Source organism: Erinaceus europaeus, chromosome 4 (assembly GCF_950295315.1).
Source record: "Erinaceus europaeus chromosome 4, mEriEur2.1, whole genome shotgun sequence".
Taxonomy (NCBI): domain Eukaryota; kingdom Metazoa; phylum Chordata; class Mammalia; order Eulipotyphla; family Erinaceidae; genus Erinaceus; species Erinaceus europaeus.
Genome location: NC_080165.1, coordinates 111,866,732 through 112,010,910, shown reverse-complemented (window position 1 = coordinate 112,010,910; position 144,179 = coordinate 111,866,732). Strand labels below are relative to the sequence as shown.

Sequence of the window (144,179 nt, the reverse complement as noted above, 5' to 3'; positions counted from 1 at the left end):
TGATGTGACCTGGCACAACCTGAAGAAACACAGTCACAGACTCCAAAAGCTCACTCTCTACAGAAAAGCGGAATTCCAGTGGCTGACATTCCCCATTGAGACAGATGTGCAGCATTTCATCCCCTGGCATTTTCTTCCGTGGTCATCTACTTTGGACTGACACTTCCATGGGACTTACTGGTACACCTCTTGGCCACTTAACACAACTTTACAGCAGTTTTCCTTTACACTGCTGGTTTTCTCAAAGACTGACTTCAGCCAGCTGCCTTGAGACTTTATAGGCCATGTCCCCTCGCCTGCAGGCTCTGCTCACAGAGTTAGGAAATCTCCCCTCCTTACTAGGTCATGCACACAGAGGCAGGAAATGCCCTTTTGAGGCAAGAGATGTCCACAGAGGCATGAAGTGCCCCCAGAGGCAATAGATGCCCCCAGAGGCAAAAAATGCCCTTTCACCTGCTAGGCCTTGCCCTTTGAGGTAGGAAACGCCCCCCTCAGGCCTCCCCTTGGCATCACACTGGTTCTTGCTGCTCTCCTATTTTGTTCTTCCATGTCGTATGCCAGTTCTTTTGAAAACGCATGTATGATATAGGTTTCTGTTCACCTCACACTCCTGATACTATGGCCGTTAGTTAAAAAGAAAGGGGGAATTGTTGGTATGCTTCTAATTCTGCTTCTAAAAACCCCTCCTGTTTCATTTGGTTTAATCCCCCCTGCTTAACACTATTCTATTTACATAACTAAGCACCAGCATGCCTGCATAGCATTGGTTTAATCCCACTGGTTCATGATATCTTTTTGCTCAGCCCCCTCTTGTAGTACACCCTGATTTGCACCAGTCATTTTTCACTCCACCCTCTCTGCATCACATCCTGTTTCCACACTACTTGTCAAGTATATATAGGATTGTGTTTTTAGTTAGTTTTTAGTTTAGTTTAGCTTGGCGTAGATTGTGCTGTGTTCCACATGAATAAGGACTGATCTGCGTACCACCCAGCCATGAGTCCTTGGTCATCTGTCTCCACTCGCAAAGCTAGCCCGACAGATCAGGGAAGAGAGTAGTTCCCAAATATGGGAAAGATGTATAAATATTGTTGACTGTAAATCCCATCGATTTGATGTGATCTGGGGCCCATGCTAATTATGTTCTTACAGTCAGCTAATCAAGTGCCAAAATCCTATTCTGGTGCTGTGTCACAATATAATCCTACTCTCTTTCAAAATTCTGCTTAAACCTCATCTCCTTCAAACACTTTTCCAGAACAATATTAATGGATTCAGGCTGTGGTGTTTTTCACCTTTTATTTTTTGTAGGTCCTTCAAATCATATTATTATTGATTTAATACTACTTTCCAATATTATAAGATTGCAGGGGTATAGTTTCACATTTATATGTACAACTCACCATACCTACCACCAAAGTTCCTGTGTCCCCCTCCTTCCCTCTGATAAGTACTGTAGTTGTTACAAAGTCTGTTTATTAACTATTTATTTTTTGCTACCTAATTTGCATTGGTATCTATATTTTAGATATTAGTGAAACCATCAGTAGTTGCTTTTCTCCTCTCTAATTATTTCATTTAGTATTATTACCTTCAGGTCCCAAATGATTCAAAATTATCTTTTAAACTGCATGGTAGTATTCCACTTAATATATATCCCATAATATCTTTAGTCAGTCATCTGTCAATGAGCATTTAGGTTGATTTTACATTTTGTCTATTGTGAATAGTACAACTCTGGACATAGTATAAAGGTACATATATTCTTTTGAATTAGTGTTTTCACATATCTAGTAACAGTGCTGTTGTATAATAAGATATTTCCTCTTTTATTTGCTTCAGTTCTTTGCATACAGTTTTCTGTAGGGACCACATTATTTTGCATTCCCATCAACAGTGTACCAGAATTCTTCATTTCCCACATCCTCACCAATATTTGATGTCTCCTGTTTTATTGATATAGGCCATTCTCATAGATGTGAAGTGATAACTCTTTGTAGTTTTTACCTGCATTTCTTTTTTTCCCCTCCAGGGTTATTGCTGAGGTCAGTGCCTGCACTATGAATCCAGTGTTCCTGAAGGCTATTTTTTTTCTCTTTGTTGTTGTTGTTATTACTGTTGTTATTGCTGCCATTGTTGTTGGATAGGACAGAGAGAAATTGAGAGAGGAGGAACAGATAGAGAGGGGGAGGGGGAGAGAAAGACATGTGCAGACCTATTTCACTGCTTGCAAGAGTCCTTATATAATAAGTCATTGCACTTTGTGCCACATGCACTTAACCCTCTGCACTACTGCCCGGCCTCCTTAATCTGTATTTCTATAATGGTAAGTGGTGTGGTGCATTTTTTCTATGTCTGTGGGCCATATGCATACTTTTTTTTTGAACACTTTATTTTTTATTTTTTAATTTTTTTGAACACTTTATTGTATTTATTCCCCACTTTCTAAAACTGGGCTACTTATTTTGAGCTGTATGATTTCTTTATTTATGTTCAAGATCAATCCCACAATCCATCATCAGATATGTGATATGCAAATACCATTTCCCAAGGCCAGGTGGTAGCACACTTAGTTAAGTATACACACGATGTGCAAGGACCCAGGTTCAACCCACTGCTTCCCAACTGCAGTGAGAGCTATAGGTGAAGTAGAGCTATAGGGGTCCTTTGTTTATTTCCTTCTCTAATTCCCTCTCCCCACTCAATTTCTGCCTCTATCCAAAAAAAAGAAATAAAGAAAATATTAAAAATAAATATTATTTTCCAGTAACAAGGTGACCTAAAAAAGTCTTTGTGGCTGAAAAGCACTAAGATATAAAGCAGGATATGAGGGTGATATGACTGCAATACCTTTTACCCCATTGATCACCAGAAGTTGATTGGGCTGATCTGGCTGACTAGGTGGGTGTCTGCTTCCTCCCTTACTGCTCCACGTGCATCTGTTTTGAGCTCAGTCCAAGAGGATGATCTTCCCCAAATAGAAACAGATTGGTCTTTGGTGAAAGATGTATGAGTAGCTGAGCTCCCCTTCTATAACCTCCAAACAAGCTCTCAAGATATAAAACAGAACAAATTGTTAAATAATCAGGAACCTAAAGGTAAGAATAGAGCAGATGAGATTTGGGGCCTTCATGTTGGAAGAAGCTAGGAAGTCTATTTTAGATATTCTAAGGGCCCATGACATTACTAATTTTTGCCCACAGATGATAAGCAGGTGTGCTGAAAGTATTGTCTGGGAAGATGGTGTCAGAGTTGGGAATAGGATTAGAAAGCTGGTTAAGGGAAGAGAGTAGCTCTTAAATATGGGAAAAGAATATATATACAATTAACTGTAAATCCCATCCATCAGACCCAGGGCCCATGTCTATTCATATTCAGCACAGAAACCTGTGTATCCTCTGTATTCCTATAGGTCTGAATTCGAATTCCGTAATCACAGCTAGGAACATTCTAGGCTGCACTCATTTCAGGACCCATCTTCCTTGAGTGGCAGAGTATGTTGACCCAGCCTCCCTTCAGAGAGTGAGGCAGTTTCTACTATTATTGTTCTACATAGTGGTCTGGATGGTGGTGGTTCCACACTGAGGGCAAGGTGCTGTAGAGGTCCACAAGAGGAATTATGATGTTGTTACTAATGGAGATGACTAGTGAAGTTGCAGATGCTGCCATGATGCCAACCTGACTTCCCTGGGCAGACAACCTCATCAATGATTCCTGGAACCTCACCACCCCAGAGGTCTACCCCACTAGGGAAAGATAGAAACAGGTTGGGGGTATGGATTGTCCCATCAATGTCCATGTCCAGCTGAAAAGCAATTATAGAAGCCAGACCTGCCACCTTCTGAACCCCATAAAGATCTTTGATCCATACTCCCAGAGGGATAAAGAATAGGGAAGCTGCCAATGGAGGGGATGTGATATGCAACTCTGGTGGCAGGAATTGTATGGGATTATACCTCTCTTATCTCATAATCTTATTATCTTGTTGATCATTATTACATCATTAATAATAAAAAATCTTTGTGAATTTTCTTTTGCTGTGTGAAAACTGTCAATCTGATGTACTCCCATTTGTTTATTTTTCTTTAGTTTCTCTTTCCAATGGACTTGTATCTCTAAACCAGTCTCTAATTTTAAGATTTTGAAATGCTCCACCTGTTTTATTGTACACATTTTTTAGATTCTTATCTCTTATCTGTCTTTAATTCATTTTTAGTTAATTTTGATGTACTATGTTAGGTGATGATTTAGCTTCATTTTTTTTTTTGCATTTTTCTCCTCAACTCTTTAGCACAGGCAGAAATGTAAATTCTCTAGAAGAAAACATTATTGAATTATTATCTTCTACCAGGCTTCAGAAATTCTCTAAATTTCCCACAGGAACCCCTAGCACACCCCAAGTCAATGACTCTCATGCCTGGTTACACATTAGAGTCACCCAGGAAACTTTTAAGAAGTCCTTTGTAAGAAATTTAAGAAGAACTTTCAGTTTGGGGATTCTTTAAAAAAAATTCTATGATCTTTATTTATTTATTGGATAGAGATAGTCAGAAATCAAGAGGGAAGGGGGAGATAAAGAGAAAGAGAGATAGAGGGACACCTGTAGCCTTGCTTCACTACTAACAAATCTTTCCTCCTGCAGGTGGGGAACAGGTGTTCGAACCTGAGTCATTGTACATTGTAACATGTGCACTCAACCAAGTGTGCCACCACCTGGCCCTCAGTTTGGGAATTCTTTATCAACCTAATTAAATTATAAGTTTTTTCATTATTTTGTTTGGTTTGTCAAATTTCCAGGTCATTTTTTATTTGTTCTATGATAAATTCCTTTGTCCTACATAAAGTGGGAACTTCACATGTCCTAATATGTCCATACCTGAGTACATGTTTCTTTTGTGTATATGTTTGATTTCATAGAATCATGAGTCATATATTGAAGACTTATCTTAGAGGTTATCTCTTTCAGTTTATTGTTGTAAATCTTTCTTGAAGGTCATAGTTTACTCAGCTCAAAGGAGAATCATTTGAAATGACTAGTACATTTTTTATATAAAAATCACAAGGAAACAAATCCAAGAGTTTCTTTTCATTGTAAAAGACCAAAATGAACATACAGATCCCTGGAATAGCAGGTAGAGTCTAAGGTCATAAGTTACTTTCAAGTTTGATTCCTGAGATCCTGAGCATGTCTCAACTTTTCCACTTTAACCTAGTTTCTTTTAATTTGAAAAATTGTGAAAGATAATGTCTTTGGGATTGTTTTTAAGGTGACATTGCATTTATAACTATAAAACTGAGATATAATGTGTTTATATGTTTTTAACCATTTAACAAATTGTAACCTTCTTCCACTGCTTTTAAGAGGAAAAGTTAAAATTAATCATTCTACATTTAAATAACTTTTTATTATTTTGCCATTTCTTTTAAAAAATCTTTTATCTGTTTGTTTGATAAGACAAAGAGAAATTGAGAGAGGAAAGGGATTGAGAAAGAGCAACACTGCTTCATCACTAATGAAGCTTCCTTCCTGCACATGGGGACTAGGGGCTTGTACCTAGATCTTTGTGCATTGTAATGTGTGCACTCAACTAGGTTCACCACCACCTGGCCCCTATTTTTCCAGATCTAATGACTTTTACATACTGTATCTCAAAGATTCTCTTCCCAATCTGGTTAAGATGGACTAAAAAAATGTATCACTAATGCTTCTTGGTGCTCAGCCTGCTAAGTTCTTTGTAGCATGTGAAAGAAATATACACTCTCTTACCCAAAAGGGGTTCAACATATTAGTAGCCTAGGAGAGATCTAATCTATATTTTAGATATATCTATTTTAAAATTTGCTAGAAAGAGAAAAAAATGAACTAATTACTTGGTGTGAGCAAATCTATTTCATTAAATTTGTGTTACTACAATCCAAAGCAGAGGAAGACATGGCAATTTTATCCATTTTTTGTGGTGTGGACAAACCCTGGGAAGAATTGATATTCTTCTGTCTCTGTGTGAGTGCAGCTGCATGTTTCTATGATCTTTTTTCAGTTTGAACTTTGAGAAAAGTCTATTTCAAAGTACTTTAGTGCTTTTCTATTCTGTCTAGGTATATAAGTACCAGGGTAACCTCTCAGAGAGAGAAAAACAAGCAAAGATAAAATTTTTTTTTTTAAAGATATGATCTTAACTATTGCATTTAACCTCAGGAGAAAACATGGTAGAGTTTAAAATTATTTGTAAAGCCTATAGACTGCCTAAGGCTGGAATAATGTATATATCTTCCAAGGCCTTTAATTATAAGTGACAACTTCAAGATCAGGTTTATTGGGCTGAAAATACAGTAGACTTGCCATTTCCTCATATTTTTAGGAGAAAAAATTCTGGGTTAAATATATTATTCTGGGGCCAGGTGGCACTTGGTTAAGTGTGCGCAATACAATGTGCAAAGATCCAGGTTCAAGGCCCTAGTCTCCACCTGCAGGGGAAAAGCTTCACAAGTGGTGAAGCAGGGCTGTAGGTGTCCCTCTGTCTCTCTCCCGCTCTATCTTCCCCTCTCAATTTCTCTGTCTCTATACAATAATAAATAAAACATTAAAAAATATATATTATTCTATGTCTCTTACCCTCAAAGCTTAGAAAATATTTATTTAATTTGAAAGGACACAGAGAAATTGAGATGGAAAGGAAAGAGAAAAAAGATACCTACTCTTAAGCATTTCCCCTTTGGGTAGAGAATGGGAGCTTGATCTTGTGTCTTTGTTAAATTACGTGTTTAACCAGATGCACTACCACCTAGTCCCTACCTTTAAAATATTTAACTTACTTGATTTTAGACAGGTTTACATAAATTATAAGAACACACACACACACACATATACACACACACAACCTTAACTATGACAGTAGAATTTATTTAGAGAAGGTATCACATTTTATTACTTAGGATGACAGAATTTTAGTACTATGTGCCTTTAACCCATTGCATTACCACTGGCCCTGGTAGATGACACCATTTTATATCTTAACTATATATATTAATTCTTTGATTATTTCTTGAATATAAGTTAAAAAATGAGTCATGCTACTTACTTTGATACCCAATCATTGTTGCATATAAAAAACATGCATTTTATTTCATTTGTCTCTGTTCCTTTCATTTTAGATGTAGGATATGTTAAGTCATCACTTTGTCTACCTTAAAGCTTCTCCACAAATTCTAACATAGCATCTTCCAGATAATAACATCATGACCAGTGCATTTTATAGGAGGGGAAATCTTTTTCATCTGATCTTCTAAGCTCTCTGGGTGGGTCTAATAATTAAATAGACATAAGACACATTGACAGGAGAAAACCATTTAATTATGTACTTAGAGGAGCTTCAGGTTCTGAGACTCAAGGGAAGGCCTGGGAAACTGAAGCTTATAAGCCATCTTGAGCTAAAGAATTGCATAACAGCCAGGATCTTCAAAGGGAAGGAGGGCAATTCATTGGACAATAAGAAAAGCAGATGTCTGCTAATTAGATGTTCTCCTCACCACACAAATAGGCCATTCAGATCAAATATGATATGTACTAATAAATCTCTCCAGGTCCCCAATTTAAAGTCTTATAGTTAGTTAAGGGGGAAGTAAGTTTTTTTTTCTTGAGCCTTCTGGGTTTTGAATGACTGGCTTAAAATAATCTACATGGGTCACAGCAAAAAGAACTGCCACAAAAACAAAGAGATGCCCTATGGAATGGGAGAAGATCATTACATGCCACACATTAGTTGAAGGGCTAATATCCAAAATGCATAAAGAACTTACCAAACTCAGCTATAGAAACAAATTAAAAATAAAAAAATTGAAAAATGGGGAGAGGACACAGATTTTTCTTCAAAGAAAAGATTCAAAAGGACAACAGACATATTAAAAAAATGTTCACAGGAGTTAGGTGGTAGTATAGCAGGTTAAGCGCACATGGCACAAAGCGTAAGGACCAGCCTAAGGATCCTGGTTCAAGCCCCCCGGCTCCCCACCTACAGGGGAGTCACTTCACAAGAGGTGAAGCAGGTCTGCAGGTGTCTTTCTTTCCCCATCTCTGTCTTCCCTTCCTCTCTCCATTTCTCTCTGTCCTATCTAACAACGACATCAATAACACCAACAATAACAGCAACAACAATAAAAAACAACAAGGGCAACAAAAGGGAAAATAAATATTTTTAAAAAATTAAATGTTCAAAGTCACTGATGATCAGAAAAATGCAAAGAAAGAAAACAACTAGACGTTACTGTATACCTGTCAGAATGTAATACATTAGGGAGGACAGAAGCCCTAACTTATGTAGAGGTAGTGAGGAAAAGAAACTCTATTATATTGTTAGTGAGGTTGTAAATTGGTCAGAACCCTATGGAAAATATTCTGGAGACTCATCAGAATGTTAGAAACAGATTCAATATAATCACAATTCAATAATTCCTCTCTGGGGGATATCTCAGTGAAATAAAGACACCTATCCAAAGAGATGTATGTACAACTGTGTTCACCGCAGCATGATTTCTAATAGCCCAAACTTGGAATCAACTCAGATACCCAATGACATACATGTGGATAAGAAAGTTGTGGAATATATGTATGTGTGTATATATATATATATATTATATATATATTAGCTATTAAAATGGTGATGTCACCTTCTTTGCCACATCGTGGATGGAACCTGAAGGAATCATGTTAAGTGAGATAAGCTGAAAAGAGAAGGACAAATATCAGATGACCTCACTCACAGGTGGCCCTTAAGAATAAAAGACAGTAAGGAAAAACAAAAAGTGAAAGTTGGACTGGGCGTGGTGTACTGCATTTAAACAAAGGACTCTGTGGAAGTAAAATAAATAAATAAATAAAGAGAATGGGGGGAGTCAGGCAGTAACGCAGCGGGTTAAGTGCATGTGGCGCAAAGCGCAAGGACTAGCATAAGGATCCTGGTTCGAGCCCCCAGCTCCCCACCTGCAGGGGGGTTGCTTCACAAGCAGTGAAGTGGGTCCACAGGTGTCTATCTTTCTCTCCCTCTCTCTGTCTTCCCTTCCCCTCTCCATTTCTCTCTGTCCTATTTAACAACGATGACATCAATAACAACAACAACTAAGACAACAATGAAAAAAAGGGCAACAAAAGGGAAAATAAATACATATAAAAATAATAAAAAAATTAAAGAAAATATTGCCAGGATTAAAAAAAAGAGATGGAATAGATGGGCTTTGGAGTGCATAATTGTGGAAAAGGATGTAATTTGAAGATGAGAGTGTCTTGGAGACACCTATCACAGGGAGATGAAAAGTTGTATTTATGTGTAAACAATTGTATTATGTTGGTATGCTTCTAAGACCCCTTCTGTTTCATTGGTTTAATCCCCCCTGCTTAACACTGTATTATATTTACATAACCACTGTTAACTAAGCACCACCCTGCCTGTAGGGCATTGGTTTAATCCCCACTGGTTCACGATGTCTTTTTGCTCGGCCCCTCTCCTTGTCACACCCTGATTTCCACCGTCTTTTCGTGCCACCCTCTCTAGGTCACATCCTGTTTCCACCCTACTTGGTGAGTATATATAAGGACAGGATTGTGATTAGAGATAGCTTTGCTTAGATTGTGCTGCGTTCCGCATGAAATGCGTACCGCCCAGCCATGAGTCCCTGGTTGTCTGCCTCCCACCCACGAAGCTAGCCCAGCAGTATTATAAACAATTAATCCCCAAATAAAGTGGAAAAAATCTATACGCCAAAGTGTCATATTTTGGGGTCACCTATTCTAAAACCCTTCAGTAGAAAGTATAGATATTGGACTTCTAATTTTTGACAAAAGTGCCCAAACTATTAAATGGATAAAGGAGAGTCTCTTCAACATGTCGTGTTAGGAAAACTGGGTTGAAACATGCAGAAGAACAAAACTGAATTACTACATTCACCATGCACAAAAGTAAACTCCAAATGAATCAAGAACTTGGATATTAGACCAGAAACTGTCAAATACTTAGAGGAACACATTGGCAGCACTCCTTTCCCTCTGAATTTTATAGGCATCTTCAATGATATGAATTCAATTACAAGGAAGACTAAAACAAAAATACACCAGTGGGACCACATCAAATTAAAAAGCTTCCGCACAGCAAAAGAAACCATTATTCAAACATAGACTCCTTACAGAATGGGAGATCTGTATATGCCATATATCAGACAAGAGGCTGCTAACCAAAATATATAAAGAGCTCACCAAACTCAGAAATAAAAAGACAAAAGACCCCATCTGAAAGTGGGGAGAGAATATGAACTGAATATTTACCAAAGAAGAGATCCATAAGTCAAGCAGACCTATGAAAAAATGTTTCAAGTCATTGATTGTCAAGAGAACTGCAAATAAAGACAACAAAGAGCTACCATTTCACTCCTGTGAGAATGTCATACATCAGAAATGATAGCAACAACAAATGCCAGAGAGGTTGTGGGGGCAAATGAACCCTCTTGTCCTGCTGTTGGGAATGTCAATTGGTCCAAATCCTGTGGAGAGCAGTCTGGAGAACTCTCAGAAGGCTAGAAATGGACCTACCCTATGATCCTTCAGTTCCTCTCCTGGGCATATAAATTATGTCACCTCCAGCTTAGATTCTACTTCACCATCATACACTAGGACCTGAAATCCCCTCCGCCCCACAATACCAGAGTCTTTTACTTTGGTGCAATACATCAACTCTAGTCTAAGTTTTATTTTGTGTTTCGTCTTTCTGTTCTTCTTTCTTTTTTTTTTTTTTTCTGTTCTTATTTCTTAACTTCTGTCCATGAGTGAGTTCATACCATATTCATCCTTCTCTTTCTGGCTTATCTGACTTGGCATGATTCCTTCAAGCTCCATCCAAGATGAGGTGAAAAAGGTGAATTCATCATTTTTATTAGCTGAGTAGTATTCCATTGTATATATAGACCACAACTTTCTCATCTGTTGTTGGACACATTGGTTGCTTCCAGGTTTTGGTTATTACAGATTGTTCCTTAGGATATATGTCCTTCCACATGATTGGGGATCACAGTCTAAAACTATAAACAGTACAGTTGTAGAAATCAGATTTCTCTGAGCCATAGAACTGAGAAAAATATTCATAAAATAAATGTATAATAAACTAGTTTTTGTGAAATACCTCAAATAAAGAAAAAAATTATGTGCAGAAAAAAAATTATTCTGAATCATTTCTATGCTTTCCAACTACATTAAAAATAAAGTGAATGATTGCAAAGAAAATCAAGTCGAAGCTATTTGAGCAGGAGAAAAGTATGAGTGTAAACACTGTTATCTGCATATACATCAATGATATGTGATTTAAGTTATCAAAAGGCCCAACTAAAACATCCGTATCAAACATAATATGAATATGGTTATGAAAAAATATAGCATGACAATACTTATTTTGAAAGGAAAAATGATAACTGAAAACAATATAAAAAAAGTACATCAAACATAAAAATATTAGGGGGAAAGGAGGGTAGGAGGGAGGTGGTATATCTGCTGGAGTGTAAACATTAACGTGTGTGAAGAACTAGGTTCAAGTCCCTGTTGCCCACCTGAAGAGGAAGGTTTCATCAGTAGTGGAGCTGTGTTACAGGTCTCTCTCCTTTCCTCCTTCATGTCTCTATCTCTTACACTCATATAAAAAAAGGTGTTGCCAGGGGCCGGGTGGTAGCACAGTGGGTTAAGTGCATATGGCGTGAAGCACAAGGACCGGCGTAAGGATCCCAGTTCAAGTCCAGGCTCCCCACCTGCAGGGGAGTCACTTCACAAGTGGTGAGGCAAGTCTGCAGGTGTCTTTCTCTCTCCTTCTCTGTCTTCCCCTCCTCTCTTGATTTCTCTCTGTCCTATCCAACAGTGACAGCAATAACAACAATGATAAACAACAAGGGCAACTAAAAGGGAAAAAATAAGTCCCCAGGAGCAGTGATTCTTAGTACAGGTACCGAGCCCCAGCAATAATTCTGGAGGCAAAAGAAAAGGTGTTGCCAGGTTTTCTCTTTTCCTTTCTTTCCATTTCTTTTATCCCATTCCATTCCTTTTTTTTTTTATGCTTCCCTATTCCTTCCTTTATCCTTTCTTTCTCTCCTCTTTTTTTTTTAATTCTAAATGCTATGTATTAGACCATGACAAATTTACACAGTTGAAAAGACAACAGTTTTCATAGTTGCTGCTGTACTCAGAGGTATAGTGTCTTTATAAATAACTCAAATACAAATTAAAATGCCCCCAACAGGGTAACTAACAGAAAAGACTGAGGGATATGGAAGGGTTGAGTGAGATTATAATCTCTAAATATCAGGAAGGTCATTGAGGAAGGCGGCAATGGAAACAGAATAGGTAGAAGTGGAGCTGAGAGTGTTTATGTGGGCAGAAGCAACAGCAGAAGCAACAGGATCTGGAAATGGAGACTGGGGGCATAAAGTCTAGCCCTTACACGTCACTCCAGATCCCCCACCTCTTCTGCCACTGAGCAACGGGGGTAAGAGCAGCCCCATGGGAGTCCCTGTGCGGAGGGCAAAGTGCTCACAGAGACAAGCACTCAGCTCTGGGAGAGCCTCAGTGGGTCAACTCATTTATTGAAGGAGAAAGCAAGCAGATATACCCATTGCACAAGGAGAAGGTTAAGGTAATCATTAACCCAAACACCAAGTAACATAATGCATAGTCATATTTTGACCTACAAACTATTTGATCACAAGTGAAGAGTTACCATACAAGGTTTGATCACAAGCTCACAATGCAATTTCCCCCCAGGGGTGAATTACAGGTACTTCAGAGGAAGGAGACAGTTGAGTAATAGGAGTTTGCGGTGGTTTTCAAGTTTGGCCAAACACAGTGTACAGTAATTCATGGCTTTTGTTTTAAGGGGAGAGGAGGGCATGTGCAGAAAGGTAGCCCCCATCCGGAGAAGTCATCCATCATTAGTTCAGGAGGTCAGAGGAACCTGCCATTCTCTCCACCCAGAGAGGGAGACTCTGCCTGGGGTCGGCCCACTCAGACCTCATGGAAACAACAGTCTGGACTTCCTAGACAGAAGATTCACTCTCCAACACTTGCTCATGGTAACAGATTTACCACTGCTTGTCTGCATAAGTCAGTATTGAGAGGTTGGTGTTTTACAGGCAGTTTTACATATGTATATTTGAGTATGGAAGGTGCTTACCTTATTTTCTCTTGCTGTTTATGTTTTTGTTCTCTGTAAGTCTTCTTAAATAAAGAATGAGCATAAATACATATCTTCTCATCAGATTATAAATTCCTCAAAAGTGGGATAAGATTGTTTTTTTATCACTTTTTACTTAAGCACAGATCTTCATTATATGCTTAATAGACCCCCCCCCCCCACTTTGGCATCACTTTATTAAGGGGATGATAAGTTATAAGATTTATGCTGTTATGAGGGTAAAATTCTACATTTCCCCAAGAAAGGTATATTTTAATCTTCACAAAACTATTATCCTGGTCCACCATATGAACTAAGATTCCCAACCTCCCCTTTGTGAATATTTATGAATTGAGTCAAATAAAGTTGTTATCATAAAACAAAAAGAATAACCTAGTAGTTTAACTATTACCAGTTCTTTTTTTTTCCTTTTCATGATAAAAGAAAAGATCGTAATGCAAAATTTTAGCCTATAGTCAAGAAGGCAAAGATATTCCATCCGTTGGGCCTAGACCTCTAATAAATCTCTCTCTCTCCACCATCTCTGGTCATCTCCATCAGGAACAGTATCATGAACTTGCTTGTGGGTCTCTCTCTACAGGACCTTGCCCTCAATGTAGAACAACAATAGTAGAAATTGCCCCACTCTCCAAAGGGAGGTTGGGTCAACATACTCTGTCACTCAAGGAAGATGGATCCTGAAATGAGTGCAGCCTAAAATGTTCTAAGCTATGACCACGGAATATGAGCTCAGACCTACAGGGATGCAGAGGTTACACAGTTCCTGTGCTGAATATGGGCCCCTGATCAGATCTATAGGATTTACAGTTAATGGTATTTGTATACTTTCCCCATATTTTAAAGCTACTCTCTTCCCTGATCCAGCTTTCTAGTCTTATTTCCATCTTTGACACTGTCTCCCCAGACAATATCTTTAGCCCACCTCCCTGTTAGCTGTTGGACTCAGGCAAAAATTAGTAAACTCATGGGCCCCTTGGAATATACCTAAAAGAGAGTTCCTAGCTTTTTCCAAAACGAAGATCCAAATCTCATTTGCTAGGTTCCTGATTATTAAACAATTTGTTCTGCTTTATATTTTAATGCTTTTCAGCCACCAAATTGCAGATTTTACCATGACACTAATCTGACTTCCCTGGAAAATGATCTAACCAATGTGGCCTGGAACCTCACCTCCTCAGATCCCTGCCCCACTAGGGAAAGATAGAAACGGGCTGGGAGTAGGAATCGACCTGTCAATGCCCATGTCCAGCAGAGATGCAATTACAGAAGTCAGAACTTCCACCTTTTGCACTCCATAATGGGTGAATACTCCCAGAGGGATAAACAATGGGGAAGCTTCCAAAGGAGGGGAGGGGATATGGAACTCTGCTGGTGGGAATTGTGTGGAATTGTACCCCTCTTATCCAACAGACTTGTCAACAGTAATTAAATCAACAAAATAAAAGATACTCTATGAGATGGTTCATTTTTAAAGAGAAATAGTAAAGAAAAACTGTACCCCAGGGGCTAGGCTTTGCATAATCGTAGATTTGTAGACTGGCACCTACATACAGCCAGGATTACCTGAAAATAACTCCACTCCTGAGGTTTTAGAGACAACCAACATGGCAAGTCAATTATGAAGTAGAGTCAGCAGTGTGAACACAACTTGACAGTTGATATAAACAATGAGGGATTGCGACTAAAGCAGAAAACTGAAAATTTTCAGAAAACTGAAAATTCCTTGTCCCTTTGCCTTTGTTCTAGGAACTGGGTGTAAGGAGTGTTGCAATTTCCCAAATAAATTTGCCCTTAATTATTCTTCTCCTTCTTTTTCTCAGAGCTCTGCTCAACTCTGGCTTATGGTGGCATGGAGCATTGAACCTGGGATTTTGGAGATTCAGGCATGAGATTTTTTCTCTTCCTATTTTGCATAACCATTATGTTATCTCCTCCACCCCTTAATTTTTCTTATAATAAATTTCCTTAGCACAAAAATGATTCCTGTACTTACTGGCCTATCTAATATTTGGTTAAATTTTTCCTAACAATTGGATGATCTCACTCATAGACAGAAGTTAAAAACAAGATCAGAAGGGAAAACACTAAGCAGAACTTGGAGTTGGTGTACTGCACCAAAGTAAAAGACTCTGGGGTGGGAGGTAGGGTTCAGATCCTGGAACAAGATGGCAAAGGAGGACCTAGTGGAGGTGATACTGTTATGTGAAAGTGTACAAACCATTGTATTTCATTGTTGACTATAAACCATTAATCCCCCAATAAACAAAGAGAAAAAATTTTTTTTCTAACAATAACAACAACAACAACAAATCTTTCCTAATACTAGAATCTGGAAGGCTTGGGCCAGATAGTGGGGTTAAGCACACACATGACAGTGCACAAGGACCTTAGTGCAAATCTTGTTCCTACCTGCAGGGGGTAAGCTTCATAAGCAGTGAAACAGTGTTATAGGAGTATTATTTTTCTCTCTACCTTTCTATTTTCCTTTCCTTCTCAACTTCTGTCTGACTCTACTCAACGAAAAAAGAAAATAATAAAGAATTTAGAGGACCCAAAAAGGAATTAAAAATTCTCTAACAATTTCATGAGGGAAAATATCCTTCCTCAAATCTATTTCTCCCCAAATCTTTAAGTATTTTCCCTCTATTCCCCCTTTCTCACTTAGTGAGTTTCTTGCTCTCAGTCTTCCCACCTTCCTGTTCATATAGTTTCCAACTTCCTTATTTTTGATTCACTCTCTGATTAGCTCTCCATTCTTTTTCTATATAGACATGTATCTCATGTTAACTTAGACCTCACTAAAATCCTAGATGTATTTCCTCCTTAACTTGAGGCCAGATCTCATAAACCTAATAATGGTTTGGATACAACAAATGACACCCAATACTTTAACAGCTGGGAGAAGAAAGTCAGGCTCGTCAGATAAAGAAGGGACTACAAAAGATGGAAAAGGCAAGAGACTCGTTCACTTAATGATGCCTTTTTGGTCAATATCAGGCCACCCCATTATCTGGGGCTTTAATCAGGGAATCCTTAGATTCCCACATAGTTATGAGTATCATAGACCTGTAATAGATCAATCTCCCCACCATCACTGTTCATTTCCATCAGAAACATCATCATAAGCCCTTTTGTGTGCCTCTCCAGAACCTTACCCTCACTATAAATCAGCAGTGGCAAGGACTGCCCCACTCTCTGAACGGAGGCTTGGCCATCCTACTCTGCTACTCAAGGAAGATTGGTCGTGAAATGAGTGCAGCCTAGAATGTCCCTAGAACTGTGACTCTGAACTGTGCGCTTGAACCAACAAGGACTCAGAGATTACACAGGCTCCTGTGCTAAATGTGAATATGTATGGGCCCTGGGTCAGATTGATGTTGTAAAGTTAATTGTATTATATATTCTCTTCAAGTTTGTGAGCAACTCTATCCTAATCTAGCTTTCTAGTCCTATTCTTAACTCTGACTACATCTTCCCAGACAATATCCTTAGTACACCTCCACGTTAACTATCAAGCTCAAGCAAATATTACCCAAACCATAAACCCCTAGAAACACACCTAAAATAGACTTCCTACCTTTTTTCAAAAAAATTACTTTGTTGGGGGTTTAACGGTTTAGTCAACAGTAAAATACAATAGCCTGTACATGTGTAAAATTTCTCAGATTTCCATTCAATCACCACTAGGTCCTTCTCTGCCATCATGTTCCAGGACCTGAACCCGCCCTCTGACCCCAGAGTCTTTTACTTTGGTGCAATAAACCAACTCCAGTCCAATTGCTGCTTTGTATTTTCTCTTCTGTTCTTATTTTTCAACATCAGTCTATGAGTGAGATCATCCCATACTCATCTTTCTCTTTCTGGCTTATCTGACTTAGCATGGTTCCTTCAAGCTCCATCTAAGAGGAGGTGAAGAAGGTGAATTTGCCATTTTTACTAGCTGAGTAGTATTCCACTGTGCATATAGACCACAACTTTCTTGGCCACTCATCTGTTGTTGGATACCTGGTTTTCTTCCAGGTTTTGGCTATTAAAAATTGTGCTGCTATGACAGGGGTATACACAAATCTTTTTGGATGGGTTTTTTGGTTTAGTTCCTTATGTTATATCCCCAGGAAAGGAATTGCAGGGTCATAGGGTAGGTCCATTTCTAGCCTTCTGAGAGTTCTCCAGACTGCTCTCCACAGGGGTTGAACCAATTTACATTCCCACCAGCAGTGCAAGAGGGTTCATTTCCCCCTACAACCTCTCTGGCATTTGTTGTTGCTACCAATTCTTATTTATTACATTCTCACAGGAGTGAACTGATATCTTCTTCTTGTCTTTCTTTGCATTTCTCTGACAATCAATGACTCAGAGGATTTTTTTCATAGGTCTGCTTGCCTTTTGGGAGTTGTACCCCTTCTACCTTATGTTTTTGTTCACTAATCCTTTCTTAAATAAAAAATTAAAAAAAAAAAAGAAAGAAAGAAAGAAAAAAAGAAAAAAAAAGAAAATTCTGTTCATACTTTCCTCGTTTTTGGATGGGGTTATTATTTTGTTGTTGTTGTTGTTTCTGAGTTTGGTGTGCTCTTTATATATTTTGGTTATGACATCTAAAGATCACCCATTCTGTAATGGGTCTCTTTGTTTGGGTAGTGGTTTCTTTTGCTGTGCAGAAAGAAGCTTTTTAATTTGATGTGGTCCCATTGGTGTATTTTTGTTTTAATCTTCTTTGTAATTGGATTTGTATCATTGAAGATGTCTTTAAAATTTATATGGAAAAGATTTCTGCCAACATTTTCCTCTAAGTATTTGGTAGTTACTGGTCTAACATCCAAGTCCTTGATCTATTAGGAATTTACCTTTGTATATGGTGAAATATAGTGGTTTAGTTTCACTCTTCTGCATGTTTCAGTCCAATTTTTCCAATACAGTTTGTTGAAGAGACTCCTTTCCCCAATTAATAGTTTGGGAACTTTTGTCAAAGATTGACAGGGACTCATTTCTGGGTTCTCAATTCTATTCCACTGGTCGGTGTATCTACTTATGTTCCAGTACCAAGCAGTTTTGACTGCAATGGCCCTAAAATACAATTTGAGATCTGGGAGTGTGATGCCTCTAGTTTTGTTCTTTCTTCTCAATATCGTTTTGGCAATTCTAGACATCTTCTGGCTCCAGATAAACATTTATAGCTTTTGTTCTATTCTCATAAAATATTGGGTGGGATCTTGATGGAGATTGCATTAAATTTATATATGGCTCTGGGTAATATATTCATTTTGATTATGTTAATTTTTCCAACCCATGAACACGGAATATTTTTCCATTTCTTTGTGTCTTTTTCAATTTCCATGAATAGTGACTCATAATTTTCAGTATCAAAGTCTTTCACTTCTTTGGTTAGGTTTATTCCTAGGTATTTTATTGTTTTTGTTGTCATAGTAAAAGGGATTGATTTCTGGAATTTTTCTTCTTCTGACTTAGTGTTTACACAAAGAATGCCACTGACTTTTGTTTAATTTTGTAGCCTGAGACTTTACTATATTGCTGATAATTTCTAAAAGCTTCCTGCTGGATTCTTTAGGCTTTTCTATGTATACTATTATGTGATATGAAAATAGTGAGTTTGACTTCTTCCTTTCCAACCCTTGTCCTTTTAATTCCTTGCTCTTGCCTGGTTTCTATGGCAAGAACTTCTAACACTATGCTGATTAGTAATGGTGATAATGGGCAGCCCTGTCTAGTACCTCATCTAAAGGGGACTGCTTCCAGTTTTTCATCACTGAATATGAAGTTGGACTTCACTCTCTTAAGGAATGTTCCATTTATTCCCTTTTCTTCTTCTTTTTTTTTTTTGTAGTTTTTTTTTTATTATGAAGGGATGCTGGATTGTGGCAAAGGCTTTCTCTACATCTATTGAAATAATCATGTGGCTTCTTGGCCTTGCTTTTATTGATGTGATAGATCACATTGATTGATTTATGTATAGTAAGCCAACCTTGCATCCCTGGGATAAACCCCAATTGCTCATGATAAAACAACCTTTTTAAAAATTTAATTAATTTTTTTGGATAGGATCTAGAAAAATTGAGAAGGGAGAGGAAGACAAAGAGGGAGAAAGAAAGATAGACACCTGCAGACATGCTTTATAACTTGTGAGGCAACCCCCCCCCCCTGCAGGTGGGAGGCTGAGGGCTTGAACCAGGATCCTTGTGCTAGTCTTTATGTTTTATACTATGTACGCTTAACCTGCTGTGCCACCACCCTGCTCCAATGAACAATCTTTTTAAATATACTGTTGTAATCTGTTGGCAAGATTTTGTTCAATATTTTAGCATCTATGTTCATCAGAGGTATTGGTCTCTAGTTTTCCTTTTCTGCTGTGTCCCTGTCTATTTTTCGTATCAGGGTGATGCTGGCTTCATAGAAGCCAGAAGGGAGTATAACTGTGTCTTCTATCATTTGGAAGAGCTTGAAAAGTAGAGGTATTAACTCTTCCTTGAAGGTTTTGTAGGATTCATTTGTAAACCCATCTGGTCCAGGACTTTTATTGCTGGGAAGGTTCTTGATACCTATTTTAATTTCCTTGACTGTGATTGGCCTGTTCATATTTTCTAGTTAATCTTTGTTTGATTTTGGAAGTTTGTAGGTTTTTAAGAACTTGTCTATTTTTTTCAGGTTCTCTAACTTGGTGGCATATAGTTGTTCATAGAAACCTCAAATGATACTTTGGATTTTTGTGGTGTTTTTTCTTTTTAATTTCATACTGGGGCATTAATATTTTACATTCAACAGTAAACACAATAGTTTGTACATGCATAACATTTCTCAGTTTTCCACATAATAATATAATCCCCACTAGGTCATCTTATATTTTTGGACCTGTAATCTCCCCTCTACCCACCCCAGAGTCTTTTACTTTGGTGCAATACACCAACACCAATTCAGGTTCTACTTCTGTTTTCTCTTCTGATCTTGTTTTTCAGCTTCTGCCTCAGAGTGAGATCATCCCATATTCATCCTTCTGTTTCTGACTTACCTCATTAACATGATTTCTTCAAGCTCCATCCAAGATGGGCTGAAAACAGTGAAGTCACCATTTTTAATAGCTTAATAGTATTCCATTGTGTATTTATACCACAACTTGCTCAGCTACTCATCTGTAGTCGGACGCCTGGTTTGCTTCCAGGTTTTGGCTATGATAAACTGTGCTACTAAGAACATACACAAATCTTTTTGGATGGGTGTGTTGGGTTCCTTAGGATGTATCCCCAGGAAAGAAATTGCAGGATCACAGGGTAGGTCCATTTCTAGCCTTGTGAGAGTTCTCCAGACTGTTATCCACAGAGATTGGACCAATTTACATTCCTACCAACAGTGTAGGAGGGTTCCTTTGACCCTACAACCTCTCCAACATTTGCTGCTGTTACCTTTTCTGATGTATGACATTCTCACAGGAGTGAAGTGGTATCTCACTGTTGTCTTTATTTGCATTTCTCTGACAATCAAAGACTTGGACCATTTTTTTATGTGTTTCTCAGCCTTTTGGATCTCTTTTATGGTGAATCTTCTGTCCATGTACTATCCCCATTTCTGATGGGGTTACTTGTTTTCTTGTTGTTGAGTTTGGCAAGATCTTTATATATTTTGGTTATTAACCTCTTGACTGATGCATGGCATGTAAAGATATTCCCCCATTCTGTGAGGGGTCTCTTGGTTTCTTTTGCTGTGCAGAAGCTTTTTCATTTGATGTAGTCCCATAGATTTATGCTTGCCTTAGTCTTCTTTGTAATTGGATTAATTTCACTGAAGATGTCACAGTACTTTTCAAATTACTGATCACTCTTGCCTGGATTAACTTGTGTCTAAGTAAGGTACTTAAAGAGTTCACAGTTGTGGAAATTAAAAGTTTCGATAGTATTTCATTCCCTGAGTTGGAGCACAGTGGGTGTTAAAGCCTCTTTTGTTCTTTTTCTTCCCTGTAGGCTATGGGAGCCATAAGACTTTTAAACTGTAAGTAGGCTTCTTAGCTTATTCACTCATTCCTGAGCATGGGATAAAGCAGGGTGGTGGAGAGATAACAAAATGGTTATGCAAAGAGACTCTCACACCCCAAGGATCCAAAGCTCCAGGCTTAATTCAGCTTCTCTGTCAAGCAGGGAGACAATGCTGGGTCCTGAGAGTTTCTAAACAAGTGCCATTTATGATCTGTAGGTTCTGAGGCAATTATTCACCATGTTATCATCAGGAGAACAATGTGTAATCGCTCCCACTATATAGTCCCACTGCTAGGCCACCAAGGTATAGCTCTTCTCCTGAGTTTCCTGGTCAGTTCTCTGTTCCCAGATGTCAGCACAGGGCCTCCCCCTCTGCTGCTCCTGTCTCTGATGGCTGTAGCAATGGAGACTCACAGTTGCATTTGATGAGTCTTAGGGGAGTCTTCTCCTCCCTTCAGCAATCTTTTTATTGGTAAAACAGACTGGAGGTGGTGCTTCAACTGGCAAACTTCCAGATTGTTATCAGTCGCTCAATCTCTCCTTAGGCTCCTCCCTGTCCATGAGCCACATATATTTGTACTCACCGATGGTTTGGTGGTTTCCTGAACTCATTCTAGTCCTGCCTTGTTGCGATTCAAGTGGTGTCTTTTGGTATTCCTATTTGAACAGGGAGAGGACCTCCTCCACCATGGAATCTTCAAAGTAAACCAAGCTCCCAAATAAATCGGTTATAATAATTATCTATTGCCTTCTTAAACTCTAAGACAGCAAGGAACCTTCTACAATCTCATTAAAATCAATATTTCTCCTAGTCCTAGAATCTTTGGGGCTTTGCTTGTATTTCTTGATACATCTCTTGATACCCTCCCCTGTGCTTCTGCCTCTGCCAAGCTCAAATAAATCAATGCAACTAGTGCTACCATGCCACATTTCACTTTAGTCTGTATCCAGAGACACCAGACCTGAGATGTCAATGATCCAACTCCAATAATCTGGTGAGTCCTTCCCTAACACATGGGACTATCTAGTTCCATTTCAAATGGCACATTTCCTAATAAAGTAAAAAGGCCTAAAGAAGACACCATAAAATATCTAATCATATATTTACTTCTTAAGTCTAGATACCCCTCTCCCCTAACCCATACTTCACTTCTTCTTCTAGCGTTTGCCCTTCTTCCTTAGCCAGTCAACAGCATCAGGTTGAGCCTGATGTAAAGTTTCGAGACCTCCTTTGAATCTGGAGAGGTGGCAGTCGTTGACTATGTGGGTCATTGTCTGTAGCCGCAGGGGCAGTTCGGGTCGTCTCTGGCTCCCCAGCGATGGAACGTAGCAGCGCACTGGCCATGGCCTGTTCGATAGCGATTGAGGAGGGCCCAATCATAACGTGCTAGGTCAAAGCCGGGTTGACGCTTGCAGGGGTCTGTAATGAGGTGTTTGTTCTTTACCTCAGCTGACTGCCAACTCTGTTTCCAAGAGTCTGGAACAGAGAAGTTCAGTGTAGGCGTAGGAGACCAGATTGGATGACGAGACGTCAAGCGTTGGACAGGGTGGGCGAAGATATCCGAGTATATTGGCAGGTCCGGTTGAGCGTAGATGTGGGAAATGAACTTAGATGATGCCGCATCCCAATGAATATCTGGCGGGGTATCGTTGCTAAGAACTGGCAGCCATGGAACCGGGGTGGAACGGATGGTTCCAGAAATTATCCTCATGGAGGAGTATAATTTGGAATCGACCAAGTGGACATGGGGGCTATGGAACCATACTGGGGCACAGTATTCTGCAGAGGAATAGCATAATGCCAGAGATGATGATCGTAGTGTGGAAGCGCTCGCGCCCCATGAGGAGCTGGCCAGTCTTGCAATGATGTGATTCCTCACGCCCACCTTTGCTGCAGTTTTTATGAGATGTTCGTGAAATGACAGGGTGCGATCGAGAATAACGCCAAGATAGACTGGCTGGGCTTCATGCTGGATTCTCGTATTGCCAAGCTGCACATTAAGCTCACGCGAGGCCGAGGCATGGTGTAGATGGAAAACAGATGATACCGTTTTTGCAGTGCTAGGGATTAGTCGCCATTTTTTACAGTAATCAGATATCAGAGACATGTCTTTCGTGAGTGTTTCCTCGAGGATGTCAAACTTGGATGCCTGAGTTGCACAGCAGATGTCATCAGCGTAGATGAACTTCCTTGAAGAAGTTTCTGGAAGGTCATTGATGTAAATATTAAATAGTGTAGGAGCCAGAACAGAGCCCTGGGGGAGGCCACTTGAAACAAGTCTCCATCTGCTAGACTTGTCACCCAGATGCACCCGGAATCTTCTGTTTTGGAGAAGAAACGATATGGTGTTGGCCACCCATGGAGGCAGGCATCTTGAGATCTTGACTAGGAGACCTCGGTGCCAGACCGTGTCATAGGCTGCTGTGAGATCAACAAAGACAGCACCCGTCTTTAAATTCTTCTGGAATCCATTTTCAATGTAAGTTGAGAGGGCCAGGACTTGTTCGCAGGTAGATCTTCCTGGGTGGAAACCAGCTTGGGCGGGTGATAGGAATTTCTCTGTAAGAGGAGAAATACATGACAGAAGCAGCCTCTCAAGGAGTTTGTAACACACGGAGAGGAGAGAAATTGGTCTATAGCTGGCAGCCAGTGTTGGGTCTTTCTTTGGTTTCAAAACTGCTATTATCTTGGCACGACGCCAAATTTTGGGTATAGATTTGGATTCCACGATGTGGGACAGGAATGTAGTGAGCCACTTCTTTGCCACGGGGCCCAAGTTAAGAATGAGTTCTGGGGTGATGTTATCATAGCCAGCAGCCATTCCCGGTTTAACCCTCTTCAAAGCGTCTTCCAGTTCAGACAGTGTAAAGGGAGAGAGTTTTGGAGATGGACAAGATAAATGAAAGTGGGATGACCACTCATGGGAAATTTCTCTTTTCCAGACTGGGTCGATCTTAGCACATCCAACTTGAGTTAGGTGACTGGCCACTGAGTTTGGAGATATGGGAGGATGGGAGATGGGAGAGGGTTGGCTACCGGCACCCAGTCTGTGAAGAAGCTTCCAGGCCTTCCTACTTGAGTGGGTGAAGTTCAGACTTTCCATGAGTTGTTGCCAGCAGGCTTGGCGTGCTGCATCCAGGGAGGCAATGAGATGGTCAGCCACATCTGGGTCGCCCGACTCATCATACTGCTTTAGTAGTTGCTCGCATTCAGCATCAAGACAAGGTGTATAGTTAGCACGTCTCCCACGAGGAATAGCTTGGGAAGCTGCTTTGAAGATGGCTTGGAGGAAGCGCCTGTAGGAATCTTCAGAGGGGATAGAGTTAATTGGAATTGCAGGAATAGATTTGTTGGTAAGATCACTGAACAGACGCCAGTTTGCTTTCCGAAAGTTCCATCTTAGTTTCTCCGAGCACACAATCAGTGGGAGCTGGAGACCAATGTGGACGATAGCTGGGCAGTGATGACTGTGCAGGAAGATCTTGAGAACTTGTCTCGTAGCAGGAAAGGCTTGGCCGTTGACTGTGCTAATCCAGCACAAGTCGGGTGATGAGTCTTTATTCCATCTAGCACTGAGAAAAGAGCCTGGCTGTTTGGGATCGTATAATAGGGAGAGGCCATTCGCTGAAGCCCACTCAATCATTTTATCTAATCAATAAACTACACAAAAGAAAGAGCTATCCCCTTCTTCTTTCTTCTTCTAGCGTTTGCCCTTCTTCCGTAGCCAGTCAACAGCATCAGGTTGAGCCTGATGTAAAGTTTCAAGACCTCCTTTGAATCTGGAGAGGGGGCAGTCGTTGACTATGTGGGTCATAGTCTGTCTGTAGCCGCAGGGGCAGTTCGGGTCGTCTCTGGCTCCCCAGTGACGGAACATAGTGGCGCACTGGCCATCCCCTAATCTGTCCTGACAGCAACAGCATTAATGTCACCCCCTGGATAATCTTTAGAAGAAATACTGTATATGATTGGCCAAGAGATATACTGGATATATATATGTGTGTGTGTATATATATATATTTGCTATCCTCGATGACAAACTCTATTATAATCATCAAACAAGTAATATGCTGTAAAACTTAAGGTTTACTTAGATCCCACTTAAACCCTCAATCTATTCCCTCCCTGAGGGAGGGAATAAACCCAAAATACAAATAAACCCAATACAAAATACAATAAACCCAAAACTAGTTTGGATACCACAAATTTAACAACTGAGAGAAATTATTACCTCCTCAGATAAAGAAAGAACTATAAAAGCTGGTTATCAGTCAATGCCCATGTTCAGCGGGGAAGCAATTACAGAAGCCAGACCTTCCACCTTCTGCAACCCTCAATGGCCCTGGGTCCATGCTCCCAGAGGGATAGAGAATGGGAAAGCTATCAGGGGAGAGGGTGGGATATGGAGATTGGGTGGTGGGAATTGTGTGGAGTTGTACCCCTCCTACCCTATGGTTTTGTGAATTAATCCTTTCTTAAATAAAAAAAATTAATAAAAAATCCTTTCTTAAATAAAAAAAGCTGGTTCTGGGAAAGATAATGGCTCACTTTTAATGATAACATTTTTGGTCAATACCAGGTAATCCCATCATCTGGGGCTCCAGTCAGGGAATCATTGGATTCCAACACAGATATGATGGGCCTAGACATCTAATACATTCCTCTTTCTACCATAACTGGTCACTTATATTAGGAACATTATCATAAGCCCTCTTGTGGACTTCTACAGGATCTTGCCTTTACTGTAGAGCAGTAATAGTACAGACTGCACAACTCTCTGAAGGAAAGTTGTGCAGTCTGTCAGTCAAGAAATACTGGTCCTGAAATTAGTGTTGTCTAGAATGGTCATGGACTGTGAGCTCAGACTGAGAGGGACTCAGAGGTCATACAGCCTACAGTGCTAAATATCTGGAACTTGAGTCTGATCGATGGGGTAAACTGTTAAAGTTATCTATGTACTTCCCTCATGTTTGGGACTACTTTCTGCCCTAGTCCAGCTTTCTAGCCCTATTCTCAACTCTGACACCATTTTTCCCATACAATATTCACCTTCATGTTAGCTAACAGGCTCAGGAAACAATTACTAAAGTAATGGGCCTCTTCAAGCATATGTAAAATAGTCTTCCTAGATTCTTTCCACACAAAAACCCCTAATTTTTGTTGCTCTTGTTTTATTGTTGTAGTTATTGTTGTTGTTGTTGATGTCATCATTGTTGGATAGGACAGAGAGAAATGGAGAGAGGAGGGGAAGACAGAAGGGAGAGAGAAAGACACCTGCAGACCTGCTTCACTGCCTGTGAAGTGACTCCCCTGCAGGTGGGGAGTTGGGGGCTTGAACCGGGACCCTTAAGCTGGTCCTTGTGCTTGGCGCCACCTGTGCTTAACCCTCTGCACTACCACCCAACTCCCCCAAACCCCTAATTTGATCTGCTTATTCCTACCTTTGGGTTCCTTTTTTATTAAATAATTTGCAATTTATTCTGCTCTGTATCTTACCACCTTTTAGCCACCGAGTTGCAGATGCTACCATGATGTCATCCTGACTTCCCTGTGCAGTTGACCTCACCAATGTATCAGGAAGTCTCACCTCTCCAGAGCCCCACTAAGGAAAGATAGAAACAGACTGGGGGTATGGATGGACCTTCCAATGTCAATGTCCAGCAGGAAAGCAATTAGAGAAGCCAGAACTTCCACCTCTGCACCCCATAAAGAATTTTTGTCCATGCTTCCAGAGGGATAAAGAATAGGGATGCTTCCAGTGGAGGGGATGGGATACAGAACCCTAGTATTAGGAACTGTATGGAATTACACCCCTGTTATCTTATAATATTGTTGGTCGTTATTAAATCAATTTTTTAGAAAGAAATAAAAAAACTCAATTTCAACACTAAGACCACTTTTTGAAAAAATGTGATAGTATCTTTACCAATGTTATAACCCTATCAACTTCTAATTTTTGTTCACAACGTTCCGTATAGTAGTTATACCTGTATTTGATATGATACGATTTTTTTTTCAGGGTTAGGTTCCCCACTACCACAAATTATGCAGCTGAGTTTCCTACATTTGGGGAAATCACAGGGGTCAGCACATCTGGAGTGCAATGGATAGCCTTGCCCTGGGAAAGCCACCTTCATGATCATGGTATCTCCCCTGCCAGGTAAGTATGATATTTTATATAATATTGTTATTTATAATAATAAATAGTAATTAATAATAGTAATTACAATAATAAATAGTAAGAACTTTCACCTTAGTACAGTAATAAAGGCTATTGTTTTTATATTCCTTATATTCACTTTGATTGACCCTAAGTATAATTCTCTCTAAATGTTTTTCTTCTGCAGAATATTCATTCTGTGTCTTTGAATGCAAATATGTTCTTCATGGACTAAAGACACTCACAAATTTGCTACTCCTTTCTTCAAGATATAAAATCCCTCTACCCTTCTTTGATCTAGCCTCATCTTTGAAATTGCTTTGACCAATTAGAAATGAAGCAAAAATCATGTGACTCCAATACAGACACTACCATTTGCTTTACTCTCATGAAGCTAGCCACTAAGTTGTGAAGGAGTCCTGAGCTCGACTGTGGGATGATGAGACATCTTGTTATATGATAAAAGACTGTTCTTAAGTAAGCTTGAGTTGAGCCTCTGAGTTTTCTTTTTGACTAAGCTCTGGGCTGTATTCTTATATTGGTTCAGTTTTAGCAACATCTATGTTGAGTCAGTTTGTCAACACATCTCACCCTTGATATTTGATCACCCTCATAATTTATCACCATGGCTTATCTTCAGCAAGAATAATGTCAAATCAGTGTAGGCAGAATCTTTCTCCCCCTGTAGTTTCCTGTCAGTTATTTTCTATTTACTGACATCTTCCATCCTCCTCATTAGTTGTTCATTCCCACTTTTCCTTATATTCAGAATTAAGAGGCATCTCTCTCCTTTACATGACTTTGCCATGGCAGTCCCCCTAAGTATTTCTTACCCATCCTTGACAAAGGTTATGAATACATTTTTCTCTAACAAAGTATCCTAGATGTATAGAAGATGAGACTACATCACTTATGTTCTAGTCTCAGCCAATCTCTTAATTCAATGCTTCTTAATCATACAATTTAAACTATCAGATTGCCAATACTAATATCTAGTAGGAAGAGGACAAGGATGCTGCTAGATATCATACAGTGTACAAACTAGCACCCTCAGCTTATAGTAATCTAGTTCCAAACAAGTGTCAAGACTGAGAAACCCCATCCTACAGAATGCAACCATTGAATCACTACAGCTTTATCTCATGAAACAGATTTCCCAGATAAGTTCAGTCAATCCACAAAATTGTATGTAACTTGCAGAGGTGGGGAGGAGCTTTGAGGAAGTGATGTAGTATCATGGCACCTTATGTTCCTTAAATAGCGACCTAGCCTGGTTGGGGGTTATATGGGGGTGGAGATCCAAGACTCCTTTTCCCAGACATATTCTTGAAAGGATGAACTATGAAATCAAAGTCACTTTTCATTGCTGCAGGGAAGTCTGACCCCAATCACCAGGGTCTCTATGACAAATGGGACAGCTATAGGTGTTGCTCTTTCTCCCTATAGTTCCCTTTCTTCTTAATTTCTCTCTTTCTCTATAAAAAAATTAAAAATAAAGTAAAAAGACTGCAGGGAGTGGTAGGTTCTTTCTGCAGACACTGAACCCCAGATATAACCCTGGTGGCAATACAAGAAAATTATTTTAGTCTCTGTCACTCACTCGCTGCCTCTTTCTAAAAAGAAAAGACGAAAAAAGAAAAGAATTCATTGTCTATGGCCATACCACCCTGAACATGCCCAATGTCGTCTGATCTCAGAAGAAAAGAATTCATGTAATATTAATTTAGATTTTAATGTTATAGGCAAAATTGCGTATTTTGTAATTAGTGTTGTGGGGGTCAGAAGATAAATCACCTGATAGAGCACACACTATACAACAAACAGAATTCAAGCTCTTGGACACCATATGGAGCACTTGCACTGGGGAAGACTCCAGAGAGGTGGAGCAATACTGCAGTGCCTCTTCCTCTCTCTATGTCTCTCTCTTCTTTTCTGAATTTCTCTATCTAAATCAATAAAAAGTAAACAACTGTACTTCAAATCATTAATGAAAATGATTAAAAATAATACAGATAAATAAAACTAAAAATATGCCACCAGGAGTAGCAGAGCCCTGCAGGTACAGTGCCCCAGTAATATCACTGATAGAAATAAAGGGGGGATGGCAGGCAGTGGCACACCTGGTAAAGCGCACACATTACAGTGCATAAGGACTCAGGCTCAAGCCCCTGGTTCCCAATTGCAGGGGGAAAGCTTCATGAGTGATGAAGCAGGGCTGCAGGTGTCTCTCTGTCTCTCTCCCTCTATCATGCTCTCTTCTCAAAATTTCTATGTCCAGTAATGAGTAAAAAAGATAAAAAAGAAAATAATTTTAAAAAAGGTGAGGGAGGCTGGGCAAGTGGTGTACCAAGTTAAGTGAACATAGGACAAAGCGCAAGAACCTGCACAAGAATCAGGGTTGTAGCCCCAGCTCCCCACTGGCAGGGAGTCATCTTCAGAGAGGTAAAACAAGTCTTCAGGTGTCTATCTTTTTCTCTCCCTCTCTATCTCTTCCTACTTTCTCAATTTCTCTCTGTCCTCTCTAATAAAATGGAAAAAATGGCTGCCAGGAGCAGTGGATTCGTAGTGCCGAATCCAAGCTTTAATGATAACCCTGGAGGCAAGAAAAAAAATTGATATTGTGCAGTAAGCTAGATATCTTTTGTGTCATCTCTGAATTAAGTCAACAATCTTAGTTTCACAAAATATTTTTAAGATTTAGTCTGATATGGTAATAAATATAATAACAACAACAGTAAACGACAGGCATACTCTGGCTTCATTCTAAATGATACTACTTCCAAATTCAGTATTCAGAAAGGTAGATTTAATTCAACACACTACTTAACTAGTACCAGTATGGTGTTAAGCAAGTACATTCTTTCTCCTTGATTTATAAACCAGACAGATACTATGGACATCACATCAACAGTTTAAGAAGAAATAACTTTGTGTTTAGCCCACTCATTTATTCTTTTTTTTTTTTTTCATTTATGTATCTTTGATTCACATAAGGAACATTTTCTGTTCCTTGTTTGAAGGTAACAGTTTGATTCAGTTTTTTTTTTTTTTTTGGAATCAGTTTTTTCCTTTTCCTCACCATGAAAGAGAAATCTGGTGTTACTTAAATTGTTTTTTTTTTTAATATTTTACTTATTTTTAAAGAAAGAGTGATACAGAGAAAGACTAGAGCACTAATCAGCTCTGTCTTATGGTGGTACCAGGGAGTGAACCTAGGAGCTCAGAATTTTAGGCATGAAAGTCTTGCATAACCACTGCACTGTCTCCCCAGTCTTTTTTAAAATTTTTGTAACAACTTCATTGCATTTATTTTTAGATATGCTTATTGAGCTTAAAATAAAAGGTACAAATCATATTCAAGTGCAAAGTCATAAATAATCTCTGTACATTCTAAAGTAGAGCATACCCTGGTGAAAGAAAAATATAGATATATCTCTAGTCATTTTTCCTTTATCCAATAGGCCTTACAGAGAACAAAGTAATCTATAATACAAGAAAAAAATTACATTAGAACGAAATAAAGTAGATAAGAAGAAAGGAAATTTGGGCTCACACAGTAGATAGAAGTAGGCAGTATACAACATACATACAGTAAAAGTTCAAAGTTTTGCTAAGGCTCCAACATAATTTAGATCTAAGATTTTTAAAAAAATTTTTTATTTATAAAAAGGAAATACTGACAAAACCATAGGATAAGAGGGGTACAACTCCATACAATTCCTACCACCAGATCTCCGTATCCCATTCCCTCCCCTGATAGCTTTCCTATAAAAGGAGAAACATGATCAGTTATGTAGTCCACAGCTTCCAGCACATAAAGCCAATCATTCACTCAGGGAAGCTGTAACTACAGTTGACATAAGGCAGATTCAGGTATCCTGAATGTAAAACTATACTACACACTGAACATTACTTTAAATAATATTTTTACAGAAAATGAAGTGGAGCTGTTTCTGTTATCATCAAAATCCAGTTCAGTAAAAGCAGTGAATCCCTATTCACTTAAGCAGGAAATTCCATTAAAATGTGATAAATACTAAATGTGATAAATAATAAATGTGAAATACAAATATGTACAAAGTACCATGTGTGGGAAAACAGAGAGGGGGCAACTGCAATTTTAGTTTTCAAGAAAGCAAACATCATTATGGAAGAGAAATTGCAAGAAGTTCAATTTTTCAAAGAAATACACAGACTTCTGATGCAAACACATAACTTCCTTAGGATGCATAACTTTTCTTATGGATGGAATATTATTTAGGGCTTTTTCCTCACTGCAAAAGTCACACTTAAAAAAGAAAATGTATTTTGAAAAGAATCTCATTTTTTTGTAGTTTTCATATATATGCTTATCTTTTTTAATCTTTATTTACTTATTTGATAGAGCTAGAAATTTAGAGGAAAGGAGGAGACAGAGAGGAAAAGAGATAGACATCTGCAGCACTGTTTCACCACTCGCAAAACTTCCCACCTGCAGACTGAGGCTAGGGGTTGAACCCAAATTCTTGTGCATTGTAACATGTGCAATGCAACCAGGTGCACCACTATCTCCCCCCATATAAGCTTATTTTTTATATTAAATATAATATTAAATAATGCGTGATAAATTTAGACTATAGCGTCTACCTATCTGATGGTTTGGTGCCCAAAGAATCAGTTAATGTATATCTTTATATCAAGTTTTAAGAAGACTCCTCCAGAAATCCACAGCAATAAAGCAATAGAAGATCTTTAGGGGATGTGAGGGTGATCTGGCTACAACATCTGCCACCCCATTGATTGCCAGGGTTGATTCAGCTGATCTGGCAGGCTAGGCAGTTGTCCCCTTCCTTTTTCACTACTCCATGTGTGTCTCTCTCAAGATCTTTAGGGGTGCCCCCTCCCCACTCTCTGTCACTCCCAAGATGGTGGACCTGACCTCCATGGAGAAACTACCCAGCCTCTGGAACTAGGAGAATAAGGCCCAAGAGCAGGCAGCCCACCTGAAGAAACTACAGAAATAAGAAAAACAACAGAAAGTGGAGTTAAGAGGTGTCAGATTTCATTCAAGACAGTGGGCAAAACAAGATAAACTTCCAGCCAATGAATAAAATAGAGAAGAGCATATGCATGATGTAGTAAAAGTGGCTGGTCTGATATCCTTTTCCTTTGGGGAAAATGATGAATGTCGCTATGTCATGATTTTTAAAAAGGAGTTTCCACCCTCAGATGAAAAGCTGGAGTCAAACCAACATGAAGAGGAGCGGGATCCTCAGAAAGCAGAAGAGAAACAAAAGCTGAAAGACCTGGCCCAGCAGGAAGAGCAGGAGGAGGAGGCAAGGACAAGTAGTGGTGAACTCTGTTGGTGATTACAAGGAGAAGTACAGCTACCTCATCAGCAAGGGGGCAGCCAAGGATGTAGCCTATATGCTACAAGCCAACAAGACCTACAGCTGTATGCCTGTGGCCAACAAGAGAGACATATATTCCACTGAAGAGGCTATGAATGAGATCTGAGCTAAGAAGCATCTGCAACAGAATGGGGAAGAATTGTACCTACCTCGTAGGCACTCCAACTCCCTTTGACCCATTGGCCAGGGAGTGGGGGGAGACAAGGCTGCAGTTATAAGAACCCATCCTGGAGTCCCACTCTCTTAACAGTTGTCATTCAAGGTAGGGAAAGCAAATACTGATTTGTCACAGATGGAGCTTTGGAGTGTGAGTGTGAGTCAGTGTGTGTGTGTGTGTGTGTTGGATGCACAGGCACAGGTGGGTATTTAATCTGTATTATTCTTCATTCTCTTCGGAGTTCTCTTTCTCAGGAGACAGGGGCTACTTTATATTCAAACAGTATAAATACTGTTTGACCCTTAAAAAAAGATCTTTAGGGATTCATTATAATTCTATATTGACCTGCATATTATTTTATGAGACCTGTATTGAAAAATATATACATATATAATCAATAGTTACATTTCTACCTAAAATTAGAAAGAGAAAATCATTAAAAGATGTTATTTGCATAAAATAATCTGCATATCTGTCTTAGGTTTCTAATCTAATAAAAATGACACAATTTTTCTTGAAAGGAAAGAAAAGCAGAAAAACTCTATAACTCTATGACTACTTTTTGCTTTCCTTTGCTTTTGCTGCAAAGATTATTATTAGAGTTCAATGTCTGCTATGTGACTCCACTACTCCCAGCAGCCATTTTGTTCTGTTTTGTTTGTGTTCTTTTCTTTTCCTTTTATTCTGATAGAGACAGAGGAAAAAAAACCCAGAAAAATGGGGTTGGGGGAAAAGGAGATAAAGAAAGACATCTGTAGCACTACTCCACTGTTCATGAAGCTTTCTCCTGACCCCACAGGTAGAAACAAGGGCTAGAATCCAAGCCCTTAAGCATGATAACATTGTGCAACCATATATGGCTACTTTTATGATGTCAACATTTTTCTTCAATGTCCAAGTGTAAAAAAAAGTTTTCCAACTTCTTTATATCATAACTAGCTTTCTGAATTGTATAGCCTCTGTGAGTCATATAGGTGAGTGGCAGAAGAAAGTGGGTGGTGACTCACCTGTTAAAGTACATGTTAAAGTATTCAAGATCCTGAGTTCAAGCCCCTAGTTCCCATCTGCCAGAGGGAAGTTTCATGAATAGTGGAGCAGTGCTTCTGGAGTCTCATCATCTCTCTATCTATCTCTCTTTGTTTCTCATTATGGAATAAAATAATAATAATAATAACAAAAACTCTTTGGGGTGATTGAATCATTCATGCTGTGACCAAGTCCAAGCATAACCCTGGTGATGAGAGAGAGAGAAAGAGAGAGAAAGAGAGAGAGAAGAGAAAGAAGAAAGACATTAGAGAAAAATCATATTTTTTAAAAAAGGTGCCTCGATAGCATTAAGACTGAGACTAACATCAGTTAACAAAGATAAAATTAAATTGACTCAGTAAAAACTCACAAGACTTTTCACAGAACTCTGAGTACTCTGAGACAAGCCTACTTGCCTAGTACATTTAGAAACATTTGCACTAATTTCTCTGCCTACAAATGCATATGATCATTTGTTAAGATTACAAAGCAGTATTTAAAAGCTCTAACCCCAACTGCTTTAGATACTAAGGTTGGCAATATTTCTATGTGTGACAAAATTTAAAACTAAGTGTTTAAAGAATTATCTGATACCTTGTAAAAGGGGTGGATCTGTCAGTTTAAGGATCTTTTGTTTTCTGAGTACAAATGAAATAATCTCAGTATTATGGACACTGAAGACAATATTAACTGATGGTAAGAAGGAGATAGAATAAGATATATTTCTACTTTATTTATTTTTTTGTTTGTTTTTCAACCAGGGTTATTATGTGGTTTGGTGCCTACACTACAGATTTACCACTCATAGCAGGCATTTTCCATTTTGAGAGGGAAGGGTATGATAGAGAGAAAGAGATATCTGCAGCCCTCCTTCATCCTTCCTGAAGCTTCCCTTCTGAAAGTGGGAAACAGGGACTGGAACCAGGGTGCTTGAGCATAGTGCTGTGGATGCCAGCTGGTGTGCCACTACTCATCCCAGGATGAGATACATTTCTTAAAATTAATTTAATTTTATTAGTGATTTAATATTGGCTCACAAAATTATAAGATAACAAAGGAACAATTTCACACCATTTCCACCACCAGAGTTTGGTGCTCCCATTCCCTCCATTGGAAACTGCAGTGGTTCTCCCAAGGTCATAGATACAGGTTTACTATTGTTTCTATAACAATATATCTGCCTATGTACCTATCTATCTATCTACTATCTATCTATCTATCTGTCTATCTATCTATCTATCTTGTTGCCCATTTTTTCTATGGTCCTTCCTTCTCTTCCTTTCTAAGTCACTCCAACACCTATGACTACTTCTGAATGTTTTTTCTTTGTTCCTCATCTCTCTCCTGGTCCTGATAAAATCATAGTTCATAGCCCTCTGGTCATCCTCCTTAACATTTACCCCTCTCTGGGAGTATGGACCAAAATTCGTTTTAGGGTGCAGGAGGTGAGGCTTGTGGCTTCTCTAATTGCTTCTCTGATGGACATGGTTGATGTCAGGTGAATGTATACCCCCAGCTTATTTCTGTCTTTCCCTAGTGTGGTCCGCTTATGGAGAGGTGAGGTTATGGGACACACTAGTGAGGTCATCTGCCTAAGGAGTTCAGGATGAAATTATAGTAGCATTTGCAACTTGGTTTTTGAAAGGCAGTTAAGATATGAAGCAGGGGAGATGTTTAATAAACAGGAACAATTATGGAGGAATAAAGGAGATGAGAATAGGGACTTTAGTGTGGTTAGGAGCTGGGGACAGAGGTAGACAGGGGGTAGACTTCTGGAGACATGGCTCTTGAGTAGCAGTAGCTGCTTTTCGCTCTCCCTGGTCAAGTAGGAATAGCAAAAATGATCACTTGAGAACACAACAAAATAAAATTAGGATTAGTTTAGAATCCACCAAGTCATGGATGAGTGTAAATACATAGGTCTTGTGGACAGAGAGGGGCTTAAGGAGATTCCTTAAGCTAAAAGACCATACCTACTTGAGAGGCAGCTGATGTCAGTTTGGTAGTTTTCCAGTTGATGCACCACCTCTGGTCTGAGTTTTATCAACAGACTGCTGAAGGAGAGAACCACCTAAAACTCACTCACCAATTTACAGCTATGAGTCTCCATTGCTACTGCACAGACATTGAGGGGCTGAGAACTGACCAAGTGACTCAGGAGAAGATCTGCACTCTGGGTGGCCCAGAGGTGTGACTATATCATGGGAGCCTTTCCACATTATTCTTCTGATAAAGCAGGAAACACAGTGAATAATTTCCTCAGAACCCACCAAATACAAATAAGATTTATTCAGAAACTCACAAGGCCAAAGAACACTGCTAAGCTCAGCTCTGGCTGACAGTGGGATGGAAGGGGAGGGGAATAGAACCTGGACTTTGGATGCATGGACTTGGGAGTCTCTTTGTATAACCACTGTGTCCTTCAAACTGTTTTATCTCTTGGTTGTGAGTGAGTGATCAAGCTAAAATATCTACTTATAAATAAAAATAAAAAAATAAAGAAGATCATCTCCCCAGACAATAACTTGGAACCACCTGCTGATTAGATTTCAGGCTCAGGGGAAAAAAGAAGAAAAAAAGTATAGTCATGGGCTCTTTAGTATATAACTAAAATAGGCCTACTATCTACAAAACAGAGACCACCCCCCCCAACTCTTCAACTGAACTATTCCAGCCTTTAGGTCCATGATTGGTCAACAATTTGTTTGACTCTGTATGTTAACTCTTTTTTCAGCCACCAGGTTCCAGATGCTAACATGATGCCAAACAGGCTTCTCAGGGCAGACAACCCCACCAATGTGTCCTAGAGCCCTGCTTCCCCAGAGGCCCACCCCACTAGGAAAAGAGAGAAACAGGCTAGGAGTATGGATCTACCTGCCAACATCCATGTTCATTGGGGAAGCAATTACAGAAGCCAGACCTTCCACCTTCTGCACCCCATAATAACCCTGGGTCCAGACTCCCAGAGGTATAAAGAATAGGAAAGCTATCATGGGAGGGGATGGGACATGGAGTTCTGGTAGTGAGAATTGTGTGGAGTTGTACTCCTCTTATCCTATGTTTTTTGTCAGTGTTTCCTTTTTATAAGTAAAATTTTTTAAGAAAATATAAAAAAATCTACTTATAGTTAAAAAGCTTCAGGCTATATTGTTCCATTTCTTCCAGATTCTCTAGCTTGGTGGCATATAGTTCTTTATAGAAGTTTCGCAGGATTCTCTGGATTTCTGTGGTGTCAGTTGTGATATCTCCTGCATCGTTTACAATTCTATTAATTTGAGTCTTCTCTCTTTTTTGTTTGGTGAGTCTGGCTAGGGGTTTGTCAATTTTGTTTAATCTTTCAAAGAACCAACATTTGGCTTCATTGATCTTTTGTATGGTTCTTTTATTTTCAATGTTGTTTATTTCTGCTCGAACTTTAGTGATTTCTGTCCTTCTGGTTGCTTTAGGGTTCCTTTGTTCCTCTTCCTCTAAGTCCTTGAGGTGTGCAGTAAGGTCGTTCATTTGAGCTTCTTCTGGGTGTTTCATATGTGATTGTATGGCTATAAGTTTCCCTCTCAGTACTGCTTTAGCTGTGTCCCAAATATTTTGATAGGTTGTGTCTTCATTTTCATTAGTTTCCAGGAACATTTGAATTTCCTGCTTGAGTGAGTCTCTGACCCAGTGGTTCTTAAGGAGCATGTTGTTTAGTTTCCAAATTCTGTGTCTTTTAATAATTTTCCGTTTGTTGTTAAATGTTAGTTTTACTCCACTCTGGTCTGAGAAGATACTTGGGATGATTTCAATGCTCTTGAATTTATTGATGCTGTCTTTGTGGCCTAACATGTGGTCTATCCTTGAGTCTGTGTTATGTGGATTTGAAAAGAAGGTGTATTCCAGTTTTTTGGGGTGGAGGAGTCTGAAAATGTCCAAGAGGTCTAGTCTGTCGATCTCTTCATTCAATTCTCTTGTATCTTTATTGGTTCTCTGCTTTGTTGATCTGTCTAAGTGTGAGAGTGGGGTATTGAAGTCTCCCACTATTATTGTATTGCTATTTATGTATTTTTGAAATTCTTTCAGTAGGTGCTTAATGTATTTAGATGGTCCCCCGTTGGGTGCATAGATGTTAATAATTGTTAAGTCTTCTTGGCTGATTGATCCTCTAATCATTATGTAATGTCCTTGCCTATCTTTTATTACTTTAATTTAAAATCTATCATGTCTGAGATGAGAATGGCTGTTCCTGCCCTTTTTTGTGGTGCGTTAGCCTGTATGATAGTTTTCCATCCTTTCACTTTAAGTCTGTATTTATCTTGTTGTGACAGATGGGATTCTTGCAAGCAGCATATGGTTGGGTTATGTTTTCTGATCCATCCCCCCACCCTGTGCCTTTTGATGGGTGAGTTTAAGCCATTGACATTTATTGATATTATGGATTTAATGTATTGTAGTGCCATTGTTCTAAAAAAAAATGGTTTGCTCTGATATATTGCAAGTTTTATAGTGATGTTCTTGTTTATAAGAGGTCTTTTAGTATCTCTTTCAGGGCCGGCTTGGTGATGGTTGCCTCCTTTAATTGTTGTTTATCTAAGAAGGTTTTGATCCCTCCATCTAGTTTGAATGAAAGTCTAGCAGGATATATTATCCTTGGTTGAAACCCTTTTTCATTCAGGGCTTGATAGATATCTTGCCACTCCCTTCTGGCTTTTAGAGTTTGAGTGGAGAAGTCTGCAGAGAATCTTATGGGTTTTCCCTTGTATGTGACTTTTTGTTTCTCTCTTGCAGCCTTTAGGATCCTTTCTTTATCCTTACTTCTTCTCATTGTGACTATGATGTGTCTTGGTGTCTTCAGGTCTGGGTTGATTCTGTTTGGTACTCTCTGGGCCTCCTGAATCTTGATATCCTTTCTGTTATTCAGGTCTGGGAAGTTTTCTTGTATTATTTCCTCTAGAATGTTTGCTTCCCCTGCCTCTCTTTCTTCCTCTGGCAGGCCAATTATACGAATGTGACTTCTTTTGAGATCATCCCATATGTCTCTGTTGTTGTTTTCAGTGTCTCTCAGTCTGTTTTTAAGCTCTTTCACCTCTTTCTTTGTTTTCTCTAACCAATGTGTCCTGGAGCTCCGCCTCCCCAGAGACACACCTTACTAGGGAAAGAGAGAGGCAGACTGGGAGTATGGACCGACCAGCGCCCATGTTCAGTGGGGAAGCAATTACAGAAGCCAGACCTTCTACCTTCTGCAACCCACAATGACCCTGGGTCCATGCTCCCAGAGGGATGGAGAATGGGAAAGCTATCATGGGAGGGGGTGGGTTATGGAGATTGGGTGGTAGGAATTGTGTGGAGTTGTACCCCTCCTGCCTTATGTTTTTGTTCATTAATCCTTTCTTAAATAAAAAATTAAAAAAAAAAAAAGCTTCAGGCTCCCATAATTTGCAGGAAAGATAAGTAACACAAGAAGGTTCAACCACTATTCTTCACCTTAGGGATTGAGATAACACTGAAACAACTGTTAAGGTTTAAAACTGTGAACTTTTAAGTACTCTATATAAAAACAAGTCAATCCACGCAAGTGGGATTAGTGGATTGAAAAGTAATGAGGGAGGGACCTCATATCACAACACATATAATGGTTAAACTGAGAAGAAACATTAGAGAAATGAACCAAGATAAAAGCCCACATATAAGTCCCAAAAAGGGAGAAGAACATAAGAATGAGGACAACATCCAAGCACTATTTTTTCAATAACTGCAAGTATGAAGAAAGCTTTTGAAAGTAATATAATCATAAATGGGACACAACAATAGGACTCAGAAAGAAAAAACTAATTAAAAAACTTTCCTTATTGGGGAATTAATGGTTTACAGTTAACAATCAAATAAAATAAAATAGTTTGTACATGTGTAACATTTCTCAGTTTTCCACATAACAATTTAAATCCCACTAGGTCCTCCTCTCTCTTCCAGGACCTGGACTCACCCTCCCCTACCCCAGAGTATTTTACTTTGGGACAATACACCAATGTCAGTCCAAGTTCTGCTTTGAAGAAAATACTAATTATCTTGAGCTGAAATAGCTGAAGAGCACAACTAGCTCAATAAGCTAATACAATATTTGAACAGGGTAACAAAGTAGTTGAACTACAGAAAATGGCAGAGGAAAGAGAAAGCAGAATAACTGAGGAAGAAAACAAAATTAGCAAGATCAGGGATGAATTAGAGAAAACTAAAAAAGAAATAAAAGATCTCAAAAAGAGATTAAGAGAGACTGAAAACAACAACAGAGGCATATGGGATGACTTCAAAAGAAGTAATATACGCATCATAGGATTACCAGAGGAAGAAAGAGAGGAAGGGGAAGAAAGCATTCTACAGGATATAATAACTGACAACTTTTATTATCTAAACAACATAAATGCTCAAGAAGCCTACAGAGTTCCAAGCAGAATTAATCCAAACTTAAAGACACCAAGCAGATCATGTTTAGAATAAAAAGGAATGAGGATGAAGAAAGGATCCCGAAAGCTGCAAGAAAAAACAAACAGTCACTTTCAGAGGGAAACTCATAGGATAACCAGCAGATTTCTCCACAAAAACTCCAAAGGTCAAGGAGAATGGCAAGATATATAACAAACACTCAATGAGAAAAGCTTTCAACCCAGAATACTGTATCCTACTAGACTGTCATTCAGATTAGATGGAGGCATAAAGACCTTCTCAGACAAGCAACTGTCCCCTCTCATCTTTTCTCTGTCCTATCCAAAAAATAGAAGAAAAAAAAAATGGCCGAAGGAGCAGTAGATTCATAGAGTGAGCACTGAGCTCCAGCAATAACCTTGGAGGCAAAAATAAATAAGTGAATAAAATAAAAGATAGGGATGGACACTACTCAGTGCTCAGAGAATCTGTCAACCAAGAGGACTTAACAATTAACATCTATGCACACCTATCCAAAAAGATTTTTGTATACCTATGTTCTTAGCAGCACAATTTGTCATAACCAAAACCTGGAAGCAACCCAGGTGTCCAACAACAGATGAGTAGCTGAGCAAGTTGTGGTATAAATACACAATGATTAAAAACTACTCAGCTATCAAAAATGGTGACTTCACCGTTTTCAGCTCATCTTGGATGGAGCTTGAAGAAATCATGCTAAGTGAAATTAGTCAGAAATAGAAGGATGAATGATCTCACTCTCAGGCAGAAACTGAAAAACAAGATTAGAAGAGAAAACACAAGTAGAACCTGAACTGGAGTTGGTGTATTGCACCCAAGTAAAATACCCTGGGGTGGATGGATGGGAGGGAGAGTACAGATCCAAAAATATGACAGAGGACCTAGTGAGAAACTGAGAAATGTTATGCATGTACAAACTATTGTATTTACTGCTGATTGTAAAACATTAATACCCCAATAAAGAAATTACACACACACACACACACACACACACACACACACACATAAATGGTGAATTCACCTTCTTCACCCCATCTTGGATGGAGCTTGAAGATATCAGTGTTAAGTGAGATTAGCCAGAAAGACAAGGAAGAATATGGGATGACCTCACTCACAGATGGAAGTTCAACAACATGATCAGAAGAGAAGACACTAAGCAGAACTTGGACTGGAGCTGGTGTAATGCACCAAAGTAAAAGACTTTGGGGGTAAGGGTGAGGGGAGGCGATGGTTCAGGTCCTGGAACATGTTGACAGAGGAGGACCTAGTGGGAGTTGTATTGTTATGTGGAGAAATGGGAAATGCTATGCATATATAAACTATTATATTTTCCTGTCAACTGTAAACAATTAATCCCCCAATAAAGAAATAAAAAAAGAAAATTTCATGGTTAGTATTTACTGTAAAATACATAACCTCATCATGATTTCTGCCATTTAATGCTATTTATAAATAGCTATATCTTAGATAATGACAGGACCAATTGATTCTTATCTACTTGGTCTACAATTGTAGATTATTTAGTATTTGCAAAAAATGTTATTTTTAGAAATTCTTTAACAATTTAACAATTGCTTTACCAATTTAACAAATGCTTTAACAATTTAATCCCAGTGTCAGAATTTAATCAGTTTACCAATTTGAAATATCAAGTGTTTAGACTAGTGGAATATGTATTCAGAAATGAAACCTAGGCTTTTAAAGAACTCAAGACATTCAATCTATTTTTACCTGATATGTTAAATAAATAGTGATTTATAAGTTAATAAGAGTGCAGTTCAACATCATTCCCACCAAATGGCTGTGTCCTTCTTTCTTCCCCCCTACAGTGGACCCGAAAATCTACCCTTCTTCTCTGAGTCTCTTACTTTAGTGCAATATTCCATACCCAGACCAAATTCTGTTTTTTGTGTTCCCTTCCCTTCCCTTCCTTTGCTTTTTTTCCCTTCCCTTCCGTTCCCTTCCCTTCCCATCCCTTCCTTTTCCTTTTTTCCTTTTCTGTTTATGAGTGGGATTGTCCCATACTCATACTTCTTTTTTCTGGCTTTTCTCAACATGATTTCTTCAAGCTCCATCCAGCTATTAAAAATGGGTCGAAGAAGATGAATTAATCTTTTTTTTTTTTTTTTTGCCTCCACGGTTATCACTGGGGCTTATTGCCTGCACTATGAATCCACTGATCCTGGAGGCCATTTTATGTATTTTGTTGTTGTTGTTGTTGTTGGATAGGACAGAGAAAAATCGAGAGAGGAAAACAGAGAGGGGGAGAGAAAGATAGACACCTGCAGACCAGATTCACTGCCTGTGAAGCAACTCCCCTGCAGGTGAGGAGCAGGGGGCTGGAACCAGAATCCTTACGTGGTCCTTATGCTTTGTGTCATGTTCACTTAATCTGGTGCACTATGTCCCAGTCCTGAATCCATCATTTTTAATATCTGAGTAGTAGTACATTGTACATATACCTCGACTTTCTCAACCACATATCTTTTGTCGGACACCTGGGTTGTTTCCAGGTTTGGGCTATTACAAAATGTACTGCTATGAACATAGGTATAGTTTCTATAACACAACTATGATAACACAAGTTACACTGTTTCTGAAAATGGACGTATTTTTATTTATAAAAAGGAAACACTGAAAATAACCACAATTCCCACCACCAGAACTTCATATCCCTTACCTTCCCCTGATAGCTTTCCTATTCTTTATCCCTCTGGGAGTATGGACTCAGGGTCATTATGGGGTAGAGAGGGTGGAAGGTCTGGCTTCTATAATTGCTTCCCTGCTGAACATGGGTTTTGGCAGGTCAACCCATACTCCCAGCCTGTCTCTCTCTTTCCCTAGTGGGGAAGGGATCTGGGGAAGTGAGGGCTCCAGGACACATTAGTGGAATCATCTGCCCAGGAAAGTCTGGTTGGCATCATGTTAGCATCTAGAACCTGGTGGCTGAAAAAAAGAGTTAACATATAGAGCTAAACAAATAGTTTACTAATCATGAACCTAAAGGCTGGAAAAATTCATATATAGAGTTGGGGCGGGGGGGTGTCTCTGTTTTATAGATAGTAGTCCTATGTTAGTTATATTCCAAAGAGCCCATGACTATACTAATTTTTTTTTCTTCTTGAACCTGACATCTGATATGCAGGTAGATCTAAGTTATTGTCTAGGGAGATGATGTCATGGCTGGAAAAAAGGACCAGAAAGCTGGATCAGGGAAGAAAGTAGTTCCCAAATATTGGAAAGGTGTAAAAATATTGTTGACTGTCAACCCCATCGATCTGATCTCATCTGGGACCTATATTCAGCTTAGGAGCCTATGTGACCTCTGTATTCCTGTAGATCTGAGTTCACATTATGTGGTCATGAGTAGGAACATTCCAAGGTGCCCCAATTTCAGGACCCATCTTCCTCAGGTGGAACACAGAGTATGTTGTCCACCTCCCTTCAGATAGAACATTCTCTACTTTTGTTGATCCACACTGAGGATAAGGTCCTATGGGGGGCCCACAAAGGGGTCTATTATATTGTTCCTGATAGAGATGACCAGTAACAATAGAGAGAGGGATATATTTGAGATCTAGGCCCATCATGTCTGTTTGGGAATCTCAGGACTCCCTGACTAGAGCTCCAGGTGATGGGGGTGGCCTGATAGTGACTAAAGAGTCATCATTAAAGTATGCCGGTCCAAAGTAGTACTTACTTTGATAAGGTTAGCTTTGGAGTGTACGAGGGAAATATAACAGGAAGTAGGTGAGGAGGGTATCTAGGTCTAAGTAGATACTATTTAATTATGAACTTTATGGTGTCTTTTTAGGTCTTTCTACTTGCTTGCTGCATATAATGACTCACTGCAGACTACTGTGTACTTTTCCTTTCAGGTATATATTTTGCCCTAATTTATGGATACATGTGTCTCATGGGACCTGGTCTATATTTAGGTTTTGGGACTTTGTTAGGAAGTGAACCACCTGAAATGGAATTAGAGAATCCTATGGAAGGAAAGGTCTCACCGGAGTAATGAGGCTGAAGGGTTGATATTCCATGCCTGCCGTCTCTGGACACAGTCTGAAGTGAAGCAAGCTGAGGTGGTACTCATTATGTTGATTAGGTTGGGATGAGCAGATGCAATATCATTTGGTGTGAACTGAGAGAATGCAGGAAAGTGAGCCCTACAAGTTCCAGGACTGGGGGAAATCTAGGCTCTATAGAGGAAGCGGAAGTTCCGGCTGTCTTAGGGATTAAGAAGGCAGTAGATAGTTATTGCTGTAATCAAATTATTTGGCAATTAGGTTAAATTTGAAAATCCTTGTTAGGATTTGCTGTATCATATGCAACATCATCATAATTTATGTACTTTGACATTATTTGTATATAGTTGTGTCTTACAGAGTAATGCCACCGGGTACGAAGCAATATTGTGAACGGTCAATTGTTTTGCCTTGGTTAGAATTAATATTTAGTGCACTTAATCAATTTAGAAATTGGAGTGTCCAGTCTTAAAGGTGTTTCCTAAGATGATCTTTAAAGAACTGGGTGTTTTCAAGAGGAATCCAATTCTTATTTTTTCACTTGAATGTTTACCATAGCATAAAATCACTTGAAGGCTAACTACTGCTAGAAGCAGGTATTCCTTAATCTAAGACTCTACTCCACCATTCCTCCACCCCACACAAAATAAAAGTAGTTAGAATTCTAGTTTCACAATAACCTAACAAGTAATTCATATTAAGGAATTTGATATTTATGAACTTGTGGAATTCTAAATTCATATAAAGCAGGTTTCTTACTTTGAACTTCTTAGAAATTTTATCATACTACTACATGACTCACAAAAATATAGTGTTTCCTAGATTTACTTTATTTTAACTAGAATATCACTTAGCTGTGATGATTTGGGACACCATGTAATGAACCTGGGATCTCTTATATGTCCTGTGCACTACCACTGCACACATCTCCAGCTCAAGGATTATTAATCATGGAAAGAGATGCATCTTATATAACCAATACTCCTTAAGATACTTTTGTTAGAAACTGTTCTAAATGGAAGTAAGGTAGGAGGGGAAGTCTTGGAGAGAATGCTATTCAAGATCAATTAAAATTAACTCCAGAAATAAGCCTAACAAAAAGATCTGCAAATAAAGATCATTCTGCAAAAGTTTACTTAAATTCATAAAATTTTGTCATTCAGTATTATGAAAGATTAATTAAGTGAAGTAGGCACTTATAAAGGAAGAATCAGAGTATGTTTGTACCTTTCTCTGCTCAGCTTAATTGAGATATAGTTACCAAATGAATATTGTATATATTATGAAGTCACAGTCAGTGTTTTGGCATACATATGTATTGTGAAATGATTACTGTAACTACCCATTTTTGCTTTATAAACTATACTTAAAACTTTTGAGAGTTAGAATTTGAATTGAATATAGTATTCAACATACTTGCGAAAAGAAATTTCCAAAATGGTTTCAAATTTTTCCTGCTATTCTTACCCTTGCAAAAATCACTCTCCTTCAGCCTGTGATGCACTTAGGCACTTTGAAAGACTTGAGTGCAGTTAAAGTGATGACTATTACCTTTGAGATTAAAGTCTCAGAAATATAAAAAGATATTAAAGACAAAAAGATTGAATTCTGTCTTGCTTATGTTTCTTGTTCTCTTACTCGCTTATGTAGGAGGAGTTAGCTGCCCTATGTAGAGACTCAGCTGGTAAGAAATTGAGGGAGGCCTCAGGTCAATAGACCTTACGCAATTGAATGCTATGAACTACCTTACAAGATGCTTTGGAATTGGATCCCCATAACTTCTCCAGATCATGACATGATTAAACTCTGGATGATAACCTTCCCTGTGGTCTTGTGAGATATTCTGAGTCTGATGAGCTGACTAAGTGTTGACTAGATTCCCAACTCACAGACACCATGAGATAATGAATGTTTTTTGTTGTATGCTACCAAATCATGGGGCTTGTATGCTACCAAATTTTTAGGCAGCAGGAAATAGCTAGTACAGTATTAAAAGATATTTAGAGCAGGTTAGTATATAAATTAAAACTTGAAGACAGCTGATAAAAGGACTACGGTTAAATCATGCTTTGGACTGAGAGCATTAAAAAACATTGATTTAATTAGGAAAAACAATAGGGATTTTGGCAGGAGAGAATGCTGCCATTGAACCACCCATGTGACAACAGGGATTTTGAAGATAAAATATAAGTGATAAAAAACTTTGAATTTTTAGTTCCATTTTCTGAGATGGTATCAGAAATACTAGGTGTAGGTGACCGGGTGGTAGTGCACCGGGTTAAGTGCACATAGTACAAAGTGCAAGGACCCACACAAGGATCCCTGTTCTACCTCCCAGGTCCCCCCTGCAGGGAGGTCGCTTCACAAGTAGTGAAGCAGGTCTGCAGGTGTCTACCTTTCTCTCCTTCTATCTCCCCCTCCCCTCTCAATTTCTCCTGTCCTTCTACCTTTCTCTCCTTCTCTCTATCTCCCCCTCCCCTCTCAATGTCTCCTGTCCTATCCAATAAAAAAAAAAAAAGAAAAAAAAAGGCCTCCAGGAGCAGTGGATTTATAGTCCAGGCACTGAGCCCCAGTGACAATCCTGGAGGAAAAAAAAAAAGATGAGTCATATTAATTTAAAAAAAAAGAAATACTAGGTGTAGATGTTGATAATTACATGGCACTTCATTGTGGAAGAAGATATTTTTATCATATACTTTATTGCACAAAAGTACATTTGAATAGAGATAAGCCTTTTGGCTTAAATATGTTAACTGTGCCTCCATCTAGGCCTGCCTTCCTTTCCCCTTCCTTTCCCCTTCCTTTCCCTTCCTTCCTTCCTTCCTTCCTTCCTTCCTTCCTTCCTTCTTTCCTTCCTTCTTCCCTCCCTTCTCTTTTCCCTCTTCTTTTATTGCCACCAGGGTTATTGCTGGAGCTTGGTGGATTGCATGACAATCCACTATTCCTAGCTGTGGCCATTTCTCCCCCACCCCCTTTCCCCCTTTTATTTGACAGGACAGTAAGAAATTGAGAGGGGCAGGAGAGATAAAGGACATCTGTTGGTATGCTTCTAAATTCTGCTTATTATTATTCCTTTTATTTTGATCATCACATTAGGTTTGCTTGTATTACTTACAATGTGGTCTTTTTACATAATCACTGTTTTACCTGGGTCCCGCCCTGCCTGCAGGGTATTGGTTTAATCCCCACTGGTTAGATGGAAGCTTTCTATGTTCTGTTCACGCTCTTTTTTTTGCTCCGCCCCCCTCTCCTAGTCATTTCCTTTCTCTTGTCTCTTCCAGTGAAGAGATGCATAAAAGGCGATGTATCTGATTAATAAATGAGATACTGCTTCCCAGCTCAGCCATGAGTCCCTGGTCCTCTGTCTCCCGCCCGCGAAGCTAAACCAGCAACTGGTGCCCAGAACTGGGACCAGCAAATGGCACCTGAACAGGGACTGGCAACATCTGTGGCACTGATTTACCATTCATGAAGCTCCCTGCCCAGCCCTTCACAGGACCAGCTACCTGAACCCAAATCTTTGCACACTTCGTATACTCAACTTGGTGCAACACTGCTCACCCCTATGCCTCCCTTAATTTCTGTATATGATGCATTCTGATATATCCTATTCTATTTCAAGTTTTTGAAATGTGTTGAGAATTTTTTGAATTGATTTCATACCTGACAAGGGCATTTGATCCACTGTTTGGAAAACATTGCTGTAGTCAGGTATTGAACACACAGAGGTGTAAAGTAATAGAACACTGAGTGGTATTAGTCCAGGGAAGTCGATGCTGGGGAATTATGCAGATGCAGTCACATCTTCCAAGCTGTCTCCTCAGGCTTTGCCACTTCCTGCAATATTCTCGCAGTGCCTTTTTCAACAAATCCTGTCCCGACACGTCACTCCTGCAATAATATAATGATGACTAAAATGGATATAATTTATAAAATCACATCAGCTTATATTTTACTGGGGATCCAAACAAGAGGTAAGTACATAGCTGATTTTAATAACATTTGTGCAAGCTCCTGTGATAGGAGGAGTAAAGGGAGAACATGAGTTTAGCTTTAAATTGTCAGAGATATTGAACAGCCATTGTGAGGTCTGATGTTGTACCTGACCCTACAGTTAGTTCAAGAGACACAGGTTTTGCTTTCCTGTGCTTAGAGGACTTTGGCACAGGAAGAAATAGAAATGGAAAAAATAGGCACAAAATGATTTCCGGCCTGTCAATCAGTCTATCTATCATCATCATCTAACTCTATAACTATCAATATGACCCCCCCCCCCAAAGGGTGATTTCCCTGTAATACATATTAGGGGTTAAAAGATGAAATATTTTGCAATTAAGAAGTACAACCAGAAATCGCTCTTTTTTCCAATTGCTGTAGACCCTGCTATGGACTCTGCTGTGAATTCCCAAAGCTGCCAGTTAAAATTCTAGTGAGCATGGAAAGGGTACTCTTTCTTGTGCTTCCTAATTTATTTCTTTACTGAAGAACTTGGATAATTAAAGAATATTACACTATAGGAGGTTAAAACGGTAAATTGTAAGTCAAAACAGTTTTTCCTCTTTAATCCATGGGGGAAGAACTCAATTCGTACATTCAACAAATATGTTAGCTCTTTTTGATAAAATCTACCTACGGCGCTTTCATTTAAGCTACAGGCTAACCGAAAGTAAATAAGTAATCATATACACTTACAACATTAAATAGAGCTAGATGAGGGAAGCAAACGTGCGTTAACTTACAGGAAGATGTCCCTGTGATGTCATCTTGAAGAAGTCGTATGTTTGAGCTGGGGTGTATGGAGCTGATCAAAAAAAAAAAAGAGAGAGAGAATAATAGGACTGCAGAAGAGAACTTGTAAAACTTTCTCCAAGGGTCCCCTGCTCTCATACTGCCTCTCTTACAGGTGTCACCTTCTTCCATCCAAGTACTAACCAGGCCTGACCCTGTTTAGCTTCAGAGATCAGATGAGCTCGGTGTGTTCAGGGTGGTTATGGCTGTAGACTAGGTGTCACCTTCTCATCTCCACCGGATTCACATTGTGGTACCCTGTCTTTTGGGATGGGATGCATTGGATCTACCTTCTCGTGGTGCATCCCGTGAGTACCCATTTATTGGGGAAACTGACGATCCTTCCTAGCCGACTGAGTCCATATGGATCCCAGTCACTTTCAAATCCAGCAACAAGCAGACATCAGGCTCAACCTGACGCTGTTGACTGGCTACGGAAGAAGGGCAAACACTAGAAGAAGAAACCCTGTCTTTCAGGATGTCATAGAATATAGAACAGCAAGATCAGTTTGAAGACCCTCTGGAGCTCCGAAAGCCCGGGAAGGGAACGCTTGGTGACGTCACTGGAAGGTGCCCAGTTTAGAGCGCGGATTGACGCCACGCGGTTTGGCCAGTCAAACCCTGAGGTCACCAGGTGGGCGCGGCCTGGCCGAATCTCTAATGTCGTCACGCGAGGAGGCGGGGCCAGAGCGTGTCAGCGAAGCCGAATCAAAACAAGCCTGAGACCCGCCTTTTCCCTCCCGCTTGCTCGCTCGCCTCGCTCGCGCCAGGGGCTAGGGCGCCCGCGCGGCTGGGAGCCTCCGGTGGCTGTGCGCCGGCTCCAGGAAGCCGGGGAGGGCGCGGCGGCTGGGATGGCGCGGCGCGGGCCGCACGGTTAGACAGACAGTGGAGGAGTCCTCGGCCCGCGCCCTCCATTCTCTCCCTCAGGCGGCGGTTCGCCGCGCCGGGTCGGGAGCGGCCGCACCGCGGGGAGACGCCTTCATTGGCACGGGACACTTGAACGCTCACGAAATGCCTAACCCCAAAAACAGTAAAGGTGGCCGCAAAAACAAACGCGCCAACAGTAGCGGGGACGAGCAGGAAAATGGAGTCGGGGCCCTGGCAGCGGCGGGTGCGGCGGGCGCGGCAGCGGGGGGGACCCTGGCAGCGACGGCCGGCTGCGGAGCGGCGGCGGCGGGGGCGGCGGGCTGCGGGGGTTCGGCGGGCACCGGAGGCGCGGGGACGGGTGCCGCCAACGCCGCGGCCTCGGCGGGGACGGCAGCCGCGGGCGACGCCAAGAACGGTAAGACGGGGACGACGGGGCGAAAGCCAACTTCCTCCCCGACGGGATCGGCGTGGTGGCGGGGCCCGGGCTGGCGCGGGCGAGGCGTGGACAATGCGAGTCGGGAAGCTCCGCACCCCGCCCCTCCGCCCCGCCGCGGCCGTGTCCGCTGGGTGTCCGCAGCGTCGCTCTCGGCGTCCGCGGGCCGCTCACCGGGTAGCGGGCGCCCCGGACTCCGTGCAGCGCTGGGGTGGCGGGTCCTGCTCGCTCTGACCGCGGGTGGTGCCCGGGGTGCCCGTACTAGTGGGTGGGTGCCCGGGTCCGGAGAGAGAGAGAGCGAGGAAGGAAAGAGCTGCCCAAGTGAGGAAAATGATCCGATTGCAAACTTGGGCACCGGCTCATTTTCCTCTGCCCCACCTCGCCTACCCACCCTCTGCCCTCCGCCACCTCTTCAAGTGAAGAAAGAGCTTCCCATCCCAGCATATTGAGGCATGTAGTGTTCATTGTCCCAGGGGACGACAAGGCCCTGAGACATTTCTATTGTGGAGTGTGTGTGTGTGTGTGTGTGTGTGTGTGTGTTGGGTGTTTTTTTTTTTTTTTTTGGTATGTTTGAGGAAGGAAGAGAATCTGAACTTGACTTCCGTTCCCAGCCCGGAGTTAAAAAAAAAAAAAAATCACCCTCTAATTCTCTTGCACAGTTTCAGAAGAAACAGTTTTCTGAAGTGTCTGAATGCTCCTTTTGAGCAGGGACCTAGGTCAACAGTGATAGAAGATGTGACAGGATAGCGAGTTGTCACCACGTGGACACGGTTGTCATTGTATGGTTCTAGGCAAATGCTTTTTATATACACGGGCAGTTTTTCAGAGAAAAGAATAAAGGCATATTTTAATGAAGGGAAATTATTATCTAACTTTGAATTAATAATCCTCAGCTTTTGAAGCCCTTTTGAAGCCGTGTTTTGATGCACACCAGTCACTTTTTACACAAGAGTATCTGCATTTAGAAAAATTGTACCGCTCTGTCAACGTGAGCTGTTGACTTTTTTCAGAAAGATAGGCCCTGTTGGCTGTTTCTCTGCAGTGCTGAAACAGGTAGATTTTTTCCCCCTCTAGAAACAAACTTCATTCATTTGTGAATATTTGATCATACAAATTTTAGCTAGACTGTCTCTTGTCTGCCTAGCTTTAAAGTTTAGTTTGGTATTGATGTGGAAGAGATGAAAGAAAATATACTTCCTAGCTCAGTCATTTAGAGCGTTAGCTTCCTGCAAAGGCCTGTCTTGCTAATTCTCACCTGTAAAGTTGAAAAATAAGAAGTATACCTACTTCATAGGTCCCTTTCTAGGATTATTGTGAAGTTTTTCCTACTCACTTCCATGCTTACTGTTTTAAAACTTACTGCATTTGTAACATGTTTAGGAAAGCTCTTAAAGGAAAGCAGATGATTAGTGAATAACACCATTAAATAAATATTAATCATTAACTTAAAATATTGTATTAAATATTGAAGAATGCAGTGGTAATTAAGAGAAAAGGCTGATGGTGGTCTTGCATTTCTGTTCTGTGATGGTACTTTCCTACTCTCATATATATATATATGTGTGTGTGTGTGTATGTATACATACATATATATATATATATATATATATATATATATGCTTTAAGTTGGCTGTTTCCTTTTCTCTTTCTCTGAAGGATTTGATTAAGATGATGTGAGGAACTTGTTTTCTTAGACTGAATATCTAGTCTATAAAATCAAGTTGCTATTCTTACTGTTGTTGCAAGTTCAGATCTATTTAGCATATATATATGTGTATATATATCTATATGAAACGGTATATTTCTGATTTAGGGATTGTTTTATTAAGGGAAGGAAGAAATGGCTAATTATTGCCATAGTAGGGTTACTGAAAATAAAAATTGAAATTGAGTAGTCAGTTGAATTTTTCGATGCTTTTTTCGAAGTTCTTGGTTTTGATACGGTGTGATGTCTCAGTGAATGGTTCTTCTTAATTTGAAGAACCTCTCACTGCACTGCAGTTGATAACTAAGATAGCCTGTGTGAAAATTGGTAATTAAGGAGGTTGAAGTTTTTTTTTTTTTTGTCATTTAAAGCTGTGTTTTAAAAGAAAGATGACTGGTGAGTTTCTAAAGAGAGCAGACAGCAGATGTGTAAATGCTTAAAATCACTCTTTTAATATAAAGTGACATTACTTGGATTATTGTGTTTCTAAGGATATCTCAACACTTAAAAAGGTTTATTTATTTCATATCTGATAGTTTTATATGAGATAGAAAAAGAGACCAGAGCACCATTCTAGATTAACACAGGGGTCTCAGGCATGTATGTCTGTCCTGAGTTCTGCCAGCTGAGCTATCTCCCTGGCTACAAAATATTTCAACTTTTTACTTAACTGTGACATTAGATCTTACAGTTATGAATGTAACAAATCAAATAATTTATCCCAAAGATACAATAATGTAGTCATTAAACCTTAAGATGGTGTTTTCAGTGTTCAGTTGGTTGTGATAGACATCTGCAAGTATGCCAACTTTTATGACTTCACTTAAAGTTAATAGTATTTGTAGTTGTTGAGGAATTATAGAATGGTTTTTATGTCTTACAATTGTTGGGCAATATGATCACTAGGGCAGGATAAAGTTAGATGTTAGTTGTTTACTGTTTGTCAGAGGGTATAAATAACTTCCAGAAAAGAAAAGTTGAGCTGGTTGTACTTGTGTATCATAAGTAAGTTGAATATTAATTTTAGGGACCTTGAACTACTAATAAGAAATTTATATCTGGGCCGATAAAATAGCTCACTTGGATAGTGTGCGGTTTTGCCAATTGCATGACTAAGATATAAGCATAGCCCTTACCACATTGAAAGAAACTTTAATGCTGTGCTCCCTCCCCCCCATTTTATTCTTTCTGTTTGGAAGCAGTCAACCTGGAACAGTGAAAATCTGGAGACAACTCCTCCAACCCAGCCATTTCTGCATTTAAAGTTTCTAGTTTATGAAGGCTTTTTTCAGGGATCCGAGTAAAAGATTAGGAAGCATGAGGAAGCACTGTCTTCTTCCTGCAGAGTAAACATCTGTCTGCACATATTGTTGCACTTTGATTGTAGTCAGGAAAGATTTGCCAATTATTATTTTTAGGATTTAGTAATCATGCAGTAGATTATTACTATGTAGTTTCATTCTGGAGTTCTGGTCCCATTAGATCTCCACTGTTTTTCTTCAGGTCTAAAAATATGAGCCCTTGATTATAGAGTATCTAGGTTTCAATGGGCCTGGATCCCAAGTCCCTTTATAAATGACTGTTTTATGGAGGGCCATGGTTTACCACCCTGATTACCATGAAAACCTCTGGACTGCTAAACCTGCCATGATTTAAATTAACAGTTCTTATGGAGTTTAGATTACATAGTGATTGACTGTTCATTAGGTAGACTGAGATTTTACATCCTGGCTCCTCAGAGAATATTTGTAATAACATCTTGGTCAAGTCATTTAACTTCTCTGAGCCGTATAGTAAGATATGTTTTATCTATTACAGTTATCTACTTAATATTGTAATGTATAGATATGGTTATATACATACACAGTACTTGATTTATAATAAAACCTGAGAGTTAGCTGTTTTTATAAGAGCTTAAAAAATTGATTTTAATATGGAGATTAACTTATAGGAGGTTTGTTGGGAGTGCTCTTGGCATAATTATTAGTGTGGGAAGTGAGGGATATAAGATGGGGTAGAGGGAGAAGTTAAACTGTGATGTAGTTATAACTGAGAGCACCCCAGTTATCACTTGAGGAATAAAGTTTGGGCCTTTGGCATGGCCCCTGCTCATTGAATAGTCATATTGACATGACTGTCCCCAGGATCAGGTTGTGATTGGGAAGTGGTGTGTATTTAGCTGGAGAATTTCTGTGGAAGGGACTCAGTGAGAGTTTAGACTGCCAGTGAAGAAGTGCTTTTAATATTGTAGCACTATCTTACAACTGTGTGTATGTGTGTGTTTGGGGAGGGGTTCTGGGGATCAAACACTAGCATTGTTTTGATGAAAAAGTGTGTTCTAAATTCCACACAGTTGTTTACAAATACATTTTTGGAGCACCATTTGTTTCCTATGAACAAGAATTTTGTTTTTCTGCATACTTAGGGCACTGAACACACTTTTAAAATATAACCCCAGGTTTGTAGTATATTTTAAATAGTTTCTCTTTTTAGGTGCTTAATTCCTACTACATTTAAGTTACATATCCATCAGAAGGAAAATGAAGAGTGTGTGCCTGCTGTTTATTTTCAAATCAAGGAATATTTATTGAGGGTCTAAGGTATGTGGAACACCATTATTCTCTTGGAAGACATTTTCTCTCCTTATTCGTAGCCACCTTTGTCAGGTCTTTAAAAATGCCTGATACTTTTGAATGTTTTCTTTTGAAATCCACAGTTATAATGGGGATTGGTAGAAAATATTGCTGCATTTATCAGAAAATAATCTTATGCATTATATGAATAGTAGTGTGAACTAGTCTGTGGTATGCTGATGGTGTTCTGTACAGTTCTTTTTCTTGTGAAAGAAGCTGAGCTTAAGTTCTAGAAACTAAACCTTCAATATCAGATTTTCTACAAGCCCAAGAATACATATATATCTTTTTAGAAAATTGAAGATAGGAGATAAAACCGAGGAATCTTCTGCTATGAACAATTTATAGAACTTGAGGATATCTTAAGGAAGACTTTAGGAAAAAAAATATTTCCTGATTGATTTTAATCATCAACTCATTGATATTTAAAGGGTTTGATATAACTAAAATATTTTTTTGTTTCATTATTTTGTCAGTAGTAAAGTGGGAATTGCATAAAATTAAAAAATTAAATGAAAAATTAAGAAGATAAAATTTTCTTTGATTTTTCTAGGCATATAGATGCCACCATTGTTAACAATTTGATATGTATTCTTGTAGCTTTTTGTAACCTTTAGTAGACTTATAAAAGTACATGTACTTTTTTTTTTTTTTTTAAAAGAGCAACATATTTTCTTCTTTTACATGTGCGGTATTTTGTGGACACTTTAGCAGAGCAATAAATATACTGGTATATCACCATTTTATGGTAGTGTTTTATCACTTGATTTTTATTTAGTTGTGTTTTTACTGACTTAAAATTGCTGTGTAATACTATAAAATGTGGGGTATATAGCATTATACTTCTAGATATGTATAGGGCTCACTATACCTGCAAATTTCCAGTACCATTTCACCAAAAGACTCTTCAACCTATGTTTCTACCCACTTTGCTCCAATCAGTACTGTAGTTTTGACTTAGTCTGAGTGTTAGTTTTTTTGTGCCAGTATGTTTGTTTTAGATATTTATATTCTATATATGCATGAAACAATGCACTCATGCTCTTAATTTCTTAATTTGCTCAGTTTCTTAATTTCTCTTAACATGAATACAAATCCCTTCCATTTTATTCCAAAAGACAGTTTGACCTTTTTAGTGGAAGCGTAGTATGAGCCATAGCAACTGGTGATAGCAAAAATCAAAGTATACCTTTGAAAATTCTGTCTGCATCTTTGGTAATCTTAACAAATAAGATAATTTTTTTTTTTAAGTTTTAAAAATCATGGGGTTTTAACAAACTTGGTTACAAACCTAGATACCACATCTTACTGGTAAAGTGACTTTGGAACAAGTTATTTGACCTTTCTGAGCCTCCATTTTCCTAAATAACAGTGCTTTTAGGTCCCCCCCCACCTTTGTTTTTAAGATTTATTTATTTTGTAAGAGAGATACTAGAGCACTACTCAGCTCTGGCATATGGTGCTCCTAGAGACTTCTGGACAAATCTGGTATACAATTTCCCTAACCCTATTGTGTTTTTGAAAATTAAGAAAAAATATATGTGAAAGATCTTAGCACAGGGCCTGGCAGAACAGAGCACTATTAATGTTAGCTTTTATGATTTATTCAACCTTATACAATATAAAATTTGTGAACTACTATTCTCTTACGACATTGAGAGACAAATGATGTTAAGGGTTTATGGATATCAATACAGAAAAAGATTGTACAGGAATTTGCCTTTTTTTTTTTTCTTTCTGTTTCTGTTGCTAGGGCTTCACTGAGCCGTGTAGCTGTGTGATCCCGGCTACTTGGGCAAAATTTTAATTTTTTTCCTCAGATAGTGATACGTGGGGAAGGGGGGATTCGGGGAGAGACAGAGATAAAGAGAGGGGGGAGAGAGACACCATAGCACTGTTCTATTATTCATGGAGATCCCTCTTTCATGGTGCTGTCATGTGATGGCTGGGGCCTTGAACTCAGGCCCTTGTACACAGTGAAATGTGTGCTTTCCCTTGTGAGCTATCACCTGAACCCAGAAATCTTTTTCTTATTGAGGTAACATTGGTTTGTTTGTTTATTTATTTACTTGCCTCCAGGGTTATTGCTGGGGCTTGGTGCCTGCCCCATGAATCCACTGCTCCTGGAGGCCATTCCCCCCCCCCTTTGTTGCCCTTGTTGTTGTAGCCTTGTTGTGGTTATTATTATTGTCATTGAAGTCGTTCTTTGTTGGATAGGACAGAGAGAAATCGAGAAAGGAGGGGAAGACAGAGAGGGGAAAAGAAAGATAGACACTACAGACCTGCTTCACCGCCTGTGAAGCGACCCCCGTAGGTAGGGAGCTGGGGGCTCAAACCGGGATCCTTATGCTGGTCCTTGCGCTTCGCGCCACGTGCACTTAACCCGCTGTGCTGCCTATTTATTTTTTGATTTACAAAATCACATGTCAGCAGGGGTATAATTCCATACTGTTCCCATCACCAAAGTTCTGAATCCCCAGTCCTTCCATTGTAAGACATAGCACTTCTCCTAAGGTTGCAGATGGGTCAACTGTCATCTCTACAACTATCTGTCTACATTTGCACATAATTCCAGGTCCCATCCATTCTTCCCTCTCAAGCCACACATAGCCATATTACTACATTCAATCTCAATGTCTCTTTTTCCTTCTTTCTCTCTAAATCCTGATGGAGCTGGAGTTCAGAGCCCTCTTATCCTCTTTCCCCTATCACTTCTCCCCCACTGGGAGTCTGGATCAGAATTGTTTTGGGGGAGCAGAAGGTAGGAGTTCTGGCTTCTGTAATTGCTTCTCTTTCTAACTGGTATGTGCATAGGGGAATGGCACAGATTTTTGTACATTAATTTTGCAGCCTGCCACTTTACTGTTTTTCTTGATAATTTTCCAGGAGTTCCCTTCTTGATTCTTTCATATTTTCCATGTATACTATTATAGGACTTAGGGAAAGGAGAGGGTGGAAGGGGGATTGGGACCCTAGTGCTGGATAGTAGAAAAGGACCTAAGTTGGGAGTTGAGAGTTTTACATCCACATATCATGGGGAGATGATAAATTTTACCCATCTGTTAACAACTGTACTTTAAACCATTAACCTCTAATAAAATGTTGAAAACAAGGCAGAGGGAACTGCAGAAGAGCCCTTAGTGTTGGTTGTTGCAAGAGATATTGTGACTAGTTTGAGGTCAGTAGTGTTCGTACCAGAGCCTGGAAAGGGACTGGAACCAAACTATTAAATCTGTATTTTTAATAAACACTTTTAAAATGTTTTACTTTCTTTATTTTGGATAGAGGCAGAGAGAAATTGGGGAGTGTGGGGGGAAGGGAGAGGGAGAGAGGCAGACACCTATATTACTGTTTCACTGCCAATGAAGTTTCCCATCCTGCAGGTGGGGATCAGGGGCATGAATGTTGGGTTCTTGCACACTGTAATGCACTCTCTACAGGACATACCACCACCTGGCTCTTAAATCTGTATGTTTTGTTTTGTAACTAGTGAAAACTAACCCTTAGATTTCTAAGAGGAGACACAGTCAGTTGAGTCTGCAAAAGGGATAATCATAAATTGTTGACAGATAAGTTTATAAAGACAAGCTTATATTGTATGTATATTTTTTCTTTCAAACCACTTTATTGGAGAGATAATGGTTTACAATGCATTTGTTAAGACATGGATACAATTTCTCTTTTTTTAAGTTTGTTTTCCCCTTTCTAAATTAACTTTATTTATTTATTGGATAGAGACAGCCATAAATCGAAAGTGACAGAGAGACACCTGCAGCCCCACTTCACCACTTGCAAAGCTTTCACCCTGCAGGTAGGGTCTGAGGGCTTGAACCTGGGTCCTTGTGCACTGTAATGTGTGCTCAATCAGGTGTGCCACCACCTGGCTCCACATAGGTACAATTTCTCATCTCCCCATGGTAGGTGTCTTCAAAAACACTTTCACCACCTGTGTTGTATATTTTTATCAGAATAGACATCTTATGGCAAATTTTCTTTTCATTCAGCTGGGAAAGAACTGGACAGCCAACCTGCTGCAAACCCTCAGGATTTTTCATTAAATCCATGGGCACATAGCACACACTTTTTTTCTGCATAGTGTCTCAGCACTCATGGCTGGTATGTGGAAAGTCTGTCTTAATTTTGGGCACTGGCATCCATGTGCTTTCTGAGACTAGGGAGGTTAACTAATTGAGGTTAACTTCAGTGAACCTAGTGCCAAGGGAGGGCTTGGGGCTATCTCAGCAGAAAGAATTTTCTCTGGAGTAAAGGAGGCTTGTTCCTATGGTTTATTTTTCATGACTTGTAAAAAGAACATATCTTGGTATCAAGTTGAACTAGTTATCTTGGCTTGTCACTTTTATTGTTTAAATAAGTTTTTCAAATAAACTAGTGCTTTATTGTTCTGTATAGTGTGTGTGTGTGTGTGTGTGTGTGTGTGTGTGTGTGTGTGAATTTTGTGTTTCCAGAAAATTTCCATTTCTCAGTATTTGGTGATGTGGAAGCTTATTTTGATCAGCTGGTTGTTTCGCTTGATTATAACTTGAAGTTTTTATAAACTGACAAAAAGTGAGTAGTGTTTCTAATACTTAGTAATTATATGTTCCAAATTACCAAGTAAGAAAGGAAAACAGATAGTTTCTGCTAGACTGTACTAATGTGCATAATGCTTGAAAACAATCTTAAGAGTTAGAAGCAGTAAAGACATTAAGAGGAAGTTTAAAGGAGAGAGGAAGGCTTCAAAGAGGAAGTGTTAAATGTTAATCATGTGTTTGCTTAGACTGCATAGTAGTCTCCAAAAAGAAAGTGAGCATGTTTTTCAGGTGTACTGTTTCGTTTCTTATATTTATTTTGGAAAAGGCACTCACTAACGGTGGAGTGTGAACTTATCTTTGGAAGTGAGAAAAAGCAAGATTCCAAGTTCCACAAAGAGCAGAAAATGCATTCAGTAAAGGAAAAAATAAGATACCCAGAGAAACTATACTAATATTAAAAAATTTAGCTATATACTCTTGAGAAAGGAAGGGTAGGCAGGAAGTAGGTCTTTTATCATGTGTACTTTTAGCATAGTGTACTTCATAGATTTAAATTGTCATAGAAAAAAAATCCCTCTATCCTCTTAGGTAGTGTTTGGGGGCCTGCAAATTAAACTGACAACTTGAAAGGATAAAAGACAGATGTGATTTAAAGGGGTAGTTAGAACTTCTGGCTTATGTACTATCTTTTTTTTTTTTTTTTCCCTCCTCCAGGGTTATTGCTGGGCTCGGTGCCTGCACCATGAATCCACCGCTCCTGGAGGCCATTTTTTCCCCCCTTTTGTTGCCCTTGTTGTAGCTTCGTTGTGGTTATTATTATTGCCCTTGTTGACGTAATTCGTTGTTGGATAGGACAGAGAGAAATGGAGAGAGGAGGGGAAGACAGAGAAGGGGAGAGAAAGATAGACACCTGCAGACCTGCTTCACCGCCTGTGAAGCGACTCCCCTGTAGTGGGGACCCGGGGGCTCGAACCGGGATCCTTACGCCGGTCCCTGCGCTTTGCGCCACATGCGCTTAACCCACTGCGCCACCGCCCGACCCCCACGTACTATCTAATAAGAGGATTCTTACAGGAAAACAAAATACTTATTATTAGGAGTGGAGTGGGGGGGGAGGGCCACTTACAGGAATATAAGTAACATTTTACTAAGATAAATAACCCATAGAGACTAGATGGGAGATACAAGAGTTCTGTGACTATTTAAGAGTTGTATGGGAATTTCTTTCTTTTTTCATTTAATTAGATAAAAGACAGAGAAATTGAGAGGGAAAAAATGAGAAAAGACACCTGTAGTACTGCTTCACCACTTGTCAAGCTTTCCCCCTGTGGTGGGAATCCAGGGCTTGAACCTAGGTCCCTGAGTATGGTAATATGTTCACTCAACCTGGTGTGCCACAACCCAGCCCCAGATTTTTCTTATATTTAATGATAAGAGTCAGTCTTACCTGCTTGTTGCTAGAGAGGGGATTTAGGATATTAGATATTTGGGGAGGTTCTGCTTTTGGTTGACAAGGCATTTTAGAAACCCTTTAAATGCCTATAGTTCAAAATATTTTTTAGGCTATAGTGGTATATTCTGTACCTCCTCAGAACAAGTCAGACCACCTTAATAATAGTGACCACAGATAGAAAAGCTGTCATAGGGATAAAGAATAGGAATGCTATCAAGGGAGGGGATGGATATAGAGATCTGGTGGTGGGAATTGTGTGGAGTTGTACCCCTCCTATCATACGGTTTTGTTAATGTCTCCTTTTTAAAATAAATAAATAAGAAAAGCTGTCATAATTCAGTATTTCTGGTTTTTTGGGGGAGATTTTTTTGGAGAATTTACTAGAAATAACCTTAGTGCATTAAAAATTTTTTATTTATTATTGAATAGAAACAGAGAAATTGAGAGAGAGGGAGGAGATAGAGAGACACTTGCAGCCGTGCTTCACCACTTGGGAAGCTTCCTCAATACAGGTAGGGACCAGGGGCTTGAACCTGGGTCCTTGTGCACTGTTCTGTGAGTGCTTAACCAGATGTGTCACCACCTGGCCCCAGTGCATTTTTTTTTTTTTTACAAAACAATATGATTATAAGAAAAAACTAGCAGGATGTTAACTTTTTCATATTAGGGATATATTTGCCAAATTTAAAGTATATGATTTTTCATGGGGATAAATATATGCTTGATGATACTTTAAATCATGTTCCTTCAAGTTATAAAAGCATCTCAGGAGTCTTTCAACATGAATGTTGAACCTGAATTACAAACCTATTTTAGGTATTTAAGTGGGCATTCTGGTATGTTGAACTGTATTAGAATGTAGCTTCTACTAAGATGACATGGTTCTTGTTATCAAAGCTCAACGTCTGGAAAGAAATAGAAACCAGGAAATTTACAGTCTCAGGTTTTTTTCTATTTTTGATTGGCAGCAGGTGCAATCTGTAATTTGAGAGGCTGTGCCTGGGATGCTTGGTGACTGGTGTTAATGAACAGACAGTGCTGTCAGAAGCCTCAGTGAAATCTGGCACTGAGAAACAGGAAGCTCCTTTCAGTGGTAGATGCAGAAACACATTTGACACATGGGGCAGCTCCAAAATTCTCCCAGATGGTTTCCAGCTACTCAGATCTGCATAGCTTACCAGTTGTTGCAGTATTAAGCCTATAGTGTTAAAATTTAGCTGTATTAGGCATCTAATTTTAGAAATGTAGATGATGCAGTGCAGAAGCAAATTAGGTAAGGGATTTCTAAATAATGGGTGTGTTGGTGCCTATAGAATCCACAGAAATGAGGAGTAGCTGCTGTCAGTGACAGGAACAATACTACTACAATAATTCTTTACTGGGTATTTAGTGGGAGCCTGATAATTATGCTCAGAATCTGCAGTTTGTTTTTGAGTATGAGGGCACTGAGAGCTCAGAGTTAGCTTCCTTCCTTCCTTCCTTCCTTCTTTCCTTCCTTCCTCCTTTCGTTCCTTCCCTCCCTTTCTTTCTTCCTTTCTTTCTTCCTTTCTTTCTTCCTTTCTTTCTTTCTTTCTTTCTTTCTTTCTTTCTTTCTTTCTTTCTTTCTTTCTTTCTTTCTTTCTTTCTTTCTTTTTCCTTCTTTTTTTCTTTCTCCAGAAAAGGAGTTGTGCTGATCCACTGCTGCAATTATATACTGCAGGATACTGAATTGATTTTGATGACAGGTACACATGTGCGTATGTATAATGGACGTATTTTAAGGTAGAAACTTAAATTCAGTGTAAAATATTTAGAAACAACTAGGACAATTGGCAGAATATCTTAGTTGGATTGTGTGCTGCTTTGCTATATGTGCCACCCAGGTTTGGTCCTGACCCCCACCACAGTGAGGGAAGCTTTAGTGTGGGTTGTGGTTTCTTTCCTCTCTTTCTGCCTACTTGCTTCACTCCTTCCTTCTGAAAAAGTTAAAAAAAACAAAGGAACAGGTATCAAGAGTATCATTGTGATACTTGAACTGAAATTAAATTTATAAAACAGGAAAAGTCTTAACCAAGGAAAGGAGAATGTAGATTCTCCTTTTAAAAGACAGAAATCCTAGACAACAGATTGAGATCACTGTTACAAGGCATTCAGTTTTTTAAAAAATTATTTTCCCTTTTGTTGCTCTTGTTGTCTTCTATTGTTGTTGTAGTTATTATTGTTGTTATTGATGTTGTCGTTGTTAGGACAGAGAGAAGTGGAGAGAGGAGGGAAAGACAGAGTGGGGGAGAGAAAGACAGCTGCAGACCTGCTTCACTGCCTGTGAAGTGACTCCCCTGCAGGTGGGGAGCCAGGGCTCTACCAGAATCCTTATGCCAGTCCTTGCGCTTTGCGTCACATGCGCTTAACCCACTGTGCTACCGCCCTACTCCCATGACATTCAGTTAAAAATTTTTTTTTCTTTTTATTTATTTTCCCTTTTGTTGCCCTTTTTTTACTGTTATAGTTATTATTGTTGTAGTTATTGATGTTGTCGTTGTTGTTTAATAGGACAGAGAGAAATGGAGAGAGGAGATGACAGAGGGAGAAAGACACCTGCAGACCTGTTTCACCGCCTGTGAAGCGACTCCCCTGCAGGTGGGGAGATGGGGGCTTGAACTGGGATCCTTAAGCTGATCCTTGCGCTTTGCACCACGTGCGCTTAACCCACTGAGCTACTGCCTGACTCCCGGTATTCAGTTTTTAAGGCTTTGATATGCATTGCCAACTGAGATTGCTGGACGGGTTCAACTGTCTTTCCATTAACACTGGAATAGAGCGCTCCTTTCTTTACATGTCTCAACATAAATTTGATAACCATTTTCATTTTTTTAAGCCAGAGAGGTGGGAAAATCACATTTCATTGTTATTTTTATTAGTATTTTCTGGCTTTACAGTGAGTGAATGTCTTTTAATACATATACTACTCATTTGTATATTGTTCTTCCTTTTGTGCTTTTTGTCCATTTTAGTAGTGGAGTTATTTGTGTAACTGATTTGCACAATCTATATATTCAGGTTACTTTTTCTTTTTGTTTTAGAGCAATGCTCAGCTCTGGCTTATGGTGTGAGGGATTGAACGTGGGACTTTGAAACCTCAGAAATGAGAGTCTCTTTGCATAGCCATTAGTCTATTTTACCCCCACCCCTCAAGTTGCTTTTTGATGTGCTTTTTTTTTTTAATTACTTGCCTTTTCATCTTGTTTATGGTGGCTTTTTTTTTTTTTTTTTTGTTAAAGATGTTATAATTTTGTGTTACTGTGGAGTTCCACACAGAGATAGAAGCTAAAGAGAGTTGGAGAAGTCTGAAATTACTTTAAAAAGGGATACACATTTTTATGTTTTTTAAAGAAAGATTTGTTTAGAGAGAGAACAGTGCACTGCTTAGCTGTGACATGAAGAGGTGCTGAGGACTGGACCTACCACCTCTGGGGCTCCAGTCATGTGAATTCTGTATTTTAACAGACTCAGCTAGCTCCCTGACCCTGTCTGTGAAATTATTTGTAAGAGAAGGGGTTTGGATATGTCATAAAATAAGTGACTAGGCTCACTTGGTTATCACCACACAGTAATATTGTTATATTAGTTGTCAGGATGGACTTTTCTGACGACTCAGTATTTATGAGGCTCAGTTTCCTTTTTGTCTTTAATTTGTGAGGCTCTGTTTCACAGAATTGCTTACAACTGCTGCCCTCCCTGACCTTCTGCTACTTACTTGGCTCTTCTAACCAGCTGCTATGACAGCTGAGTCCCAGTGCCCAACACCTGTCACTTCTTGCACATTTCTAAATTCTCCTGCAATTTTTATTCTAGTTTAAGTAGGATCTTGAAATTTGTAGGTAAAGATTCATTACTTTCTTATCCCTTTTCTCAACAATTGAGGCCTCTTATGGCTAAATTTTGAGTTTTAATTTCCTTGTAATAACAAATGCTGAATCATAATAAAGCTCTTTTTTTTTTCTTTCTGGAACTTGAAGTTGGATTTTTATTTTTTTATTATACTTATTTATTGGATAGAGGCAGTCAGAAATTCAGAGAAAGGGGGAGATAGAGATCGGGAGAGACAGAGAGACACCTGCAGCTTCACCACCTACAGGTGGGGACCAGGGGCTTGAACCTGGATCCTTGTGCATTGTAATATGTGCGCTCAGCCAGGTGCGCCACCACCCAAACCCAAGTTGGATTTTTATATTAATAAAGCGAGAATGAAGCACTCAGTTTAAGTAAAAGTTTACTTACATGTGTTGTAGCATGCTGAATCATATGCTTCACAAATGTTTGTGATTTGGAAGAAGTTCCTACAATCATTTCTAGTCCTAAATACGAGATTTGAGAGACACAGATCATGAGCAGTTTGAAATCTGTCCTTTTGAATGTCAGTGAACCATTTTGAGCTCAAGTTTTTCTAATCTGCTGAATATGAGGATAACAGTTTATTTGTCACTATGTTTTTGCTAAATTTTTTCTTTTACATTTTATTGAGGGGTTAATAGTTTATAGTACAGTTGTTGATATGTGAGTACCATTCCTCATCTCTCCACAATAGGTATTTACAAAACATTCTTGCCCCCACTTTGTTAATAAATTATAGAACTGTTTGGAAAAACTAGAAACCATGACATGATTTGGGGTTTTTATTATTTTCTATTGATAATTTTGGAATTTTGGGTCTCTGTTACGTATCAGCTTATTCTAATTTAGGGACCTAGGACAGAGCTTATAGTGAAAGCTTGTATATCATTATTGAGGAAGGGACATTTTTTAGTTTCTCTGTAAATTCAGATTTGGCAGCTTTTTTAAAGAGGATTTTCAAAATCCCCTAGAACCTGAACTGTTCACCACTTGGTCTCAGGATAGTCTCAGTGAGAACACTCCTGTGAGCTCTTCCAGAATTACTACAAAAGCCCTTCCTCTTCCTCCTCCTTTTTTGTTACTGATTGGGCTTCACTGCTCTAGGCCAACTTTTTTAGCTAGAGAGAGACTGGGGGTATGGTGGGGAAGAAGACATCACAGCACCAAAATTTCCCCCAGTGCCATAGAGACTGTGACTTAAACCTGGGTCTCGCATGGTTAAAGCAAACATGCTCCCTGGTGAACTCCTCCCCCCAAAAAAAGCCCCCCACCTCCCACCCCCCACACACAATCCTTTCTGACTCTTCAACTGTGTGGGAAGGACTTGGAAGGGTTCTCACCAGAATGAGCGTAGTTGACTTGAGAATTGTTTTGTTGTGATTTGTAATCCTATACTTTGGTTTCATTTTATAGACTGCAGTTCCTCTGATTTGGAGCATTTCATTAACAGAGTCTTGCCTTTTCTTACATTATATGGTTTATAGATGTGCACATGTGTGCCTGTATTAATTATATTCACTTTATATCTTGATTTACCCCAAACTTTTCAGTTTTCTACTCTTTACCTCTCTTCAGGGACTTATAGATTTGGAGTTGTAAAAGCATTTGAAATACTGACATATGACTTTCATTTGCTTTTTTTAAAAAAAAATCTACCTTCAAACCTTTGTACTGTAAATTAAGTTAAAGAAATGTGAATATACTAAGCTATGTTATGGATTTTATCAAAATAATTTTTATGTGCATGTAATATTTAGTACATAAATCTATCAGTTTTTATATTGAATATATCAATGTTTATATTTAGTTGTGTATTTCATGAGATTTATTAGATTAAAAAATTTGAAAGCTTCATTGAAATTTTTGACTGAGTAAATCAGTTTTTCTCTTTAATTTTTTAATTATCTTTTATTTATTAGAAACAAACAAATCGAGAATGTTCTATGAGATTGAAATTTAAAGGTGACTTGAAAGAATGAAAAATTAACTTTAAATATTTATTTTTAGCAAATTTGTATATATTTAAAATTAATTTATAGTGCAATCATACTGCATTTTATGTATCTTAATAAAATTATATTTAATATGACAGTTTCCCTCATGGCAAAAAAGATAATTCCTAGATACTTTTGATGACTTTTTTTATAGGTAGTATTGTTTTTTCCATGAGTTTTAGAATGAATATTTTTGAGTTTTTTATTTCTTAAAAAATTCAGAATTACTTTATTGAGTTTTGAGTCTTTGATAATAACCATACTATCAAATTGTGTTTGTGTTTCACAGAAGTTACCAATTGGAAAATGAATAGTTAAAAATAACATAATAACCAGTAGGTATTTAAATTTTAAGTTCTTTTCAGTAGAAGCTATTATGAAATACTCTCTTGAAAACAAGCTATCTGTTAAGCTGTGCTGAGTATGTATAGGTAGTGAACTTCTGGGTCAGGACATAGACACGCTTGGTTTTTCAATCTAGTTTTCATTTTTTCTCAGGTATGTGTAAGGCTTAGACATGCCCTCTCCTTTGACAGGTCTTTCCTTGTTCCAACAAATTCTATAACTTGCTTGTTGGTTGCCTATGCAGCATTTCAGAAATAGGCTAAAGCAGTGTGGCCGCAAGGCAAAAGCTTTTTCTATTCTCCCTAGATCCCAACCAAGTGACTGCTAGGGTGGGAACAATCTATAAAATTTTAATCTATAAAGCATTTTCCAGGTTTATTTTGAAGAAGGGAAGCAGAAAGAGTGTATTTTTCAGGGAGCTCAACAGGGCAGAAAAGATACATAGAAAAGAAAGGAATAGTGTGGTCTGGGAGGTGGTGCAGTGGCTAAGGCACTAGACTCTCAAGCATGAGGTCCTGAGTTCAATCCCTGGCAGCACATGTACCAGAGTGATGTCTGGTTCTTTCTTTCTCTCCTATCTTTCTCATTAAAAAATAAATAAAATAAAAGAAAGGAATGTAGGGATTTAGTGATTTAGTTCAATTTGAAGTTTTGCTAGGGTAGGGAAGTGAATTTAGTGACACTGTGTGATGATTTAATTGATATGAGTAGAGTAGTCTTAAAATCACCTAGGGCGTTAATATGTCAATTCAGTCTGTTCACCCAAACAGGGCTAAAGTAGCACAGACAGAGCATTTGCCTTTCAGTGTCAGTGCTTTTTCTGCTGCCTCATTCTATAGTCTCCACACAGGCAGAATGATATTTCTTTAAATTTTATCTATTTATTATATATATATTTTACCAGAGCATTGCTTAGCTCTTGTCTGTGGTAGTGTGGGGGATTGAACCTGGGACTTTGAGCCTTAGGCTTGAGAGTCTCTTTGCATAACCATTATGCTATGTATCCCCACCCTATTCATTTTTATTTATTATTGGATAGAGACAGACATTAAGAGGAGAGGACAAGATAGGAAGAGAAACAGAGAGACAACTACATCCCTGCTTCAACACTCAAGAAGCTTCCCCCTTGCAGGTGAGAACCAGGGGCTTGAACTCAGATCCTTTCACACTGTAATGTGTGTGCTTAACCAGGTGCTCCCCCACCTGGTCCCCTTACACTATTCATTTTTAATGACTGATGCACCACCACCACCACCCTGGTTAGCTCTGCCTTGTGGTATTGGGTATTGAGCCTGGTACCTTTTTGAGTCTCACTGCCATTGAACTTTCTCCCCTCTTTAAATTCTTTGAAAAGAAGGTTGCTTTATTTTCATCAAATAAGTGAGCTGTTCCTTATGGCTTTATTTTATTATTATTATTATTATTTTTAAGTTTAGTATTTTGCTAGTTAGAGTAGTTGATCTCACCTGTGTTTGTTTTTTAAAGTACAGATTGAGGTCTGGAAATTTTTATGTGATAATTGGATTTAAGTACTTGCTACTCACTTAGCATGCAGTTAACTTTTTCTAAGTATTTATAAAAAGAAGAGAACTGGGGTTGGGGAGATAGAATAAGGGTAATGCAAAAATACTTCCATGCCCAAGTTCCCAGGTCACAGGTTCAATCCCCAGCACCACCATAAGCCAGAGTTGAACAGTACTCTGGTCTCATTCTCTTTCTCTCTCCGTCTCTCATCGAAATAAGTTAAATAAATAAGTACTTGCTACTTTAATGTGGTTTTCCTTAAACTTACTCTAAAAGTAAGTCTGAGAATTAATATGAACATTTTACAGACTTCTGTGCAGGCACAACACAGTATGTAGTTACATAAAGTTTTATGAGAAAATCAGAGCAACCAAGGCACTGCTCCAATCCGTGTAGTTTTTGTTTTTTGTTTTGTTTTATTTTTTTGTCTTTGTTGCTTTGCTTGTGGAGCCAGGGATCAAACTCAGGACTTCATGCATTTTTTTTTTATTAGTGATTTAATAATGGTTAACAAAATTGTAAGATAACAGGGATATAATTCCATATAGTTCCCACAACCAGAGTTCCTTGTCTCACCCCCTTTATTGGAAGCTTTCCTGTTCTTTATCCTAGCTAACATATAGATGCTTTAAATATATTATCTGGGAAGATGGTGTCAAGAGTAAAGAATAGGACTAGAAAGCTGGATCAGGGCAGAGAGTAGCTCCCAAATATGAGAAAAATATATAAATATAATTAACTCTTAAACCCATCGATCTGACCTAGGACCCATGTCTGTATATATCCAGCACAGGAACCTGTGTAACCTCTGTATCGCTGTTACTTTAAGGTCGCTTTCCATGGTCACAGCTAGGAACATTCTAGGCTGCACTCATTTCAGGACCGGTCTTCCTCAAGTGGCAGAGTATGTTGACCCAGCCTCCCTTCAGAGAGTGGGCAATCTCTACCATTGAGTCACCTCCCTTGCCCTGAGCTCTGCGCTCTTTTTCATCTGCAGTATAAGTGGAAATGAAGGGATAAGGCAAATTTTTTAGGTAATTAAACTTGAGCAGATCATTAAAGGAACCTTAGTGGGTTTAGAAAATATGTGAGGGAATACAAACCAAATATTTGCCTTATTTCTATTCTGTGAAACTTCGGTATTTAAAAAAAAAATTCAGAGGAAACTATGAAACTGTTATCTTCATTCTACCATTGATCCTAAATTAGGCAAAAGTCCATCTTACTGATTTCAGAGTCAGAATGGAAATAAAAAGTAGGTACAATAGAAGCCCACTATAGCTTTCTGTTAAGTTTGGACTAAGAAAAAAAGTGGTTCTAGGAGAGCAGACTGAATATATTGAGAGAATGTTGAATCTTAAGTTGTTAAATATTCCACTCCCCTGATGTGAAACACCCATGCTTGCTTGGATAGAGTGGATTGCCTGAGTACAAGCCTCTGTTTAAGCATAAAAACATGTTTAACTGAATGCCATCGCTATGTTCTCAGGTTGTTACCAAGTTTGGAACAGTCTCATATGCTAAGAGGACAAAAGGGAGGTTAAACTAAACCAGACATTAAGACAGATTTGCTTAAGTGAATGTCTGTAGCTCCTGTACTAATTAAAATAAGTTAACGAAATATTTATGTATTAACTCCCTTTATTGATAAGATTCAGCATCTTATTTTTATTTTTAGCAGAGAAAAAAGACTCACTATAATTGAGGTTAAGTGAAAATAGTTTTCACTTACAGCATACTCCCCAGTTAAGACCAGTTTTTTTATGTATTGCCTATGGAAAAAGTATCCTCACACATTTAAGGTTCTCACATATATTTTTCTCTAATGGTTTTGTTAATAATAAATGCAAAGAATAGTTTTATTGTAAACATTGCCGCTGAAATGTATTTAAAGGCCATGGAGATGTGGTAGCTATAATGCACGGGATTTGCATGCGAGAGATCCCAGGTCTGATTCCCACATCATTAGTAGCCAGAGCCAAGTGGTGCTCTGATAAAAGGACAAAGAAAAATAAATGTATTTTAAAAAGTCCAATGCCATAGTAACTTGATAACCACTTAAAATTAAGTCATGGGCTAGAGAGATAGTCACTGGGTGAAGTGCATGCCTTGTTACGTTCTTGGTACAGGTTTAAGCCCTGGCATCTGAAGAAACTCCAATACTGTCATATCTCTCCCCCTTTCTCTGTCTCTGTGAATTAAAAGGCAACCTGGGATCAGTGAAAGTACACATATATGAGGCACCAGTTCTAAAATAAATACATAAAATAAAAAAATTCAGAAATTTCATTTTTTTTTTCCTAACTGCTTTCTTAACTTTTGTGGACTAGGAACCTAAGAATTTCTTCCTAAAACAATTAAGTATTGTTTTGCTTGAAAGTAGTTTACTGATCCTCTTACCATTTTTATAACAAAATGCGTATGTAAACTTGAATTTATATTAAACACATCTGGAATGGCAAAGTAAGGATCTCCAGAAAGATGCTTTTCTGAGAAACCTGGGGAGAGTGATGAACTTTGCCCAAATGTCTTCTCAGTATAGTCATTTGATTGTCTAGACATGAAAGTACTTGAAATTCTCTACTGCCCAGAATGAGATGAGTCTAGAACGTTCTCACTTGGGTACTGAGAAATAGAAGTTGAATACAGAATTCTAGATGATGAAACTGTAAAGATAAGCATTGAGGGATCTGTGTGTATTTCTTAAACAAATGCTGATTTTATGTAAAAAAAAAATTCCCATGTTATTTGTTAGTCACTCTGTCACATCTTAGAGTAATGTTCCAAGGATTCTCACTGAATACAGATTTCCTTTTATTCTTCTCTCCCATTAAAAGTTTAGGTATATCAAATCAATCTGTATTCCTACATTTATATTTTTGTGGGACTGCTATTTTTATTGACTAGGAATCTTGTTGATCTGGTGACATCTTTCAGGAATCAGTCAAAATAGGGTTTTATAATATTTCTGATTTGTTAGAGGCATGATTTTAAATATGAACACTGTAGTTTCTTAAAGTTACCAATCTTATCCTGTATGTTTCACTTAATATTAAGATTTAGGAAACTGAAAAAAGGGCAAAGTGTTATTTTGTTGCTCACTTTCCAACACCAATTGACAGAAAAAATGGATTGACCCGCCAATACCTATGTACAGTGGAGAAGCACTTATAGAAGCCAGACCTTCCAACTTCTGTACTCCATAATGATCCTGGGCTCATACTCCCAGAGGGCTAAAGAACAGGAAAGCTTTTAATGGAGGGGATGGGATACAGAACTCTGATGGTGGGAATTGTATGAATTATATACCCCTCTAATCTTATGATCTTATCAATCATTAAATCAATAAATAAAACAGATTTCTTAAAAAAAGAAATTGGAGTAGTTCACACTTAGTTGATTAAATGAAAATATATAAATTTATGATACAATTACTGTAGAACAGTTTTCATAGAACTTTACAATTTGCAGAGTGCTTGCTTCCACAATATTTGAAGTGAGCAGGGCAAGCATTATCACCCTCACTTTCCGTACGAGGAAACATGGACCTCCATGTCAGACAACTAGTCAGTAGCCGAATGACATCTAAGCCCTCTTTAAGTTTACCTAGCTCTCTCTGCAGTGTAAATAGTTGGTGGAGATAATTAGGGAAGGAAATAAGTTTGAACTAAACCTTAAAGAAAATCGTATCTATGATTATAGAGGCAGTTTATATAAACTTCATGAGGAGAATCATATGAAAAGTCTAGATGTTCTCAAGGCTCATCCTATCACTCACTTTGTTCCTGACTGGAGAGGCTCCTGAGGGAACATGGAGGTGTGTAATTGGGCAAGGGGTTTGTTGCACATATCATTGGTATTAATCAAGTCCGTTTCTTTGTATTCTTTTAAAACATTTTTATTTTTTATTTTCTTAAAGGGGTACAATTCTACACAACTCCCACCACCAGAGTTCTGCATCCCATCCTCTCCATTAGAAACTTTCCTATACTTCTGGGAGTATGGACCCAGGATCATTATGGGGTACAGAAAGTGGAAGGTCTGGCTTTTGTATTATGTGCGCTTAACCCAGTGCGCCACTGTCCAACCCCCATGTCTGGCTTCTGTAACTGCTTCCCCATTGGACATGGGTGTTAGCAGGTGGATCCATACTCCCTGCCTGTTTCTGTCTTTCCCTAGTGGGGCAGGGCTCTGGAGAGGAGGGATTCCAGGACACATTGATGAGGTTGTCTGCCCAAGGAAGTGAGATTCAGATTGGCGTCATAGTAGCATCTGCAACTTGGTGGCTGAAAAGCAATAAGATATAAAGCAGAACAAATTGTTTAATAATCAGGAACCTAAAGGCAAGAATATAGCAGATAAGACTTGGGATCTTCATGTTGAAAGTAGCTAGGAAATCTATTTTAGGTATAGTCCAAGGGGCCCATGACTTTACTAATTTTTGCCTGAGCTAGACAGCTAACATACAGGTGGGGCTACAGGTATTGTCTGTGGAGATGATGTCAGAGTTGGAAATAGGACTAGAAAGCCGGATCAGGCTAGAGAGTAGCTCCCAAATATGAGAAAAGTATATAAATATCATTAACTGTAAACCCCATTGACCTGATCTGGGACCTATAGGCCTAGCTTCAAGACCACGTCAAAGTTGACTTTGATGTAAATAGATATGGTTGGCTAGCTGGAGTGTGGGCTCTTTATTGTAGTGACTTGGAAAGCAGAAAGCAAGTGAGAATGAGGCTAGCTGGAGTGTGGGCTCTTTATTGTAGTGACTTGGAAAGCAGAAAGCAAGTGAGAATGACTGATGTTAGAAGAACAGGGACATTGAACCCACTCTATAATCCACATGTGTATTATACTAAGCCAGTCGTTCTGTCTCCAAAGAATTTAGAATTGACTAAATGACACACTTGTAACTTTTGAGAAAAAGATATAAACAAGATTACTTCTTAATTATTTTTCTTTAATGTGGAAGTATTATAAAGAAATATCAAATCAATCTCAGCATTTTAATTTATATATTTTTGAACATTTAAATGTATAGATAAGTCTAGGCTATTCCTTAATTTGATTTCCTTAGTCCTGTGCTAATGTTATATTGGTAATTGCCATTATTTTTCAGGGACATTTCCTTTCAGGTTATTCCTCTGAAGGACTGAAGATAAAAGCAAAGCAAGTCAACTTTGTTTAATTGACTAGTTAGTACTTTGAAGGACAAGAAATGTCATAACCCAGGTGGCAGTTGTTAATTTACTCAACAATTATAAAAGTTTTTATTTATGTTTTATTTATTGTTTACTTTTTAACCAGAGCACTGTTCAGCTCTGGCTTATGGTAGTGCAGGGGATTGAACCTGGGACTTTGGAACTTCAGGCATCAGAGTCTGTTTGCATACCATTTTTCTATCTACCCTCCACCCAAGTATTTATTTATTTATTTATTTTTACTTTTTTTTCAGTGTGCTTTAGTACTTTTGGGCCTATCTACTTAGGTAGGATTACATTCAACTTTTTCCCTTTCTTCTACTCTGTTACATGTGTGTTTCTTATGCCATTGTCTTTTTATTTTATTTTTACTTTTTTCTACTACCATGGCTATGGCTGGGGATTGGTGCCTGCCCTGCTCCAGTGTTTCCCAGAGGCATTCTTACTTCTCCCTCCTTTTTTTTGATAAAAGGGGTGAGGGAGAATGAGACAGAGACAGAAAAGAGAGACATCTACAGCACTGCTGCATTGCTTTTGAAGTTTTTCCCTCCTGCAGGTATGAATCTGGGTTTTCATATGCCAATTTTTAAAAATTAGAGATTTAATTTGATTTTAGTAACTATAAGTTAATAGGGGGTATAATTCCACACTGTTCCCACCATCAGAGCTCTGCATCCCCATCCCCTTAATTAGAAACTGCAGTAGTTCTGCCAAGGCCACAGATACTGGCTGGCTTTAAAACTACCTATCTGTATTTTTATCTATTTCTATATATATTTGCCCTTTTTCTCTGTGGTCCTATCTTCACTACTTTTTTTTTTTTTTAACGATTGCTTATTTATTTGTTTTTTTATATTTATTTTATTTATTTATTTCCTTTTGTTGCCCTTGTTGTTTTATTGTTGTAGTTATTATTGTTGTTGTCATTGTTGGATAGGACAGAGAGAAATGGAGAGAGGAGGGGAAGACAGAGAGGAGGAGAGAAAGATAGACACCTGCAGACCTGCTTCACCGCCTGTGAAGCGACCTGCAGGTGGGGAGCCGGGGCTTGAACCGGTATCCTTATGCCAGTCCTTGTGCTTTGCGCCACCTGTGCTTAACCCGCTGCGCTACAACCCGACTCCCCTTCACTACTTTTCTAAGTCACCCATTACTACTTCTTTGTATCTCCTTTTTTCCTCTTCTCTCTCAGATAAGTGAAACCATGCTTGGCTTCCTCTGGTATTTTCCAGATTCCTTTCCCTTTCAGTGATGGTTTAAGAACAAGATTCCTGATGACCATTGCTTCAGGTGCTGGTGGAATTAGTGTTCAGAGCCCTTTGGTTATTTTCCCCCCTGGGAGTATGGACCAAAATTCTTTTGGGTCTGCAGAAGATGGGAGTTCAGAAGATGGGAGTTCTGACTTCTATCATTGTTTTTCCTCTGGACATGAGTGTAGGTAGGTCAATCCATACCCCAGCGTGTTTCTATCTTCCCATAGGTGGGGTAGACATATGTCAGTGATTTTTTTTTTTTGCCTCCAGGGTTATTGTGGGGCTTGGTGCCTGCACTAAGAATCCACTGCTCCTGGAGGCTATTTTTCCCATTTTGTTGCCCTTGTTGTTGTTATTATTTCCATTGCTGCTGCTGCTGTTGTTGGATAGAGCAGAGAAAAATCAAGAGAGGAGGGGAAGACAGAGAAGGGGAGAGAAAGATAGACACTTGCAGACCTGCTTCACTTCCCACCCCCCGGGTTGGAACTGGTATCCATACACCAGTCTTTGTGCTTTGCACCATGTGCGCTTAACCCGCTGTGCTACTGCTTGGCCCATGCTAGTGATTTTTTAATGCAACATTTACCAGATTTGTGCAAGATCTGGATCCATGATACAGGAACACAAAGATGAGTATAAGGTGGCCTCTCTTGGATTATCTTCCCCTGGGGACCACAATGGAAACTTGATTCTGGCTAGGCCATTCTAGGGTACAGACAGTCAGGATGCTCTGGAGGATAGAAGTCCTGGGGAAATTGGTGTCTAGAGGTGGCCCTTGAAGGAGTCAGAAAAAGGGTGCTAGGCACTGTCCTAAGTGCCCTCTGTAACAAGAATATTTCATTTTTGTAACAAGCATATGGTGTATATTTGTTTTCTTTTCATATAGAGGAAACTGACACAGAGAAGTTAGTAACTTGTTCAAAAGCATGCAACTCATCAGTGGTACTGCTGGGATTTCAACTCAAACAGTCTATGTATTCCATTCTATGTATTGCTACAATAGGCTGAATAGGATGAGACAAAAGAAGATTAAAGATTGTAGAGGGAGATAAAGCCACAGTTATCAGGGCAAGAAAGTGGACTAGTTGGTTAGAGCCATTTTGCTAGAAGTCCTGGAATCCACACTGAAGAGGATTATAGGAACATATGAGAGTCACAATTTATATTTGCATAGACTTTACAGGTCCTCATTTCCTGTTCTTCATTTAATGGGTCATTGTATGTGTAACTCAATAAGGAGTGGTATGGTCATAAAAGATTTCAAATAGAGGAATCATTTCCCTCCTGCAATTTCAGTTGGTCCAAAGTTTTTTGACATTTCCCTGCACCCCTCCCCCCATTGAAGAACATGCATAGGACTTAACTTTTGCTGTCTTATACCTGTTCTTTTTCCTTCATCCTACAGTTATACTCAGTATAAAGTTTTTTGGAGAGCCACCTGTACTGCTTCTTTTTTTAATTTAAATTTATTTATTTAAGAAAGGAGACATTAACAAAATCATAGGATGGGGGGGTACAACTCCACACAATTCCCACCACCCAATCTCCATATCCCATCCCCTCCCCAATAGATTTCCCATTCTCTATCCCTCTGGGAACATGGACCCAGGGTCGTTGTGGGTTGCAGAAGGTGGGAGGTCTGACTTCTGTAATTGCTTCTCCGCTGAACATGGGCGTTGACTGGTTGATCCATATTCCCAGTCTGCCTCTCTTTCCTAGAAGGGTGAGTCTCTGGGGAAGCAGAGCTCCAGGATGCATTGGTGGGGTCTTCAGTCCAGGGAAGCCGGGCTGGCATTCTGATGGCATCTGGAATCTGGTGGCTGAAAAGAGAGTTAACATACAAAGCCAAACAAATTGTTGAAGAATCATGGACCCAAAGGTTGGAATAGTGGAGACGAACTGTTGGGGGGTACTCACTGCAAACTCTAGTGTACAACTGCTTTCAGGTATATATTTGCCCTAGTTTATGGATAACTGTGAACATATGCTCTGTCTCCTGGAACCTGGCCTATATTTAGGTTTTGGGACTTTGTTAGGAAGTGAACCACCTGGGATGGAATTAGAGAATACTATGAAAGGCAAGGTCTCATCCGAGTGATGAAGCTGAAACGTTGTCATTCCACACCTGAAGTCTCTGGACTGCTTCTATCTCCTTATCTCAGCATATACTCTTCACCGTCTGCTTCTGCCCTGAGCCCTGTCATCCTAGGAAAATTGTCCTCACAGAGGTATCTGCTTTTTCTGGTAGGGACTTCTTCATTTTCATCTTTCTCTTTTGGTGATGTTTGGAATGTCACAGTGGAGGGGTGATATTTCTGTCATCTAGCAAGGATGCTTCTAAACATATTTCCATTCACTAAACAGATCCTACAACAAAGAATTATCTCAGCCTCAAGTGTCATTAATGTGGAGACTGAGAAACAGATTTTGCCTGGCACTCTGGAACTTTTTCATAGCCCTCCTTAGAACTTTCACTAGACTGCTCTGGTAGAATTCTCTCCTCACTTGACTTGCTAGGAATTCCCACTTCATTCCTTCTCAGCCTCTGTGGAATACCTTTCACCAGTCTTTTAATATTGTTTTTAGGATTCTTTTATGTTTTTCCCATTCCTTCTGGGCTAACTAGTCAATTCCAAATGTTTAACCTTCATCTCTGGGCATACAGGTTCACATCTGTATTTACAGCTTTCTTGAGCTCTAGTCGTATTTTTCTACACCTTGGTGGTATATAGTTACTTCTAGCTTAGCAGATCTCAGTTAGGGCCAGTCTGAGTCTTCTGTTTAAACCTGTCTGTCCTGAATTTGTTAACATCAGCATTCCCTACCTCCGAAGCCAAGTATAGTCTTAAACTTCTATACCTCCTTTCTGCCAGCCTTATGATCCACACTGCAACTAGTGAGCTTTCTGAAACAACTCTAGCTTTGGTTCTGTGCTTGGAGAACTCTTAATTTCTCAGTTACACTGAGTAAAATCAATAGATAGCAAATATAAAGGAATAAATATCCTGTGATTTGGGAGCTCACAGTAGTTACAGCACATTTCACTCTTTAGCACTGTATGTGCTGTAGTGGTGCTCTGGTCTCTCATAAAATAAATAAATCTCTAAAAAGTTTCCTTGGCACATTATACCAAAAGAACACTTTCTTTGTTTTTTAAATTTTTTTTGTATTTATTTATTTGCCCTTTTGTTGCCCTTGTTGTTTAACATTGCTGTGCTTATTGATGTCTTTGTTGTTGGATAGGACAGAGAAAAATGGAGAAAGGAGGGGAAGACAGAGGAGGAGAGAAAGACAGACACCTGCAGACCTGCTTCATCGCTTGCGAAGCAACTTCCCTGCAGATGGGGAGCCGGGGGCTTGAACTGGGATCCTTAAGCTGGTCCTTGCGCTTTGCATCATGTGCACTTAACCCGCTGTGCCACCGCCCGACTCCCAAAAGAACACTTTCTATGTTTATTTAGTGTCAGTTTAGTGATAGGAATCTTGAAACCAGAAAACTTATACTTTTGGCATGAATGGACTAGTGAGGGATAGTAACTTTGCCCTCTGACTGTGCCAGCTGGACTCTAAAGGCCTGCATGCTGAAACTCTTTCCTTTTTTATTCCTCTCCAGAAGCTCCTTGTGCTACTCCCTTGATCTGCAGCTTTGGGAGACCAGTGGACCTAGAGAAAGATGACTACCAGAAGGTGGTGTGCAACAATGAGCATTGTCCCTACAGCACCTGGATGCACCTGCAGTGCTTCTATGAATGGGAAAGCAGCATTCTGGTCCAGTTTAACTGCATTGGCCGGGCACGCAGCTGGAATGAGAAGCAGTGCCGCCAGAACATGTGGACAAAGAAGGGATATGATCTGGCCTTCCGCTTCTGCTCCTGCCGCTGTGGACAAGGCCACTTAAAGAAGGACACAGACTGGTACCAGGTAAAACGGATGCAGGATGAGAAAAAGAAGAAGTCTGGGTCAGAGAAGAATACAGGGAGGCCCCCAGGAGAGGTGGCAGAGGAGGTAAAAAAATGCAGACCATCAAATAAGCCTCAGAAAGGCCTAAGCCATGACCTACCCCGCCGACACTCCATGGACCGGCAGAACTCCCAGGAGAAGACTGGCAGTGCCACAGTCTATGGGGCCCGCTCACCCTGTGGCTCCCCTGGCCAGTCCCCACCCACAGGCTACTCCATTCTCTCTCCTGCCCATTTCAGTGGTCCCCGCTCCTCCAGATACCTTGGGGAATTCTTGAAGAATGCAATCCATCTTGAGCCTCACAAAAAGACTATGGGTGGGGGCCATGTGTTCAGAAATGCCCACTTTGATTATGGTCCAGCTGGGATATCAGTGCACAGGGGGGGACACTTTGATGCACCCATACAGTTCCTGCGAAGACTTGACCTCTCTGAGCTCCTCACCCACATCCCCAGGCATAAGTTGAACACTTTCCATGTGCGGATGGAAGATGATGCCCAGATGGGCCAGGGCGAGGATCTTCGAAAATTTATCCTTGCCGCCCTTAGTGCCAGCCACAGAAACGTTGTAAACTGTGCTCTGTGTCACCGGGCACTTCCAGTGTTTGAACAGTTTCCACTGGTGGATGGAACTCTGTTCCTAAGCCCATCAAGACACGACGAGATTGAATATGATGTTCCTTGTCACCTTCAAGGTACAGGTGTTAAATCACCTTGCCTATTTTCTGTTTCAGACTAAAAGCAAATGAGATTCTTTGGTCCTGGTCTAATTGATGGATAGTACTGGTTTGTTCTAGTCAGGTAATGGGTAGCATTTAAATGGTCGATCTGTGCCCAGTGAGGTAGTGGTGGGTAATTTTTGTTATATTGTTATTTTGAAATTAGGAGAAAGTTCTGCTGGTGTATAATTTTTCATAATAGGGAAGAAATTTAAAGAGGCAGTTAGGTAATTATGTCACTTGTCAAGTATTTGTCTTTGAAACTTGTGAATGTGCCCAGTGAATTCTGTGTTCTTTGATCCTTGTAAACAACACTGAGTGAGGGAAAACAGAGGTCAAAGAGGGTTTAGATATTTCTATTTAAAACAGAATCAAGGTATTATCAGACTTTCAAAGCCTCAAAGTATCTGTTCCCATGCTCTCTTTTTCAGGAGCTCTTAGGGAATGTGTCTTAACAACTTATTCTCATCTTGGGAGAATAAACCCATAAAAGAAAATATGCAATTTGTCTGTGTAGTAATATAGTCTTTCAAGTTATAATATTTCTTCCTTGGGAATTTGAGCCATCTATCTTTTTTTTTCTTATCTTACAATATTGCTATTGTAAAGACTAATAATAATTACTACTGTATAATAAATATATTTATTTACAGAGAGAGAGTAAAAGAAGACCACAGCTCCAAAGCTTCCTTCCTTGTGGGGCTTAGGTTCAAACCTGGATCATAGATATAGCAAAGTGGCATACTAAGTGAATTATTTTACCAGCTCATGTGTTATTTTTATATTGACCCTCTTTTGTCTTCCCCTTCTCTGAAAGTTTTAGGATATTTTTCCTTTATCTTTAGGATTCTGCCATATCACCATGATGTGCCTCTCTCCCCACAGTCATTGTATAGTGTTCTTTCTTGTCTTTTTGACTTTGTAAATTTACACTCTTCAGTTTGAGAAATTTCTTTATATTATTTATTTGATAATTTCTAACAATTTTCATTTTCTAAGCTTTATAGAATAGTCAGATATTAACCCACATAGATTCATACTCTTTTGGGTGTAGGCTGTGGGAGTGCATATATGTTTGTCTCTTCTAGAAGCTTTCATTGACTTTATAATCAGTATTTTTACTGAGTTTTTTTCTGTTATTTATAATGTTTAAGAAATTTAAAAAATATCGTTTTCTTGTTCCATAGATGCAATTTGTGTTAGAAAAGGGGAGTTGAAATTGAAGACAATCATCCTGTTTATTTTTTCTAATTTAGTTTTACCTAAGTCCCTGTATGTTTTAGCTTTGTTCTAAGGCAAACCACTCCAAAACTTTAGTGCTTTAAAAAATGATTTGTTACTCTACATTTCTGTGGGTAGGTTAGAATTGCCTCTGACATGTCTCTGGTAGTTGGCAGACTGGTGATGATTCATAGGCTCCTGCAGAATGACTTGCCTTTATTCTGTATAGCATTTTACCTTTTAGAAGGCTTGTCTACATTTTTAGTCATGGCATTCTTAGGGCGATATCCAAAAGCGTTAGAGTAGGAGATGCAGTCTCCTTAAACTTGAAATTGATTAACATTAGTTCTATCACATTCTGTTCTTTTTAAATAGTTATTAGATACAAATTATGGCCAAGTATACTGGTTTTTTAAATGTTTATTCATTTTATAGTAATTTTTGTTTTGAAGTAACCTTGGTTGGGGGGTAGATAGCATAATGGTTATGCCAAGAGGCTGTCATGCCTGAGGCTCCAAAGTCCCAGGTTCAATCCCATATATAAGCCAGAGCTGAGCAGTGCTCTGGTAAAAAAAGTATATATGATGTCTTGGTTTACAAGACTATACATGTTTTTGAAGCATAATTTCTAATTTTTAAAAAATATTTATTTATTAGATAGGTCAGATAGAAATTGAGAGGGGTGGGGGTGATAGAGAGGGAGAGAGACACACCTGCAGCACTGCTTCACCACTCACAAAGCTTTTCCCTTGGCAGGTGAGGACCAGGTGTTTGGTCCTGGGTCTTTGTGTATTAACAGGTGCACTCAACCAGGTGCACCACCACCAACCCCTGAAGCACAGTTTCTTACCTGTTTAAAATGTATTATGCACTTATCAGAGCACCAGTACTCCACCTCCAAAGTACATTGTACCAACTTCACTCTTGCAGCCCATTACCCTCACCTCTTGGTAACCTCTATTCTCCAGTCTTTTCCCAAAGACTTATTGCCTTGCTTTGTTCCTTTACTCCCTATGAGAGACTGTTCAGTCTTTTTATGTAAGTCTGTCTAGTATTTCTTATGGAGCTGTTTAATGTTAGTGAATTCCTTTAATGATTTATTGTTTGAAAAATTCTTTATCACTCCTTCAAACTTGATTAATAACCTAACAAGATAGAATGTTCTTGGAAGGTGTGGCCATTAGAAGGAGACCTGCTTTACCACTCGTAAAGGGGACCCCCTGCAAGTGGGGAGTGGGGGCTTGAACTTGGGTCCTTGAACCGGCCCCCCCCATACAAATTTTTCCAACAAGAGCCTATCAGATGGCCAATACCTTGTGTGCTGGGTTGGTGGCTCACTGGTTAAGGGCACATAGTATTAAGCTCAAGGACCTGCACAAGGATTTGGGTTCAAGCTCCTGGCTCCCCACCTGCAGGGTGGATGCTTCAGAAGTGGTGAAAGTAAAGCAGGTCTGCAGGTGTCTTTCTCTCCCTCTCTATATCCCCCTCCTCTCTCAAATTTCTCTCTGACCTATCCAATAAAATGGAAAAAATTGCCACCAGGAGCAGTGGAGTTGTAGTGCTAACGAGCCCTAGCAATAGTATTGGAGGCAAAAAAGAAAAAAATGTTGCATAGGCTGTCTGATAACTTCCTGTTACCATTTTAATTTCATCCACCCTGTGTTTGTGGGAATATTTTCAAGTCATAATAAAAAACTTTGCCTCCCCCCTCTCTTTTATTGATAGATGTAGAAAGAAACAAAGGTGGGGTGGTGAGAGAGGGAGGGAGAAAGAGATACACCTGTAGCACTGCTCTATTGTGGGGACCAGGGGATTGGTGGTGCTGGGTGATTATGCATGGTAAGTTGTACATGTGTACTGGGTGCACCAACCCAGTGTTAATTTTTTAAAAGCAAACTATTGCATATACAGAAGAGTTGTTTGAAAGGAATTCTAAATGGGATTCAGAGAGTTGGACTTTGTTTTTCTAAGCTAGGTGTAAGGAAATAAGAGATTGTTAAATGGCAATAGTAGGAAATATGAGGTATAACTATCTGAAAATTTGTATGTATGGTACCTAAGATTGAACCTATGGTCTCATATATGTGCTCTGCTGCTGCTCCCCCTAACCAAGAAAAAAAAAGCATTTTATGAGAAAGGACACAAGAGCAAAATACCACTCCACCACACATAGAGTTCTCTGTTCCTTGAAAGAATTCTAAAGGAAAAACTACAGCTTTGACTTTAAGGGATGAAAATGAGTCCTGTTGTTGATTCACTTAACTCTAGACTAGACAGATGATACGATACTATCAAGGAGAAGCTGGGAAAGGAGCCTGGTCTTTGGGGAACTGTATGAAAGCATTTGTACATATTAAATTCAAAGGAATATAGAGACTTGTGTGGAGATGTCTTGCATATGCTATTGGGAATGGCATGGGGATATTATTGTATAACAGTAGTGTCTAAATTTGAAGAGTGGAGGAAAGATGAGTATATGACAAGGATGTCCATCAGGAAGTGAATGAAGAACAGAGAAAATTAGATCTGAGAATCGTGTGTGTGTGTGTGTGTGTGTGTGTGTGTGTGTGTGTGTGTGTAAGTATGTGAACACCTACTATTAGATAATGGATGTAGGAATCATGAACTACAAAAGCCTTGAGAAACTTTAACTGATTCTAGTCTGATTTGAAGATGGAGCTGCTTTTGTCAGGAGCAGACAAATCAGTGATAAGGTGGGGCCTTGACCAGGTCTCAAGTGTGTTTATCATCACATCTCAGAGAAATCTATGTAATCTTTATTATAAAAAAAAAGTGTAAAGATTTCTTTCACCATGGAATCCCAACCATTTATTTCTTAAACTATGTTCAACTCTAATGATGAAAAGACCATGTTCCTGGTCACAGGATTCCAGTCTGTAGTTGATTATATGCTGTTAAAATAATTTATTTCTGATGGTTGTGCATGTGGATTGTATTTTCTTGCCCTCCATTTGACCCTGATTGCCCTTTCTAACCTCATGATGCAGCCTCTGTTTTCTGACCCTTCCTTCTAAAAGTTCTCCACATCTTTTTTCTTTTGCCACTAGGGCTATTACTAGGGTTCTGTGTCTGCACAGTGAATGCTCTTGGTGGCTATTGTTTTCCTCTCCTTCTCTTATCTCATAGGGCAGAGAGAAATTGAGATGAGAGGGGGAGGTAGAGAAGGAGAGACACCTGCAGTAATACTTTACCACTCATAAAGTTTCTTTTGCAAGTGGGAAATGGTGGCTTGAATCCTGGTCCTTAAACATAGTAACATGCACTCCAGTAGGGTGCTCCACCAGCTGGCCCCCTCCTAAAAATTAATTTGTTTGATTTAAGTAATTTATTAATATTAATTTAATTAGGAAATGCTTCTTTACTACCAAAAACACAAGTGACTATTCTCTCAGTCTACTGGGTTTTTTTTTTTAAAACTATATCCATTTTATTTTAGTAAGAGAGATACAGAGAGAAAGAGAGGTTGAAAGAGGTCAGAGCACTGCTCAGTTCTGGTTTATGGTGGTGCTGGGGGTTGAACCTGGGAGCTCAGAGCCTCAGGCCTGAAAGTCTTTTGCATAACCTTTATGCTATTTCCCCAGACCCAGGAATCTTCTGTTTTGAACAGTCCTAGAATTCAGAAATTAAAAAAATTCTTTATATCTTTGTATACAGGACAATATGTAATAGTAACTGAAACAAATCTGTGTGCTTGGTTGACATCAGTAGTTCACATGAGTTTGGAGGTTAAGTAGAGCCTGAAAGTCAGAGGCCAGAGAGATAGCTCTGCATGCTAGAGCACCAACTTGCATGCTGGGGTCCCAAGGACTGTGGTTTAATCTGTACCACCACCATATGTCAGAGCTGAGAAGTGCTCTTTCATACATAATATATAATTGATGATTAAAAATATTTATAATAAATGTAATACATGTATGATATATTTTTATATTTTAACATTTTAAATTTTATAAAAAAATATAACACAAAATCATAATATATGCTTTATTATTTTAATAAATATAAAATCCTTTGTGAAAAAGAAGCAGACATGAATTTAAATCTGGACTTTGTTACTTATTATCTTTATGGTCTTGGTTAAGCAACTCAAACCCTCTAGGCTTTAATTCTTCTTGTCTGAATTGATAATAATAATTACTACTTACAGTGTTTCTATCAGGGTTAGATGAAACTCTTCATATAGCTCCATAAAATGGAGTCAGACCTCTGGTTAGCACTCAGTAAGCAAGCACACAATAAATGTTACTGTGTCAATGTGGGCATCTTGGTCTTTGCTACCAGGACCCAACTCTGTCTCCCTGTGTCCACTCTTGCTTGAAGCCTGGGGAAATCTTTGAATATTTGACAGTTTCAGTGAGTAAATCTAGGAGGGAGATTGGAAATGAAATGTTTTAGTGACTCCAGGATACTTGAACAGATATCCTAAAATATCTCCAGATTATTCTGAACAGGCATAGATTATAGATTATTATTATTTTTTTTAAGTATGCTAGTGTTGAAGTGAGCATTATTACAAGGAGCTTTTGACATTCTTCCCATTTTGGACATAGAGATCATCAAGATTATAAGGCCTTTGGCTATTAATATACCTATACACAAATACATTCTATATACAAATACAGAGTGCTTTCCACATTTCAGATACTGTGTTCCACACTGAGCTTACAAAGACTGTAATATAACATTCTAGCTCTCCAAGAGGGTGAGAGAAATTCATGTAAGCAAAGACACTAAAAGGTTTCCCTTTCCCTTAAATATACTATCTCTCTCTCAAATGTCAAGAGCAGACTGGTACTTATAGTCAGAAGTGAATAACCATGGTATTGCTCATGGCAGTGAATAACGTATTTGACACCTTTATATAAATTAATGGCATCTTTCCTTTACAAACATTGGCTGTTGACAAATAATGGAGGGACTGGTTGTGACTTTTAAAAGCCCAGTAAATAATATAACATTGACTTCCTTAAAAAAAAAAAAAAAAAACTTTACAAGTAAGATACAATTCTGCTTCTTTTTTCTAAATATTTATTTATTTCCTCTTGTTGCCCTTGTTTTTTAATTTTTAATATTTATTTATTTATTTTCCCTTTTGTTTCCCTTTTGTTGTTGTTGTTGTTGTTGTTATTGTTGTTAGATAGGACAGAGAGAAATGGAGAGAGATGGGGAAGACAGAGAGAGGAAGAGAAAGATAAACACCTTCAAACCTGCTTCACTGCCTGTGAAGCGACCCCCCCACCCCCACAGGTGGGGAGCTGGAGACTCGAACCGGGATCCTTACACTGGTCTTAGCACTTCACACCACATGCGCTACCACCCAATTCCCTTCTGCTTCTTAAAATAGATCTAGTGGTGGCTGAACAATTTTAGAGACTAGGACAGTTAACCATAGTAGTTTTGGCTGTGGTATGATTCTTGGCTACCAATATTAATATGAGCTTTTGACTTTTCTGTGATAAAGACCAATGTTGTTGGTTTCCACATGTTATAACTAGACTACTGAGTAGGAAGGTTCTGCATGACCACAGGCTGTTTTGAACATTTGAATTTGTATGCCAGTTTTACAAACTTGGCAATACAGTTTAGAAAAAGTGAATTGAGTGAACTGAAGTAAGTATAAGTTTGAATTTAAAAATATGTATCCGATGGGGGAGGGCAGGCAGGAGCACACTGGGTTAAGCTCACACAGTATGAAGCTTAAGGACCTGTGCAAGGCCCTGGCTCCCCACCTGCAGAGGGTCACTTCACAAATTGTGAAGCATGTCTGCAGGGTGCCTATCTTCCTATCTTTCTCTCTCCCTCTGTCTTCCTCTCCCTTCTCCTCTCAATTTCTCTGTCCTATCAAAGAAAAAGCCACAAGAGCAGTGGACTCATAGTGCAGGCACCAATCCCCAGCGATAACCCTGGAGGCAAAACCAAGCAACAAAAAAGTACATACTGTCAATAGTTAACTCACTTTTTTTTCCTATCCAGAAAAAGGTAGATATGGGGTAGATAATAAATTTTATTTATCTATTTTTCTTTTTGTACTTATCCAAATGATAAAAATATTTGTTTATAATTGATATATAAACTGTGGTAATATATGTGACCACCACTGTCTGCATTGTGTCCCCTCAACACAGGGAGACTCATGCATCTGTATGCAGTGTGTGTGGACTGTCTGGAAGGTGTTCACAAGATCATCTGCATCAAGTGTAAGTCTCGGTGGGATGGCAGTTGGCACCAGCTGGGAACCATGTACACCTATGACATCCTTGCTGCCTCTCCATGTTGTCAGGTTGGTATTGACTTCACAGAGTAAGTAGTGGGTGATACCAGATTCCTGGCCCCAAGTAGAGGAGTTAAAGTGTCAGCAGTTGCTTTGAGGAAGGATAAGGACGTGGAGAAAGTGCTTCTGTAGTGAGTAGTCTATTCCTGTTGTCCAGGAATGAAAGCTGGGTCACTGCAGAGTACACAGTCACTGCTGGAATACTGAAGTTATTAAAAGGGAAACTAGAATAATGTATAATCATGTAGGAAATATTTTGAGTATTTTAAGTAAAAAAAAAAAAGCATAATATGTTTCTGTTTGTATGTAGTGAACATATTGTATGTTCACCTTACCAAGCATTGGTACCCAGATTTGAGCCTTGGCATCATATAGACGCATCATGTGCAGTGGATTAGTGCATCTATAAAGATCTTGTACCTCAGAGGGGAAAATAAAAATAAACATGAAAAGTAATCTGCTGGATTCTTACTAGAGGTTGTGTGGATTGTGGAGTGGCTCTTGTACATTTTTTTTACTTAGTTTTTCTGTTTTTTTTTTTTTTAATGTTGACATATGTTAAGTTTCTAGTAGGAAAGTTACTATTTAATAGGAAGAAGAAAGTTTTACTTTCTTGAGCAGATCAGCTTTTCTTTTGGCTGCCTTTCTGCAAGCCAGCGTAGGAACTGCCTGCCTTGAAAAGTGTTTAAGGTTTCCATGAATTACTTGTAATACTTAAAGTACTGCTATGAGGAAACATTTTCATTTTCTTTTTTTTTCCCCCTTTTGTTGCCCTTGTTGTTGTAGCCTTGTTGTGGTTATTATTGTTGTCGTTCGTTGTTGGATAGGACAGAGAGAAATCGAGAGAGGAGGGGAAGACAGAGGGAAAGAGAAAGATAGACACCTACAGACATGCTTCACCGCCTGTGAAGCAACTCGTTTGCAGGTGGGGAGCCGGGGGATTGAACCAGGATCCTTACTCCAGTCCTTGTGCTTTGCGCTATGTGCACTTAACCCGCTGCACTACCACCTGACCCCCACATTTTCATTTTCTTTTCTTTTTTCTTTCTTTCTTTTAAATTTTTTATTTAAGAAAGGATTAATGAACAAAAGCATAGGTAGGAGAGGTACAACTCCACACAATTCCCACCACCCAATCTCCATAACCCACCCCCTACCATGATATCTTTCCCATTCTCTAGCCCTCTGGGAGCATGGACCCAGGGTCGTTGAGGGTTGCAGAAGATAGAAGGTCTGGCTTCTGTAATTGCTTCCCCGCTGAACATGGGCGTTGACTGGTCGGTCCATACTCCCAGTCTGCCTCTCTCTTTCCCTAGTAAGGTGTGTCTCTGGGGAAGCTGAGCTCCAGGACACATTGGTGGGGTCTTCAATCCAGGGAAACCTGGCCAGCATCCTGGTGGCATCTGGAACCTGGTGATTGAGAAGAGAGTTAACATATGAAGCCAAACAAATTGTTGAGCAATCATGGATCCCAAGCTTGGAATAGTAGAGAGGAAGTGTTAGGGAGGTACTCACTGCAAACTCTAGTGTACTTCTGCTTTCAGGTATATATTTTGCAGTAGTTTATGGATACATGTGAACATAAGCTCTCTCTCACAGAAACTGGTGTATATCCAGGTTATGGGACTTTGTTAGAAAGTGAACTACCTGAGATGAAATTAGAGTGTACTATAAAAGGAAAGGTCTCACCCGAGTAATGAAGCTGAAGAGTTGTCATTCCCCACGTGAAGTCTCTGGACACAGTCTGAGGTGAAGCATGTTGAGGTGGCAATGTTGCTTTGGTTAGGTTGTGATCGGCGGATGCAATATTATTTGATTTGGATTGGGAGACACATACGGGAAAGTGGGCCCTATCCAAGGGTTCCAGGACTGGGGGAAGTAGGGGCTCTATAGTGGAGATGTGAGGTTCCTGCTGTCTTAGGGTTCAAAAAGACAATCGATAGTTAATGTTATCATCACATTATTTGGTAATTGGGTTAACTTTGAAAAGTCCTTTTGTTAGGGTTTGCTGTACAGTACTCAGTATCTTGTATATAGCTGTGCTATTGGATGCTTCTAATCTACTTGGTCTAGGTTTTTGAGAGAGTCCGCATATCAAATACACAGCCTATATATTAAAAAGATTCAGTTTGTGTTTTGAGAAACTTTGAGACATACAATTGATTTTCCCCCTCTCATATTAATTAACTACTGATTTATATGTCTACATTTTACTAGGAGTGTACATAAACACCATTCCCACCACCAAAAGACTGTGACCCATCCCTCCCACCCACTCCCACCCCCCACTGTCCCAGGAAGCTGCATGTCTACCCGTCACCATAGGGTTTTTACTTTGGTGCCCTACTTACAATTTAGTCAGGTCCTGCTTTTAGTATCCCTTTCAGATCTTCTTAGTCAACTTCTGTTGATGAGTGGGATCATCCCATACTCATCTTTATCTTTCTGACTTAGTTCACTTAACATAATTCCTTCTAGCTCTGTCCAAGATGGGTCAGAGAAAGTGGGTTCATTGTTCTTGATAGCTGCATAGTATTCCATTGTGTATATGTACCACAGCTTTCTCAGCCACTCATCTGTTGTTGGGCACCTGGGTTGCTTCCAGGTTTTAGCTATTATGAATTGTGCTGCTATGAACATAGGAGTACACACCTCTTTTTGGTTGGGTGTTATGGAGTACTTGGGGTATAACCCCAGGAGAGGAATTACTGGATCATATGGAAGGTCCATGTCTAGCCTTCTGAGAGTTTTCCAGACTCCTCTCCACAGAGGCTGGACCAATTTACATTCCCACCAGCAGTGTAAAAGGGTTCCTCTGTCCCCACCTCCTCTCCAGTATTTGTTGCTGCTGTCCTTTTTGATGTATGCCATTCTTACAGGAGTGAGGTGGTGTCTTAGTGTTGTCTTAATTTGCATTTCTCTGACAATCAGTGACCTAGAGCAGTTTTTCATATGTTTGTTAGCCTTTTGGATCTCTTCTGAGGGGAATGTTTTGTTCATATCTTCTGCCCATTTTTGGATGGGGTCATTTGCTTTTTTGGTGCTAAGTTTGCTGAGCTCTTTATATATTTTGGTGATTAGTTTCTTATCTGATGTCTGGGCTGTGAAGATCTTCTCCCATTCTGTGAGGGGTCTCTCTGTTTGTTTAATAGTTTATTTGGATGTGCAGAAGCTTTTCAATTTGATGTAGTCCCATTGGTTTTTTTCTGCTTTAGTCTTCCTTGCAATTGGGTTGATTCATCAAAGATGTCCTTGAGGTTTAGGTGGGAAAGTGTATCACCAATGTTTTCCTCTAGGTATTTGATAGTTTCTGGCCTGACATCTAGGTCTTTGATCCATTTGGAGTTGATTTTTGTTTCTGGTGAGATAAAGTGGTTCAATTTCATTCTTCTGCATGTTACAACCCAGTTTTCCCAGCACCATTTATTGAAGAGAGCCTCCTTTTTCCATTTAATCCTTTGGGCCCCCTTATCAAAGATTAGATGCCCATAGGTGTTGGGATTTACTTCTGGGCTTTCAATTCTGTTCCACTGATCTGTGTGCCTATTTTTGTTCCAGTACCATGCTGTTTTGATGATGATGACTTTATAATATACTTTAAGGTCTGGGAGTGTGATACCTCCATTTCTGTTTCTTTTCCTCAAGATGGTTTTGCCAATTCTAGGTGTTTTCAGATTCCAGATAAATGATTATAGTGTTTGTTCTATTCTCTTAAAGAAGCTTGGTGGAACTTTGATGGGTATTGCATTAAATTTGTATATGGCTCTGGGGAGAATATTCATTTTGATGATATTTATTCTTCCAATCCATGAGCATGGGATATCTTTCCATTTCTTGGTATCAGTTTCTATCTCCTTGAGTAGCAACTCATAGTTTTCAGCATACAAGTCTTTCACTTCTTTGGTAAACTTTATTCCTAGGTATTTGATTGATTTTGCTGAAATAGTAAATGGGAGTGATTTCTGGATGTCTTCTTCTTCAGATTTAGTGTTTGCATAAAGAAATGCCACTGATTTTTGTACATTGATTTTGTAGCCTGATACCTTGCTATATTGCCTAATAACTTCCAGTAATTTTCTGTTGGATTCTTTAGGTTTTTCTGTGTATACTATCATATCATCTGCAAATAGTGAGAGCTTGACTTCTTCCCTTCCAATCTGTATTCCTTTGATTTCTTTCACTTGCCTGATTGCTATGGCAAGAACTTCCAATACTATTTTGAAGAGTAACTGTGACAGTGGACAGCCCTGTCTAGTCCCTGATCTGAGGGGGAATGCTTTCAGCTTCTGTCCATTGAGTATGATGTTGGCTGTAGGTTTGCTATATATAGACTCCACTATCTTGAGGAATTTCCCATCTATTCCCATTTTTTGTAGAGTTTTGAGCATGAATGGGTATTGTATTTTGTCAAAGGCTTCTCTGCATCTATTGAGATAATCATGTGGTTTTTGGCTTTGCTTTTATTGATGTGGTGAATGACATTGATTGACTTACGGATGTTGAACCAGCCTTGCATTCCTGGGATGAATCCCACTTTTCATGATGAACAATCTTTTTGATGTGTTGCTGTATCCGGTTGGCCAAGATCTTGTTTAATATTTTGGCATCTATGTTCATCAGAGATATTGGTCTGTAGTTTTCCTTTTTTGTTCTGTCCCTATCAGCTTTTGGTATCAGGGTGATGTTGGCTTCATAGAAGGTGGAAGGGAGTATTCCTGTTTCTTCAATCTTATGGAATAGCTTCAGAAGTATGAGTATTAACTGTTTCCTGAAAGTCTTGTAGAATTCGTTTGTGAAGCCATCTGGTCCAGGACGTTTGTTGTTGGGGAGATTTTTAATAACGGTTTCAATTTCTTTGTCTGTGATTGGTGCATTTAGATTTTGTAGTTCTTCTTGGTTCAGTTTTGGAAGTGCATAGGTTTCTAGGAATTGTTCCATTTCTTCCCGATTCTCTAGCTTCGTGGCATATAGTTCTTTATAGAAATTTCGCAGGATTCTCTGGATTTCTGTGGTGTCAGTTGTGATATCTCCTGCATCGTTTACAATTCTATTAATTTGAGTCTTCTCTCTTTTTTGTTTGGTGAGTCTGGTTAGGGGTTTGTCAATTTTGTTTAATCTTTCAGAGAACTAACATTTGGCTTCATTGATCTTTTGTATGGTTCTTTTATTTTCGATGTTGTTTATTTCTGCCCGAACTTTAGTGATTTCTGTCCTTCTGGTTGCTTTAGGGTTCCTTTGTTCCTCTTCCTCTAAGTCCTTGAGGTGTGCAATAAGGTCGTTCATTTGAGCTTCTTCTGGGTGTTTCATATGTGATTGTATGGCTATAAGTTTCCCTCTCAGTACTGCTTTAGCTGTGTCCCAAATATTTTGATAGGTTGTGTCTTCATTTTCATTAGTTTCCAGGAACATTTGAATTTCCTGCTTGAGTGAGTCTCTGACCCAGTGGTTCTTAAGGAGCATGTTGTTTAGTTTCCAAATTCTGTGTCTTTTAATAATTTTCCGTTTGTTGTTAAATGTTAGTTTTACTCCACTCTGGTCTGAGAAGATACTTGGGATGATTTCAATGCTCTTGAATTTATTGATGCTGTCTTTGTGGCCTAACATGTGGTCTATCCTCGAGTATGTGTTATGTGGATTTGAAAAGAAGGTGTATTCCAGTTTTTTTGGGGTGGAGGAGTGTGAAAATGTCCAAGAGGTCTAGTCTGTCGATCTCTTCATTCAATTCTCTTGTATCTCTATTGGTTCTCTGCTTTGTTGATCTGTCTAAGTGTGAGAGTGGGGTATTGAAGTCTCCCACTATTATTGTATTACTATTGATGTATTTTTGAAATTCTTTCAGTAGATGCTTAATGTATTTAGATGGTCCCTCATTGGTGCATAGATGTTAATAATTGTTAAGTCTTCTTGGCTGATTGATCCTCTAATCATTACGTAATGTCCTTGCCTATCTTTTATTACTTTATTTAATTTAAAATCTGTCATGTCTGAGATGAGAATGGCTGTTCCTGCCCTTTTTTGTGGTGCGTTAGCCTGTATGATAGTTTTCCATGCTTTCACTTTAAGTCTGTGTTTACCTTGTTGTGACAGATGGGATTCTTGCAAGCAGCATATGGTTGGGTATGTTTTCTGATCCATCTCCCCACCCTGTGCGTTTTGATGGGTGAGTTAAGCCATTGAAATTTATTGATATTATGGATTTAATGTATTGTAGTGCCATTGTTCTAAAAAAAATGGTTTGCTCTGATATATTGCAAGTATTATAGTGATGTTCTTGTTTATAAGAGGTCTTTTAGTACCTCTTTCAGGGCCGGCTTGGTGATGGTTGCCTCCTTTAACTGTTGTTTGTCTAAGAAGGTTTTGATCCCTCCATCTAATTTGAATGAAAGTCTAGCAGGATATATCATACTTGGTTGAAACCCTTTTTCGTTCAGGGCTCGATAGATATCTTGCCACTCCCTCTTGGCTTTTAGAGTTTGAGTGGAGAAGTCTGCAGAGAATCTTATGGGTTTTCCCTTGTATGTGACTTTTTGTTTCTCTCTTGCAGCCTTTAGGGTCTTTTCTTTATCCTTACTTCTTCTCATTGTGACTATGATGTGTCTTGGTGTCTTCAGGTCTGGGTTAATTCTGTTTGGTACTCTCTGGGCCTCTTGAATCCTGATGTCCTTTCTGTTATTCAGGTCTGGGAAGTTTTCTTCTATTATTTCCTCTAGAATGTTTCCTTCCCCTTCCTCTCTTTCTTCCTCTGGCAGGCCAATTATACGAATGTTACTTCTTTTGAGATCATCCCGTATGTCTCTATTGTTGTTTTCAGTGTCTCTCAATCTCTTTTTCAGCTCTTTCACCTCTTTCTTTGTTTTCTCTAACTCATCCTCTGTCTGACTAATTCTGTTTTCTGCTTCTGTTAGTCTGCTTTCCCTTGCCTCAGCTTCTTTCTTCATTACAGCTATTTCAGCTTTCAGTTCTCTAATTGCCTCAAGATAATTAGTATTTTCCTTGAGGGTCTCAACTTTTGTTTCCCTAATACTGCCATTCCTTTCCTCCAATGTTGTTTTCATTTTTGTGATTAATAAGTTTATTATTGCTTGCATACTTTTCTTATCTATGGTTACTTCCGGCTGATTTGTAGTTTCTTCTGGGCTCTTGTCTTCATTCATTGGAGTAGCAGTTTTATTTGTTTTTGATCTACCCATTTTTTTTTATTTATGTGTTTCTTTTTTTTAATGCTCTTTTGTTCCTCAGTTGTGTCTTGAGTACAAGTAACACTGTACTAAATACCTTTATGACAATTGCACTCACCAACCTCCGGAATTACAGTAGCAACTGAAGTAAGTATTGAAGTAGTTTAATTGTTACCAGTTAGCCAAACAATTTCTCCAGTCTGTGAAAAAATAGTAACCAAATCCCAGTGAAGAAAGAGAAAAGAAAGAGAGGATAGCAAGAATAGACAGTTATGAAAATCTACTATCTACTGTATATTCTAGGGGTAACAAGAGGGGAAAGGGAACTAGAGCAGAGATACACACATAGAGACTCCACTCTGAGTCAGATTTCTTCCCCAAAATAATTCACAAATTTAGAAAGGCAAAGAAGAAGGAAGAAGTGTATGACAAGATTAATAAAAAAAAGAGAGAGACAAGAGAGAGAAAAGGGAGAAGATAAGAAAAAGAGTTGTAATTAAAGAGCAGTGCAAGGAACTTCCCAAATGTGTATCAGTGAATTCAAAAAAGCACCCTGTTTGGTGGTGTGGGGTATCCTGCTAGGAGCTGGTCCCCAGGGACTGCTTATGGGTGGGGGGAAGGAGGTATGCTTTAAAATTAAAAGGAAGAAAAAAGAATTTTTTCCCCTACTCTAATTCTTAACCCAAATTAAGTTATAGTCACCTCCTTGGTGCAACCGCTAGGACCCCTTATTGGCTGGCCTGCTAAAGGCAGAAAATCCTACTGTTTCCAGGAGATGTGTTCGGAGCTCTGCGGCTAGCAGCTTCTCAGTCTGCCATCTTTCTTTCTTTCTTTCATTTTTTTTTTTTGCCACCTGGGTTACTGTTGAGACTCAGTGCCTGCATGACAACTCCACTGTTCCTGATGGCCTTTATTTTTCTTTTGCTAATTAAAAAAAATTTTATTGGATGGGGCAGATAGCATAATGGTTATGCAAAAGACTTTCCTGCCTGAAGCTCTGAAGTTCTGGGTTCATTCCTCTGCACCATTACAAGCCAGAGCTGAGCAGTACTCTGTTAAAGTACCACTAATAGTAATTATATAGTAGTACAGTAATAATAATAATAATATTAATAATAAATAATTTATTAATGGTTTAGTAGATCATAAGATTATAGGCACCGTGTTCACCATCACAGTTCTGTGCTACCATCTTTATTTCTTTCAAACTCAGGTATTTCAATTTTTGACATGCATATAATAGTGAAACCATTCAGTAGTTGTCTTTCAGAGAAATTCAGGCCATTTGGTAACAGGTATAAACTATAGCAATGAGTGTTTGAACCCAAAGAATTAAAAGATAAAACTTTACTTCTGCCCCCCATATCCACATTTTATTTTTAAAAAGAGAGCTAGGGGGTGGGAGTTAGCATAATTTTTATGCAAAAGACTTTACTATATGAAGCTGTTAGGATTTCAGGTGGTCTCAGACACCACAATAAGCCAGAGCAGAAAAATGCTACTGTTAAAAGATGAAAAACAAATATGAACTCAGTGGCTTTTATGTATAACATATCACTGAGCTGTCTAATGAACCCAATATCATCATCTTTTTTTTTTTAATTTAGTAAAATGGGAAGAGACAATAGAGATGCCACAGCAGTCCTTCACCATCCATTGAGCTACCCTGATGCTTTCCATGGTGTTTCCTTTCAGTGTCAGGGCCCAAACCTAGAGCTCAAACATGAAGCAAAGGCTTTGCTAGGTAAGCTGTCCTCCCTTCCTCCCCACCAGGAAAAACATCATTAAAATGTAAATAATGCAAAAGTTGAGTACATAACATTTAGTAAAGATATACTATGTATTTTTTTTAAAAGGCATCAATCTCCAGTATGTGAATAAACTAGAAAAAAGTTGCTGCAATGTGGGTGAAATATAATATAAAATATTGCAAAATAAATTTATCTCATGTAAGAATAAACATGCAGATAAAATATGCATTCTAAAGGAAGAGATAGGCTGATAAATCAAGGTGGTTTTTAGTCAAAAGGAAAGGATTAATAGACACTGGTACTGGTAGAATACTGTAGAGGAATACAAAAAGGTTGGAGGAGATAACACAATGATTATGCAAAAGTTTCTCTGAAATCCATTATTCAGTCCCCTGCACTACCATAAATGAGAGCTGACTAGTGCTTTGGTTAAAAGAAGAAAAAAAAACCCAAAAAAGCAGAAGCAACAACAAAAAGAAATAAACACTAAATTAATGAAACTCAAAGGGTTGGGTGGTGGTGTACCTGGTTGAGCACACATTTTACAATGTGCAAGGACCTGGGTTCAAGTTCCTGGTCCCCAGCTGCAGGGGGAAAGCTTCACAAATAGTGAAGCAGTGTTGCAGGTATCTCTCTGTCTCTCTTTCTATCTTATCCTTCCCTCTTGATTTCTGGATGTCACTATCCAATAAATAAAAGTAAAAAAAATATAAGGACGATAATAAAATTTTTTAAAGTTTTAAAAAAGGAACTCAAGATATTATATATAATATAAGAAGGATGAGAAAAGGGGGAAATAGGTGTAGGAAAAATTAAAATGTACTAGTGAGAAAGTGGCATGGTATTAAAAGCACTGTAGGCATTTAAGTGTTATATATAAAAGTGTATATGTAATTATTTTTATTTTTTAATATTTATTGGCTAGAAACAGAGGAATCGATATGGAAGACGAAGATAGGGAGAGAGAGATATCTGCAGCACTGTTTTACCCCTTGTGAGTCTTCATCCCGTCTGGTCTGATTCCTGCTTAAACCTGATTCTTTGTTTACTCTACCAGGTGCACCACTGCCTAGCCCCATAAGAAGGTCTTTTTAAAAAACTGTTCTGGGGCTGAGTGGTGGTACACCTGATTGAGTTCACATATTACAGTGTGCAAAGAACCTGGTTCGAGCCCCCAGTTGTCACCTGCAAAGGGAAAGCTTTGTGTCTGGTGAAGCAGTGCTGCTGGTGTCTCTCTGTCTATCATCCTCTCTATATTTCCCTTCCCTCTCAATTTCTGATTATCTCTATTCCAATAAATAAAGATATTAAAAAATTAAAAACTGTACTTGTACAGTATTCTTTACTTGAGTAGCAATTGTCCATTTCTTCATCTTTCACACTTTAAAGTTTCATATTTTTATGACTTGTGGTTATGGGATTGTTTTATGCTGTATCATTTTATTCAGAGTTAATTCTAGTTTTCTTCCCTGTGATACTACTCTTAGTAAATAGTAACTCTTACAATGCAGGTCTGCTAATTGCAAACTTTTAGTTTTTGTATATTTGGAACTGTTTAGATTACTCCTTCATATTTGAATGATAGTCTTATAGGGTAAAATATACTTGGTTGGCAGTTAATTTCCTCTTAACACCTTGAATATGTCACTCTGCTCTCTCCAGAAGTCCATGACTACTGTAGAAAACTTTGATGAGATTCTGACAATGCTGCATTTATATAACACCCTTTTTTCTTTCCCTAGGTGCTTGAACAATTTTTTCTTTTGTCCTTGACTTTTGATAATTTCATAATGTTGTTTCTTGTTGCAGCTCTATTTGGGTTTAGGTATTTTGGAGTTCTCTCTGCTTAACATCTACATCTTGACTGTACCCCAGATTAAAAAGAAAGAAAGAAAGAAAGACTTCACTATTTTTTTAAATTTTTTTATTTAAGAAAGGATAAATTAACAAAACCATAGGGTAGGAGGGGTACAACTCCACACAATTCCCACCACCCAATCTCTCATGTATCCCACCCCCTTCCCTGATAGCTTTCCCATTCTCTATCCCTCTGGGAGCATGGACTCAGGGTCATTGTGGGTTGCAGAAGGTAGAAGGTCTGGCTTCTGTAATTGCTTCCCCGCTGAACATGGGTGTTGACTGGTCAGTCCATACTCCCAGTCTGCCTCTCTCTTTCCCTAGTAGGGTGGGTCTCTGGGGAAGCGGAGCTCCAGGATACATTGGTGGGGTCTTCAGGGAAGCCTGGCCGGCATCCTGATGGCATCTGGAACCTGGTGGCTGAAAAAAGAGTTAACGTACAAAGCCAAACATATTGTTGAGCAATCATGGACCCAAAGCTTGGAATAGTGGAGAGGAAGTGTTAGGGGGTACTCACTGCAAATTCTAGTGTACTTCTGCTTTCAGGTATATATTTTGCAGTAGTTTATGGATACGTGTGAACATATGCTCTCTCTCACCAAAACTAGTGTGTATCTAGGTTTTGGGACTTTGTTAGAAAGTGAACCACCTGGTATGGAATTAGAGAGTACTATGAAAGGAAAGGTCTCATCCGAGTAATGAAGCTGAAGGGTAGTCATTCCCCACGTGAAGTCTCTGGACACAGTCTGAGGTGAAGCATGTTGAGGTAGCAATCCTTGTGTTGATTAGGTTGCGATTGGCAGATGCAATATTATTTGATACGGATTGGGAGAGGCATATGGGAAAGTGGGCCCTATCCAAAGTTTCCAGGACTGGGGGAAGTAGAGGCTCTATAGTGGAGATGTGAGGTTCCTACTGTCTTAGGGTTCAAAAAGACAATGGATAGTTAATGTCATCATCACATTATTTGGTAATTGGTTTAACTGAAAAGTCATTTTGTTAGGGTTTGCTGTACAGTACTCAGTATCTTGTATATAGCTGTGCTATTGGTTGCTTCTAATCTACTTGGTCTAGGCTTTTGAGAGAGTCCGCATATCAAATACACAGCCTATATATTAAAAAGACTCAGTCTGTGTTTTAAAAACGTTGAGACATACAATTAAGTTTCCCCCTCTCATATTAGTTAACTAGTGATTTATATGACTACACTTTACTAGGAGTGTACATAAACACCATTCCCACCACTAAAAGACTGAGACCCATCCCTCCCACCCACTCCCACCCCCCACTGTCCCAGGAAGCTGCATGTCTACCCGTCACCATAGGGTTTTTACTTTGGTGCCCTACTTACAATTTGGTCAGGTCCTGCTTTTAGTTTCCCTTTCAGATCTTCTTAGTCAACTTCTGTTGATGAGTGGGATCATCCCATACTCATCTTTATGTTTGTGACTTAGCTCACTTAACATTCCTTCTAGCTCTGTCCAAGATGGGTCAGAGAAGGTGGGTTCATTGTTCTTGATAGCTGCGTAGTATTCCATTGTGTATATACACCACAGCTTTCTCAGCCACTCAACTGTTGTTGGGCACCTGGGTTGCTTCCAGGTTTTAGCTATTATGAATTGTGCTGCTATGAACATAGGAGTACACACCTCTTTTTGGTTGGGTGTTATGGAGTCCTTGGGGTATAACCCCAGGAGAGGAATTACTGGATCATATGGAAGGTCCATGTCTAGCCTTCTGAGAGTTTTCCAGACTCCTCTCCACAGAGGCTGGACCAATTTAAATTCCCACCAGCAATGCAAAAGGGTTCCTTTGTCCCCACATCCTCTCCAGCATTTGTTGCTGCTGTCCTTTTTGATATATGCCATTCTTACAGGAGTGAGGTGGTATCTTAGTGTTGTCTTAATTTGCATTTCTGTGACAATCAGTGACCTAGAGCAGTTTTTCATATGTTTGTTAGCCTTTTGGATCTCTTCTGAGGGGAATGTTTTGTTCATATCTTCTGCCCATTTTTGGATGGGGTCATTTGCTTTTTTGGTGCTAAGTTTGCTGAACTCTTTATATATTTTGGTGATTAGTTTCTTGTCTGATGTCTGGCATGTGAAGATCTTCTCCCATTCTGTGAGGGGTCTCTTTGTGTGATAGTTTCAATTTGATGTAGTCCCATTGATTTGTTTCTGCTTTAGTCTTCCTTGCAATTGGGATTGATTCATCAAAGATGTCCTTGAGGTGTAGGTGGGAAACTGTTTTACCAATGTTTTCTTCTAAGTATTTGATTGTTTCTTGCCTGACATCCAGGTCTTTGATCCATTTGGAGTTGATTTTTGTTTCTGGTGAGATAAAGTGGTTCAATTTCATTCTTCTGCATGTTACAACCCAGTTTTCCTAGCACCATTTATTGAAGAGAGCCTCCTTTTTCCATTTAATCCTTTGGGCCCCCTTATCAAATATTAGATGCCCATATGTGTGGGGCTTTATTTCTGGGCTTTCAATTCTGTTTCACTGGTCTCTGTGCCTATTTTTGTTCCAGTGCCATGCTGTTTTGATGATGATGGCTTTATAATATACTTTAAGGTCTGGGAGTGTGATGCCTCCATTTCTGTTTCTTTTCCTCAAGATGGTTTTGGCAATTCTAGGTGTTTTCAGGTTCTAGATAAATGATTGTAGTGTTTATTCTATACTCTTAAAGAAGCTTGGTGGAACTTTGATGGGTATTGCATTAAATTTGTATATGGCTCTGGGGAGAATATTCATTTTGATGATATTTATTCTTCCAATCCATGAGCATGGGATATCTTTCCATTTCTTGGTATCTGTTTCTATTTCCTTAAAGAGTGACTCATACTTTTCAGTATACAAGTCTTTCACTTCTTTGGTCAGCTTTACTCCTAGGTATTTTATTGATTTTGTTGCAACAGTGAATGGGAGTGATTTCTGGATGTCTTCTTCTTCAGATTTAGTGTTTGCATAAAGAAATGCCACTGATTTTTGTACATTGATTTTGTAGCCTTGATACCTTGCTATATTGCCTAATAACTTCCAGTAGTTTTCTACTGGGTTCTTTAGGTTTTTCTATGTATACTATCATGTAATCTGCAAGTAGTGAGACTTTGACTTCTTCCCTTCCAATCTGTATTCCTTTGATTTCTTTCACTTGCCTGATTGCTATGGCAAGATCTTCTAATACTATGTTGAAGAGTAATGGTGACAGTGGACAGCCCTGTCTAGTCCCTGATCTGAGGGGGAATGCTTTCAGCTTCTGTCCATTGAGTATGATGTTGGCTGTAGGTTTGCTATATATAGATTCCACTATCTTGAGGAATTTCCCATCTATTCCCATTTTTTGTAGAGTTTTGAGCATGAATGGGTGTTGGATCTTGTCAAAGGCTTTCTCTGCATCTATTGAGATAATCATGTGGTTTTTGGCTTTGCTTTTATTCATGTGGTGAATGACTTTGATTGACTTACAGATGTTGAACCAGCCTTGCACTCCTGAGATGAATCCCACTTGGTCGTGATGAATAATCTTTTTGATATGCTGCTGTATCTGGATGGCCAAGATCTTGTTTAATATTTTGGCATCTATGTTCATCAGCGATATTGGTCTGTAGTTTTCTTTTTTTGTTCTGTGCCTATCAGCTTTTGGTATCAGGGTGATGTTGGCTTCATAGACGGTGGAAGGGAGTATTCCTTTTTCTTCAGTCTTATGGAAAAGCTTAAGAAGTATGTAGCTTAAGAAAAAAAAAAAAAGCTTAAGAAGTAATAACTGTTTCCTGAACGTTTTGTAGAATTTGTTTGTGAAGCCATCTGGTCCAGGACTTTGTTCTTGGGGAGATTCTTAATAACGGTTTTAATTTCTTTGTCTGTGATTGGTGCATTTAGATTTTGTAGTTCTTCTTGGTTCAGTTTTGGAAGGGTATATGTTTCTACGTATTGTTCCATTTCTTCCAGATTCTCTAGCTTGGTGGCGTATAGTTCTTCATAGAAGTTTCATATGGTTCTCTGGATTTCTGTGGTGTCAGTTGTGACATCTCCTCAATCGTTTACAACTCTATTTATTTATTTATTATTATAAATTATTTAACAATTTATTTATTTATATATATAGATTATATATATAGATTTATTTATTTATTATTATTTAATTAGCTATGCGGGGGAGGGAGGGTAGCTGCCTGAGCAGATGCAGCTGGTTGGCTACTTAGAAAGAAAAAAGGCCAAAGGTTTCAGAAGGGAATAGACTTAGAATGAATGATACCCCCTGGTGGGACAGGAATCTTGGTAAAGAAAGAAGCTCAGCAGGGGAGCCTGGTAGGACCTGGTACCCAGGGACTGGTTATGGGGGGGGAGGGAATGCGCTTTGGGATTAATAATTTAAAAGAAAATTTTTTTTTCCTTTTCTTTTTGCTCTATTTTTTAACCCAAGTTAAGTTATAGTCAGCTCCTTGGTGTCACTGCTAGGACCCCTTATTGACTGGCCTACTAAAGGCTGAAAATCCTACCGTTTCCCATTGATGTGGTCGGAGCTCAAGCCACTAACAGCTTCTCAGTCCGCCATCTTCCGGGAACCCCCCAAACTTCACTATTTCTTTGAATATATTGTCTGCTCCCTTCTTTCTTCTCCTTCTGACACTCTAATAACTCTGGTATTTGCTTTTCTAATATTGTCTTTAATCTCTTGAGGAACTACTTTATTTTTTCCAAAACTTTTTTTTTTTCCTACTTATACTTTGAAGTCCAAAAGTACAATCATTTTGTCTCGTTTTCCTGGTATTTTTTCTTATATATAGGTAAACTCACTGTTTAATACCTGAATGCATTCAAAGTATCTTTCACCTCTGCTTTAATGTAACCCATTTTCGTATCAGGTGAATTTTTGAGATCATGAATTTGCTTTTACTTTTCATTTTTGCCTCCAGGGTTATCACTGGGGCTCAGTGCCTTCACTACAAATCCACTGCTCCTGGTTGCTATATATATTTTTGCAATTTTATTGGATGGGACAGAGAAAAATTGAGAGTGGAGAGAAACAGGGCTAGATAACAGAATGATAGACAGCTGAAGACTTGCTTCACCACTTGTGAAGTGACCCCCCCCCACACACACACAGGTGGCGAGCTGGAGGCTCAAACCAGGATTCTTGCGCGGGTCTTTGTGCTTTGTATTATGTGCATTTAACACAATGTGCCATTGCCTAACCCCTGAGATTATGGACTTTTTATTAATCCATTTTTATATATTCAGTTGAAAGCTTTCTATTCAAATTTCCTGACAATGTATTTCCTAAATTCTTTCTCTGATAACTCTCCTGAATCTGGCTGACATGTTGACATTCTCTAACTGGCACTTACCTAATTTTGACCATCTATTTTCTCTTGTTGGTCAGCAGGTCAGTTCTGCTTTGTTCCTGAATTGTTGGGGGAGGAGAAGAGTTGTGAAGAAATGTTTTAGGATTATGGCACCTGACATCCTTTAAACAGAGCTGGGGCTCAAACTAGGATTCTTGCTCTTGTATGAATGGAGTCGGGGTGGGATAGTGATAGATGCTAGACTTCCTTCTGCTTTTCCTAGACTGTTTCCTGAAAGTGAGAACTCGGCTATGAGGTTAAGTCTCTTGACCAATCTGTATGGTGATCTGACCTCATTAACTAGGGTCTCTATGGCATCTGGGACACTTAAATTGTTTGGCTTTCCTATTGCCATAGGGAAAGCATGTTTGCTTCCATGGTTCCCCTGGATGTTCCCCCACCCTCCCCAGAGTTCACGCAAGACACTATGGCTTCTATAACTCTAAACAGGAGTTCCAAACTTGTTTTTAAAAATCTATTCTTGGGCCCTTTATAATCCACCACTTGGGTTTAAAAGCAGTTGCAGATATAGCACTCACTTGCAAAATAGCACTATATTACTATATTTCTGATTATGTTTTTCTCCCTTCCTTCCTGTTCCTATTGTCCATAAACAATCACGAGCCTGTGGATACTGATGGTTGGTTTTTTTTTGTTTGTTTGTTTGTTTGTTTTACCAGAAATCCCACCTGTGCTAATGGACTTTATTGAAATACTATGTTTTAACATTTGTTTACTAAGGGAGAGTCAACTTTCCGAGACTGGGTCACCATAGCTTCACCTTGAAAGACCATCTACTTTATTATTTTTTTCTTAAATAAAAGTGACAGAGGTGAGAGAGAAGAAGGGAGGAAGAGAGAAAGAGAGAGAGAGAGAGAGAGAGAACTAGAGAAATTAAATATGAAGCACTGCCCTACCATGTGTGAATACTTCCTCCTGCAGGTGGGGAAGTGGGGACTTGAACCTGGGTCCTCTCACATGGTAATGTATGTGCTCTGTCTGGTTGTCTGGTGAACCATTACTCAGTCCCAGTCAGACACATTTTCTATTGCTTAAGAAAATATCAGATTTTTCTATCAATCACGAAGAAAAGAAGGATTGATTATTTGTTTGTTTATTTATTTATTTATTTATTTTACCAGAGCACTGCTCAACCCTGGCTTATGGTGATGTGGGGGATTGAACCCGGGACTTTGGAGTCTCAGGCATGACAGTCTCTTTGCATAACCATTATGCTATCTTTTTTTTTAATATTCTTTTTTATTATTTTTATTTATTGGATAGAGACAGCCAGAAATCGAGAGGGAGGAGGAGATAGGAAGAGAGACAGAGAGACACCTGCAGCACAGCTTTACCACTTGCAAAGCTTTTCCCCATGCAGGTGGGGACTGGGGGCTTGAACCCGGGTCCTTGAGCATTGTAATGTGTGTGCTCAACCAGCTGTGCCACCACCTGGGCCCTTACCATTATGCCATCTACCCCCACCCAAGGATGTTTTAACTTAATGAAAATATATTAAATGCACAGAGATACTAGAGACAAAGCAAACTCCTTGACAGTGCCTTATTTCTTTTTTTCTCTTAAAAATATTTATTTATTAATGAGAATGATAGGGGGAGAGAAAGAACCAGACATCACACTTGTACATGTTTCTTAAATACATTTTTTACATAGTTCATGGATGGGAGAGAAATTATCTTCTGCTCTTCAGTGACTAAGACTGACTTAAAATATATATTTTTTGAGAGTAGAGACAGAAAGATTGAGAATTTAGTAGGGTATCACTTTATAATGATATTCATGAATTTTCTTTAAGGTCTAATGTATAGCATCAAGGAAGGAATTCAAAGAACAGGATTCTTCTGTCTCTTTACCCTTCTGTATCAGTGTGCATTTTAGCTGTAGTTCATTCTGGAAAACCACTTACCATAATGCATAATAATATGCTTCAAAATAGGTAATTTTAAAGACCTTTATGATAATTTACCATTGGTGATAGAACATTGTAGCTTATAATAATTTGATTACTTAGAAAATTGAAATTTCTAGAATACAGTCTCTTGTTTGTTATTTCTTGATAATTTGAAGAGACTAGAATATGTTTCCACAAAGGAGAATTTGATAATTCCAGTATAACTTGCATTATGCTAAAAATAATACTGAGAATGTAATCATTTTATGGATGGCGAAATAATGGGCTTATGTGAATATTTTATGTTATTTATTTATTTTAAACTAATTTTCTCCTCAGGAAAACTCTTGATCAGTTTCCCATACCTACCAGTTTTGTATTTTGGTTTGAATGACAGTGTTGTGAGGTACATGGATATTGTGGCTTACCACATATATCTGTATTTCCTTTTTAGGCCCGCTTGAACTGTAAGCACTGTGGGAAGCCCGTGATAGATGTGCGGATTGGGATGCAGTACTTCTCTGAGTACAGCAATGTCCAGCAATGTCCACACTGTGGGAACCTGGACTACCACTTTGTGAAGCCATTTTCCTCCTTCAAAGTTCTTGAAGCTTATTGATGAAAGCTTTGCTTTAGTAATAGCTGTTTTATTGCTAATATTACTTTACTACATATCTTTTATAGAGAAACATTCTGTGACATTAATTTCTTTTCTAATTTACAGGAGTTCCTTTATGTATGTGTGCCACTAAAGTGGGGGCTACCCCCTGCCATCTTTTGATTACTGAGTGCTAGTCTGTGAACCATGACCAAATGGATAAACCAGTGAGTTAGAGATAGCAGTTCACTAACAGGCTCTTTTGCAACTTTTAAAAGTTTGGAGAGGATGAAGTGAATTTAGCAAAGTCATCATGTGGTTGTCATCAAAGAGCATGATAGGAGTTGGGAGGGAACTCTTAATATGCCAGCTATCTCAGCCCCACTTCCAGTCTTCTCTGGCCTTCAGGAAGAACATATGACAAATGAATGTAAATCTGTGCCTGAAGAGCTGATAGTATATTAGTCTATCTTGGTCTAGCATCCTCAGTGATAGATTTTTTGAAAGTGAACATGAGTGCTGTTTCTATCACTGCTGTAATTTAACAGTTTTCATACTAAAAAAAAAAAAAGTACTCAAATTGTAAGACAAATGAAAGCTACTGACAATGAAAATAAATGAATTTGGAAGTGATGCCCACTGATACAAAAGGGAAATGAGACAGAAGAACCCTGTTCTTTGAAGTTATTCACATTAGCCCTTACGGAGAATTCATGAATATCATTACTTGAGTAGCACTGATTTATATAGGCTGCACTTTCAAAAAGCCATTTGATTCTCCTTACAGGTAAATATCATAGCCATAGATCCTAACTGGTTAATTTTAGAGCCAGTCTGTTGTGGTACTTATCTTCCCCTAAATTGCTCCTAGCTAGCCATGTTTTACACATTTAATGCTGAATTTCCAAAATCAGAGATTTGAATTTAGAAAAGAAAGAAAAGAAAAAAACTGTTCCTGAAGAATAATGAGGAAAACAGTCTTGGTATTTCATTTTAGCTGTGATTCATTTTGAGATACAACTGATCATAATGCACAATAATATGCTTGAAAATATATAATTTTAAAGACCTCTATGTAACTTAGCATTGGTGATAACATTTTCATTCTGAATGATTTAACACATGTAATTTGACATTTGATGACCTGAAAAAGTATTTCACAGTGGGAGGAAATGCTCAAACCCTACAAGAAGCATAAAATTATTATTGGTATTATTATTGGTTTGACAGCCTTTAATGCAACTGAAAGAGGCATTATAGGATATATCCTTTGAAAATTTGTCATTAACACAAAATGCTATAGTTGTGAATTAGCTGTTTCCATATTGATTTCTCATGTATACATGTATAAAAACTAATACATTTCTCAGAGTGCCATTTGTGTTTTATTTCTGGATTTAAAATTAATAGTAAGCTATTTGTAGTGCTATTCTTTAATTCACCTAAATTTTATAGAGAAACCTTAATTTGGTGTCCTAAAGCTTGAAGATTACATATAGATCCCATTCAACAAGCTCAACATTCTCAAACTGTAGTGAATCAGATGTTTGGTGGACTGTTTTCTCCTCCTTTCGTTTCTTCTTCCCTATGTAAGTATGGTGTGGTTTTACTATAATTTGATAGACTGCTTTGCCCCTTTATTTTAGATGTTAAAGTTAGGATTCTTTGAATGTGGCAGTTATGTAAAAGGAGAGACATAGATATTATATCTGAGACTATCTTTTGCCTTAAAGCCATTACATTCTTGTCTATAAGGACATTTTGACTGATTTGAAAATAAAGTACCCAACAGTGTGAAGGATTAAGTCTTATTTTAAAATATGCTATCTTTAATACATAATTCTTCAAAGTACTTTGAGTAGTTACATGGGAATTTGGGTATATCAGAAATTATGTTGGGTTTTGCTGTGGTTTGGAAAGTAGAGGATATCAATTACACAAAAAATCCATTTTCTGTGTTTTTGATGGAGAATATTCAATAACATGAACCATTCACAAGTAACTAGTAATTTCAAACTGATTCTTCATTAACCTTAACTTTTCCCACTTAACCTAAGTAATACCTTGCATGGGGACTTTATTTATTTATTTATTTATTTGCTTTTGTTTGGAGAAAAAAGAAAAAAGAAAAGAAAAAGACTTTCTGATTTGACCTCATCAGTTTTTTCCTTCAGACCTCAGTTCTCTTAATGGTCCATCAAAATCAGTCATTAATTTTTACCTTAAATGAGATCTTAGTCATGAAATTGGAGAGTGGAATGAATAATTAAGAACTTGCCAGAAGTTTCAGGTTTTGGAAAAGAAACTCATTTTACAGTAAAATGTTTTTCATATCTGTTCAGGGGGAAATCAACTCATCAGGAAAGAATATCACTTATTGTTTAAACATTAAAGTTAATATACTGATATGTATAAATTAGTAGAACAACAGAGCTACTTGCTATGGTTGCTCATTCTTTCCTATAAGTCTAATGATTAATATAGTCTGTTTTCCTATGCCCAGCTCAGTAATTCAGATTTGCTTTTCTTTCAGTCTCATAGTAGCAGCTGCATAATTGTAGTTGGAAGTTGGGGAGGAAGTGAGAAGAAAGTACTCTTGTTCAGTGTTTTGATTTCTATAATAGGATGCTGACTCAACCCAGCTCATCTCTGTGTCCTATTGACTATATTATTACTATTCAGGCATAAGGAAATGTAATGGATGGGCACCATTAAAACTAGATTAAAATATATTCTTGTCAGTAAGAATTTCTCATCATTGATGTCTTGCTTTGCACTTTTGTTGAGGGAAGATGGTGTAAATAGTCAAAGAATGTTGATAAAATTGAAACATTTGATTATGGAGTTGTGTGTGATGTTAGAAGGTTCCTCTTTGTGAAATGTATGTATTAAGAAGAATAAACTTTCAGAAACTAACACTTTACTCAAAAGTGAATCATTTTGTTGTTTGAATTCAGTGTTTAAAATTGGGGATTATTTAATCAAAAGAAATAAAGGGGAGTGGAAGCACTCATCTGGTAGAGTTCACACTTGACCATCCAGGAGGACCCAGGTTTGAGACCCTGGTCATCACATGGGAGCAACATACAGAGAGGGAAATTTATTCTCTCTTTTTCTCCTTCTTTCTTCTCCCTCTCCCCCTTCCTTCCCTCCCTCATGTTTCTCAAGCTCTATCTAAAAATAGGAGTCCACCATCATGCAAGTGCCAAGCCCCCCCCCAAGAAAAAATAATAAAAACTTTCAAAGGTTCTGATAAGTGTTCTAACAGCAGTTTCTTCTTTTTTATTGATTTAATAATGATTGAGAAGACCATAGGATAAGATGAGTACAATTCCACACAATTCCCACTACCAGAGTTCCACATCCTATCTCCTCCATTGGAAGCTTCCCTATTATTTATCCCTCTGGGAATGTGGACTCAGAATCATTATGGGGTGCAGGAAGTGGAAGGTGTGGCTACTGTACTTGCTTCTCCTCTGGACATGGGCATTGGCAGGTTGATCCAGACTCCTAGACTGTTTCTGTTTCCCTAGTGGGTCAGGTCTCTGGTGAGGTGGGGTTCCAGGATATACTGGTGGTGAGGTCATCTGCCCAGGGAAGTCAGGTTGGCATCATGGTAGCATCTGCAAATTGGTGTCTGAAAAAGCATTAAGATATAAAGCAGACAGATTGTTTACTAATTAAGAATTTAAAGGGGGGAATATAGTAGATGAGATTTGGGGTCTCCATTTTGGAAAAAGGTCTAGTTTATGTATAATCCAAGGGACCCTTGATTTTACTAATTTTTGCCTGAGCTTGATGGCTGACATGCATATGTCTGGGGATATGGCTGACAGCAGTTTCTAAGGGAATTTAGCTAATAAAAGAAACTTATGCTATTGAAAGTGATGTTTTCACCTTGAAAACAAAGCAAACATAACATACCATAAAGTTGATTCCATTTGGACAGTTCAAAATTGTTACAGTTATTGGGAATTTTTTTTTATTCGTTGTATTATGGGAAGAATAATTATAGGGCAGTTGTTTCATGAGTACAATTTCTTAATTTATGTTGTTTTTATTAGTATTGTAATACTAGTTTACAAGGTTGTAAGATTACGCAGTGGTATAGGTAGTTCTGTACAGCACTTACCAGCAAAATTCTGTGTTCCATCTTCTACAACTACTTAATTGTTACAAAAACTTAGGGACACTTTGATGACTACAATTTTTCCTCCAAGGTCATGTATTTCAATTATCTATATTCCACCTGAGCAAAACCATCTGATAGTTCTTTTACTTTATCACTTCATTGAATAGAATGCCTCCAGTTGCATTTTGTTTTTGAAGGGTATAGTATCTTCCAAATTGCAAAATAATAGTCCATTGAGTATCTTATAACTTCTTTATCTAGCCTTCTATCAGTGAGCATTTAGGTTGCTTCCACTGTTTGCCTATTTTAAGTAATCCAGCTATGAACATAGAGTTATCTGTTTCCTTTCAAATTGTTGTTTTGTTGTCCTTCTTTAATCTCTGTGATAAATATCTTCATAGCACTCCCACCACCAATTCAAATCTTCCTCTACAGTGGTGTCCAGAGTCCTCAACCCACCCATCCCACCACCCACCTACTGCTGTTCTTTATCTTTTGCTTGCTTCAGCACATCACTTCCATCATCCTGTCTTTTCCCTTTCCTTGTATATTAAGTTCCACCACTAAGTGAGACTATCTAGTATGCATCCTTCTAGCTTTTCTTATTTAACATGATTTGTTCAAGTTCTATTCAAGATGTTGCAAAAGAGATTCGACTATTTACACAGCTGAGTAGCATTTTTCTGTATATGTATAACACAATTTAAAAAATGGATAGTGGCTGCCAGGTGGTAGTGCAATGCGCAAAGGTGGGAGTAAGGACCCCGGTTTGAGCCCCCAGGTCCCCACCTACAGGGGTGTCGCTTCATAAGCAGTGAAGCAGATCTACAGGTGTCTATAATTCTCTCCTCTCTGTCTCCCTCCCTGCCTCTTGACTTCTGTCTGTCCGGTTTAACAACAGTGGCAGCAGTGACAATAATAACAATAAGGACAAAAAAAATGGCCTCCAGGAGCAGTGGATTCATAGTGAAGGCACTGAGCTCCATAACTCTGGAGGCAAAAAAAAAAAAAAAATTGGATAGAGAGACATTGAAAGAGGAGAGGGAAAGATCAGACAGAGACACCTGCAGCACTGTTTTACTGCTCATTAAGCACACCCAACTTCCCCTTCCCCCCCGCAGATAGGGACTTGACCCAGCTGTGCCCACTACCTAGCCCTTTACCACAACTTTTTTAACCACTCATTTGTTGATGGACATTTGAGTAGCTTCCATGTTTGGGCTGTTAAAACTGCTTCTTTGAACATAGGTGTACACAGATCTCTTTGAATAGGTACTTTTTAAATAAATTCCTAGGAAAGGAATTGCCACATCACAGTGTGTGTCCATTTCTGATATTCTGAGGAATATCCATCCTTTTCCACAGAAGTTGAACCAATTTACATTTTCACCAAGAGTGTACAAGGGCTCTGTTTCTCAGCATATCCTACTAGCACTTGTTTCTGTCTTTTGTGATGTATAGCATTCTCACAGGTGTGAATTTGCATATTGTCTTGATTTGTATTTCTTTGATAATTAGTGACTTTGGAAACACACACAGACACACACACACACACACACACACACACACACCCTGTTGACCACATTCAGTCCATGTCCTCTCCCTAGTTTTATGGGGTTCTTTCTGGTTTTTTCCCCCTCTGAGTTTTGTGAGTTCCTTACATATTTTAATTATTAGCTCTCTGTTGTATGGTGTAAAGATCTCAGTTTAATATGATTCCACTGGTTTATTTTTATATTCCATGCTAGTGGGCTCAAATATTTGAATAAATTTTAGAAACAAATATATGGAGTGTTCTGCCAATGTTTTCTTCTATGTATGTAATGATTTCTGGTCTGATGTCCAAGTTTTGGTCCATTTGGAATTGACTTCTGTGCATGGTGGTTCTGTTTGTTCTGTATGTTTCAGCCTAATTTTCCTACCACCATTTATTGAAAAGTTTTTTCCATTTAATGTTCTGGTCCCCTGTGTCATAGTGAGTGCTGGTTTGTTTATTTATTTATTATGATTGAGAAAGATTGTTTTTATTTACTACTCTTCAGAATTTACCAGTGTTACACATATCATAAATAACTTTTTCCTCCCAGAAACTAACTTGAAATGCAATTCAAAGGCATTTGGTGGTATTGTATTAGTTTAACCAGGGAATACTTTGGAATAGTGAGATAATGCACCACAAATATTTTACTTGATTTTTAGACCTATAACAATTTTCATGATGAAAGGACTTGAATATATACTTCATAAAAAAGTGAAAATTGAGCTACAATTGAACTTCTTGCTCACTGTTATTATAGTTTATTTTTCTATTTTCATCACCTTTTTCTTTTTCCTATTTTTATTATTTTTTTTTATTTAGGTAGAGACAGAGAGGTTGAGAGGCAGAGAGAGAGTGAAAGAGACCACAGCACTCAAGCTTTCTTCAACATGTTGGAGACCAGGCTTGAACCTAGGTTGTACATATGGCAAAGTAGCATACTATCCAAGTGAGCTATTGCCAGCCATATTTACCTTTCAAGTCCCCTTTATTTCAAATATTTATAGCAAATGGATTGAAATCCTCAAAAATATTGGAACATAATATATCTTCCCAATGAATTTAGACTTTCCACTTATTTACTACAATCATCTGAGGCATAAATTTTATTTTAAAGGTCATAAAGATACGATTTTTTTCTAGTGTAATTTATGCCAAAATTACAAATATAAAATACAGTTCTTATTGTAGGAGAAAGAAACAAGCCGAGCAGTGATAATTAAATTTAGTAGAAGAAAACTCTTAACTCTTACCAATTTCATTTCTTTAAATATTGCTTAAGGGGATTCTTGGGGGAGATAGCATAATGGTTGTGCACAAGAGACTCTCATGCCTGAGGCTTCAAAGTCCCAGGCTCAGTTCCTTACATCTCCATAAGCCAGAGCTGAGTAGTGGTCTGGTGAAAAAAATAAATAAAATAAATAAATGAGAGAGAAATAAGGAAGGGAGGCTGGGCAGTGACACACTTGGTGGAGTATACACAGTACCATGTGCAAGGACCCAAGTTCAAGCCCCAAGTCTGCACCTGCATGGGCGAACGGTGAAGTTGTGCTGCAAGTGTCTGTTTTTCCCTCTTTTATTCCCCTCCCCTATCAACTTCTCTCTGTTTTATCAAAACAAACAAGCACAAGGAGTGGTGGATTTGTTGTGCATGTGCCAAGTCCCAGTGATAATTCTGGTGGCACCAAAAAATAGAATTAGCAAATAAATATTTCTAATGATGTTTTGACTTAAACTTGACAGTTATTGGATTATTAATTATATGAATTATTTTTCTACCAAAGAGTTAGATTTGAAAAGAGCTTGACTTGAACTTTTTTCCTTTTCATGGGCTTGCATTTCTCCACACCTGGGAGAAATCTTACCTGGTAAATGCAAAATATCTTTAATGTAAAATACTTTACTGTTGTATTATAATGTATATTTAAGATTTATTTTTAATAGAAGTCTTTATTTAGCTTTTGGTGGTAACTTTATATAAATGTTCATTCTGATACTGCTAGTCCTCAGGAACCAGAGAAATAAAAATAAATCACTTTGTCTTGTGAGATCCGTAGAACAACATTGATTACATTTATGTTCAAATGTAATTGACCACAGATGTCTATTTCCTGCTGTTAGACACCATGTCATGTGATTCCCATACATTTATTGAAAATTTATGTCATATCTTAAAATGAAGTTTAAAGCTACCTAAATATATTTTTTTCAAACCAAAATTCAGTCATAGAATGTAGAGACACAAGAATTTAGAATGTTTTTGTTTTATTCACAGAGTACATGTTGAAACACATTACTTATACTTTAGAGATGACCTAAAACCTCAAGATAAATGTAATAAGTTAACCTAGAACATAATGTGTAATACATTGATATAGCTAATAATGAAATAGAAAAATTATGTGTGACTTTCATAGTCCTTTATATGGGACCAAGAGGTATTTTGTTTGGAGTTGATAATTGACTTTAGGTTTATTTTGCCAAGGTAGCATATTTTAAAGGTATATCAGCTCACACTTCAATAGCATAATGGCAAAAACAGATACAATTCTGGTTAACTTTCCTAAACCATTACATTTAAGGGTAACAAGCACATTTGAAAGCATTTTTTATTTTTAGGGAAAAAAATCAAGACTATTTTTTTCCTTTTTTAAAATTTGTAACTAGTAGTAGGTTATAAGATTATAGTGTATAGTTCCACACCACATCCTCTACCCAAGTTCTGTATCCCCACCCTCCCACCTCCCAAAGATAACCACTGTAGTTCTCACAAGCCTTAGAAACAGTTTGCTGCTGCTGCTGCTTCTCCTTCTCCTTCTTCTTCTTTCTTTTTCTTCTTTCTTATTGTCTTCCCCTCCCCTCCTCCCCCTCTCCCCTCCTCGTTTTCCTCCTCCTTCTTTTCTTCTTCTCCTTCTTCGTTACATGTGTATCAGTTCTGTAGATTCCACAGATGAGTGAAACCATCTTGTAGTTGTCCTTCACTTCTTATTTTGCTAAGCATAGTCACCTCCAGTTCTGTCCATTTGGTCCCAAAGGACACAATGTCATCTTTTGTGATTGCAGAGTAATATTCCATAACTTTTTTAAAAAATTTATTTATAAAAAGGAAACATTGACTAAACCATAGGATAAGAGGGGTACAACTTCACACAGTTCCTAACACCAGAACTCTGTATCCCATCCCCTCCCCTGATATCTTTCCTGTTCTTTAACTCTCTGCGAGTCATTGTGGGATGCAGAAAGTTGAAGATCTGGCTTCTGTCATTGCTTCCCTGCTGAACATGAGAGTTGACAGGTTGATCCATACTCCCAGCCAGTCTGTCTCTTTGCTTAGTGGGCAAGGGCTCTGGGGAAGGAGAGCTTCAGGACACATTGGTGAGGTTGTCTGTCCAGGGAAGTCTGGTTGGCATCATGCTAGTATCTGGAACCTGGTGACTGAAAAGAGAGTTAACATACAAAGCCAAATAAATTGTTGACCAATCATGGACCTAAAGGCTGGATTAGTGCAAACAAAGAGTTAGGGGGTCCTCCATTTTGTAGATAGCTAGTAGGCATATTTTAGTTATATTCCAAAGGGTCTGTGGCTATACTGTTTTGTTTTTTTTTTCTTTTTTCCCCTGAGCCTGAAATCTGATATGCTGGTGGATCCATGTCACCGTCTTTGGCCAGTCATCTGTTGATGAGCATTTAGGCTGCTTCCACATTTTGGCTAGCAAGACTTTTTGAGTTTATTTTGATTTTAACTTTTTAAATTATTTTTTTTTATTTGTTGGATAGAGACAGCCAGAAGATGAGAGGCAAAGGGGTAATAGGGAGAAAGACAGACACCTGCAACATTATTTCACCACTTATAAGGCTTTCCTCCTGCAGGTGGGGACCAGGGCCTCAAACCTAGATCCTTGTGCATTGTAACGTGTGCCCAACCAGGTGCGCCACCACTCAGCTTCTGGAAGACCTTTCTTTCTTTCTTTCTTTCTTTCTTTCTTTCTTTCTTTCTTTCTTTCTTTCTCTCTCTCTTTTTTAATTTCCTTATTGGGGGATTAATGGTTTACAGTTGACAGTGAAATACAATAGTTTGCACATGCATAATATTTCCCTTTGGAGACTGGGGCAGTCTCTACCATCGTTGCTTTATGGTGAAGGTAAGGTCCTGGGAGGGCCCACAAGAAGACTTATGATGGCATTTCTTTTGGAAGTTACCAGTAGTGGTGGAGAGCAGGATCCATTAGATGTTTAGGCTCATCATATTTGTGTGGGAATCCAAGCTCCAGATGATGAGGTGGTGTAACATTGACCAAAAAAAGGCCATTATTAGGTGAGCCAGTCCCTTTTTACTTTTATTACATAAACAAGTTACATATCTGAAGCTCTGATAACACAATTAGGGATTGATAGTGAATGTAGAACCAGGTGAAATCCTTGGACTAATGTTTCTTCTTAGACTTCAGAACTCTTATTCTAAAAAGGGAGTTATCCATCCAGAAAGTATGAGAGCAGGCTTCTTGGGGGGGTCATTGTAAATATTTCAAGAAGCTTAATGGATAGCATAGCATTGCTCATCACAATACTGCAAGAATATTTTAAAGGTCAATTTATTTTTGGGAGGATTTATAGAAACCTTAGTTATCACATACTGCTCAGAACACTGGCAGATGTCTTTGATGAATAATATATGAAAACACAAATGAATTATTACTTAACGAATACTGTTTATTTTATACATAACCTTTCAAAACATAACAGGATCCTATTTGGTAGAGATTGGTTTTTAATGATGGCAGAATTAAGAAAAATGCAACTTTTAAAATTGATTTAATAATGATGATAAAACTGTAGGATAAGAGGGGTACAATTCCACACAATTCCCACTACCAGAGTAAATTATCCTATCCCGTCCACATCCTATCCCCTCCATTGGAAGCTTCCATATTATTTATCCCTCTGGGAGCATGGACCCAGAACCATTATGGGGTGCAGAAAGTGGAAGGTCTGGCTTCTGTACTTGCTTCTCCTCTGGACATGAGCATTGGCAGGTTGATCCAAACTCCCAGCCTTTTTCTACCTTTCCCTAGTGGGGCAGGTCTCTGGGGAGGTGGGATTCCAGAATACATTGGTGAGGTTGTCTGCCCACAGAAGTCAGGTTGGCGTCATGGTAGCATCTGCAACTTGGTGTCTGAAAAATAACTATATATAAAGAAGAACAGATTGTTCATAATTATGAACCTAAAAAGGAGAATATAGTAGATGAGATTTGGGATCTCCATTTTGGAAAAAGCTAGTAAGTATATTTTAGGTATATTCTAAGGAGCCCATGACTTTACCAATTTTTGCTTGAGCCCAACAGCTAACATGTAGTTGGGCTAAATTATCTGGGGAGATGGTGTCAGAGTTGGAAATAAGACTAGAAAGGTGGATAAGAGAAGAGAGTAGCTCCCAAATACGGTGTGTAAGTACTATTAAGTGTAATCCCTATTGATATGATCTGGGACCCATATTCAGCATAAAATGCCACTTTTTCTAATCATTTTCTTTTTACCTATTATACTTCTGCATTACTGCTTCTATACCTGCCCACTTAGCTCACTTACTTATTCTTTCTCCAGCATTTTCTATTTCTTTTTTTTTTTTTTTCCTGTTCCTCCTCCAGGGTTATTGCTGGGCTCGGTGCCTGCACCATGAATCCACCGCTCCTGGAGGCCATTTTCCCCCCCTTTTGTTGCCCTTGTTGTAGCTTCGTTGTGGTTATTATTATTGCCCTTGTTGACGCAATTCGTTGTTGGATAGGACAGAGAGAAATGAAGAGAGGAGGGGAAGACAGAGAAGGGGAGAGAAAGCTAGACACCTGCAGACCTGCTTCACCGCCTGTGAAGCGACTCCCATGCAGGTGGGGAGCCGGGGACTCAAACCGGGATCCTTACGCCGGTCCCTGCGCTTTGCGCCACATGCGCTTAACCCACTGCGCCACCGCCCAACCCCCAATTTTCTATTTCTTAAACATTGGAATAGTTAAAGAAAAAAATTCAAAACCTAATTTGGTCAGTACATTTTAAGAAATGATGAATATAACATATAACTATAATTTCCATAGACAAGCTAATCTATGGAAGGACAGGGTACAGAAATAGACCCACAACTTATATCTGACAAAAGTATAAAGGAAATTCATTGAAGAAAGGATAATATAATATTTGGACCTGTAATAATATGTCCATATGCAAAAAAAAAAAAAAAAAGCAAAACCAACCAATGAAGCATGGTGATTCCTATTCATAATCTACCTGAAGTGGACTAAAAGTCTAAACAGTTCCAGAAAAGGAGAATATATAGAGTACTCCCAAAGTGTTTTAATAGGGAAACAAAGAGTCAATTTAAATAAAAGGAAACTATTTGAATAGACACTTCATCACACACACAAAGAATAACAAAAACCTGTTAAGGTAACTCAATGTTATTAATCACTTGGGAAATAAACTCACAATTAAATGCCACTCCATACCTACTGGAATAACTTTAAAAGATAGAGATTATTAGGCTAGAAAATAGCTTACCTGCAGCATGAGTACTTTGCCATGTGCAAGACTTGGGTTTGAGCCCAAGCACCTCATGGGAGTGCCTCTATACCATGGGGGAAGGTTCAGTGCTGCAGTGCGTCTGTCTGTGCTTTTTCATCTGAAAAACAAACAAAACCAGTGAAGTATTTTTTTTATTCTATCAGAAATAAGAAGAATGAAAAAAATTGGCCTAGAGACATGAAATCACTTGTGTGTGAGGCCCTAGTACTACACACACCCAATAAATAAGCCAAGAATACCAATTATTGAAAAGATGTGAATTAATGAACTCAGATACTGTTGAAAGGAAGCAGTTTTAGTTTCCTTAAAAGGTGAACATTCTCCTATCCTATATCCCAGTTTCACTTTTCTGGTTCCAAGAGAAATGAAATGAAAATTTCCACAATCTTTGACATATATTTGTTAAAACTTGAAGTATAAATACATGAATTTTATTGTATATTAATTATACCTCCCTAAAACTCCAAAAGGAAGGAATAGCAAAGAGGGTAACTTGAGAATGCAACAAGGTAAGACTAGGATAACTAGGAACCCACCAAGCTATGGGTGAGAGCAAACATGTGTTGCTCATGGACAGATTGGGGCTTAAGGAGAGATTTATCCTAAAAGTCTTTACCTACATGGAAGTGGCTGGTAACAGTCCAGCAGTTTGCCAGATGACACACCACCTCTGGACTGAATTCTGTCAACAAAAAGACAGCTGAAGGGAGGATAAGATCGCCTAAACCTCACCAATATGTAACTGGATTTTTATTTTTGTTGTCCCTTAGGGGCTGGAACAGCATCAGGGAAGCCCATACTGACTTTGAGGGCAGAGAACTGGCTAGGTAACTCAGGAAAAAAAGATGGTCCGGAGGTGTGGCTGTATAGTTGGAGCCTTTTCACATTGTTTTCCTGATAAATTACGAAAAAGGGTGAATAATTACCTTACCTTAGAAATAAGGATTTATTCAGAAACAAGGGCACAGAGTGCTACTTGGGCAACTCTGGCTGGTGGTGGAGTGGGGATTTGGCTCAGAACTTTAGCCCCTCAGGGTTTGGGAGTCTTTACATAACCACTGTGCTATCTATTCTCCACATTGTTTTATCTCTTGGTCATGAGTGAGTGATTAATTTTTTAAAATGTACTTAGTTAAAAATCCCTCAGGCTCCCATAACCTGCAGGAAAGATAAGTAGCATAAGAAGGTTTAACAGTCATTGTACTTCATTTCAGGTATTGAGAAAACATTAAACAACTGTTAATTTCCAAAACTGAACTCTTAAAGACCTTATTTAGACACAAGTCAATCCAGGCAAGTGATTAGTGGTTTGAAAAGTAGGTAGGGGGGACATTGGGGCCGGAGTCAAGTGGGCGACTGGAATGTAGCAGCACCCTTGGGCTCTGATATCAACTGCTAGAAAACCTTGAAATCCTGGCCTTCAGCGGGAAGAGCGAGGAGGCATCCTAAAGGTAGACCATGGAGGTGATTATAATTCAATTTGGGTTAAAAATTAGAGCAAAAAGAAAAGAAATTTCTTGATTATTTCTCTCCCCATAACCAGACACCAGGGGTAGGGAGCTGCTGCTAGCAGGCTCCCTATGGAGCTCCTTTCTTTACCAAGATTCCTGGCCCACTGGGGTGCCATTAAACCCTGCTTCCAAATTTCTAGGCTATTTCTGTTGTTCCTCTGAGTAAGGGACTTAGACCCATTCAAGTGACAATTAGCTAATCAAGCAAGCCCCACCCAGCCTGCTTGAAAGTTTTTTTTTCTTTTTTTCATGTTTGTTTTGTATTGTGTTTTCTTCCTCAATCAGTTGTCTAGACTAAGTATACATAGGCTAACAGGGAGCTGTCCAAGCTGTAGACCCACTGCTTGAACTTTTTACTCTGTTCTATTTTACAAATACTATTATATATACACGCATATCCCCTCCCCGCCTCAGGTGACCAAAATTAGCTCTTGGTATACTTTCCATTGCTAGATGACAAGAATTATCACCTGCTGTGAGAGAAACTCATCTCACTTTTCATACCTCCTCTATATACTATCGCCCTTCTCCCACCTCCAAGCCAATTAAGAAATATATATATACAACTCTCCTCTCACTGCTTTTTTTTTTCTGTCTCCTTTTTTCTTTTCTCTATTTTTTCCCCCTGTCTTCCTTTCTCCCTTCCTCCTCCCTCTGCCTTCTGAATTCACTGATACTTATTTGTGAACTATTTCAGAGAAGAATTCTGACTTAGAGAGCAGACTCTTTTTGTGTGTGTCTCTGCTCTACTTCCCCTTCCCCTATTGCTACCCCTAGAATCTACAGTGGACAGTAAATTTGTATAATTGTCTATTCCTACTATCCCTTTTTTTCCCTTCTCTTTCTTTTTTGTTTAGATTTGGTTGCTATTTTTTCTTGAACTGGAGATATTGTGGGACTAACTGGTATTGGTTAAACTGCTTCAGTCATTGCTTTAGTTACTATTGTAATTTCTGAGGGTGGTGATTGCATTTGTCATAAAGGTATTTAGTATAGTGTAGCTTGTAAATAAAACAAAGCAACTGAGGAACAACAGAGCATAAAAATAAAAAACATTAAAAATGGATAGATGAAGAGCAAATAAAACTGCTAATACAATAGATGAAGACAATAGCCTAGAAGAAACTACAAACCAGCCAGAAGTAACCATAGATAAGAAGTATGCAAGCAATAATAAATTTATGAATCAGAGAAATCAATACAACTTTGGAGGAAAGGAATAGCAGTATTAGGGAAACATAGTCACAATGAAAAGGAGTAAGGATAAAGAAAGGATCCTAAAGGCTGCAAGAGAAACAAAAACTCACAGGGGAAAACCTATAAGATTATCAGCAGGCTTCTCTACCCAAACTCTAAAGGCCAGAAGAGAATGGCAAGATATCTATTAAGCCCTGAATGAAAAAGGGTTTCAACCAAGGATAATATATCCTGCTAGACTTTCATTCAAACTAGATGGAGTCATCAAAACCTTCTCAGACAAACAACAGTTAAAGGAAGCAACTATCACCAAACCGGCCCTGAAAGAGGCTCTAAAAGACTTCTTATTAACAAGAACATCACTATAATACTTGCAACATATCATATAAAACCTTGTTGAACAATGGCACTGCAACACATTAAATCCATAATATCAGTAAATGTCAATGGCTGAAACTCACCCATCAAAAGGCACAGAGTGGGAGGATGGATCAGAAAACATAACCCAACCATACGCTGCTTACAAGAATCCCACTTGACCCAACAAGATAAACACAAACTTAAAGTGAAAGGATGGATGGCTAATGGACCACAAAAAAAGGCAGGAACAGCCATTCTCATCTCAGACACAATAGATTTTAAATTAAATAAAGTAATAAAAGATAGGCAAGGTCATTACATAATGACCTTGGATCAATCAGCCAAGAAGATATAACAATTATTAACATCTATGCACCCAATGAGGGACCATCTAAATACACCAAAAACCTTCTCAAAGAACTTCAAAAATACATCAATAGTAATACAATAGTAGTGGGAGACATTAACACCCCACTCTCACAATTAGATCAACAAAACACAGAATCAACAAAGAAGAGAATTAAATGAAGAGATGGAAAGACTAGACCTCTTGGACATTTTCAGAGCTCTTCACCCCCAAAAATTGGAATACACATTCTTTTCAAATCCACATAACACATACTCAAGGATAAACCACGTTAGGCCACAAAGATAGCATCAATAAATTCAAGAGCACTGAAATCATCCCAAGTATCTTCTCAGACCACAGTGGAGTAAAACTAACATTTAACAAACAGAAATTATTAAAAGTCACAGAATCTGGAAACTAAACAACATACCGCTTAAGAACCACTGGGTCAGAGAGTCACTCAAGCAGGAAATACAAATGTTCCTGGAAACAAATGAAAATGAAGACACAACATACTAAAATATTTGGGACACAGCTAAAGCAGTACTGAGAGGGAAACTCATAGCCATAGAATCACATATTAAACAAGAAAAAACCCAAATAAACAGCCTTACTGCACACCTTAAGGACTTAGAGGAAGAGGAGCAAAGGAACCCTAAAGCAACCAGAAGGACAGAAATCACTAAAATTAGAGCAGAAATAAACAACATCGAAAATAAGAGAACCATACAGAAGATCAATGAAGCCAAATGTTGGTTCTTTGAAAAATTAAACAAGATTGACAAATCCCTAGCCAGACTCACTAAACAAAAAAGAGAGCAGACTCAAATTAATAGAATTGTAAACGATGGAGGAGATATCACATCTGACACCACAGAAATCCAGAAAATCATGTGAGACTTCTATGAAGAACTATATACCACCAAGGTAGAAAATCTGGAAGAAATGGAAGAATTCCTAGAAGCATATGCCCTTCCAAAAGTGAACCAAGAAGAACTACAAAACCTAAATGCACTAATCACAGACAAAGAAATCGAAATTGTTATTAAGAATCTCCCCAACAACAAAAGTCCTGGACCAGATGGCTTCACAAATGAATTCTACAAAACCTTCAGGAAACAATACCCATACTCCTAAAGCTTTTCCAGAAGATCGAAGAAACAGGAATACTACCTTCCACTTTCTATGAAGCCAACATCACTCTGATACCCAAAGCAGATAGAGACACAATAAAAAAGGAAAACTACAGACCAGTATCTCTGATGAACACAGGTGCCAAAAATTAAACAAGATCTTGGCCAACCAGATACAACAGCACATCAAAAAGCTTGTTCATCACGACCAAGTGGGATTCATCCCAGGAATGCAAGGCTGGTTCAACATTCGTAAGTCAATCAATGTCATTCACCACATGAATAAAAGCAAAGCCAAAAACTACATGATTATCTCAATAGATGCAGAGAAAGCCTTTGACAAAATCCAACACCCATTCACGCTCAAAACTCTACAAAAAAATGGGAATAGATGGGAAATTCCTCAAGATAGTGGAATCCATATATAGCAAACCAACAGCCAACATCATACTCAAGGACAGAAGTTGAAAGCATTCCCCAACAGATCAGGGACTAGTCAGGGCTGTCCACTGTCACCATTACTCTTCAACATAGTATTTGAAGTTCTTGCCACAGCAATCAAGCAAGAGAAAGAAATCAAAGGAATACAGATTGGAAGGGAACAGTCAAACTCTCACTATTAGCAGATGACATGATAGTATACATAGAAAAACCTAAAGAATCCGGTAGAAAACTACTGGAAGTTATTAGGCAATATAGCAAGGTATCAGGCTACAAAATCAATGTACAAAAATCAGTGGCATTTCTTTATGCAAACACTAAATCTGAAGAAGTAGACATCCAGAAATCACTCCCATTTGGCCCAGAGCAAAATGTTCCAGAGACAGAGTAACTGTCTCATGATGAAACAGTAGAGGCTTTGGCAAACCTCTTCATAAGTAGAAAGGCAACCCATGGTGGATGGGTAGCCAAGTTTACTTATTTGGGCGATGGGCGGGTTAGGTCCCACGTTGGTGCTGGTCTCAGTTTCAGGGCTTATGTCAGTCCCTTGTTCGGGCGCCATATTTCGGGCTGAGCTTCATTGACGGGAGACAGACGACCAGGGACTCATGGTTGAGCTGTACACAGTATCTCTTTATTCATGCAGGACGCAGCACAATCTAAGTCGAGCTAAGCTAAACTAAACTAAACTAAAGTAAAAACTACAATCTTGTTCTTATAAATATACTAGCCCAGTAAGGTGGGAACAGGATGCAACGCAGAGAGGGTGGAGAGAAAAGTGACTGGTGAAAATCAGGGTATGACAAGGAGGGGGGTGGAGCAGGTGAGAATTCTACCACTAAACCACCAATGCCCTGGAGGGAAGGTGGTGCTTGTTAACAGAGATTATGTAAATAGAATGAGGTGGTTATGTAAATAGAATGCATTCTTAAGCAGGGGGGATTTAAACCAAATGAAACAGAAGGGGTTTTTAAAAGGATACCAACACCCATTCACTGTTGCAACAAAATCAATAAAATACCTAGGAGTAAAGCTGACCAAAGAAGTGAAAGACTTGTATACTGAAAACTATGTGTCACTCTTCAAGGAAATAGAAACTGATATCAAGAAATGGAAAGATATCCCATGCTCATGGATTGGAAGAATAAATATCATCAAAATGAATATTTTTCCCAGAGCCATATATGAATTTAATGCAATATCCATCAAAGTTCCACCAAGCTTCTTTAAGAGAATAGAACAAACACTACAATCATTTATCTGGAATCTGAAAACACCTAGAATTGCCAAAACCATCTTGAGGAAAAGAAACAGAAATGGAGGCATCACACTCCCAGACCTTAAACTATATTATAAAGCCATCATCATCAAAACAGCATGGTACTGGAACAAAAATAGGCACACAGACCAGTGAAACAGAATTTAAAGCCCAGATCTAAACCCCCACACCTATGGACATCTAATCTTTGATAAGGGGGCCGAAAGTATTAAATGGAAGGAGGAGGCTCGCTTCAATAAATGGTGCGGGAAAACTGGGTTATAACATACAGAAGAATGAAATTGAACCACCTTATCTCACCAGAAACAAAAATCAACTCCAAATGGATCAAAGACCTGGATGTCAGACCAGAAACTATCAAATACTTAGAGGAAAACATTGGTGATACACTTTCCCACCTAAACCTCAAGGACATCTTTGATGAAACAAACCCAATTGCAAGGAAGACTAAAGCAGAAACAAACCAATGGGACTACATCAAATTGAAAAGCTGCACAGCCAAAGAAACTATCACACAAAGAGACCCCTCACAGAATGGGAGAGTATCTTCACATGCCAAACATCAGACAAGAGACTAATCACCAAAATATACAGAGAACTCAGCAAACTTAGCAACAAAAAAGCAAACGACCCCATCCAAAAATGGGCAGAGGATATGAACAAAACATTCCCCTCAGAGGAGATCCAAAAGGCTAACAAACATTAAAAACTGTTCCAGGTCACTGATTGTCAGAGAGATGCAAATAAAGACAACGTTGTGATACCACCTCACTCCTGTGAGAATGGCATACGTCAAAAAGGACAGCAGCAACAAATTTTGAAGAGGCTGTGGGGACAGAGGAACCCTTCTACACTGCTGGTGGGAATGTAAATTGGTCCAGCCTCTCTGGAGAGCAGTCTGGAGAACTCTCACAAGGCTAGACATGGACCTTCCATATGACCAAGTAATTCCTCTCCTGGGGATATACCCCAAGGATTCCATAATGCCCAACCAAAAAGATGTGTGTACATCTATGTTCATAGCAGCACAATTCATAATAGCTAAAACCTGGTAGGAACCCAGGTGCCCAACAGCAGATGAGTGGCTGAGAAAGTTGTGGTACATATACACAATGGAATACTATGCAGCTATTAAGAACAATGAGCCCACCTTATCTGACCCATCTTGGACAGAGCTAAAAGGAATTATGTTAAGTCAGCTAAGTCAGAAAGATAAAGATGAGTATGGGATGTCCCCACTCATCAACAGAAGTTGAGAAAGAAGATCTGAAAGGGAAACTAAAAGCAGGATCTGATTAAACCAAGAGCAGGGCACCAATGTAAAAACACTGTGGTGAAGAAGAGGGTGGCCATTGGGCTTCATGGCACAGTGGAGGGTGGGGTGGTGGGGGTGGGTGATAGGGATGGGACACAGTATTTTGGTGGTGGGAGTGGTGTTTTTGTACAATCCTATTAAAGTGTAAACATTATATAAACCACTATTTAATTAATATGAGAGGTGAAGAACTGATGACATGTCTAGAACTTCTTAAAACACAGACTGAGTCTTTTTAATACATAGGCTGTCTTTGATATGTTCTCTCCCAAAAGCCTAGACCAGGGAGAACAGAAGCAACCGACAGCACAACTATATACAAGATACTGGATACTATACCCCAAACCCTATCAAAGGGACTTTCCAAAGTTAACCCTATCACCAAATAATGTGATAATAACAATAACTATCCATTGTCTTCTTGAACCCTAAGACAACAGGAACCTCACATTTCCACTATAGAGCCTATATTTCTCCCAGTCCTGGAACCTTAGGGTGGGGCCCACTTTTCTGCATGCTGCTCTCAATTCAAATCAAATAATATTGCAACCACGGATCACAACCTAGTCAACACAACGAGTGCCACCCCAGCATGCTTCACTTCAGACTGTGACCAGAGACTTCAGGTGTGGAATGACAACCCTTCAGCTTCATCACTCGGGTGAGACCTTTCCTTTCATAGTATTCTCTAATTCCATTCCAGGTGTTCCACTCCCCAATAAAGTCCCCAAACCTAGATATAGTCCAGGTCCCCTGAGATAGAGCATAGGTTCACCCGTGCCCATAAACTAGGGGAAAATTATATACCTGAAAGCAGAAGTACACAAGAGCATGCAGGGAATACCCCCAGCACTTCATCTGCACTATTACAGACTTTAGGTCCATGATTGTTCAACAATTTGTTTGGCTTTGTATGTTAACTCTCTTTTCAGCCACCAGGTTCTGGATGCTGACCAGACTTCCCTGGGCAGACAACCCCATCAATGTGTACTGGAGCGCCACTTCCTCATAGCCCCACCCTACTAGGGAAAGAGAGAGACAGACTGGGAGTATGGATGGACCAGTCAATGCCCATGTTCAGTGGGGAAGCAATTACAGAAGCCAGACCTTCCACCCTCTGCAACCCACAACGACCCTGGATCCATTCTCCCAGAGAGATAGAGAATGGGAAGGCTATCAGGGGAGGGGGTGGGATGTGGAGATCGGGTTATGGGAATTGTGAAGAATTGTACCCCTCTTATTCTATGGTTTTGTTAATGTCTCCTTTCTTAAATAAATTAAAAAAAAAAGAAAAGTAGGTAGGGAGGTACCATATAGCACATCAAATATAATGGTTAAGCTGAGAAGAAACACTGGAGAAATGAACCAGGACAAAAAAAAACAGATAAAAGTACCCCAAAGGTAGAAGCACATAAGAATAAGGACGACATCCAAATACTGATTGATGCAATAGTTCCAGGAGTGAGGAAGGCTTCTGAAATTAGTATCTTCAGAAATGGGGAAATAACAAATGAGACTCTTAAAGAAAACACTAATTATCTTGAGGTAATTAGAGAGCTGAAAGCTGAAATAGATGAGCTAAGAGCACAGATTGTTGAACAAGCTAATACAGTAGCTGAACAGGGTAACAAAATAGTTGAACTACAGAAAACAGAAGAAAGAGAATAAATGAGGCAGAAAACAATTAGCAAGATCGAGGATGAATTAGAGAAAACTAAGAAGTAAGAGATCTCAAAAAAAAGATTAAGAGATCCTGAAAACAACAATAGATACATATGAGATGTAATATTTAATTTGTAATAAAAAGAATTAATATACAGATTATTGGATTATCAGAGGAAGAAAGAGAAGAAAGTGAAGAAAGCATTCTATAGGACATAGTAGTATGAACTTCCCTATTCCAGACAACATAAAGAACATACATGCTGTAAAGTCCTAAACAGAATTAACCCAGACCTAAAGAAACCAAGATATATCATATTTAGAATGAAAGGAATAAGGATAAAGAAAGGATCCTGAAGGCTGCGAGATAAAAACAAAGAGTCACTTATGGAGGTAAACTTTTAAGATTAGCAGCAGATTTCTCCACACAAACTCAATGCCAGAAGAGAATGGGAAGATATATATTGAGTGCTCAATGAGAAAGGCTTTCAACTGAGACTATTGTATCCTACTAGACTATCATTCAGACTAGATGGAGGCATAAAAACCTTCTTAGACAAGCAACAGTTGATGTAATAAATTATCACCAAGCCTGTTCTGCAAGAAGTTCTGAAAGTTCTCCTATAAACAATCACATTACCATAAATGTGCCATGTATCAGAACACAATAAGTTTAGAATAATGACATTAAAATACCTTAAATAAATAATCTCAATAAGTTTCAACAGCCTGAATTCATTAAAAGGTCCAGAGTAGGAATCATAAAATACAACCCAACCATGTGTTGTCTACAGGAATGCCACATACATTCAAGGTGAAAGGATGGAAAACTATGATACAATCTAATGAACCATATAAAAAAGCGGGAACAGCTATTCTCATATTTGACAAGACAGAAAATAAAATAGAAAAAATTGGAATAGACATTACTTAATATTCAGAAGACCAATTAATCAAGAAGACTTAATGATTATCAACATCTATGCACCCCATGTGGGGCCATCTAAATACTTCAAGCATCTACTGAAAGAGCTACAGCAAGATATTAACAGCAACACAGTAATAGAAGGGGATTTCAACGCCCCACACTTTGAAAACTTCAAAGATCACTTAGGCAGAAAATCAACAAAGAAATGGAATTAAATGAAAGATAAACTAGGACAATTGGACATTTTCCAAGTCATTCACCCCAAGAAACTAGAATACACATTCTATTCAAGTCCTTATCAGACATTCTCAAGGATAGACCAACCATATGTTAGCCCACAAAGACAGTGTAAACAAATTCAAAAGCTTACAAATCATCCCAAGCATCTTCTCAGACCACAGTGGAATTAACACTTTAACAACAAACAAAAAATTAGTAAGATTACTCAAACAGGGAAATTCAACATTACAATACTTGATAACTAGAAAAAATTAAGTAAGAAATAAAAATGCTTTTTGAATTCAAAGAAAATGAAGACACAAGCTATCAAAATATTTGGGAAACAGCCAAGGCAGTACTAAGAAAGAAGTTCATAGACATACAATCACAACTTAAGAAACAAGGAAAAGCTCAAATAAATAATCTGACTTCATACCTTATAGACTGAGAAGAAGACTGGTTCCTAAAGCAACCAGAAGGACTAAAATAACTAAAACTAGGGTAGAAATATATAACATTGAATATAAGAGAACCGTACAAAATATCAATGAAGCTAAATGGTGGTCTTTGAAAGAGTACACAAAATTGACATACTCTTGCCAGACTCACAAAAAAGGGGGGTGGATGGAGAGACCCACATAAACAGTATTGTAAAAGAAAGAGGTGCTATCACAACAAACACCACAGACATCCATAGTATTATGTGAAGCTACTGTGAACAACTATATGTCACCAAGCTAGAGACCCTGGAAGAAATGGACAAGTTTCTGGATACTTGCAAACTTCCAAAACTAAACAAAGATGAACTAGAAAATATGAATAGGCCAATCACAGCCAAAGAAATTGAAACAGTTGTCAAGAACCTTCCAAACAATAAAAGTCCTGAACCAAATGGTTTTATAAATGAATTATACAAAAACTCTAATGAAAAATTAACTATACTTTTAAAGCTCTTCCAAATGATTGAAGACACAGGAATATACACTTCCTGCTTCTATGAAACCAACATCACCCTGATACAAAAAGTATATAGGGACACAACAGGAAAGGAAAACTATAGACCAGTATCTCTGATAAACATAAATGCTAAAATAGTGAACAAAATTCTAGCCAACCAAGTACAGCACTATATTAAAAAGATTGTTTATCATGACCAAGTGGGGCTTATCCCAGGACGCAAGGTTGGTTTAATATACATAAATCAATCAATGTCATCCACCACATCAGTGAAAGGAAGACCAAAAACCACATGATTATATCAATAGATGCAAAGAAAGCCTTTGACAAAATCCAACTTCCCTTTATGATCAAAAACACTACAAAAATGGGAATAGATGAAAATTTCTCAGGATAGTGGAATCCATATATTACAAACCTATAGCAAACATCATACTCAATGGTGAAAACCTGGAAACATTCCCCCCTCAGATCAGGTACTAGACAGGGCTGCCCACTATCACCATTACTATTCAACACAGTGTTGGAAGTTCTTGCCATAGTAATCAGGAAGAAGCAAGGCATTCAAGGGATGCAAATTGGAAGAGAAGTCAAACTGTCAGTATTTGCAGATGATATGATAGTATACATAGAAAAACCTAAAGAATCCAGCAGAAGACTCTTACAAAATTAACATACAAAAGTCATTGATATCCCTCTGCAAACGTTAGGAGAAAAAGAAATCCAGAAATCAATCCCTTATACTATAGTAACAAAAACAATAAAATATCTTGGAATAAACCTAAAAAGAAGTGAAAGACTTGTATACTGAAAATTATGAGTCACTAATCATGGAAATTTAAAAATACCCAAAGAAGTGGGAGGATATTCCATGTTCATGAGTTAGAAGAATTAACATCAAAATGAATATGCTACCCAGAGCCATGTACAAATTCAATGCAATCCTCATCAAAATCCCACCCAATGTTTTTAGGAGAATAGAACAAAAGCTACAACTGTTTATCTGGAATCAGAAAATACCTAGAATTGTCAAGGCAATCTGGAGAAGAAAGAACATAACTGGGGACATCACACTCCCAGACCTCAAACTAATACTATAGGACCATTATAATAAAAATTGCTTGGGACTGGAACATAAATAGACACACTGACCAGTGGAATAGAATTGAGAGCCTAGAAATAAGCCCCCATACCCATGAACATCTAATCTTTGACAAATCTGCCTACACTATTAAATGGGGAGAGGAGAGTCTCAAAAAATGGTGTTGGAGAAATTGGGTTGAAGGATGCAGAAGAATTAAACAGACTGCTATATTTCACTGGATACAAAAGTAAATCCCAAGTGGATTAAGGGCTTGGATGTTAGACCAGAAACTATCAAATATTTGCTGGAAAATATTGAGGGAACATTTTCTATCTAAATTTTAAAGGCATCTTCAATAATACAAATCCAATTACTAAGAAGACTAAGCCAAGAATAAACCAGTGGCACTATGCTAACTTAAAAATCTTCTGCACAGCAAAATAACCAAAAACAAACAAACAAACAAAAACCAGAAAAACTACTACCCAAAGAGACCCATTACAGAATGGGAGAGAATCTTTAAATGCCATAAATCAGATCCCATCCAACAATGAGGAGAGGACATGGACAAGAATATTCACCACAGAAGAGATCAAAAAGGCCAAAAAACATATAAACAATGTTCTAAGTCATTGCTTGTTAGAGAAATGCAAAAAAAGACAACAATGAGATACCACTTTACCCCTGGGGAAATGTCATACATCAGAAAAGGTAGCAGTAACAAATGATGGAGTGGTTGTGGAGACAAAGGAACTCTCCTCTACTGCTGGTGGGAATGTCAATTGGTCCAATACCTGTGGAGAACAGTCTGGAGAACTCTCAGAAGATTAGAAATTAACCTATGATATGACCCTGCAATTCTTCTCTTGGGGATATATCCTAAGAAACCAAACTCACCTATCTAAAAAGATCTGTGTGTACTTATGTTCATAGCAGCACAATTTGTAATAGCCAAAACCTAGAAGCAACCCAGGTGCCCAAAAACAGATGAGTGGCTGAGCAAGTTTTGGTATATATACACAATAGAATACTACTCAGCTTTCTTTACCCCACCTTGGATGGAGCTAGAAGGAGTCATATTAAGTGAGGTAAGTCAGAAAGAGAAGGATGAATATGGGATGATCCCCCTCATAGACAGAAATTGAGAAAGAATGGAAAGGGGAAGCCTAAAGCAGAAATTCAACTGGGTTTGATATATTGCACCAAAGTAAAGGACTATAGGGGGGTAGGTGGTGAGGGAGGTTTTCTGGTAGGACCTAGGCTTGAGGTGAAAGTGTTTTGCAGAAAACTGAGAAATTTTACACATGTAGCAACAACTGTATTAACTACAAGCCATTAATCTCCCTAATAAAAAAAAAGAAAAAGTATATCTCCATAAAGAAAAAACAGAGCTTTAAGAATAACCTCCAAAATATAAATATTTTGTTTAAATTTAAATCAGAGCAATAAGTTTTAACTCACAAGGTAGTATACACCTTGCCATATGAGTGGTTCAGACTTGAGTCTTGGCAGTCATGGGAGTTACTATGACACTGGAAGGAGTTCTGGAGTTGTGGTTTTCTCTCCCTGTCACTTTGTGTCTCAATGAAAATTCTGTGAAATAAGCTTGTGTCAAATCTGAGCTCTTCAAAAATAAACAGTTTTACTTATAGAAATACACATTCATTTTTCAAACCTGGTTTTTCTGTTTGTTTTAAAGTGGGACTCTTGTAGTAATAGGATCATATTGCCATTTCTGTTAAATCTTTTTGCATTGTGTTCTCTGAGAATATTTCCCATTTAGTTCTTTTTAAAATAGGGTAAGAGCTCTAAGACACATGTGAAACAATATAAACATAAAAACTATGTTGGTATGCTTCTAAATTATGCTTCTAAGACTCCTTCTGTTTCATTGGTTTAATCCCCCCTGATTAACACTATTCTATTTACATAAACCACTGTTAACTGAGCACCACCCTGCCTCCAGGGCATTGGTTTAATCCAGCTGGTTCATACTGTCTTTTTGCTCTGCCCCCTCTCCTTGCCACATCCTGATTTTCACCAATCTCTTTTTGCTCCACCCTCTCTACATCACCACCCTACTTGGCGAGTATATACACAGCTGCTCTGTCACCAGAATTATCAGAAGCACTTCACCAGGACTTCCATCTCTAACAGGCTCTGGAGAGAGTCTATAAGCTGATCTGCACTGGCAGCCCCAAGATATATAAGGACAAGATTGTGATTAGAGATAGCTTAGATTGCGCTGCGTTCCACATGAATAAAGAGATACTGCTTCCCAGTTCAGCCATGAGTCCCTGGTCGTCTGTCTCCCACCTGTGAAGCTAGCCCAGCATCTCTAGACTTTTATTTTTGCTCCCTAATTTTTTACCTTTTTTTTCCTCCTGTTAACCCAATAAAATTTATATGGGTATGATTGTATATTTCTAAAGCATCCTACTGAATTTTTGAAACTTAATTTTTATCATTACATTTCACTGGTTAATCCACTATTATTAATTAAATTACATTATTGCAATGACAAGTGCAAGTGATATTAACAAGTGGGAGCAATTCTACTGAAGTTAATTTTCAGTAAACTGCACAGCTTTGCTTAAAAAGGAAGGGCTCCCTGCCAGCAGCATTTATGTAAGTGAGGCAACTTTTCATGACACAGATTCATGAAAATTCATTTATGGATTGACTGGGTAAAGGTCAGTTGAGAGAGATTATACTGTTTAAATCCTCAAAAAAAAAAAGTTCATTTCCTTCATCTGTAGACATTGAAGGATATGCCTAGGTGGCCTAGGTAAGTTATTCAGAACAGGCCTTCCCAGGATGTACCACTGTTGCAACTTAGTTATCTTGAGTATGGCTAGTTGAGGTCATATAGGCTCAATATAAACTTTTTTCCTTTTTAAAGTATATTTTTATTTATTTTATTTTAATGAAAGAGATATAGAGACAGATATATATATATATATATATATATATATATATATATATAGAGAGAGAGAGAGAGAGAGAGAGAGAGAGAGAGAGACGGAGAGGAAAAAAGAGCACTCATTGCTCAGCTCTGGTTTATGATGGTGCTGGAGACTGAACCTGGGACTTTGGAACTTCAGACATAAGTGCCTTTTGTGTAATCATTATACTATCTCCTCAGCCCCTGAGCAAAATTCTTAACCCCTGTGAATTTTAGTTTTCTATCTGAATAAATGAAGACAATAGTAGATCATACTTCCTACAGTTATTCTTTTTTTAAAAAATTATTACTTTTATGTACTTATTGGATAGAGACAGTCAGAAATTGAGAGGGAAGGGGGGAGATAGAGAAGCAGAGAGAGAAAGACACCTGCAGCACTGCTTCACAACTTGTGAAGCTCCCTCCCAACCCACAGGAATGGACTGGGGGCTCAAACCCGGGTGTGTACTATATAACGTGCATTTAACAAGGTATGCCACCGCCTGGCTCCCATACAGTTATTATAACTGCCAAATGAATTAATGTAAAGTCCTTCAACTAATTGGATGTCTTTTTTAAATTTTATTTTTATTAATAATTTAATAATGATTGAAAAGATTGTGGGATAAAAGTGGTATAATTCCCACCACCAGAGTTCCATATCCCATCCCCTCATTGGAAGCTTCCCCATTCTTTATCCCTCTGGGAGTATGGACCAAAGATCTTTATGAGGAGCAGAGGGACGAAGGTATGTCTTCTGTAAATGCTTCCCCACTAGATATTGTTATTGAAAGTTTGATCTATGCCTTCAGCCTGTTTCTATCTTTCCCTAGCTGGGTAGGGCTCTGGCGAGGTGGGGTGCCAGGACACATTAGGGAGGTCATCTTCCCAAATGTCTTTCCTTATTAACTACTGTTTGCAAACATCTGAACAGTTTTCCTATGTAAAGTTCTCTCAAGGAGTCTGTGAAATAGCTTACCTCGCAGGGTGACTGCTTTGTCATGTACAAAACCGAGGCTTGAGCCAACTTCCCCATTCCACATGGGAGCATTACAGCACTGTGTGAAATTTCAGTGCTGTGGTGTCTCTACTTCGCCCTTTTATCTGAAAATGTTGATCCAGAGCAGTGAAATTCCATAATGACATAATAATAACAGCAATAATTTTAATGTTGCCTCAGTTTGATATTGACTCAAGGAAAAATATGGAAATGAAGATATTGCCAGATCTAGGAAAATCTTCTAGAAAGGGCCTCATTAAAGTGAGATTAGGGCAATGTAGATTTTTTGTATTAGTGATTTAATAATGATTGACAAGATTGTGGGATGAGAGAGGTACAATTCCTACACCCAGAGTTCTTCATCCCATCCCCTTCATTAAACTTTATCCCTCTGGGAGTATGGAACAAAGATCTTTATGGGGTGCAGAGGCTGGAAGGTCTGACTTCTGTAATTGCTTCTCTGCTAGACATGGGCATTGACAGGTTGATCCATAACCCCAGTTCGTTTCTATTTTTCCCTAGTTGGGCAGGTCTCTGGAAAGTTGGGGTTCCAGGACACATTGGTGTCTACCCAGAGAAGTCAGGTTGGTTTCATGGTAGCATCTGCAACTTAGTGTCTGAGAAGCATTAAGATATAAAGCAGAACAGATTGTTTAATAATCAGGAACCTAAGGTAAGAATATAGCAGATGAGATTTGGGGTCTTCATGTTGAAAAAAGCTAGGAAACCTATTTCAGGTATATTCCAAAGGGCCCATGACTTTACTAATTTTTGTCTGAACCCCTCAGCTAACTTGTAGGTGGGCTAGGAATATCGTCTGGATAAATGTTGTCAGAGCTGAGAACAGGACTAGGAAATTGTATTAGGAAAGAGAGTAGCTCCCAAATATGGGGAAAGTATATAAATACCATAAACTGTAGACCCCATTAATCTGACTTAGGGCCTCTGTCTATTCATCTTTAGCACAGAAGCCTGTGTAACCTCTGCGTCCATGTCAGTCTGAGCTCTCAGTCCATGGTCACAGCTAGGAACATTGTAGGCTTCATTTATTTCAGGACCAATTTTCCTTGAGTGGCAAAGTATGTTGACCCAGCCTCCCTTCAGAGAGTGGAGCAGTTTCTACCATTGTTGTTATACACAGAGGGCAAGGTTCTGTAGAGGCCCACAAGAGGGTTTATGATGTTGTTCCTGATGGAGATGACCAGTAATGGTGGAGAGATGGATCTGTTAGAGGTCTAGGCCCATCATATCTATGTGGGGAATCCCAGGATTCCCTGACTAGGGCCCCAGATGATGGGGTGGCCTGATAAAGGGCCATTATTAAAGTGTGCTGGTCTCTTGCTCTTGTCCATCTTTTGTAGTCCTTACTTTATCTGACAAGGTTAGACATAGAATGGAAGTAAAATAGGAAGTAGGTGAGGAGGGTATCTATGTCTAAGTAGAAAATGTTCGATTAAGTACTTTATGGTGCAAGATAAACTTTTGTCACTACCTTAATTGATTACCATCAAAAATGATCATTGGAGATATTACACAGTTTTAGGATCATATGTAAAATAGCAGTCTGTGGTCTGGGAGGTGGCGCTGTGGCTAAGGCACTAGAGGTTCTGAATTCAGTCTCCGGCAGCACATGTACCAGAGTGATGTCTGGTTATTTCTCTCCTCCTATCTTTCTCATTAATAAATAAATAAAATCTTTATAAAAAATAAAATAAAATATCAGTCTTATTAGAGAACAATATGTTGCTGAGCAAATGTGATTACTATGCATTTGGCTGTTTCACCATTTGGGTTCCCCTCCTCACTCCTTGGAGCCCTAGGCCCATATTCCATTCCTATTTATTTATTTAGTCTATTGTTTCACTGGTCTGGGATAAATTTTTTCCAGACAGAATCTGGGAGAGATAAAACAGGGAGAGAAATTTCACTCCTACCATGTCATTCTCATAGTTGCTGGCTTTATTGATGCATGTGTATTGACATACAGGAAAGCAAGAGCTTTTGAAGAATTATGTCAGAATCTCAACCATTTTTCCAAGTGTCTTTAATATGGTGCCTTTGTAGGCAGGATATGGGCTATAGTTTTATTTTTTAGAAATTGAATTTTGTTGTTGTTGCCAATGCTCTGGACTGACCTTTCCAGATTAAAAAAAGACAGAGAGACAGAAAAAGAGAAGGATGGACATCACAGCACTAAAGTTTTCTTCACTGCAATGGGGGATGAATTAGAACCTGGGTCATGTGCATGGCAAAATAGGCACCTTCCCAGATGAGCTATCTTGTTGATCCAAGATTTGAATTATTTTAGCATTAAGCCTTTATAGTATGATTAGTCAATAAAACAAAGGCAACAAAAAGAAATAAATGTTATTAAAAAAAAACACCTGTTTTTAAAAAAGGGAGTCAGGCTGTAGCTAAGCTGGTTAAGCGCAGGTGGTGCAAAACACAGGTCCTGGTTCGAGCCCCTGGCTTCCCACCTGCAGGAGGGTTGCTTTATAGGCGGTGAAGCAGGTCTGCAGGTGTCTTATCTTTCTCTCCCCCTCTCTGTCTTCCCTTCCTCTCTCCATTTTTCTCTATCCTATCCAACAACAGCGACATCAATAACTATAACATTAAAACAACAAGGGCAACAAAAGGAAATAAATAAATAAACATTAAAAAACCTTTATAGTATGATTAGTGTAAGAAGTTCTAATGTTTTAGTATAGCTCCTGCGTGAAAAATTACAGAACATGAGACAGGAATATTCTGTGTCTGCTATTGAAAACTTTAATATTATCTTTCTTAAAGCTATGATATTTAGATTTGTACTAGTAAAAAAGTTCTTTTTTCTTTTTTTTTCTTTTATTGGGGGATAGCTTTACATTTGACAGTGAATACAATAGTTTGTACATGCATAACATTTCTCAGTTTTCCACATAACAATACAACCCCACTAGGTCCTCTGTCATCCTTTTCCAGGATCTGTACTCTTCCCCCTCCCACCTACCCCAGAGTCTTTTACTTTGGTGCAATACACAAACTCCAGTTCAGGTTCTACTAGTAAAAACTTTTATGAAAATATCTCTAGCAAATCTAAGATATCTGACAACTTATCTAAAGTTATTATTTTTTTAATTTGGGAGAAATTATTTTATCTAGACAATTAACAATAATGCTTTAGATAGTCAAATTGAAGTCTTTTTTCTTCCTTACAATAACTACCTCTCTTTGGAGATTGGAGAAAATACTTTTAATTTTGTAGTTTTCCTAGTTTATGTATATATTTATTTAGTAAGATACTAGTTATGCTTCTGGACATTTCAAAAGTCAAAAGAAAAGAATAGATCTTACAATAAATGGAATTATTGGCTTGTAATGATGTGCTCATTTTGAAAATAAACAATTATGGGTTAGATTTCTAATATAATCCAAGTAAGTAAAATTTCAACTTTCATATTTATTTATTTGCTTATTTATTTTACCAGAGCACTACTCTGACTTATGGGGATGCCAGGAATTATATATCTCTGGGCTAACCATGCATTCCTTCAGAGACAAGTCGACCTATGCAGATGTGGTGAGTGCAGGGCAGTTGAGGGCATGACTAGATGGAAACAGAGTTAAGTGTCAACATTTAGCAATGATAATTTCATTGGGCATGAAGTTTCTCAGATGCAGGGTACAGAAATGTTGCAAGAGTTTTGTGCTCTGGAAATCCATGTAATGACACTGTATGTAGATATCACTCTATGTTATCTTTGAGGATAGAAAGTAAGTTTTCTACATCTTCTTATCTGTAGTATTCCTTTTAATATAGTTATTTGTTTATTTTGAATGGAAACAGAGAAATTGAGAGAGGAAGGAAGAGAGAGAGAGAGAGAGAGATTGAGAGACAGATAGATATCTGCAGCCCTGCTTCACCACTCATGAAGCTGCATCACTATAGGTGGGGACCAGAAGCTTGAACCTGGGTTTTTGTGCATGGAAACATATGCACTCAAGCAATTAAACCACCACCCTCACCTCTATATTTCTTACAAGCTCTTACCTATTTAGCAATCCATTAATGAACCAGTCAATGTACTGGCAACTCTGTACTAGATATATAGGCAATCTAGTTGTAGGAGAATCAGACATTTTTTTCTTTTCACCTGTTAAGCTGGAATGTTCATTATATCATGTTTCCTGGTTTTATGATATCCATCTTCTGGCAGAGTATTTTGGAAAAATATTGGGTGGGTGGGGCTATGGGGGTAGATTGTAGGGTCTTATACATGGAAAGCTTATTCTCTATCACTGAGCTCTACCTCAAACCCCTCAGAAAGATTACTTTCAGAAAATTAAATATCAAATATTTGAAATAAAGCAAATCTTGGGTGTGGGGAGGTAGCATAATGGTTATATAAAGAGATTTTCATGCCTGAGGCTCCAAAGTCCCAGGTTCAATCCCCACACCATCGTAAGCCAGAATTGAGTAATGCTCTGGTAAAATAAATAAAATCCCTGTATCATAAAAACTGACCTCTATTCTAGACAATTAGCAAAAAAAATCACTTAATGTCTCATCTGTATAGAATCGTGTTTAAGGTTATTTCAAGTCAGTAGTTTCCAAAATTAAAGAATATCAATCCCCTTTTAGAATGGAGGCCTCTAGAGTGGGATCATCCTTCAGTAGTGGCTAACTGCATGTGGCCATTCAAATTAAATCTTAGCGTTTTATATTAAAATCTACATCCCAAATTGTACTAGCCATATTTCAAGCTCTTAATAGCCACCATGTGATTAGTGGCTTTCATACTGTGTGGTGCCAATTATTAAGTTTTTCTTTTACCCTTTCTTATTCTCCTTCTCCTCTCCCTATCCCCTTTGTCTTGATGTCACCAGGGCTTCACTGTTTTGGTTAACTTTTTTTTCATTCAGATATCAGTAACCTTATGTAAAAGACTATAGGGTGGCATTTCTGATAGAGAATGGAGAAGGATTATTTTGCCCTTGTCTGCTATGAATCAAATCAGCAAGATTATTTCAGGTCTGTGTGAAGAGTTAAACATTTTCTTAACTCCATTTTTAATAACCTAAAGTTAGTGACTTTTTAGTTTGACAATGCCTTATAAATCTTCACTGAACTTAATCTAAAGTGGGACCAGCAAAATAGCTCTCTGGGATAGTGTGTTACACAATCCACATATGCAACCCAGGTTCACACCACATTGGAGGAAGCTTTGGTGTAGGGATCACCTTCACTGTTTCTATCTAAAAAGTCATCCTCTGAGCAGTGAAAGTGTGGAAATGGCAAAAACAAAACCAAAAATTCAAACTGACTTTTCTTTTTTAAGTGATTCTGTTAGATCACAGTACTAACTACATTATTCTAAGAGTAACCATGAAATTCATGAAAGTTGAGTCTTTATTTTCACTCTTGGATTATTTACTGAACATCCAGGAAACCTCTAGAGTCTCAGCCTTTGTAAACATTCTAGTTAGTCTAATATCAGATGAGAGTTGTGAACTGAAAGCATGGAGGAAATTAATCTTAGATCAAAGAGTTATATCTCTTTAAAACTATTAATCAGACGTCACCATCTTTATGACGTATACCCTGACCTCCATATTTTATTTACTTAATGTTAAGTACATTTTATTTATTTATTTTTCCCTTTTGTTGCCCTTGTTGTTTTATCATTGTTGTGGCTATTATCATTATTGTTGTTATCGATGTTGTTGTTAGATAGGACAGAGAAATGGAGAGAGGAAGAGAAGACAGAGAGGGAGAGAAAGATGGACACCCGCAGACCCCCCTGCAGGTGGGGAGCCGGATGCTCGAACCGGTATTCTTAAGCCAGTCCTTACGCTTTGCACCATGTGCGCTTAACCTGCTGTGCTACCACCAGATCCCCTAAATACATTTTTATTATTAACACTTTAATGTTGGTTTACAAAGTTATATGATTTCAGGGATATAGTATCACACCTAGCTACTACACTTGTACCCTTCCTTTGATAATCGCATAGTTATCTCAAGTTTAAGAGACAATTTGTTTTCTTCTGCTGCTTGTTCTTTTTCCTCTTCCTCCTCCTCTTCTTCACAAATTAATTTAGTTTAGTTGTCTGTATTGCACATACGAGTGAAACTATCCTGTAGTAGTCTCTCTCTTCCACTAGTGTTATCACTGGAGCTCATTGCTTGCGTGATATATCCACTGTTCCTGATGACTGTTTCTTTTTTCTTTCTCTTATAGAAACGGAGAGAAATAGGAAGAGAAGGGGAGAGTAGGAAGAGAGAGGAGGCAGCAGCGTTGCTGTTCCCTCCCTGCAGGTCAGGGATAGGGGACTGAACCTAGTTCCTTGCACATGGTAATGTGTGCACTGTACTGGTTGTGCTACTGACTGGCCCCCTCTTTTTACCTCTTTACTTACTTTTTCTAAGTGTAATCATTTCCAGCTGCAGCCATTTTGTTCTAAACAATACAATATACAATATCAAACTTTTTAAATTGCAGAGTAGTATTCCATTGAATATATGTCCCACAGCTTCTTTTCCCTTTTTATTAGATATGTGTTTTATGAAATTCTAATTTGCCAGGGGATAATTTTCACTCTCTCACACTACCCTTTTCACCAAAGTTCTGTGACACTCCATATTCCATAACCACCACAATTCTCACAAAATTCCAGAATCAGTTTGGTTACCTTTTATTTTTGCAAGTTCATTTACTTCAGTCATCTATACTCCTCATATAAGCAAAACCACCCAATAGTTGTCCTTCTCCTCTTATTTCACTTAGTACAATCACATTTAGTTCCACCCATTATGTTGCAAATGTTATTCTTTTGATTTCAGAGTGATATTCCTTTGAATATATATCCCATAATGTTATCCAGTCATCTGTTGTTGAATATTTAGGCTGTTTTTATATTTTGGCTCATGTAAATTGTGCGGCTATTGACTATAGGGGTATGTATATCTTTTCAAATCATCAATAGTTCTCCCATGTGTTTTGGATCATAACATATTTGTTTTTTAATTTAAGACTCTTTATGCTGTTTTCCATAGGGGCTACACCAGTTTGTGTTTACACAATATGACAGAGTTCTTCTCTCCGTACATCGTTATCAATACTTGCCATTTCTTGTTTTGTTAATGTAGGCCATTCTCACAGGTGTGAGGTCATATCTCACTGTGGTTTTAGTTTTTACCTGTCATTACATCATTTTTCATATGTCTGTGGGCCATCTGAATATCTACATTAGGGAAATGTCTATTCAGATCTTTTGTCCACTTTTTAATTAGGTTGCTTTTTAGTTAGTTGTTGAGCTGTATGCTTGATTTCTTGATATATTTTCATTATCAATGTTTTGTCACATATGTGATATGGCAAATATCTTCTGCTAATTGCTATGTTGCCTTTTTTATTTTAATAGAAGTTTCTTTTGATGTTTAAAAGCTTTTAAGTCTGATGTCCCATTTGTTTATTCTTTTTTTAATTTCCTTTGCCAAAGTAGTTGAGTCCCCTAAAAAGTCTTTGATGTGAACTGACCACCATATTTTAATTGTACCCTTTTATGTGTTTCTGATTTTTCCTTTCCTATACTATTTGTAATAGTATTTATCACCTTTTGGTTCACTTATTATGCTGATTGTTAACTGCTTTTCTAAAATGAAAATCAAGGCCCTTAAGAGCTCAAGAAATAGTTATTTAATGAATAAGTGAACTTGGTCACAAAGAATGTTGTTTTCCACAAGTCGAACCTGAAATGGAATTGGAGTATTACACCAAAGTAAAAGACTCTGGGGTGGGTGGGTGGGGAGAATACAGGTCCATGAAAAATGATGAATGAAATAGTGGGGGTTGTATTGTTAAATGGGAATCTGGGGAATGTTATGCATGTTCATACTATTGTATTTACTGTTGAATGTAAAGCATTAATTCCCCAATAAAGAAATAAATTATTTAAAAAAAAAACAAAAAAAAACCAGAATGCCTTTCCTAATTAGGTCGAGGCAGAATCTTGGGACATGAAGCTCTCTCCCCCTGCAGATGGAGAACAGGATCTTGAACCTGAGTCCTTACACACTATAATGTGTGTGTTCAATCAGGCATGCCACCACCTGTCCCCTTTTCATTATCTTACTTTATCTCTCATTAAAATAAAAATTTTAAAATTAAAAAACAAAAGAATGTTGTTTTCATTACAGTGAAGTTCATCAGTGACCTCCACATGATAAAACCGGTGGAAATTTTTCAGTCTTCATTATGATTAGATTATGAACAGCTATTAATGATCACTCTGAGTATGTCACATATTCTAGTTTCCCTTCCAATCTCTGGCTATTTTTTTTCTCAATTCCTTTTGGCTATTTCTGTTTTCATCTTCATGATCTCTTAACAACAACACTACAGTGCTCAACCATTGACCCTTTTCTCTCTTCCATCTATACTCATTGCCCTGGTTTTCTTATTCTGTCTCATGGCTTTAAATACTAACTACATAATGAGGACTCCTACATTTACATATCTAGCTTATGTATCTCTACACTTCAGATTGTATTAATTTAAAACCAAATAGCTCCCAAGTTTCAGTAGTTTTTACTGAAAAATATTAATTTTTTAATTCATGGATTTTAATACTATCTCAACTCTAGGCTATGTGTGGATCCTTGTTCTGCAGTTGGATCTTCTCTGCCCATCTTTTCATTCTCAAATCCCAGTCAGAATGAATCACTCTGATTTGTGCTTATCTATTGAATCAGTGAGCAGGAATGAGAGAGCAGGAATTTTTTTGATTCCTCTAAACATGGCATATGGTACATCTGTTCCAATTCTACTGAAAGACCAAATCACATGTCCAAGGTCAAAGTCAATGGGACAGGAAAGAGTACTCTATTAATTGGAAAGGGAGAGACTTACTTGAATACCAATACAACTGAGCACAGTATTTATTAGGTATTTCAGACTTAGCATGTCTAACACTGAATTCCTGATCTTTCCTTTTAGACTTGGCCCTCCTGTATTTCTTCCTATTTTGATTTCTAGAAATTCCAGTCAAAATCCTTAGAATCCCTTTGGTCTCTCTGTCTCTTTCTTATATTCTGTATCCAGTATTTTAGAAAGCTCAGTCAAATTAGCCATCAAATTATAATAAGAATGTTTCTTACTGTTATTTCTTGCTACAAGTCATAATCTCTTGCTCAGGTCATTGCAATAGTGTTCTAATTGACCACATTACTTTCTCAGCACTATTTGATAGTGCTATTTGAAAAAAGGTTACAATCTTTAGCACTACTGTAAACCAGAGCTGAGTAGTGCATTGGTGAACACACACACACACACTCACACACACACACACACACACACAAAAAAAAAAAAAAAAAAAAAACTTGTGTGGTGTTAACTCTTTCTTCTCAGAGTTAAAGTCAAAACCTTAAAATTAAGAGAAGAAACTATGATTTGGGCTTCAGTTACATCTCTGAGTGTATATGTTACCAATCATTCCCTTGTTTATGCTATTTAGGGATGTCTCCTTACTCTTTCTCTGATGGATGAGACATGCTATCACTTATTTTAGTTTTCTATGTCACTGCTATAACAAATTACTACTATGTAGTGGCTGCACATAACATGCATTATCGTACAGCTTTATAGGTCTGAAGTCTGATAGAGGACTCACTGATGATTGACCTGACTCTGTTCTTCCTATGAGCGCTAAGCAAAAATTGGTTTTCTTGCCCATCTAGTTACTGGGGGGGGGGGGGGGTCAT

At 38.5% G+C, this 144,179-nt stretch overlaps 1 protein-coding gene, 1 long non-coding RNA gene and 2 pseudogenes across 2 annotated transcripts; 2 read left to right on the top strand and 2 right to left on the bottom strand.

Annotated features, from left to right (window-relative positions):
• Positions 1-10,899: 10,899 nt before the first annotated feature.
• On the bottom strand, positions 10,900-12,594 carry LOC132538310 (uncharacterized). Its single transcript, XR_009549705.1, has 2 exons — positions 12,465-12,594; positions 10,900-11,061 (listed from the first exon to the last, which is right to left on the bottom strand). It is a non-coding gene; the product is annotated as an uncharacterized LOC132538310 (long non-coding RNA).
• Positions 12,595-27,207: 14,613 nt separating this feature from the next.
• Positions 27,208-27,359, bottom strand: LOC132538350 (U1 spliceosomal RNA; annotated as a pseudogene).
• Positions 27,360-32,255: 4,896 nt separating this feature from the next.
• On the top strand, positions 32,256-32,916 carry LOC103121012 (sperm-associated antigen 7-like; annotated as a pseudogene).
• Positions 32,917-49,833: 16,917 nt separating this feature from the next.
• HECA (hdc homolog, cell cycle regulator) lies at positions 49,834-108,733 on the top strand. The gene is made up of 4 exons (XM_060190373.1): positions 49,834-50,454; positions 78,596-79,636; positions 87,028-87,182; positions 105,674-108,733. The coding sequence occupies exons 1-4, from the start codon at positions 50,184-50,186 to the stop codon at positions 105,836-105,838; spliced, it is 1,632 nt and encodes a 543-aa protein (XP_060046356.1). The 5' UTR covers positions 49,834-50,183; the 3' UTR covers positions 105,839-108,733.
• The last annotated feature ends 35,446 nt before the right edge of the window (positions 108,734-144,179 follow it).

Bases quoted from the DNA above. Each gene is read 5' to 3' on its own strand.
- HECA (XM_060190373.1), top strand. From the start codon at position 50,184: ATGCCTAACCCCAAAAACAGTAAAGGTGGCCGCAAAAACAAACGCGCC. The intron at 50,455-78,595 runs GTAAGACGGGGA...ATTCCTCTCCAG, and splicing joins CGCGGGCGACGCCAAGAACG to AAGCTCCTTGTGCTACTCCC. The intron at 87,183-105,673 runs GTTGGTATTGAC...TTTCCTTTTTAG, and splicing joins CTGCCTCTCCATGTTGTCAG to GCCCGCTTGAACTGTAAGCA.